The sequence below is a fragment of the Pipistrellus kuhlii genome, unplaced genomic scaffold (genome assembly GCF_014108245.1).
Source record: "Pipistrellus kuhlii isolate mPipKuh1 unplaced genomic scaffold, mPipKuh1.p scaffold_m20_p_77, whole genome shotgun sequence".
NCBI lineage: Eukaryota > Metazoa > Chordata > Mammalia > Chiroptera > Vespertilionidae > Pipistrellus > Pipistrellus kuhlii.
The window spans coordinates 822,590-960,000 of record NW_023425581.1 but is presented as its reverse complement, the minus strand read 5'-3'; the positions used below and the strand labels follow the sequence as shown (position 1 = coordinate 960,000).

At 51.2% G+C, this 137,411-nt stretch overlaps 7 protein-coding genes and 1 pseudogene across 28 annotated transcripts; 3 read left to right on the top strand and 5 right to left on the bottom strand.

Annotated features, from left to right (window-relative positions):
* Positions 1–3,899: 3,899 nt before the first annotated feature.
* Positions 3,900–14,709, bottom strand: LOC118710606 (histone H4 transcription factor). Of its 3 annotated transcripts, none has more exons than XM_036423154.2 (10): positions 14,527–14,709; positions 9,836–10,023; positions 6,927–7,156; positions 6,572–6,683; positions 6,255–6,407; positions 5,702–5,779; positions 5,500–5,620; positions 5,280–5,418; positions 5,073–5,197; positions 3,900–4,563 (listed from the first exon to the last, which is right to left on the bottom strand). In XM_036423154.2, exons 2-10 carry the CDS (start codon positions 10,011–10,013, stop codon positions 4,227–4,229), a joined length of 1,473 nt encoding a protein of 490 aa, XP_036279047.1. In that variant the 5' UTR covers positions 10,014–10,023; positions 14,527–14,709; the 3' UTR covers positions 3,900–4,226. The 3 variants fall into 3 exon arrangements, with proteins under 3 accessions (XP_036279047.1, XP_036279048.1, XP_045432152.1); XM_036423155.2 differs by lacking the exon at positions 14,527–14,709 and adding an exon at positions 14,124–14,520; XM_045576196.1 differs by lacking the exon at positions 14,527–14,709 and adding an exon at positions 11,983–12,614.
* Positions 14,710–25,366: 10,657 nt separating this feature from the next.
* Positions 25,367–35,844, bottom strand: C2CD2L (C2CD2 like). 2 transcript variants are annotated; one of them, XM_036423153.2, is made up of 15 exons: positions 35,491–35,844; positions 33,445–33,540; positions 32,964–33,083; positions 32,713–32,823; positions 32,486–32,602; positions 32,066–32,177; positions 31,854–31,962; positions 31,210–31,274; positions 30,990–31,117; positions 30,740–30,908; positions 29,516–29,617; positions 29,252–29,388; positions 28,891–29,173; positions 26,396–26,609; positions 25,367–25,790 (listed from the first exon to the last, which is right to left on the bottom strand). In XM_036423153.2, the coding sequence occupies exons 1-14, from the start codon at positions 35,842–35,844 to the stop codon at positions 26,398–26,400; spliced, it is 2,115 nt and encodes a 704-aa protein (XP_036279046.1). In that variant the 3' UTR covers positions 25,367–25,790; positions 26,396–26,397. The 2 variants fall into 2 exon arrangements, with proteins under 2 accessions (XP_036279046.1, XP_036279045.1); XM_036423152.2 differs by having other exon boundaries at positions 25,367–25,784; positions 26,390–26,609; positions 29,252–29,385; positions 29,516–29,614.
* On the top strand, positions 35,843–50,492 carry DPAGT1 (dolichyl-phosphate N-acetylglucosaminephosphotransferase 1). 3 transcript variants are annotated; one of them, XM_036423156.2, is made up of 10 exons: positions 35,843–35,971; positions 45,044–45,228; positions 45,466–45,586; positions 45,728–45,941; positions 46,413–46,559; positions 48,157–48,241; positions 48,577–48,765; positions 49,065–49,152; positions 49,768–49,923; positions 49,994–50,492. In XM_036423156.2, exons 1-10 carry the CDS (start codon positions 35,843–35,845, stop codon positions 50,057–50,059), a joined length of 1,380 nt encoding a protein of 459 aa, XP_036279049.2. In that variant the 3' UTR covers positions 50,060–50,492. The 3 variants fall into 3 exon arrangements, with proteins under 3 accessions (XP_036279049.2, XP_036279052.2, XP_045432142.1); XM_045576186.1 differs by having other exon boundaries at positions 35,899–35,971; positions 45,563–45,586; XM_036423159.2 differs by lacking the exons at positions 49,065–49,152; positions 49,768–49,923.
* Positions 50,493–51,556: 1,064 nt separating this feature from the next.
* LOC118710611 (histone H2AX) lies at positions 51,557–52,543 on the top strand. Its single transcript, XM_036423166.2, has one exon. It carries the CDS (start codon positions 51,659–51,661, stop codon positions 52,085–52,087), a length of 429 nt encoding a protein of 142 aa, XP_036279059.1. The 5' UTR covers positions 51,557–51,658; the 3' UTR covers positions 52,088–52,543.
* Positions 52,544–52,847: 304 nt separating this feature from the next.
* HMBS (hydroxymethylbilane synthase) lies at positions 52,848–61,150 on the bottom strand. Of its 9 annotated transcripts, none has more exons than XM_036423161.2 (14): positions 61,016–61,150; positions 57,999–58,052; positions 57,609–57,681; positions 56,944–56,993; positions 56,790–56,845; positions 56,409–56,486; positions 56,112–56,189; positions 55,920–55,995; positions 54,325–54,438; positions 54,053–54,091; positions 53,777–53,896; positions 53,502–53,555; positions 53,285–53,371; positions 52,848–53,198 (listed from the first exon to the last, which is right to left on the bottom strand). In XM_036423161.2, exons 1-14 carry the CDS (start codon positions 61,046–61,048, stop codon positions 53,025–53,027), a joined length of 1,086 nt encoding a protein of 361 aa, XP_036279054.1. In that variant the 5' UTR covers positions 61,049–61,150; the 3' UTR covers positions 52,848–53,024. The 9 variants fall into 9 exon arrangements, with proteins under 9 accessions (XP_036279054.1, XP_045432178.1, XP_036279055.1 ...); XM_045576222.1 differs by lacking the exon at positions 61,016–61,150 and adding an exon at positions 60,950–60,968; XM_036423162.2 differs by lacking the exon at positions 61,016–61,150 and adding an exon at positions 60,650–60,673.
* VPS11 (VPS11 core subunit of CORVET and HOPS complexes) lies at positions 61,015–73,702 on the bottom strand. Of its 2 annotated transcripts, XM_036423148.2 has the most exons (16): positions 73,451–73,702; positions 72,747–72,895; positions 72,514–72,649; positions 71,800–71,963; positions 71,017–71,264; positions 69,910–70,111; positions 68,337–68,488; positions 66,872–67,058; positions 66,271–66,417; positions 65,263–65,451; positions 65,000–65,161; positions 64,642–64,781; positions 64,357–64,559; positions 64,063–64,234; positions 62,562–62,784; positions 61,015–62,453 (listed from the first exon to the last, which is right to left on the bottom strand). In XM_036423148.2, the coding sequence occupies exons 1-16, from the start codon at positions 73,635–73,637 to the stop codon at positions 62,289–62,291; spliced, it is 2,826 nt and encodes a 941-aa protein (XP_036279041.1). In that variant the 5' UTR covers positions 73,638–73,702; the 3' UTR covers positions 61,015–62,288. The 2 variants fall into 2 exon arrangements, with proteins under 2 accessions (XP_036279041.1, XP_036279042.1); XM_036423149.2 differs by lacking the exons at positions 69,910–70,111; positions 71,017–71,264.
* Positions 73,703–90,182: 16,480 nt separating this feature from the next.
* On the top strand, positions 90,183–100,894 carry HYOU1 (hypoxia up-regulated 1). Of its 8 annotated transcripts, none has more exons than XM_045576187.1 (26): positions 90,183–90,312; positions 91,011–91,102; positions 91,332–91,425; positions 91,562–91,640; positions 91,775–91,929; positions 92,006–92,082; positions 92,361–92,542; positions 93,156–93,271; positions 94,233–94,425; positions 94,548–94,682; positions 94,785–94,867; positions 94,971–95,103; positions 95,201–95,388; positions 95,554–95,692; positions 96,193–96,253; positions 96,393–96,472; positions 96,700–96,879; positions 97,001–97,173; positions 97,311–97,398; positions 97,484–97,606; positions 97,709–97,842; positions 97,967–98,051; positions 98,893–99,133; positions 99,212–99,253; positions 99,480–99,536; positions 99,648–100,894. In XM_045576187.1, the coding sequence occupies exons 2-26, from the start codon at positions 91,018–91,020 to the stop codon at positions 99,710–99,712; spliced, it is 2,988 nt and encodes a 995-aa protein (XP_045432143.1). In that variant the 5' UTR covers positions 90,183–90,312; positions 91,011–91,017; the 3' UTR covers positions 99,713–100,894. The 8 variants fall into 8 exon arrangements, with proteins under 8 accessions (XP_045432143.1, XP_045432144.1, XP_036279032.1 ...); XM_045576188.1 differs by having other exon boundaries at positions 90,187–90,210; positions 91,006–91,102; XM_036423139.2 differs by having other exon boundaries at positions 90,189–90,312; positions 99,486–99,536; positions 99,651–100,894.
* Positions 100,895–101,728: 834 nt separating this feature from the next.
* On the bottom strand, positions 101,729–102,231 carry LOC118710596 (annotated as a pseudogene).
* Positions 102,232–137,411: the final 35,180 nt, after the last annotated feature.

Here is a 137,411-nt window from a genome sequence, read left to right as displayed (position 1 = left end):
GGTTAGGCCGCTGGGACGCGTGACCTCGGCGTTTGCGCTCCCACCTGTCACGGTGGAGGCTGATGGGAGAGGAGGCTGCTCTTCACTAGACAGAGATGTTACTGGCGGTCAAACCTCTCCCCCACTCTCCCCTCCTGGCAGCCTGGAGGGGGGCGCCCCCTGCAGGACAGCTCAGGGCCCACCCTGTGACTGAGAGGTTTGGGTGGGCTTGGGAGCCGGCCTTCCCCACCTTCTCCCTCCACCCGCCCGCATCACCTCCATTCCTCCAGACCCTGGATTCTCCGGGGTAACCTCCGTGGGAGTTCAGGAGCCACCCCAAGGCGGCCTCTGTGATATGCGGCTTGTTATGAGTTAAAGGTGTTAACATAACAAAACCATTGAGACCTGGGAAGGATTTTGTGAGTTTATTTGAGCCAAACTGTGGACATGTGCCGGGAAGCAGAACCACAGCGGACTGAGGTAACGCTCCGGAGAATGGCGGGTCCACCTGTGTTCATACATGGCCATCAGAGGAGGGGCACGGGTGGGGACATGAAATCCACTGGTGATAGACTGGAGAGGCGGGAGAAAGCAAAGCGGGAAACCCTGGGACTGGGTAAAAAGTAAAATGACGGACACGTCCTCAGGTGGGTGCAGGGACAATTAACACGGTAATGAAGGACTTTGTGGTCTCTGTCCTGGAGCCCAGCACGTCAGGCTGTGTCCCAGGGGCTCCGGGAAAAGGGAAGTGACAAGCTACCAGACACTTCCACGGTGTGTTATCACTGATGCCGAAAGACTGACGGGCTCCGGGAAGGTAAAGGCTGGCCTTGTCAGGGAAGATACCGACCCAGGAGGTGACTGCACCATCACTGCTTTAGTTAAGGTTTCATTTCACACCACCCTTGTGGTGACTTTAGGTCTGAGTCGGCAAGACCGCCATGCAGGCCGCCCCTGAGCATTGATGTTTCTCTCTTTCTCCCTTCCTCTCTGTAAAAAATCAATAAAATATATTTAATAAATAAAATAAAAAGAACCCACTGTTTTTAAACCTCTCGTGTGTGTGTGTGTGTGTGTGTGTGTGTGTATGTGTATAATCTCTGACTCTCTCATGTATATGGGGTTCCCAAACATATATAAGTAATTAATTGGTGGTTTTCTCCACCTAACCGGTCTGTGTCTGCTTGGTTATTACACCGGCCAGAAGAAACTTGAGGGTAGCCGGGACAGGTTTGGCTCAGTGGATAGAGCGTCGGCCTGCAAACTGAAAGGTCCCGGGTTCGATTCCGGGCAAGGGCATGTACCTTGGTTGTGGGCACATCCCCAGTAGGGTGTGTGCAAGAGGCAGCTGATCGATGATTCTCTCTCATCGATGTTTCTAACTCTTTATCCCTCTCTCTTCCTCTCTGTGAAAAATCAATAAAATATATTTTAAAAAAAACAAAAAACTTGAGGGTAGAGGAAAGCTTCTCCTCTCTCACACCTGCAATACCCACTATAGACACCCCAACAGCTGCATTTATTGAGCAACTACTATGGACATTATCTAATTTAATCCTCACAAAATCTTCATAAGGTAGGAATTCAGAGATAGAAACTGAAGTATAGGTGCCGGGCTGGCATGGCTCGGTAGTTGAGCCACTGACCTATGAACCAGGAAATCACAGATGAATTCCTGGTCAGGGCACATGCCTGGGTTAAGGGCTTGATCCCCAGTAGGGGGATGTGCAGGAGGCAGCCAGTCAATGACTCTCATCATTGATGTTTCTCTCCCTCTCCCTTCCTCTCTGAAATCAGTAAAAATATATTTAAAAAGAAACTGAATCCTGGGGTTAAGCAATGTACCCAAGGGGACATGTCTAGTTGATAGCAGAGCGGGGCTTGAACCCTAAAGTACTTGCTTTGACCCATTCTTCTATGGGGTCTCTCAGAACCCTATTCCCAAACAACTGTTTCCCTCCACTTTGTAGGCAGGCTCTTCATTCTCTCCAGATAACCACTGGAAGGGAACTGGACTTTGAAGCTGATGCAGTTCCGCTTCCATCACCCGGGGTTCTGCTCCAAGCCTGCTAGCCCACTGTGACCCGCTCTCATTTTTGGACGCAATGGTTTTAGTGCATTTGTTGATGGAAGGCCCTCTGCTGGCCACTTGGAGAAATGCATGAAGAGTGGATGGAGGAGCCCAGGGCAGCAGCGACGTGGAGCATAGGCACCTGGGACAGGTTGGTGCAGGAGGGCCTTCTAGTCAGAGCCCCCGCTGTTGCTTTTTAAACAATTGATATTGTTTTAAAGTTCTAATATAACACATATAACAAAATCAAGCAACATCAAAGTATATATATATTTTTAAATATTATATATATATATTTTATTGGTTTTTTACAGAGAGGAAGAGAAAGGGATAGAGAGTTAGAAACATCGATGAGAGAAAAACATCGACCAGCTCACTGGGGATGTGCCCACAACCAAGGTACATGCCCTTGACCAGAATCGAACCTGGGACCTTTCAGTCCGCAGGCCAAGGCTCTATCCACTGAGCCAAACCGGTTTCGGCTTGGCAGTTTTTAAGGCCCAGAAACTCTTGCTGGGCAGCTACCTGTCCAGCCAAGACTCTGGAGAATCCTTTCTTGGCCTCTCCAGAGCGCAGACTTTTAGAATGGACATAGGCTACTGCAAAGTGGCTGGACACACCTAATTCTTATTTTGGAGGGCTTCAACCTCTGAGAACTGGATGAAAACCCGACCCTTTCCCCAGGAAAATGCACTCACACACACAATTTCCCACCTTAGTTCTGGACTCCAAGTTCCGACCAGTCCCTAGGCCCCCAAATCCATCCTCACTGCCAGCCTCCTCCTCAGCCCCAGGCCCCGAGGGAAAGAACTGCCTGCCCCAGAGGCACTCCGGTGAAGGCATGGTCTGATGCTGTATCTTTGTGGTTAGCCCCACTCACCTGTCCTAGAGTGCTATTATAAATTCCCTAGAGGCTGATTCATGCATGGGGGTGGGTGTCCCTCAGACCAGCCTGCACCCTAATCTGAGACATCCCTCTCACAATCCAGGACTGCTGGCTTCCAACCGCTTGCCTGCCTGCCTGATCATCCCCTAACCACTCCCCTGCCAGCCTGATCACCTAACTGCTCCTCTGCCAACCGGATTGCCCTTAAGTGCCCTCCCCTGCTGGCCTGGTAACCCCAAACTGCCCTCCCATGCAAGCCTGATCGCCCCCAACTGCCCTCCCCTGCTGGCCATCTGTGTCCACATGAGGGTGGTCAGTTTGTGTTGGAGTGACAGTTAATTTTCATATTACTCTTTTATTAGACAGGATGGCCTCTGCCTAGGACCTCCAGAAGGAGGGTAGATGCTGAGAAGAAATGGACATTTCATAAAAGCAGGGGGGGGTGAATTGGGAACAGAAACCCCAGGCATTAAAAGGGGAACAAGCCTAATTACTCAGCTCCTTTTCTGGGTGGCTGTATCTCATTACCTAGTTAACTGCACCAAACACCACACAGACTAACAGCAGAAGCATTTATTACCAAAACAAGCGCCACGCACACCACCCCGCCTCAGTCCTGAGCATGACGCTGAAGTCCTTGGGGGGCGGGAGGAACCCTGGGAGGGAAGTGGCTCCTGAGACACAGCCTCAGCTGGGCGGGTGAAAGGAAGGGCCCTGGCAGGAACTAGATCCATGTCATTCTGGGGCCCGAGAAACCCTAAAGACAGGAATGGGTGCAAGCTAAGGGCTTTCACTACTGCTCCAGCATGTCTAGAGGTCACGGCTGGGCCTGACACTACCGTGTTTCCCCGAAAATAAAACATCCTCCGAAAATAAGACCTAGCACATGGAAAGATAAGACATCCCTGAAAATAAGACCTAGCGCAACTTTGGGAGAAAAAATATTTTTGGGGAAACAGGGTAGCTCCCTCTACAGAAAAGAACATACACAACCAGGCTATCCTCCTCGGTCCCAGCTCCTCAGGGTCCCCACAAAGGCATGGTGTGGCAGAAAAGGAAAGTCCTCAGAATCTGCCGACTGATGCAAGCCAGATCCTGAGTGGACCACACTGCTCCCAGCACCCCTCCAAAAGGCATCCACTGGCAAGGGCTGCCCCAAGGGGCACTGCCACCAGCCTGGCTCAGACCCAAGCCTGGGCTCGGAATGTTGCTGCTTGACCGCCTTCACGCCATCCGGACTTCTGGTTCCCAGCTCCTCCCTGAAGCTTTTTCCTGAGGCCCCTGGGGGGCTCAGGGGCTGGGGTGGGACTCTCCCGGGCCTTTGGACAGCACATAGTAGACAATCTCCTGGGCATTGGCCTGATTCACCACGTGGATGACAGGACCGGAGGTGTCCTGAGAGGCCGAGAGGCCGTCCTCACCACCTCGGCCCTCCTCTCCCGCCTCTGGCGGGGGCCCTGGCTCCCCGGGCACTGTTTCTAGAATGATGCTCTGCAGGCCGCTCCCGTTCAGGGACGCTCCCAGGTCCGAGCCCTCCTGTGGCTGCCGCAGCAGCTGCTGTGTCAGTTCCACACTTTCATAGCGAACCAGCTGCAGCCGCATGTAGCCGTCCTCATGCTCCTTGTATCTGGGGAAGCAGGAGCAGGCGTGGCATCAGGCAGGGGCGGGGCCACAGAAATGGGGGCGTGGCAAGTGAGGAACAAACCCAAGGGATAGGAGCCCTGGGTTTCTCAGTAATGGAGCTGAAGACAGAGATGTTTATCAGGACATGAAAGCCAGAGGAAGCTCATTACTCAGAATGGAGAATTTTAAGTAGAAACCCAGAAGGTGGGGGTGAGGGAGGAGGAAAAATAAGAAATTACTACAGAGGCTGAGGTCAAGGAGCTATGGTTCTGGACCCTTAGGCTCTACTTCTAATTTGGCTGCAGGACTTTTTATTGACAAAACCATTTCTTGGGTTTGTTACTGTACCTTGAATTCAAAAATCAGAAAAATATTTTTGCCTCCCTCACTGCTAATCTTGGGGTTCCTTGAGCCTAAATGGGGATGGAGGGCATCAAGGCACTGTCAAATTAAAAACTGTAATTTGAGTATGGGAAGAAATGTGTGTGAACCTATGGGAGGGTGGAGACATACCGGAAACGGGGGTGCCCTGAGGGCCACTTGAACTGGTGCTTCTTTCGAAGATGCACAGTGAGGTTGTTACCCCTGGTGAAGCATTTGTCACACACGTGGCATTTGTACCTTGGCTCTGAGTAACCCTGATGGGGGGGAAGGGAGGTCAGCTCTCAGCTCACCCCCCGCCCTCCACTCTGCTGACCCTTCCACCCTAGCCCCACTCACTTCATGCACTTTCCGGAAATGGGACTTGACGGAGCAGAGGGCTCGGGCGCTGAAGGTGCAGTTCTCAACATCACACTTATAGGCTGGCTCCTTGCTGTGGGTATCCAGGTGCTTCCGGAGATCGATCAGATTCTTGCAGCTGCCAGAAGAGGTCAGGAGGGTGGGAGGGCATGGGGACTCTAGAACACCAGGTCTGTGATTTCCGGCCCGGTCCCCTTACCTGTAGTCACAGCAGTCGCATCTAAAGGGCCGGTCCTCGCTGTGGCGAAAGCGCATGTGGTTGCGGAGGGAAGATGGCAAGGGACAGGTCATGTCGCACAGAGGGCACTTGTAGTGGTTCACTGAGGAGCAGAGGAGGCTGTATCTGAGGGCCAGGGGAACCTGGGGGTGGGCAGGGAGGCTGGTGGTGCCCAATCACTCACCATGGTTACGCATGTGGTCTCGCAGCAGCCTCTCAGTGGCAAACCTCTTGGAGCAGTGAGAGCACTGGAAGCGCTGCTCTGGGGCAGGCAGGAAAAGAAGGGGTGGCTGTAGAAGAGGGCGGAGGTAGAGGGGAGAACGAGTCCCAGAGGGGAGCCTCCCAGACAAAAGGGAACCACCCGAGGAGACAGGGGCTTAGGGACTAGGATGGACAGAATCACAGAAAGAGCGTCGGACTTGGCACGGAGAACTGAATTAGAATCCTGGCTTGGACACTTACTAGCTGTGTGGTCTCAAGTAAGTGATTTTAAGCTCTCTGAGCCTTAGCTTCCTCATCTGCAAAAAGGGGATAAGAGGCCTACCGCACGGGCTGCTGTGAAGATTCACTAAGTAACTGACAGCACAGTCAGCTGAGCAGCAATGCCTAATAACTGCGAGTCAGCAGAGACCATGCAGGTGCCCGAGCCCTAAGGCAGACCGCCAGGTTGCACACAGCCCTGGAAATACGCCCCAACCCCACAGGCTGAACAGCCTGCACCCACGCTGGCTGCTTACGATCCAGTGAGGTCTGGCGACGGATGTGGTCTAAGAACTTGGTGTTGTTGGCGAACATGCCCCCGCAGGTGGGGCAGGCCGCCACCTTCTCCTGGGAGTGGCTGCGCAGGTGCTCACGAAGCTTGCAGTGGTCCTTGAAGGTGCAGGTGCAGCCTGGGAGGAAGGGCCAGGCAGGTCCAGCCACACGCCCACGCAGGCTCTGGACCCCCGCCCGCGGCTTCCAGCAGCAGCCAGCTGTGCCCGGCAGGACACCCAGCTGCTCTAGCCCTTCAGAATCCCAGGGTTCTGCTGAGGCCAGAGCTGAGGAGCGACCCTACCTTTCCAGCCGCACAGCACCACATGGCTGTCCTTGCCAACGACTTTGTATTCACAGCACAGGCTGTGCGCTTCCACGTGCCGGTAGAACCACTCGGGATTGTCGAAGGATCTCTGTGCCAGGAGCAACTTGGGGTAAGGACTGAGGGCAGGTGGAGGGATCCTAACCCCATGCGTCCACAGGCTCCCTCCCAAGTGAACTCTGAGGGCGGGGACGTTTGAGCAAGGGAGCCCCGCAGCCATGAAGGAGTACTAGCAGGAGCCCAGGACCGTAAGGGTCCAAAGAAAGGATCAAGGCTTCTAGAGTTCAAACCTGCAACTTCCCCCCGCCCCTATTTCTGGCAACTACCTGCTGACCTCACAGTGCTCCCACAGACACAGGAAGTGGTCCGGGATGTCGGGGATGATGTTGCGACTGTGGAAGTCCAGGATGCAAGGGCTGAGGTCGGCCTGGCTCTGCAGGGCCTGCAGCCCCCACTGCTTCAGCTTCGTGTGGTAGCAGTGGAAGTAGACGTGGCGGACAAGGTCGGCAGAACTGTCCAGAGAACAAAAGCCACACTCCTGCCATAAGCAGGAGAACTCTTCCTCTGCGGAAAGGGGTTTAGAGAGAACACGATGCTTTCTATGCTCGCTCCTTCCACCTGTGGCACTGGCAGCAGGTGAGGAAGCTGCACCCTGACCAACTGTCAGTTCCTTCAGCACCTTGTGCACCTCCGTGTGCCAAGTGCTGGGATGTCACGAGTCAAGAGCCCCAGCCTCTGCCCTCACAGAGCTTACAGCCAGGTTGGAAAAGCATTCATCGAATCATCACAGGTAGAGTTATAAGCTGTGACCAACCCGAAGTTCCCTGCAGGTGGAACAGAGGGGGCGTCTGGAAGCGCCGTGTCAGGTCCGAAGGGCGGTCTATGAACTAGGGGAGGTGTGAGCTGTGCGGAGGGCAGGGTCCCAGTCCCAGCGCCGGCACCTCGGGGGCCGGTGTGGCGTGCAGTTCCCTGGCTGAGTGTGTGCTGCGCCTGCGGCAGCTGGGGCCTCCCAACAGGGACACCCGCTCTGTGTCCAGCACAAACCCTCTCCTCCCGTGTTCTGCTCCCGATCGTCTTCTCCAGGAAGGTCCGTAACCATTCCATCTAAGCACCATACTGTCAATGCTTACATGGGTTATACTTTGAAAAATATCACAATCCCTTAATTTCTCTTTTGTGTAAATATCATTTAGCTTTTGAAACTGTTAGCTACATATTTTAGTCACAACTTCGAACAGAATCCGAAGGGAGCTATCTCTGTACTTTCTTCCTCAGTTTTCAAACTCTGCTGTGACCTATTAGTGGTGGCAAAATCAATTCAGGGGATTGCAAACCACATTTTCTTTCTTTCTTTTAATCCTCACTCAAGGACATGCTTGAAGAGAGAGGAGGGAGTGAGGGAGGGAAGGAAGGAGACATTGATGTGAAAGAGAAACACCGATCAGTTGCCTTCTGTCTGGGAATGGAACCCGGAACCACATGTGTGACCTGACCGGAAATCAAACCAGTAAAACCTTTCCAAGCAAAGAATAACACTCAAACAATCGAGTCACACCAGTGAGGCCACATTTTTTTTTTCTTTTAAAGAAACAGAATAAGAGAACACTTCAGAGAGCATTTAATACAGGTAAATACTTTCAAATATTTTTAACTTGTGTGTACAGGATTGTGATGTAAAATTTATTCCTAATTGGTGGTCACATTAAAAAAAAAAAAAAAAAGAGGGAAAAAAGCAAGTTACCAACAGCTTGTACAGTACAAAAGAAAGGTCAGCCCTGGTCAGTGTGGCTCAGTGGACAGAGCATCAGCCTGCAGACTGAAAGGTCCGGGTTTGATTCCGGATAAGGGCACGTGACTGGGTTGCAGGCTTGATCCCCAGTGTGGGGCGTGCAGAAGGCAGCCAATGATTCTCCCTCATCAAAGATGTTTCATCTCTCTCTCCCTCTCCCTTCCTCTCTGAAATCAACAAAAAATGTACTGAGTGGCCAGATTATTATGATCTCTGAACACATAATAATCTGGCCACTCAGTGTAATAAAAAGGCCCCTCGACCAGTAGTTCAACCAGCAGACTGGCCGGCCAACCGCCCATGTCCCCTCCCCCGGGCCAGGCTGGCCGGACCCCACCCATGCACGAATTCATACACTGGGCCTCTAATAAACAAACAAACAAACAAACAAACAAATAAATACCAGTGCAGATAGAGTGTCGGCCTGTGGACTGAAGAGTTCCAGGTTCAATTCCAGTCAAGGGCACATGCCCAGGCTGAGGGCTCAATCCCCAGTTGGGGCATGCAGGAGACACCCAATCAACAATTCTCTCATCATTGATGTTTCTCTCTCTCTCTCTTCTCCCATCCTCTCTGAAATCAATAAAAATATGTAAAAAACAGCTGAAACCGGTTTGGCTCAGTGGTAGAGCGTCGGTCTGCGAACTGAAAGGTCCCAGGTTCGATTCCGATCAAGGGCATGAACCTTGGTTGCAGGCACATCCCCATTAAGGGGTGTGCAGGAGGCAGCTGATCGATGTTTCTCTCTCATGGATGTTTCTCTCTGTCCCTCTCCCTTCCTCTCTGTAAAAAAAATATAGAGACCAGTTTGGCTCAGTGGATAGAGTGTCGGCCTGCAGACTGAAAGGTCCCAGGTTCGATTCCAGGCAAGGGCATGTACCTTGGTTGTGGGCACATCCCCAGTGTGTGTGTGTGGGGGGGGGGGTGCAGGGGACAGCTGATTGATGTTTCTCTCTCATCGTTTCTAATTCTCTATCCCTCTACCTTCCACTCTGTAATAAATCAATAAAATGGGGGGGGGGAGTTTAAAATAATATATATAAAAGATATATATAATTTTTTTTTTAAAGAAAGGAAGGAAGGAAGGAAGGAAGGGAGGAGGGAAGGAAGAAAGGAAGGAATGGGAAAGGAATGCAAGGACAGAATGAAGAAAGCCAGGGAACTGCAAAGGCCAGTGCTGTGCTGTAAGAAGGACAACAGGAGGCTCTTTGGTGACTTTATCTGTGATGACTGCAGATTTCCATGAGGAGAAATGAATTAAGAACTTCGATGGGTCTGGTCGTTGAAAACATTTGTTGAATGAGTTTTCTATGCGTCTACAATGTTTTTACAAATAACAAAAGCACAGCTAGAAAATTAAACCACCACTCTCCTGCACTGCCTTCTCCGTCGGCGGGAAGGAAAGTCAGATGTTCCCCTTCCCTTGAGCTCCTTCCCCTCCCGTGTCCTCTTACCCAGCAGGTCCTCCTCCTCTTCCTCCTCCTCCTCCCCCGAGCTGTGCAGGTGCTTCTGCAGGTGCTGAGTGACATGCTCGAAGAACTCCTCCATGGCTGAGCACACAAAGGAGCAGGACCCCCACTCACACTGCAGCCCCAGGTTCTCCTTTCGGGGGACTTTCCCAGGGGGCGGCATGGCCTTCACCCTAGAGGAGGAGGAGGAGATCTCCAGCTGCAGAACCACCCGAGTGGCTGGGGGTGACCCTGCGTAGCCAGCCTACCTAGAACCTGCAGCAAAGTCTTCCCAGCCTAACCGGTTTGGCTCAGTGGATAGAGCGTCAGCCTGCGGACTGAAGGGTCCCAGGTTCGATTCTGGTCAAGGGCATGTACCTTGGTTGTGGACACATCCCCGGTGGGGGGTGTGCAAGAGGCAGCTGGTCGATGATTCTCTCTCGTCGATGTTTCTAGCTCTCTATCCCTCTCTCTTCCTCTCTGTGAAAAATCAATAAAATATGTTAAAAAAAAAAAAAAAAAAAAAAAAAAGTCTTCCCAGTCACCTGTGAGAAAGCGGGGCCTTTTCAACAAGGATGGAATAGCTCCTCAAAAGCCTGGAAGCTTTCTGTGTTCTCGGGAAAGGAGTACAAACTAACCTTGTTTATTAGCAAGTGCCAGGCACTGAGCTAAGCACTTGAACATTTTCTCATATGGCTTCAGAGCAACCCACCGGGGAATTATTCCTGTGCGAAGCAGAACCAAGCTCAGGTTCAGAGATGGCTCTGGAGAAGAACCAGAGTACAAATCCAGACTCCATGGACCACTATCCATTAGCTATGTGACTTCAGCCAAGTAACAACCCTCTGCTCCTGAACATCATCAGCTTCAAAATGGGATACCAACACCTTCTGCTTTTAAATTGGCACTTACTATGTGCCACACACCATACTAAGCACTTTATTCACATTGTGTTGTTTAATTTCGTCACACTATGAAGCACAATTTTTTAAAAATATATTTTTATTGATTTCAGAGAGGGAGCAGGAGAGAGAGACATCAATGACCAGAATCATTGATTAGCTGCCTCTTGCACTGGGGATGGAGCCCGAAATCTGGGCATGTGCCTTGACCTGGAATCAAATTGTGACCTCCTGGTTCATAGGTCAATGCTCAATCAAGGCTAACTTTATTTACAGATAAAGACCTGAGGCTCAGAGAGATTAACTGGTTTGCTCAAGGCCACGCACTAGGTGTGACAAGGTCAGGTTGGGCTAACTCCGAAGTTCATGCTCCTCCTAACTCCACAGCCTGCCCATGAATGCAAAGCTCCTCATTTCTTCCTGCATCGAGTCACAAGGCCCCGCCAGACTCTCAAACGCCATAAAATCTGCCTCTCCCTAACCTACCAGGTGTTTACTCCAACTCTCCCCCAACATCCTCTAAACAAAAATGTAAAGAAAAAAAAGAGAGAAGCCCATTCTTCCTTTCCCTGGGGAGGGGATAATTCCCTCTTGCTCGTGAGCTTTTTAATAAACTTCTTGCCTGAGCACTAAAAATAAACAAACATATAAAATACAGATTTCTGCCCTAACCGGTGTGATTCAGTGGATAGAGCCCTCGACCTGTGGACTGAAGAGTCTCAAGTTTTATTCCGGTCAAGGGCATGTACCTTGGTTGTAGGCGCATCCCCAGCAGGAGGTATGCAGGAGGCAGCTGATCAATGTTTTTTTTCTCATCAATGTTTCTAACTCTGTATCCCTCTCTGTAAAAAAATCAATAAAATAAAAAAAAATTAATGCAGATTTCATTTGAACAAAACAGGCCAAATCTGTCTAGTTGATACCATACCTAACTTGTATTCAGCATGCTTAAGTATGTATTAAATATTTGTTGGAAGAAAGCTAAATAAAAAACAAAAGGTTCTTGCCTGGCTGGTGTGGCTCAGTGGTTGAGCCTCAACCTATGAGCCAGGAGGTCGAGGTTGATTCCCTGTCAGGGCACAGGCCCGGGTTGGGGCTCCATCCCGTGTGGGGTGCACAGGAGGCAGCCGATCATAATTGATGTTTCTCACTCTCTCAAATCAATAAAAATATTAAAACAAACAACAACAACAACCAGTTAGTTTTCAATTTTTAGAAAAGCATACAAATGCAGAGTTCTCCTGTTCCCACAGAGGGGCTTGGATTCAGGAAGGCTGGGGTGAAGCCTGGGAATCTCCCCTTTAACTCAGCACTCCATTCTCATGCGGGCAGTTCCAGAACAGAGTTTGAGAAGTTTCCCTCATTAAAGGAAAACAGACAGCAGAGGATGACACTGAGCAAAAGTTCTGGGGGATGAGAGGATGCTAGAGGCCTTGACTCTGTCCCAAGTGTCACCTCACCTGGAGACTTCTAATTCTCACTGATTCTCAAGGCCCCCCCATGTGGACCCTGGGAGCAGGCATGGCTCCCTCTGGCCTCCCTGAGACAGGCAGGACCTATGAAAAAGGCCTCTACTACACACGGAGAGGCGGCGGGAAGAGAGAATATAAAATCCATAAAACCCGTCATGCCCACAGTACAGGAGCCTACTATGCCTAACCGCACACCAGAGAAAGCCCTTCAATCTACAGCCCTCGGCGCCTTCGACACTGGGGTGAGCATGGGTTTGCTGGGCTTCCCTGGAACATCTCAAACCTACCCTTATGCTGCTCATGGTCATCGTGATTGTTTCATGTGTTCTATTCTCATGTACCCAACTGGGCAATCTTAGCTGCTTCTGCGCAGAAGCCACTTCACACCCACCTGTGACACAGTACTGAGCACAAATATTGTAAACACACTACCGCTGAGCCCAGGAAGCAGGCTACCCAGAGACCTAGAATGACCTGAAACCTCGCAAGCTCCCCGGATCCCGCTTTCACTGGCCCCGGCCATCCTTACCTAGGCTGTGCCCTGCCTATTTCCACCCTGGGAGTTGGGGACAGCGTGACTATCTGATCGCCACATTTTCCCAAGGCAGGGAATGCAATGAGGCACCAACTTGTGTAGTGGAGTACTGGACCAGCTGTAAGAAGACCTGGGTTCAAGTTTTTTGTCTCAATGACTTGGCTGTGCCTAGAATAATAGAACAATAAATGTCAAGCACTATCCTAAGCATTTGTATAAAAATGCATTAATAGCTCTGCTGGCATGGTTCAGTGGTTGAAAATCCACCTATCAATCAGGTCGAGGTTGATTCCTGGGCAGGGCACGTGCGGGGATTTTGGGCTCCATCCCCAGTGTGGGGTGAGTTGGAGGCAGCTGATCGATGATTCTCTCATCATTTATGTTTCTCTCTCCCCCCCTCTCCCTTCCCCTCTGAAATAAATAAAAATATAAATAAGCAAATAAACAAAAACGATTAAATACTGGAACCCCACTGAGGTAAGTACTATTATTACTCTACTCCACAAATGGGCCAGTAAGTTAAGTAATTTACCTAATATCACAAAGTTAGAAATTGATGGAAAAGGAACTCAAAGCCAGTGAGTTTAGCTCCATTTTCCTCCTCTCTGTCTTACTTTTCTGATTCCCTCCTCCCCACAGACATCACATCTCTACACTCAATACCCAAACGTCTCACTGAACACTTTGTCACTCTCCTCCAATATGCTGGAAGCCCTGTTCAGTTCTAACTGCAGGGGGTCTCTTAATATTTAAGCAAACTTAATTTATTACCTTTTTTCTTTAATTCACTGACTTTAGAGAGGAAAGGAGACAGAAACATCGAGCTGCTGTTCCACCTATGCATTCATTGGCTGATCTTGTACACGCCCTGAGGATGGAGCCCGCAACCTCGGCAGGACGCTCCAACCAACAAGCTATTTTTATTTTTTGACAAATCACTTAGCTCCTCTAAACCTGTTTCCTTGACCGTAAAGAGGGATACTACAATAATATCTCAGTAATGGGTAATGGAGTCAACAGATCTGGTCAGAAAGCTCCAACTAGCTACACGACCTTAGGCAAGGTAGCATGGGAATAATTATGCCTGTCTCACTGAATTTACTTATGAACCAATCACATAATATTAAAATGCTCAGCAAAACACACCACTAGAACTCAACAAATGTTAACTATTCGTGACGTATCCTTGCTTCTGATGGTGCGCTGACTTAAGCTTGATCTAATTCTACAAGGAAGGTCAACCAAAGGAAAACGCGGGGCCTTCGCACGTCTTTTCCACAGGAATCCTAGCAAGTGCTGGCGGGTGAGTACAACGCGGGGCACAGAGGGAACCTCGAGGGGGACTCAGGAGGAGGGGCCCGGGCTCCGAGCCCCTGACGACTCACAGTTCGGCAGAAGAGGTAAGGCTCGACGCGAGACGACAGCCGCCGAAACAAAGCGCCCGCGAGGGAAATCAGGCGAGAAATCGCGGCGCGCAGGCGGAGACGGCCCAGTGGAGGCACCAGGCCCGCAGGGCGGGCAGGCTCGGAGAGAAGAAAGGAGACCCTCCCGGCGGGTAGCAGTTGCCCGGGCCCTGCCCCCGAAGGCGGGGGGGGGGGGGGGGGAGGGCACCGTGTCGCAGCGCCGCGGGGACCCAGAAGAGAGCAAGGAGGTTCGGGGCGCGCAGGCAGGAGGCCGACCGCCGTGGCCGAGCGGCGAGAGGAAGCCTCGCTGGGGCGACTCGGGAAGAGCCGGGCCTCGAAGCCCTCGGCCCCACACGCTGCCCACCCGGAGCGGGGCCCTGCTTACCGCCCCTCAGCTCCCGCGTCTCTCAAGCTCCCCTTGCAAGCGTGACCATTTCCGGGAGGGCACTGGAGCGACGTCAGCGACAGCCAATCGCCGCTCAGTAACAGCCAATAGCCGCTGCGACTGACGGGGCGGGCGCGCGCCAAAACCCGGAAAAGGCGGGCGCACGGGGCGAAGGGCGGTAGCGAAAGAGAGGGAGGCGGGCGCCGCAGGGGTCCTAGCGCCGCGCGGCACAGCCGGGAGCCCGAGGGCCGAGTTCCCCCGACCGCGCAGGCGCGCACGGGCCACACTGCGCTTGCGCAGGCCTCGGCGGTGCCAGTCGGGTCTCACCTCCCGGATTGGCTCACGCGTTTAGCTGGCTGTCTGTACGGCCAGGAGGTGTCAGAAGCTGAGTGCCCGGTGCTGCCAACGCCGCTTGGCCCAAACTGGTTCCTACCTCTATCTTTCACCCTTTAATCCTTTTTTTTTTTTTTTTTTTTTTTTTTAATTATCACAGACAGGGAGGGAGAGAGCAAAACATCAACGATGAGAGAGAATCATTGTTCGGCTGCCTCCTGCGCGACCCACAATGGGGATGGAGCCCCCAGCCAGGTATTTCCCTGACCAGGAATTGAACCCTGACCTGGTTCTTAGGTTGACACTGGACTCATTTTACTTTTTATCCAATCCCAGAGGTTTCCCCGCTTTACTCTCTCCTACCTCCCTAATCAATCAACAAACATTTCACATGACCCACTTAATGTCACCTCTGATGGTACTTTATAAAAATAGGTGAACAACCATTTTCCAGAGCACTGTCTCAATGTGTTGAGATTCTGCTTCTGGCAACTGTCAACAGTTTGGCTCAAATAAACTCAAAGGATTCCCTACAGGTTTGAATGTTTCTTACGTTAGCTGCTACAATGATTCTCCATGGAACATTCAAAGTGGTCTTTACAGAGAGCAAAAGGGATCAACCACTTGCTTTGCTTTGACCACTCATAGGCATTCTATTGGCCTCAGGGCAAGACCCCAAAACCATACTGAGGCTTCTTAGACCCTTCAGCATGTGGGTCCTGCAAACTCTCCAGCTGTGTCTTGAATCCTTCCTTCACCTCACTTTCTGCTCCAACCCCAATTTTCTTTGTTTTTTAAATTTTATTGATTTGAGAGCAACATGGGGTGTGGGGAGAGATTTGTTGTTCCACTTGTTTTTGCATTTATTGGTTGACTCTTGTATGTACCCGAAATCTTGGGGTATCAGGACAGTGCTCTAACCAACTGAGCTACCCAGCCAACAGCCTCAGATTTCTTTCAGCTTCTCCACCACGACTAGCTGGCCACCTCTTACCTCTCCTGCCTTGTGGTTGCTGTTTCCTCGGCCTGGAACAATCTTCCACTTCTCCCCTTCCAGGTGTACTCCTGTGATTGCTACCATTCTCTGGTCTCAGTGGAGATGCCTGTTGTTCCAAGAAGTCGTTCTTGACATCACCTCCCCGCACTTCTCTCTGCCCGCTCTATCAGCCCCCGCGTTTGCTTGTTCCCTTGTCCGCTCTGCACCAGACTCAGTTCAGTGGGGGGCAGGGGTGGCATGTGTTCTTCACCTTTATAATTCCACCACTTAAGCTAGTGGCTGAAATTTAGTAAGGGTTCAAGATATATTTGTTAAATAAATTCCATACCTTAATAAAGTTCATTGGGATAAATAGTTACTTTATTGGGTTATATATTTCTAACCTAAAAATAAGCCTATATTTGTATAAAAATGTATTAATAGCCCGGCTGGCATGGTTCAGTGGTTGAGAATCGACCTATCAATCAGGTCAAGGTTGATTCCTGGGCAGGGCATATGATCAGAAACAATTAAATATTCAATATAAATAAAATAAAGATACCATTAAAAATAGCAAAGTAAGCTATTTATCCAATCCCAGAGGTTTCCCCGCTTTACTTTCTCCTAACTCCCAATTCAATCAACAATGCATTTCATGCCGAAACTGGTTTGGCTCAGTGGATAGAGCTTCGGCCTGCGGACTGAAAGGTCCCAGGTTCAATTCCGGTCAAGGGCATGTATCAATACCTTGGTTGCGAGCACATCCCCGATGGGGTTGTGCAGGAGGCAGCTGATGGATGACTCTCTCTCATTGATGTTTCTAACTCTCTATCCCTCTCTTCATCTCTGTAAAAAATCAATAAAATATATTAAAAACAAACAAACAAACAAAACAAAACAATGCATTTCATGGCTCAGTGGATAAAGTATCGGCCCATGTATGGATGAGGACAGTGGGGGGCAGGGAAAGGGCAGAGGGTGAAATGGGAACCTGGTGGAGGGGAGCAATGGGGGGGGGGGGAGAGGAACATTTGTAATAATCTGAACAATAAAGATTTATTTAGAAAAATAAAAATAAAAATAAAGTGTCTGCCCATGAACTGAAGGGTTCCAGGTGTGAATCCTCAATGCACCGCCTTCCTTCAAGGTGCATTCAGGAGGCAACCAATTAATGTGTCTCTCTCACATTGATGTTCTGTCTCTCAGTCTCTCTCCCTTCTTCTTTTCACTCTCACTAAAAATCAATAATAAAAAAAAAATCCTACAATGAGGATTAACAAAACAAAACAAAAAGCAAAATTATAGTAAAATCAGGAATTTGCACATAAAGTTTAACAACTGTGTATTATAGCTTTTGTCCTTGTTTTAAAGTATAATACAATAATAAAATATATTTCATCAACTTTACTCATTCAAAAGCATGGTTATAGTAACACTTCATGAAATGCCAATCTTTTTTTTTTTTTAAATCAATCTTTATTGTTCATATTATTACAAAGGTTCCTCATTTCTTCCCCTTCCACCAGGTTCCCACCCCACCCTCCACCCCCTCCCCACTCCCCATTGTCCTCATCCATAGGTACACAGTTTATGTTCAGTCTCTTCCTCCCTCCCTTTCCCCGAGAACAGTCAGTCCACTCCCCTCCCATATCGCCAACTCTACTACAATGAACCGCTATTATTGTTCATCAGGTTTTTCAATCTCCTTTTTTGTTGTTGTTGTTGTTTTTTTTTTTTTAATTAATAAACTTTTACACTTCTAAGAATAAATTTTAAAATCTAATAATTTTAAACCTTGTTTGTTTGTTTGTTTTTTCTGCCCTGGGAGTTGAGAGCAAACTTGTTTACATGTAAACTTGCCCTTAGGCTATCAAAAGGTGTAGCCATTCAAGTGTAAACGGACACATTGTTTAAACATAGCTGCTGCTCCAATTGGAATTGGATTACCTGTTCTGGGTGGGAAGGGCTTGTCCTCCCCTTTCTCCATTAAAATTAAGGTGTTAGCTTTAAAACCTCTTTTTGGCAAGAGACCTTAAACTTTCAGAACTTTAAATTTTTCAGATAGTAAATCAGTTACTTAGCATTTTCTCAAATCAATAATATCTCCACATGCCCAGGGATACCCTTCACACAAAAGACATTTCCAAATAGATCAACCAGCCTCATCCAGGCCCCACACAAGGCTTTCACAGATCAACACCCCAGCGCTATACTAACTCAACACATCCAGATCTAAGCCTTCCTCATTTGATTCAGCAGACCCTCAAGTTCCCCCAAAAGTTTTCAGCCATGTCTGAGAGGCAGCCTTGGGGAGGGGGCAGGCGAGGAGTGTGTTGTTCCGGGCCTGGCTGCTCCGGGCCTGGCTTCTGTTGCTCTGGTCCATTCCACAAGGAGCTGCTCTGGGTCTGGCCACTGCCGCTCCCGACCTGGTTGATCCGGGCGTGGCTGCTGCTGCTCCGGGCCCGGCCGCTCCAGGCCTGGCCGCTCTGGGCCCAGCTGCTCCCAGCCTGGCAGCTGCTGCTCCGGGCCTGGCCGCACCCGACCCCAATCTTATTTTAATTCAATTTATACTTCTAAAGATGACTAGTAGCTTTCATTTAGCAATTTCATAAAGAAAAAGCTCACTCGCAGAATTGTGTAGACTCAATTTTGACAGGACAAAAATTCAGGATAGTTCTGTGATCCACACGTCTCCAAAATTTGAGGAAGTGTATTACTGTCCAGCATAGTTTCCTTCTATCTCAATCTGCTTCGTTTGAAAATAGCCTCAATATTGGCTGGATTGCTCAGGCACATTCATACACACACACACACACACACACACACACACATAGTAGAGGCCCAATGCACGAAATTCATGCCTTCCTTCCCCCACTGCTGGCACCAGCTTCCCTCTGGCACCTGGGATCCGGCCTTCCTTCTCAGCCCTGGATTCATCTGGAAGGTTATCTGGTCTAATTAGCAGATTACACTTTAATGATCTACACTAATAAAAGAAAAACATGTAAATTAACCATCACGCCACTGCACCCACCAGCCAATCAGGAGAGAATATGTAAGTTAGAAGGAGAAAGATGGCGGCTGCCCAGCTGCTCCAGGCATGGAATGGCTGGACGGGGCAGGACACCGGCTATGAGAGGGCAGGCAGGGGCCAAGGGAGCTACGGGAGCTGCACTCTGGCCACACCAAAGACAAAGACAGCAGACTCTGGCCGGAGTTTGCAGCGAAGCAGTGAAGACCAAGATGGCAGGGCTCCGGCCTGAATCTGCAGCGAATATGGCAGATTCCAGCAGGAGTCTGCAGTGAAGACAAAGAAGGCAGACTCCATCCAGAGCGAAGGCCTGGGTCCTAGGGGCCAGAGGAAAACTGGTGCTGGAAGCCAAGGGAAGGAAGGCCTATTGCACGAATCTCTTCTTGTAATGGGCCTATAGTTCCATAATAAAGAATATGCAAATTGATTATCATCAAACACACAAGATGGCTGACTCCATGTGGAGACAAGATGTCTGCACAAGATGGCCGGCAGGGGAAGGTAGTTGGGAGGGACTAGGCTTGCAAGGGAAGGAAATTGGTGGCAACCAGGCCTGCAGGGGAGGGCTGTTGGGTGACCAGGCCAGCAAGTGAGAGGATTTGGGGGTGACCAGGCCTGCAGAGGACAGTTAGGGGCGACCAGGTCTGCAGGTGAGGGCAATTACGGGCAATCTGGCTGGCAGGGGAGGGAAGTTAGGGGTGACTGGGCCTGCAGTGGAGGGCAGGTGGGGGTGACCAGCTGGCAGGAGAGGGCAGTTAGGGGCATTCAGGCTGGCAGGGGAGCAATTAGGTGTTGATTAGCCTGGCAGGAGAGTGGTTAGGGGCAATCAGGCAGGCAGGCAGGTGAGTGGTTGGGAGCCAGCAGTCCTGGATTGTGAGAGGGATATCCAACTGCCTTTTTAGGCCTGACCCCGGGCAGTTGGACATCCCTCAAAGGGTCCCAGATTGGAGAGGGTGCAGAATGGACTGAGAGACACCCTTTCCCCCCTCCTCCATGCATGAATTTTGTGCACCGGGCCTCTAGTTACGATATATATATATATATATATATATATATATATATATATATATGTGTGTGTGTGTGTGTGTGTGTGTGTGTGTGTGTGTGTATGTATGTATATATTTCGTGTGTGTGTGTGTGTGTGTGTATACACAGAGAGAGGAAGAGAGAGAGAGAGAGAGAGAGAGAGAGAGAAACATCCATGATGAGAGAGAAGCATTGATTGCTTGCCTCCTGCACACCCCACACTGAGAATCAAACTGTGACCTCCTTCATATGTCGATGTTCAACCATTGAGCCAAGCCAACAGGGCTGAAATTTGTTCTTTAAACCTGACACAAAAACTTAAAAACAATCCATACTCATTGAAAGCTGTGGTCTCCTCTGAGAGTGTAAAGTGGGTAAAGTTGATTAAGTTAGTTTTTTATATCATTTGCATTCACTTTTAAAATCTCTATTTTGTGATCAGGCTCTTCTTCTCTACAAAGTAAGTGGTTCCATTGAGTTCTGGACAGCTCAGCACTGTAAGCTGAATACAATTTCCAGTTACCATCCCAAATTGGAATACCTGCCCTCCTATCAAGAATTTTCTTGTGGCCTGGCCAGCATGACCCAGCCTTTCCTCTCTCTGTAAAAAAATCTATTTTTTAAAAAAGAAGTTTCTTCTGTCTGGCCAATATGGCTCAGTGCTTGAGCAACAGCCTATGAACCAGGAGGTCAAGGTTTGATTCCAGTCATGGTACATGCCCAGGTTGCTGACTTGATCCCCAGTATGGGGTATGCAGGAGGCAGTTGATCATTGCATCAATGTTCCTATCTCAGTCCCTCTCCTTTACTCCCTCTAAAATCAATTAAAATATATATATATATATATATATATATATATATATATATATATAAAATATATATTTTAAATATATATATTTTAAATATATTTATTTTAAATATATATTTTATTGATTTTTTAGAGAGGAAGAGAGAGAGATAGAGAGTTAGAAACATTGATGAGAGAGAGTCATCGATCAGCTGCCTCTTGCACACCCCGTACTGGGGATGAGCCCACAACCAAGATACATGCCCTTGACCAGAATCGAACCTGGGACCTTTCAGTCCGCAGGCCAACGCTCTATCCACTGAGCCAAACCAGTTTCGGCTAAAAATATATTTTTTAAAACATTTCTTGTGAAGTTTCAAGTTCAGTGTGTTTGGCTGTCTTGTCATATTAGTCAACAAAGACATTGCTCCTCTGTGACCTGCGGAGAGCTGCATTCCTTATTTCAGGGGAAAGAGCTTGCTGAATCTGAGTCCTTGGGGCCTAATGTTGAACAAACCACTATTTTCAAATTAACCAAATATCCACATCTTTTGCCGGTATCACAGGGTTGTGGGGACTACTAACAATGCCATGCTGCCTCCCAAAAGCACCCGCGATAGATGAGCCAGAGTGGCCAGGCTGAGAGCCCCAGAGCGATGATCCAGGCACCCCTGGTTTCAGAGACCAGGACGCTGAGGTCCAGAAAGAAGTGGTGTGTCTGCGGCTCGCTCAGGTTCCTGCCCCTGGCTCAGTGCGGGGGAGTGGGGGGGTGGAGTTCCAGAGCACAAGAACAGGGACATAGTTTGCTAGTATCCATAACTCCCTGAAACTCGCCCACATTTAGGAATGAAGCCATTTTTATTATGATGAAACCTTTATAAGAACTCCCTCCCTCATTAGAAACTGGAGCAGCTACTATGGAAACAGCATGGAGATTCCTCAATAAATAAAAACAGGACTACCTTGCCTGGCTGCTGCCTCAGGGATTGAGTGTTGACCTATGAACCAGGAGGTCACTGTTTGATTCCCAGTCAAGGCATATGATTCCCAGATCAATCAATGATTCTCTTATCATCGGTGTTTCTCTCTCTCTATCTATTCCTTCCTCTCTGAAATAAAGATACTATATATTTTTTATTTATTTTTTATTTTTATTGATTTCAGAGAGGAAGGGCGAGGGAGAGAGAGATGGAAACATCAGTGATGAGAGATAATCATTGACTGGCTGCCTCCTGCATGCCCTTACTGGGAATCAAGCCTGCAACTCGAGTATGTGCCCTTGACTGGAATCAAACCCGAACCTTCAGTCCACAGGCCGACGCTCTATCCACTGAGCCAAACCAGCTAGGACTAAATATACATATATTTTATTTTATTTTTTATTTTTATTTTTTAAAATATATTTTATTGATTTTTATACAGAGAGGAAGGGAGAGAGATAGTTAGAAACATCAATGAGAGAGAGTCATCGATCAGCTGCCTCTTGCACACCCCCTACTGGGGATATGCCCGCAACCAAGGTACATGCCCTTGACCGGAATCGAACCCGGGGCCCTTCAGTCCCCAAGCCGACACTCTATCCATTGAGCCAAACCGGTCCCGGCTAAATATACATATATTTTAAAGAATAGGATTACCTTTTAACTCAGAAATTCCACTTATGGATATTTATTTGAAGAAATCCAAAATACTAATTCAAAGATATGTGCACCCTGCATTCATTGCAGCATTATTTACAACAGCCAAGACATGAAAGCAACCTAAATGCCATCAATAGATGACTGGATAAGGATGATGTGATATATGTATACAATGGAATGTTACTCAACCATAAAAAAGAATAAAATCTTACCATTTGCAACAATGTACATGAACCTAGAGGGTATTGTGCTGAGTGAAATAAGCCAGACAGAGAAAGACAATTACCATATGATTTTACTTATATGTGGAATCAAGAACAAAATAAGCAAACAAAACAGAAAGACAAACTGGTGGTTGTTGGATGGGCGGGGGTTGGAGAACTGAATTAAAAAGGTGAAGGAATTAAGAAGACAAATGGGTAGCTTAGAGAATCCTATATAGTAAAAGCCTAATATACAAATTGTCCCCTCGGGCGGTCGTTTACTAGGAGTGGGATTGCTCACTCTTAAGTGCGGGGAACATGGTGGGCATCAGCAACATGGCGCTGGCAATGGGCGGCAGTGGAGGCACTGCTGGACCTGATGGGCCCTGACGACAGCAGGACCACAGCTGGATGATGGAGCAGGTGAGTGGGTGCCAACCATCTCACATTTATAGCAGCACCCAGGGGGCAGGATGAGCAGGTGGTGCCAGGCCAAGGGGGGGTGCCAGGTGGGGCTGTAAGGCTGGGGGCACAAGCTGGGGCCTGATCACCATGAGGGACCCCAGGCATGCATGAATTTCATGCACCGGGCCTCTAGTATAATAATCTATCTATATAAAAGGCTAATAGGGCCCTGACCAGTTTGGCTTGGTGGATTGTGTTGGCCTGCAGACTGAAGGGTCCCAGTTCAATTCCGGTCAAGGGCATGTACCTTGGTTGCAGACACATCCCCATTAGAGGGTATGCAGGAGGCAGCTGATTGATGTTTCTCTCTCATTGATGTTCCTCTCTCTATATCCCTCTCCCTTTCTCTGTATAAATAAATAAATAAAATGTGTGTGTGTATATATATATATATATATATATATATATATATATATATATATAAAATTGATTTTTTTCACAGAGAGGAAGGGAAAGGGATAGTTAGAAACGTTGATGAGAGAGAAACATCGACCAGCTGCCTCCTGCACATCCCCTACCGGGGATGTGCCCGCAACCAATGTACATGCCCTTGACCAGAATCGAACCTGGTAACTTTCAGTCCGCAGACAGACGCTCTATCCACTGAGCCAAACTGGTTTAAGCAAAGTATATATATATTTTTAAAAGGCTAATAGGCAGTGCAACCGGAGTTCCACGGGTAGAACAAGAGTTCGATCCCTCACTATGACATGTGCTGACCACCAGGGGGCGACGTAGAACATGTCAGGCAACCAGTGGCAGTGGCAGGAGGCACTGAGGGAGAGAGGGAAGGAGGACGTGGGGAGGTGGGGATGCAGGGGCCGTGATCAGCCCTGATCTCTGGCCAGGCCTGTGCATGAATTTCGCGTATCGGGCCTCTAGAATTGTAATAACTATGTATAATTCCAGGTGAGTACTAGATTTCTCGGGGGATCACTTCATAAATTATGTCTAACCACTATATCTGAACTGTAACTGCAAATCTTTAAAAAGACTTCCCTCTGCCCTAACCGGTTTGGCTCAGTGGATAGAGCATCGGCCTGCGGACTCAAGGGTTCCAGGTTCGATTGGGGTCAAAGGCATGTACCTTGGATGCAGGCACATACCCAGTTGAGAGTGTGCAGGAGGCAGCTGGTCGATGTTTCTCTCTCATTGATGTTTCTAACTCTCTATCCTTTCTCCCTGTAAAAAATCAATAAAATATATATATTTTTAAAAAATAAAGACTTCCACCTCCCAATCTGTCTCTTCTAAGACACTAGTTAACCCTCTTCTCTCACTGACTATGTGCCAGGAGAGCACTAAGCACTTTATTTTTATTTTTATTTTTATTTTAGCACTAAGCACTTTAATCACTTCTCATCCTTAACCAAATGATGGCTATTATCACATTCCCCATTTTACAGATGAGGAAACTGAGGACTCTGGGTTACATAACTTATCCAAGGTCACAAAGGCAATTAAAGAACCAGGAGTCAAATCCAGGCAGGCTAGATCCAGAGTGCACACTCGGCTCTGTTATATCCTGGAAGGAACAGCTTGTTCAAGAAAGGGAAATGAGAGAGAGAGAGAATTAAAATTAAAAAAAAAAGAATTTAAAAAGGGAAATGAAGATGCTTGTACTAGGAAACTCTTTTTTGTCTGAGTGAATTTTGCTACTACTTCACCTTTTAAAGACTCTTGTTCTCCATCCCCTTTCTACATGTCCCTTCCTCCTTGCAGGAAGGAACTTTTATTTTTTTTAGAATGCCTGCAACCAAAGTACGTGCCCTTGACCGGAATGGAACCTAGGACCTTTCAGTCCGCAGGCTGACGCTCTATCCACTGAGCCAAACCAGTTAGGACAGGAACTTTTAAATATATATACTTTATTGATTTTTTACAGAGAGGGAGGGAGAGAGATGGAGAGCCAGAAATGTCGATGAGAGAGAAACATCGACCAGCCGCCCCCTGCACATACTGGGGATGTGCCCGCAGCCAATGTACATGCCCTTGACCGGAATCGAACCCGGGACCCTTCAGTCCGCAGACCGACGCTCTACCGCTGAGCCAAACCAGTTTCGGCAGGACAGGAACTTTTAAAATATATTTTTTTATTGGTTTCAGAGAGGAAGGAAGGAGAGAGTAACATCAGTGATGAGAGAGAATCATGGATCAGCTTCCTCCTGCACGCCCCACACCAGGGATCGAGCAGCCACCGGGCATGTGCCCTGAGATTCCAACAACTGAGCCGCCCTGGCTGGGGAGAAAGGAAGGTCTCAGCAGACCGAAATGGGCGTCCCCTCCCCCTGGATACCTGGCTGTCCGGGACCCTCCCACCCCATCCACCCCACAGCCTCACTCCCTCACCTCTCAAAGGATAACCAGTGGTCCGGCTCATAAATTCCAATCTGACTTTAATAAATTAGATTCCAGATCCTCATACAGCAATGGCCACCACTGTGTCCACACTCCGGGGCGGCCTCTCCACGGAGCCCCTCGGGCCGCCAGGGCAGGAGGGCTCCGGGTCAAGTACAAAAGGTCCAGAGGGGGGCGGGCGGGGCCCCGGGCCTGCCGTGTCCTCGGCGGCGCGGGCAGAGGCCTGGGGGGGAGCCCGGCGCCAGGCCGGTCCCAGAACCGCCCGGTGCTCACAGGATGGGGACAGGGCGGGGCGGCCCAGTCTGCGGGAGGGCCCCCACCCCACCCCGTGTCCGGGCCTTAGCGTCTTCCAGGCCCCGCGGGCCCTTTGCCCGCCGCCCAGAGGGAGGGAGGGAGGCAGGGAGGCCAGTGCCCCCTCCTGGATGCCCTCCGCCCGCGGGGGGCCTCAGAGCTGGGGGCCCTCAGAGCTGGGGGGCCTCAGAGCTGGGGGCCCTCAGAGCTGGGGGCCCTCAGAGCAGGGAGGCCTCAGGGCTGGGGGGCCTCAGAGCTGGGGGGCCTCAGAGCTGGGGGCCCTCAGAGCTGGGGGCCCCTCAGAGCTGGGGGGCCTCAGAGCTGGGGGCCCTCAGAGCTGGGGGGCCTCAGAGCTGGGGGCCCCTCAGAGCTGGGGGGCCTCAGAGCTGGGGGCCCTCAGAGCTGGGGGCCCCTCAGAGCTGGGGGGCCTCAGAGCTGGGGGGCCTCAGAGCTGGGGGCCCTCAGAGCTGGGCGCCCTCAGAGCTGGGGGCCCTCAGAGCAGGGAGGCCTCAGGGCTGGGGCCCTCAGAGCTGGGGGGCCTCAGAGCTGGGGCCCTCAGAGCTGGGGGCCTCAGAGCTGGGGGACCTCAGAGCTGGGGCCCTCAGAGCTGGGGGCCCTCAGAGCTGGGGGGCCTCAGAGCTGGGGGCCCTCAGAGCTGGGGGCCCTCAGAGCAGGAAGGCCTCAGAGCTGGGGGGCCTCAGAGCTGGGGGCCCTCAGAGCTGGGGGGCCTCAGAGCTGGGAGGCCTCAGAGCTGGGGGGCCTCAGAGCTGCGGGCCGGGGCTGCCATCGGCCTTGGGCTTGGCCTTGAAGGAGAAGCGCTTGATGAGGCGGCGGGAAAAGCTGCCGGCCTTCTTGCGGACGCTGGGCGAGGCCATGGAGTCCGAGAGGTCATCGTGCGACTGGCTCAGGCCGGCCTCCCGCTGGCGGGGCCGCCGGCGGAACAGGAGCTTCGTGCCGCTGCGCAGGAAGCTCACTGCGGGGAGAGGGAGCCGCTGAGGGGGCGGGGCCGGAGGGAGGGGAGGAGGCTGGAGGGGGCGGGGCCGGAGGGGGCGGAGGGAGAGGGGAGCCGCTGAGGGGGCGGGGCCGGAGGGAGGGGAGGAGGCTGGAGGGGGCGGGGCCGGAGGGGCGGGGCCGGAGGGAGGGGAGGAGGCTGGAGGGGGCGGGGCCGGAGGGAGAGAGGAGACGCTGAGGGGGCGGGGCCAGAGCCAGAGGGGCGGGGCCGGATCTGGGGCGGGGCCGGAGGGGCGCGGGGGCGGGGCCGGAAGGGAGTGGGAGGAGAGCTGGAGGGAGAGGGGCCGGAGGGGCGGGGGAGGGGGAGGAGGGCTGGAGGGGCAGAAAGAAGCCAGCATGCCTGGCCAGCCTGGTCTAGGTTCTATTCCCCATCACTTGCCCAGGTTGTGAGCGTGCAGGAGACAGCCGATACATGGTTCTCTCTCATCATTGATGTTTCTCTCTCTCTCCCTCTCCCTTCCTCTCTGAGATCAATAAAAATACATTAAAAAATAAAAAAGGCCAAAACTGGTTTGGCTCTATGGATAGAGTGTCGGCTTGGGGACTGACGGGTCCCAGGTTCGATTCCGGTCAAGGGCATGTACCTTGGTTGCGGGCATATCCCCAGTAGGGGGTATGCAAGAGGCAGCTGATCAATGACTCTCTCTCATCGATGTTTCTAACTCTCTCTCTCCCTTCCTACCTGTACAAAATCAATAAAATATATATTTAATAAATAAATAAATAAATAAATAAAATAAAAAAAAAAAAAAAAAAAAAAAGACCAAGCATGGAGGGTCGGCCAGGCAGAAGAGACAGGCCCTGGGCCTGGGGGAGAAAGTAGAGACAAAGGATGCCCTTGGTCCTGGCTGAGGAGCCAGCAGTGCTGGTAGGAGTCTGCCCTGCTGACCGCCGCCTCGGGCCGCCTCTCTGTGCCCACAGACTGGCCCCAGGACTCTTCACGATGGAAAGACCAAGGCTGAGCAGAGGGTGTCTAAAGAAATGTCCTCACCGGTGGTGTGGCTCAGTGGTTGAGCATTGACCTATGAACCAGGAGGTCACAGTTCGATTCCCAGTCAGGGCACATACAAGGGTTGCAGGCTCAACCCCCAGTGGAGGGCATGCAGGAGGCAGCCGATCAATGATTCTCTCATCATTGATGTTTCGATCTCTCTCTCCCTCTCCCTTCCTCTCTGAAATAAAAAATATTTTTTAAAATATATTTTATTGATTTTTTTTTTTTTTTTTTACAGAGAGGAAGGGAAAGGGATAGAAAGCTAGAAACATCCATGACAGAGATCACTTTATCCACCAAGCCAAACCAGTTTTGGCATAAAAAAATATTTTTAAAAGATGGAAAAAAGAAATGTCCTCAGAGGCGACATGGAAGAACAAAATTGTTTGCCACGGACTCTTACAAAGTTCCAGGACGTGAGCAGGAAGGGTGCATCAGAGGCATCATGAGGAAGGTGCTCACTTGGAGGCTTTGGGTTTGGGCCTCATTATCCAAGAGGTGGTGGGGCTGAAGCCAGATGGTTAGGTGAGTGTGGTTCCCAGAGTCGTTGAGAGGGATGAAGAGGTTGGGGGAAGCCCTTCCTTTTTGAAGTGAGGAGTGCCTCAGCCGGCCACAGCTGTCCCTGCGCACGGACGGCCCCAGGCAGCCCAGTTAGGACCTCCCACACTCATAGGGGAAAGAATACAGAATGAAAGGGAAGCAAGAGCCCTGGCCAGTGTGGCTCAGTGGATAGAGCATCAGCCTGCGGACTGAAGGGTCCTGGGTTTGAATTAGGTCAAGGGCACATCCCAGGTCTCCAGTAGGGCGCGTGCAGGAATCAGCATATCAATGATTCTCATCATTGATGTTTCTATCTCTCTCCTCTTCCTTCCTCTCTGAAATCAATATATATATATATATATATATGAATATAAAAGAAAGGGAAGGAATTAAAAAGAACAAGGGAAGGGAGAGACACATTGGGACTTTTTTAAAACGCGAGACAAATTGTTAAAAATCGGGACTGTCCTGCCAAAAACGGGTGTCTGGTCACCTTAGACACAGGGAAAAGGAAACTCGTGGTAAATAAGCCCCAGGCCCCAGGCATCCCGCTCCCTCTCCCCTCTTCCCCTTCGCTCGCTGAGCCAGGCTGGGCCTCGCAGCCCCTGCGGAAGGACACGCCCATCGGCGTCGGCCTTCCTGCCCCTGAGGCTCCAGGAGGACCCAGGCCATGACACCAGGAATCAGAGGGGCTGCCCACCTCGCCCACCTTTGTGATCCTTGAGGCTGCGGGTCTCCAGGGCACCAGTGGAGCCTGTTTCCGACTCAACATCATCCACAGACGGCCTCTCGGAAATGTCCGAGCGCGTGGTCTCATCGGCCTCCTGGACACTGGTGGGGCTGCAGAGGGCGTCCGGGGCTCCCGGGAAGGCGGCTGGGGGGTCGGAGGGCGGGGCCGCGGGGCCGCCGTCCCCGGCCCCGTCCTGCGCCAGGGCCTCGAGAGAGGCTGCGTAGCCCAGCGACAGCGCCAGCTCGTCCTGCGCAATGGGCACCTGGCGAGGGGGGCCGGTTGAAGGGACTGCAGTGGCCGAGGGCTCCCGCCATCTCGGCTGCTCTCCCAGAGCCGTTACCTTGGAAACACCCGAGATGATGAGGGTGCTCCGCTTTGTGGGTGTCTTCTTGGCTGCCCGCCCGCTGGGCTCTGTCAGCTGGCGAATGGCCGTCTCTGCCACAGGGTCCAGGCCGTTGGCAAGGTGGCTCTCCCCTGCTGGGCAGACGTGGACCCGACTCGGCTCCAGCTCCCCTTGGACCAGAACCCCAGGCCTCGCCAACGTGGTTTTGACTTTGGGGCCCCAGTGCCAGCTGACATTCCCACGTCCCAGGACCCCACTCACGGCTGCTGCTGGGGGGGGCGCTGCTGGGGCCGCCGCTCTCACTCAGCACCGTGGTCTTCTCGGTCACCTCCACCTTGGACGGGGAGCGGGAGGGGGAGTCTGCTGGGTGGGGGAGGGTCAGTGAGCTGGGGTGTTGAGAATGGCCCCCCCACCACATCTTTGCTGAGAGGCAGGTTTGGTGACTCAGAGGGCAGGGGTGACTCAGAGATGATGAGTCACAGGAGTGATTACGAAGATGCCAAGGAGGCCTTAGGGGTTTGGCTCGGTGAATAGAGCATCGGGCTTTGGACTGAAGGTCCCAGGTTCGATTCCGGTCAAGGGCACATGCCAGGTTTGGGGCTTGATCCCTAGTGTGGGGCTTGCAGGAGGCACTCAATCAATGGTTCTCTCTCATCATTGATGTTTCTCTCTCACTTTCCCTCTCCCTTCCTCTCTGACATCAATAAAAATATATTTAACAAAAAAATAACTCATATTCCTTATTTTAAAAAAAGAAGCAGCAGCTGAAACCGGTTTGGCTCAGTGGATAGAGTGTCAGCCTGCGGACTGAAGGGTCCTGGGTTCGATTCCAGTAGGGGGCATGTACCTTGGTTGCGAGCACGTCCCCAGTGGGGGGTGTGCAGGAGGCAGCTGATCGATGATTCTCTCTCATTGATGTTTCTAGCTTTCTATTCCTCTCTCTTCCTCTCTGTAAAAAATCAATAAAATATATTTTTTTAAAAAAGCAGCAGCAGCCCTGGGGACAGAGGCACATGGGAACTGTGGGGGGTGGGGAGAAGCCGTGAAATACTGAGGTGGAGATGGCACGTGGGCGCTGGCCAGAGGGACCGAGAGGCGGGGGAATGCACAGAGGCCCTGGGAGCAGGCGCACCATGGAGGCCCTGGCGGTGGAGGACCTGCAGGGTGCTGGCTGGCGGAGGCTGGAGGGAGGGAAGGTGAGGCGGGGGGCTGGGGAGGGAGGGGAACGGACCGGACCCCTGAAAAGACAGGGAACTTAGGGAGGGGAAAGTGCACGGGTCCCGCTGCGGGGTGGGTGGGTCCAGGGTTGACATGGAAGGGACCGTCGTCAAGGAGATGGAGGGCGAGGGGGAATCTGGGGGAGACAGACCATGAGGAAGATTCTGGGGGGAAGCCGGGTGGTTCGGGTTAGCGCTTTCCTTGCCTTTCCCTGTCCTGATGCTCAGGGCCCCTGGCTACCCCTGGGCTCCGGCTCCTTCTTCTTACCTGATTTGCCATCTACAGTGCGAGGCCGGGACTGGACAGTGGTGACCGTGGTGACAATGGTGCCATCAGGCATGATGGTGCGGTCCAGCTCGACCTTCTTGGTAGGTGTGATGCTGGGGCGTGGCGTGGAGGGGGTGGGGTTCTGGGGGGAGCTCTCCTCATACTGAAGCTGTGAGGGGTGGGAGCGCAATGAGGCCCGGCATCAGGGGCCACCCTCTGCCACCTCCTCCCACCTTTCCCGGTCGCTCACCTCCACTGCCACGGTGGCTGCGGGCCCCAGGGCCGTCCCGGGCCCCGGGGAGAGCGGGCACACCTGCCTCCGGGACAGCGGTCTGGAAGGGGAGCCCACAGGCACTGTGGCCTGGCCCAGGAGCTCGGCTGGGAAGGTCAGCGCCATAAGCTAGGCCCACGGGTGGGCTCCACTCAGCACCTGCCCCCCACCTAGGTGCTCCTTCCCGTCTCCTACTCACCGTCTCCACCACGGCTGCTCCTCAGCACCCTGAGCACCAGCTCCCGGCTCTGGGGGCCCAGGTCCCTGCAGCCGGGAGAGCAGGGCAGGGAGGGGGGAGGTTAGCAAAGGCAATCCACCTCGAACTGACCACAGGCAGAGGCAGACAGCCATGTACAGAAACAAGACGGTCCGAGTGCTCCACTCAGAGTCATCCCTGCCCTCCGAGGCCTTCCTCTTCCTCCTCAGCGGGGCATCCAGCCCCTCCGCCCTGCCCCATCTGCCTTCCAGTCTCTGTCACACCACCTTTCCTTTGCTCGCTCTTGGCTCTTGGAACCCTCCTGGTTTAAATGTCACCTTCTCCAGGAAGCCGGCTCCGACCCTTACTGCCTCCAGGAGTTACTCTCCCCAGGAGGCGCTCCTGAGCACTTGCTGCGAACTGAGGAGACCACTGACTCGTGCTGTTTCCACACGGCTGTCTCTGCCTGGACCCCGAGACCACCCCGAGGCGGGCGCTGTGTCCGATCACATCTCTACCAGGACCCAGCTGGGCCTGGCGTAGGGGCACACATCACGGTTCAGTGACCACAGAGCTGTTCGTGCCAGGCTGTGCTGGGGGGAGGACTGTCTGCCCTGGGAGTGGGAGGGGCGGGGGGGGGTGCTTACAGGACCAGGTCATCTGTCCACTCCACCTCGGGGCCCGCCCTCACAGGCTTGGTCCACCTCTGCTGTGCGGGGTTGTCGAGCTCAGCCGCACAGCGCAGGTCCCCGGTGCCTGGAGGAGACGGAAATGTGATGCAGACCAAAGACCGAGCTGCTGAGCAACAGAGGCCACGAGCCTGTGAGCACAGCCCGCAGCCCGGCCACAGCGCACTCACCTTCCAGCTCACTCCCCAGGTGCGAGGCCCGCAGCTGCCGCAGGAGTAACCGGCTGGGCCTGGGGCTGGCTGGCTGGGCCTGGGACAGCGTGAGGGGCTTCTCACCGGGCACCTAGGCACAGAGGAGGTCAGAGGGAATTCCAGCATAGTAATGAAGACACTGTGCCTGCGAACCATTAGCTTCTTTTAAAAAAGTATGTTCTTATTGATTTTTGGAGAGAAAGGAAGGAAGAGGGAGAGGGAGAGGGAGAGGGAGAGGGAGAAACATCAATCAGCTCCCTCCCGCAAGCCCCTTACTGAGGATCGAGCCCAAAACCCAGCATGTGCCCTAACCTGTGACCTTTTGGTGCATGGGTTAATTCTCAACCAACTGAGCCACACTTGGTCAGGGCACACTCTTTGTTCTCAGTGCCTACTCACCAGCCCTCCAGGGGCAGAGCACGCCCTGAGGTTGACCATCATGGCTGGCTGGGTGCTGATGATGGCATCCTCTATCAGCTCCGCAATAGTGGAGACCTCCACCTGCTCCTCACCTCTCTGTAGGGAGAAGAGAAGAGAGAGGGGGCGGGTGGGGGGCAGCTCGGCCCTCCCCTCCCTGCTCTGCTTCTTCCTGTCCCCCCACCAAATCCCCAGCCCTGCTCCCTTACCTCTCTGGCCTGCAGCTTGGGACGCACAGTCAGGCTGAGATCTGGGCGGTTCCTGAAGGCCCAGGACACAAGGAGCCCCTCACCAGGGACTTCCTTTAGGTTAATTTCCAACTGGACAGGGACAGAGACTGAGATGACTTGCCTACTCCTCCAATTATTCCCCCTCCATCCCCTCTCAGAAAGGAGCACAACTGAAAAGGCGGAGGCAATTGAACCACCTGCTGCCCAACTCCATTTCCCACCCTCTCCACCTGTGTTGGTGGCAGTGTCAGAGTGACGTGGTAGGTCTCCATGGAGACGGCAGCGGGGGACTGTTGGGTCACAGAAACTGGGAACATCACCTCCTCAGCAGAGAGCTGACAATGCAGCACCTGGGAAGGCAGGGCAGGGGGGTTAGGCGTGGAGAAGGATGCGCCATCCTCTTGGCCCTGCTCTGCGATGGATCTGCAGACCCTCCCCATGTCAGTTGTCCTTGAGACTTTACTGTTTGGGCCACAAGACCATAAAAGAACCGTAGAAAAGCCAAAGACTCTTCCCCCCAGAAAAATACAGATATGAACACATGTATGCATGTTGCATGCCACTTAAGTGAGATCCTCAGACCTCCCGAAGCCAGTCCTTGGGTCCCTTCGTCATTCATCAACTTCAAGTTAAGAGCCCTTGGACTAAAGGGAACTCTTGGAATCAGCCCCCTCTGAGACCTTAAAGAAGCCTTGCCCAGCAGACCCTTACCATGGTGTTCTCTGATTGGTCTACACAGGTCACATGACCAACGCTGGCTCTGGGTAAGAGTTGGGGCACCTCCTCAAAGGCGATCTGGATGGAGCTCTGAGGGAGTAATGTGGACACAGGATCAGGTCCTCGGAGCTGCCTCTGCAGGGCGAGCCAGCTCAGTTGCTGAAGGGACCTGGCACTGCTGAGGCCGCAGCCGCAGGTTGGCTTCTGACCCCTCTGGCTCAGGACTTCAATAGCATGTGCTGTCCTCCAAACCCAGCTCCCAGGGCCTACCGCTGCCAGGGAGAAGTGGGAGCTAGCCTATCGCGGAGACCAGGCCACCTCGAGCAGAGGTCCTAGATTTTTCCTGGAATAACAGGAGCCTCCCTCTTCTCCCCCAACTTCCTCTTCATCCTCACCCTCCATCCAAAGGAAAAGGGAAGCACAGAAACCATAATAAAGATGTAGGCTGCCACCTATATATGATAGTTGGGCAGACAGACTTGACTGAGCTAAGGGGAAAACAGCAAGGCCCACTTATTCAAGGCAAGAGCTGGAGAAACGAGGCCCCGCCTCCTTCCAGATAAATAGGATGTGGATGCACAAGAGTATGATTCTCTCCACACTCTTGGAGATGAAGACAGCATGGCTGGCCTTGGGGAACTTTACCAGAGGGACTGGGGAGAAAAGCAAGCTCAAGGTGCTCCAGGGCCAGGAGCCTGGCTAATCCCTCCCGCAGACCGAGGGCAGTATAGGGAGCAAAAAGCTGCTTAGCTTAGGTCCTGAAAGAGCTTCCTCATTCTCTCATTGCAGTGAGGCAACCTGCTGCAGCCCTGTCTGCAGAGCAGGGAGGGAAGGAGAATGGGCAGCCCAGGCGGACTGACAGCTCCTCCTGGGGCCTTGGGATAAGAGGGAACAAATCCATGAGGTTCATCAGCCCCCCAACCCGGGGAAGCCCATGCCTGCTCCTGCAGTTGTCTGGAGACCAGGCCCAAGGAGATGGGGAGATGGATGCTTGGAACCCCAATCTCCCTACTCCATGTAGAGAGGCCAATGTCCAGATGAGTCAGCTGCCCTGGGGAGTCACTCCTGACCAAGGGACAAGGTGCAGGGAATGCCCGGTGGATGTGTGAGTTCAAGACTGAATGAAAAGTGGCATCTGGATTTCTGCCAGCCACCTGGGCAGGAGACAGGGCAACTTCTCATGTGGCCTCTCCTGTGTCTAGGCATCTGGGAGTTAGTAACGCCCTCCTAGTGGTGGTGGAGACCACTCTGAGTGAGGGGCCTGATGCAGGTGAGAGCAAGGGGATTCCTGGGCCTGGTGGGCAGGAGCCAGGAGAGGGAGAGGGAGCCCCGACCTCCCACCCACCTCTAAGTCTCAGAGCTTCCTGCCCCACCTCCTGGGTGGTGCGATGGGAGGAAGTAGACTAGGCTAGCTGGTGACAGCCTGGCCCATCTGGGGGAAGCGTGTGGATAGTCTCTCTGCTCTCCACCTGAACCCCTTCCCCCAGCACATCAGCATGGAAGCAAAGAGTTAGACGGTAGCGGCGGATTACTGAGGGGGGAGGAGGGGAGGGCCAGGGGAGGGTACATCAGGCTCCTCTGGAATATGCCTGATCGCATCAGGGACTTGGGACCCGAAATGTTACCTGGGTGCGGAGGCAGGAGAACCAGGCACATTCCTTGGGAAGATGTACTACCTGTCTCCCTCCTACTCTTACAGCGAGCGTCACCCCCTCTCCCCTCCCCCGCACCCCAACGCAATCCGCGCACCGACTGGGCGGAAGTGCTCTCGCTCAGGGATTAGCGTTGCTATGAGAACAGCAGTTTGGAGCGGGGTTGGGAGCCAGGGTATCCCGACCACAAGAACGCTGAATTGAGGATCGAGCAGGCTTTCTGCCACCTCCAGCCTCACCTGCACCCTTTCCTGACCCCAAAGTGGAAGAGAGGCCACGGGCTCCCTCCCGGCTGATCCCCACCCCCACCCGGCCCTCCGGGCAGCAGCGAGCGGTCCCTCCGGGAAGGGAAGGCTGAGCGAGGGGACCCGGTGTCCCGTAGACTCACCCCGGCCCGGCAGGCCTGCTCGTTGAGCGCTCGCACCCACGCCCGCTGCCAGTTCTCCCGGAAAGACTTGAAGGCGAACAGGGACGCCAGGAGGCCCCGGACGCCGGGCTCCCCCGGGGCGCCGGCCGGAGCGGCCCGCAGCCTCAGCAGCGAGCGCCACGCTCCCAGCTCCCGCAGGGGCCCCCCGGGCTCGGCCGCCGGAGCGGGTCCCGGGCTCCGGTCCCCGGGCGCCCCCCGCCGCCACCAGCCGCGCGCGGACTGCAGCAGCCAGCCGAGCACCGTGAGCAGCGAGGCCGCGAACAGCACCAGCAGGGCCGCCCAGCCGGCGTCCCGCAGGGCCCGGCCCGGCTCCATGCTCCGCGCGGCTCGCTCCGCGCCGCCCCGGCTCAGCCGCTGCCCCGGGGGAGCATGGCCCGGGCGGCGGGGGCGGGCGGCTCCCCCGGGGCTGGGCGCGCGGGCTCGGGCGCGCTGCGGGGCGGGCTCCGGGAAGGTGGGCGCACGGGAGCAACCAGGGGCCCTGGGCACCGCGCCGGGCCCCTCTCGCGGGCGGTCGCTCCTCGGTCCCGCAGTCCCGCTCCGGTTAGCCGCCGGCCGCCGGGCTCCTCGCACCGCCCAGGCGCCAGCCCCGGGCCGCCGGGTCGGCTGCAGGGACGCGGGCTCCGGGCTGCGTGCGCGCTGACACTGACAACACCGCGCGCCCCGCCCCACCGCCTTAAAGGGGCCGCATCCCGCGGGCGGGGCCTGGCGCTTGGGGCGCTGCCACTGGGGAGTCGGCGGGCGGGCGGGCGCGGCTCCGCGGAGGTGGTTCCGGGGTTGAAAAGAGGCGGGCTCTTGGGCCGCCCGCCCCCTCCGGAACCGGGGTGCTCCTCCTCCGAGCTCCCCGCGGAGCGGCTGCACTCAGCTGGAAGCTGCTCGCTCTCCCCTCTGCTGCTCACATGGCGCCTGTGGGGTTAAGGAAGTGACTCCCATGGACAGCGTTTCCCTTCTTCCAGCACCTCCAGGCTCTGCAGCTTCTTCTTTTCTTCTTAAAAAATATTTTTTTGCCCTGACTGGTTTGGCTCAGTGGATAGAGCGTCAGTCTGTGGACTTAAGGTCTCAGGTTTGATTCCGGTCAAGGGCATGTGCCTTGGTTGCGGGCGCATCCCCATTGGGCAGTGTGCAGGAGGCAGCTGATTGATGTTTCTAACTCTATCCCTCTCCCTCCCTCTCTGTAAAAAAATCAATAAAATATGTTAAAAATATTTTATTGATTTTAGAATGGAAGGGAGAAAGAGAGATAGAAACATCAATGATGAGAGAGAATCATCCATGGGCTGCTGCCTGCACGTCCCACACTGGGGATCCAGCTTGTACCCTGAGGGGATGGAACCGTGACTCCTGGTTCACAGGTTGATGCTCAACCACTGAGCCACACGGGCTGGGCGGCTCAGCAGCTTCTTGGCTCCCGTTTCCTGGCTGAAGTTAGGCCCCGGGTCTGCAGGCGGAGTGCCTCCCAGATAGCAGTGCCTGGCCGAGGTGCAGCAATACTGACCAGGGAGAGAGCAGAACCGAGCCTGGTGGAGGTTGGAACAGAACATGGAACATTATCCCCCTCTCCCATTCCCTCCCCACTTCGCCCCGGAGCGATGGTACAGGAGCACCCTACTAACCTCCCTGCTGCCGGTGCTCTTTCCCAAGCTGGGGCTGCTTGCTTTTTAAAAAATAATATATTTCCATGGTCACAGCTCCTGCCAAAGGAGCATGTGTGGAGGGAGTGGTAGCGAGCAGGGAGTGTGGTGTGGCACTGGACTACCAGTAGGTTTGGCTGAGGAACCTGCCCTCCAAGTATCTAGTATCCCATTAAGCACCCCAGAATTGTGTTTTAGGTACACTTTTCCTAGACTTAAGAGAGTGGATTCCATTTCTATAGGACAAGAGCTTGTCATTGCTTTCTGGAGGAAGGGGAAGGAGAATCCTACAAAAGGATTCAAAGAATACCTTTCCCCCAAAGGCCCTTATCCACGTACACATTGCAAGGACTCTGGCAGCCAGTGCCTTCCTTAGAGGCACAACAGTGAAAGTATTAAATCTCTCTCTCAAACCCAGCTGGTCGTCTGAGAAGCAGAAGCAAGCAATGCTTTAAAAATATGTGTGTGTGTTTATCATGTGTATCGTTTTTTAGAGAGAGGAAGGGAGAGGGAGAGAGAGATAGTAACATAGATGAGAGAGAAACATCATGAATCTGCTGCCTCCTGCCCGCCCTCTTTGGGAATCAAGCCCATAACCCGGGCATGTGCCCTGATGGAATCAAACCTTCATCTCTTGGTTCCTGGGTCGACGCTCAGCCAGGCTAAGCAATGCTCTTTAAAGTATAGCTTCCAGAGTGAGCAGAAGCGGGCAGGTCGGCACCAAGGTGCTGAGCCAGAGGAGGTGGTGGGTGGTGGGGAGCAGGGCACCCCTGGTTTCACTGCTCCCTTGCTGCGCCTGCCCACGCCTCATCATTGACACCAGAAGCAGCAGCAGATTCCCGCACTGTGGGCTTCCAACCTTGGGGGGAGGAGCCCGCATGAGATGAAGGTAGGAGACTCAGGCCAGAGCCGGGGTGCAGGAGGAAGCTGTAGGTGGGCAGGGCAGCCAGGCTAGAGGAGCAGGTTCCCCGTGCAGTTTCCCTCTGAGATCCCCCTTCGCCCAAGAACCCTTCTTCCAGAGCCGCGGGCCTCCCAGCAGCCTCGCTTCCCGGAGAGCGTGGATTCTCTGCCCTGAGCCCTGCTCCTCCGCTGCCAGATGCTGCTTAGCAGTCCGGCTCTCGAGCCTCCCAGCCAGTGCTCCCGCGCTTCCTTTCCCTTGTGGCTGAGACCTGCAGCATCATTTCATCTATTTTAAGGCCTAGCTGGTTATTTATTTGTATGCTTTCCCCACGCACCAGGAAGCTGCTTGCAAGTACAACCATGGCCCTAACTGATGTGGCTCAGTGGATAGAGCGTCGACCTGCGGACTTAAGAGTGCCGGATTCGATTCCGGCCAAGGGCATGTACCTTGGTTGTGGGCACATCCCCAGGAGGTGTGCAGGAGTCAGCTGGTCAATGTTTCTCTCTCATCAATGTTTCTAACTCTCTATCCCTCTCCCTTCCTCTCTGTAAAAAAATCAATGAAATATATATTTAAAGAGAGAGAGAGAGAGAAAGAGAGAGAGAGAGAGAGAGAGGGTAGAGCCCTGCCCAGCTGATTTGGCTCAGTGGATACAGCATCAGTGTGAGGACTGAAGGGTTTGATTCCAGGCAAGGGCACATGCCCAGATGCTGGCTCAATTTCCAGTGTGGGGCGTGTAGGAGACAACCGATCAATGATTCTCTCCTTATTGATGTTTCTCTCTCTCTCCCTCTCACTTTCTCTCTGAAATTAATTAAAAAAAATTTTTTTTAAATAGTAGAGCCCTGTCTTACTCTTTTCTCTTCCCTCATATTCAACCAAGTTGCTTTCCCATGCTGAAAGGAACAAACTAAAAGCTGTATTTCTATCACTTTGTGTCCCTTCAGTACTTAAGAGTTTTCCATTCACAGAGTAGAGATTAGTCATTTCTTTGTAATTGTTAGAAGTCTAACAAAAAATTACAATATACATGTAAACACTAAAAATTTCTACACTGTTTCCATCTTTTGAAAATTGATTCATGTCATCCAAGTGGAGTGGGAGATCTGTTACCTTTTAGGAAACAGTTTCTGAAAAACTGATTGAGGGGGGGAGGGAGCAGGCAGAAAAGCAGAACAGGAACCCAGCTGTCTGGGAAGAGCCACAGGTCTGGTCCTGCCGGGTCCGAGCCCCCTCTCCACGCTGCCTGTGGACTTCCGGGTGCTCTGAGCCATTTCCAGGGTCAGTTGCCAGGTGCTCGGACTGAGTAGCACATTGGCCTGTGCCTGGGAGGCATGCAGGACGCCCTAGCAGCAGATACTCCGCTCAGACTGTCTGCTCAGCTCAGGAAGCCGCTCAAGTGCTGACAGCTCACCTCATCTGTGAGGCTGTGATGAGCTGCCGCTCTCAGGCAAATGCTTTGAACTCTTGCCAGGAAAGGCATGACATTTCAAGTGTGGCCATGTTTGATTCTTCTCATTAGTCTGATAATCAACTGGGCACTTATCACCTCGGGAACAAAAATATTCACATTATATGACAAGTACCCATGTAACTGTGTTCTGATGGGAACACGTGTGCTGGACGAGGAATCCCTACGCCTCTTGTTTTGAATGTCTCCCCGCCCTTTCCCGTGAGAGGAACGGGAGCCGCAGCCTCTCCTGGGGAGACACCGTGCTGCCTCCTGGGGCTCCCATGCAGCCCCCATCCTGCCTGTCCTCTCCCTGTTTGCAAGATTCTTCCGATCTCTCACTCACTGAAAACCATGGAGACGCTATTCTTCCTAGAGGACCCATCACCTCCCTCGATTACAACTAAATGTGCTTCTACTGCCTGCACCTCTTTCAGACCCAGCTCCTATGCGTGCTGATGCCTTGTATACAGATGTGTATCCTTAGTCCTGTGGGGCAGAAAACTCAGGAGTTTCCAGTGAGACACAGATGTACATGCGTGCATATGCACGCACACACACACACAGATGTACATGCGTGTATATGCACACACACAAAGATGTACATGTGCGCGCGCGCGCGCGCGCGCGTGCGCGCGCGCACACACACACACACACACACACACACACACACGAAAACAATACCAGGGGGATAAGTACCGAAAATTTGATGAAATTCTATCATGTAAATTACCTGTATTACTTCATGTGTATAGAGTGTACTTTATACATATTCTTTTGTAGTTTAATTAGAGCCATCTTTAAGTAGAAGAGACATATAACACTGGGTTTGGGAAGACAGAGGACTATCTTTTAAAATGTCAATCTGACCCTATTCCTCAGAGCATGGACAAAGGGCCCGGACACTTGAGTGGTCTTCCCACACTCCCCGGAGGTGATCTCCTCTCGGGGAATAGAAGCCGTTTGCACGTTGAGAGCCTGTGGGTGGATGACAGAGAATGAAGATGCTGGTGGTAAACTGCCATTTGCAAGGAAACAGGTGTCAAGCCAAAGGCACAGGAACCTGGAAGGAGAACCAGAGTTCCCAGGAAGCCACGTGAGAGTCTGGATCTCCTGCTTCCTTAGCTCTTTCCAATGCTTTAGCCTCACCTCCAAGGTTTAGCAGCTTGGCACAAAGCAGTGATCCCGCCAGGACCAAGAAAAAGTCAGGCCCAGCTGCATGGCTCAGTGGTTGAATGCTGAGCTATGAACTAGGAGGTCACGGTTTGATTAAGGGCACAGGCCTGCGTTGCGGGCTCCATCCCGTGTGGGGTGTGCAGGAAGCAGCCGATCAATGATTATCATCATTGATGTGTCTCTCCCTTTCCTTTCCTCCCTGAAATCAACACACACACACACACACACACACACACACACACACACACACTGTGTGGCCAGATTATTATGATCTCTGAACTGAGGCCCAGTGCATGAGTTGGGTCCAGCCAGCCTGGCCAGGGGGAGGGGACATGGGTGGTTGGCCGGCCTGCCTACTGGTCGAACTCCTGGTTGAGGGGACAATTTACATATTAGCCTTTTATTATATAGGATATACATTGAGTGGCCAGATTATTATGTGTTTAGAGATCATAATAATCTGGCCATTCAGTGTTTGTGTGTGTGTGTATAATTAAAAGAAGTCAAGAACCGGGTTAAATGCAAGATTTGAGGACATCCCAGCCCCTTTAGCAGGGGAGTGCTGGTTGAAGCTAACTAGGGGGAGAGGAGGAAGAATGGGCGGAGCAAGGAGGAGGGCAAGAAAAACACTGAATAGGCCGAAACCGGTTTGGCTCAGTGGTAGAGTGTCGGTCTGCGGACTGAAAGGTCCCAGGTTCGATTCCGGTCAGGGGCATGTACATTGGTGGGGGGTGTGCAGGAGGCAGCTGGTCGATTTTCTCTCATCGATGTTTCTAACTCTCTATCTCTCTCCCTTCCTCTCTGTAAAAAATCAATAAAATATATTAAAAACAAAACAAAACAAAACAAAAAACACTGAATAGGAGGGGCTTAAAAAAAAAAATATATATATATATATATATATATATATTTTTTTTTTTTTTTTTTTGAGTTTTTACAGAGAGGAATAGAGAGGGACAGAGAGTTAGAAACAGCGATGAGAAAGAAACATCAATCAGCTGCCTCTTGCACACCCCCTACTGGGGATGTGCCCGCAACCAAGGTACATGACCTTGACCATAATCAACCTGGGACCCTTCAGTCCGCAGGCTGATGCTCTATCCACTGAGTCAAACACATAGTTAGGGCTAGGAGGGGCTTTTTTTTTTTTTTTTTTTTTTTTAAATATATTTTATTGATTTTTTACAGAGAGGAAGGGAGCGAGATAGAGAGTTAGAAACATCGATGAGAGAGAGTCATCGATCAGCTGCCTCTTGCACACCCCCTACTGGGGATATGCCCGCAACCAAGGTACATGCCCTTGACTGGAATCGAACCCGGGACCTTTCAGTCCCTAAGCCGACGCTCTATCCATTGAGCCAAACCAGTTTTGGCTAGGAGGGGCTTTTAAAGTGCCTATGCTTTAGAATTTATCCAGATGAGATCCAAGATGGTGACTTAGGTAAACACACCTAAACTGCTGCCATACACAACAATATCAAAACTACAACTAAAAGACAAAACGTCTATCACCCAGAACCACGGGAAGGCTGGCTGAGTGGAAGCTCTACAACTGCACTGAAAGAGAAAGGAGCAGTCAGGGCACAAGCGCTGAAAAACTGAGGTATGGTACAGGGGCGAGTGCGATACAGGCAGGCGGCGGATCCCGGCCGGCAGAGGGCATTGCTTTCTTCAACCCGAAGAGAGATAATCTCCCAGTCTCTCTGAAATCCAGTTTCTGGGGAGAAGCTGGACTGTCTGCCATCAGGTCAGAAAGTGAGGGTGGCTTGCTTGCACAGCAGCCCGCATGAATAATTGTTTGCTCTGCTGGGCCATGAGACATGGGTACGCAATCAGAGAGGTAGAGAGGGCTGCCATTGCTGTTTGCCACGCCCCAGCCTAGTGATGCCCTGAAACTCCGCCCCGCACAATTTACAAATACACTCCAAGCAGCAGCTTTTGCATATGAATGGGCTTCTCTATTGCAGTTTAACCTAGCAAACGTACAAACTGGTGCAGACAGCTCCAAAGCCTCCAAGCTTTAAGCAGGGAGGAGAGGACTGTGGTTCTCACTGTAACTCCTGCAGGGTGGCCTCAGACAGTAGTTGAACTGCACCCCATTGGAGATCCAGAAGCCAGTGTACCCAATGGTCAGTATGAGACACCAGATTTCAACTCCTCACATCCGTAAGTGACACATTCGGGAGGTGGACTCAGTGAGCGCCAAAGCCCCACTGAAACAAGGCCTGCACCATAAGCGTGTCTCCAGCGCAGCAGTTCTCCATTACAGACACAGCGGGTCCTCACAGCCAATTGGCCTGGAGGTCAATTCCTCCCAGTGCACCAACAGCAATCAAGGCTCAACTACACCAAGACTTTGCACTCAGCCCATAAAGAGGTGTACCAAGAGCGACCACCTCGGGTGATTGGGGAAGCTGAGCCACTGGCCCCTATAGGTCACCTACCACACAAAGCCACTCTATTAACACAGGGAGGCAGCCAAAATGCAGAGACACAGAAGCATGTCACGAATGGGAGAGATGGAGGAAAGTAAACTACTGGACAACACAGAGTTCAGAATCACATTTATAAGGTTACTCAGGAATCTTCTAAAAACCACTGAGAAACTTGAAGAGACCTTCAAGGACCTTAATGAGACCTTCAAGGACCTTAATGAGAATACCAAAAAAATGGAAAAGGACCAGTCAGAAATTAAGCATACACTGTCTAAAATAAAGAATATACAGAAACTCAACTGTAGATCAACGTACCCCAAGAGTCAAACCAAAGATCTGGAATATGAGGAAGCAAAAGACACCTAACCAGAGAGGCAGAAAGAAAGAAGAATCTAAAAGTGTGAGGATAGTATAAGGAGCCTCTGGGACAGCTTTAAGCGTACCAACATCTGGATTTTTGGGGTGCCAGAAGAAGAGAGAAGGCAAAATATTGAAAACCTATTAGAAGAAATAATGACAGAAAACTTCCCCTACCTGGTGAAAGAAATAGACTTACAAGTCCAGGAAGCGCACAGAACCCCAAACAAGAGGAATTCAAAGAGGACCACACCAAGACACATCATAATTAAAATGCCAAGGGAAAAGACAGAGAGAGAATCTTGAAAGCAGCAAGAGAAAAACAGTTAGTTACCTACAAGGGAGTACCCATACGACTGTCTGCTGATTTCTCAACAGAAACTATGCAGGCCAGAAGGGAGTGGCAAGAAATATTCAAAGTGATGAACAGCAAGAACCTACAACCAAGATTACCCGGCAAAGCTATCATTCAGAATTGAAGGTCAGATAAACAGCTTCACAGGCAAGAAAAAGCTAAAGGAGTTCATCACCACCAAACCAGGATTACATGAAATGCTGAAGGGTATTCTTTAAGAAGGGGAAGAAGAAAAAAAAAGATAAAGATAAAAACTATGAACAACAAAAAGACATCAAATACAAACCTACCAATAAGTGAATCTAAAAATCAAGTGAATAAAAAATCTGAAGAACAGAATGGACTGGTGAATATAATAGAATCAGGGACATAGAAAGGGAGTGGACTGATAATTCTCCGGGGAAAGGTGTGTGTGTGTGTGTGGGGGGTGTGGGGGTGCGGGAAGAGATTGGACAAAAATCTTACACCTATGGATGAAGACAGTGGCAGGGGGTAAGGGCATGGGGTGGGGTGGGGAATCAGGTGGAGGGGAGCTATGGGGGGAAACAAAGAGGAACACCTGTAATAATATGAACAATAAAGATTATATAAAATAAATAAAGTGCCTATGCTTTAGGATTTACATCATCGTCCAAACTGGAGCTGCATTTCCAGGAACTGAGTTGTACTGACCTTGGCTTCTGATTGCATTGGGAGCAGATTTTCCGCTCCCCATCCTCCTCCCTCCCGCCTTCCCCCTGGCGTCCTGGAACGTCCTCCCGGTTCAACGCGGGCACTGGCCCTTTAAACGCGAGCGGCCGCGGCGCGGAGGCAAAGCTGACGTGGAGCTCGGAGCGGCGGCTCAGACACGTGGCGGGGCCGCCGCCTGGCTCCGGCAGGGCTCTCCGCTTTGGGCTGCACTCCTTCACCGGACAGCAAAGCTGCTGCTTTGCCTCCCGTTGCTCTCCAGCGCCCACGCGCCGCCTCCGTGCTGGGATGAAGGATGCAGCTTAGAACCCGGTGCCCGCGCTCTGCCCGCAGTAAAGATGGCCGCCCCGCTCCAGCCGCCGCAGCGGCTCCGCCAATCGGATTCTTCCGGGCGGAAGCGGCGGCGAGAAGTGCCGGGGGCGGGGCTGAGGCTACGGCGGCGGCGGCCGAGCGGCTGGAGTCCGGGTGGCGGTTCCGCTGGGACGGCGTGGGACCCCCGCCTCGGGGCGCGGCCTCTGCTTCCCGCGGGCCGAGGGCCCGGCGGCCGCCATGCGGGCCTTCCTGGGGCTGCCGCTGCCGCTGCTGGTGAACCTGGTGGGCTCGCTGCTGGGGTTTGCGGCCACGGTCACCCTCATCCCGGCCTTCCGCGGCCACTTCATCGCCGCGCGCCTCTGCGGGAGGGACCTCAACAAGCGCGGCCAGGAGCTCATGTGAGCGGCGCCCGCGGGGCCCGGGGCGGGCGGGGCGGCTGGGACCCGGCGTGGGACGGAGTGCGGAGGCGCGGCGCCCACGCGGCGGGCATCCCGGAGGGAAGGACAGAACGGCCGCCCTGGGCACGGGGAAGGGGCGCTCGGTGTGCCCGGCGCCAGCATCGCCCCCGCGCGTGTGCCAAGTGCGCGCCTGGGAGTGACCACGCCCCCTCCGCCCCCGCCCTGCCCCGGCCGCAGCCCCGAGTCCCAGGGAGTGATCAGCGGCGCCGTGTTCCTGATCCTTCTCTTCTGCTTCATCCCCGTCCCCTTCCTGAACTGCTTTGTGGAGGAGCAGTGTAAAGCCTTCCCCCACCACGAAGTAAGTGGCTGGGGCAGGCGGGTGCCTGGGGCGGGGGCGGGGGCCCTGAGACTTGGAGTTTTTTGGGTTTGGGGAGAGGGGCTCTCTGTTGAAAGGAATGAAGAGGGAGGCGGGTTGAGTGATTTGCTCAGCCTCCCCCAGTTTGTGGCCCTGATAGGCGCGCTTCTTGCCATCTGCTGCATGATCTTCCTGGGCTTCGCGGATGATGTCCTGAACCTGCGCTGGCGCCATAAGTTGCTGCTGCCCACAGCTGCCTCACTCCCTCTCCTCATGGTCTATTTCACCAACTTTGGCAACACGACCATTGTGGTACCCAAGCCCTTTCGTCCGATTCTCGGCCTGCATTTGGACTTGGGTGAGTAGCCTGCTCCTGTGTCCCCTACGTCAGGGCACCCTGACCGCGTAAGAGACCCAGAGAGCCAGTGTCCTTCCTGGTGCTCCGCATCCTCCTCCAAGTCCCTGCTCTGGCTGTCTTCTCAGATCCTCTCTGCTGGCCCTTCATCCTGTCCTCGGCACTTTTCCAGAACAGTATCCTTAAATCCTCATTCTATACTTTTTGTTGTTACTCCTCACCTGAGGGTATTTTCCCATTGATTTTCAGGGAGAGACAGAGAGAAATATTGATGTGAGAGAACACATCCATTGGTTGCTTCCTGCATGCTCCTAACGAGGCGTGGGGCCAAGGAGGAGCCTGCAACCGAGGCCCCTACCCTTGACTGGAATTGAACCCAGGACCCATCAGTCCACAGGCCTATGCTCTATCCACTGAGCTGCCCAGACCCTCATTCTATACTTGGCACTGCTTTCCTCGCTGTCCTCTCCCCAGGGATCCTGTACTATGTCTACATGGGGCTGCTGGCAGTGTTCTGCACCAACGCCATCAACATCCTGGCAGGGATCAATGGCCTGGAGGCTGGTCAGTCACTAGTCATCTCTGCTTCCATCATTGTCTTCAACCTGGTAGAGCTGGAAGGTAAGCGGGACTGGGGCAGGGGGAGAGAAGACTGAGTGTTAAGAGAATTAGTTGCCTCATATCTGGCTTTGGGGAATTTGGAAAAAAAGCACTATGTTAATAATTATAAAATATAAGAGCTCTGGCTGGGTATCTCAGTTGGTTAGAGCATTATCCCGATACACCAGGTTGTGGGTTTGATTTCCAGGACACATTCAAAAATCAACCGCAGAATGCATAAATCAATGGTACAACAAATCAATATTTCTCTCCCTCCCTCTAAAAATCAATAAAAATATGCCCAGCCAGTGTGGCTCAGTGGTTGAGCATTGACCCATGAACCAGTTCACAGTTCGATTCTGGTCAAGGGCACATGCCTGGGTTGTGGGCTCAGTCCCCAGTAGGAGGTGTGCAGTAGGCAGCCAATCAATGATTCTCATCATTGATGTTTCTATTTCTCTTCCCTTCCTCTCTGAAATCAATAAAAATATAATAAATAAATATAGAAGATAAGGGAAGGTAATTTACTTTGCAAATAACTAGATTTATTAAATGTGAGAAAAGCAGTTGCCTTGTCACCGATAGCTAGATTGGCACTAATAGGTGGGCTGTGGACTTCTCTTATTGAACGTAGACAACTTCACAGAACCCCCCAGTCACTCTGTGACTCTGAGAGTAAGACACAAACCAGACCCTTCATAACTGTGTGAGCATAGACAGAACCACTTCTGGCTGACAGGAGTGATTGCTGCTTCCTTCTCACTCAGCTCCTTCCACTTAGATACAAACTAAGATGCTCATAGACTTACTCCTACAGCCAGCATCCAGACCCGTGCAGAACTCTGCCTCCTGCATCTTCCTCAGAATGACTTCCTGCAAACCAAACAGCCACGGATTGATTCCCAGTCAAAGGCACACATTTGGGCTGCAGTTTTTATCCCAGCCCCTGTGGGAGGGGGGTGCAGGAGGCTCACGATTGATGTGCCTCTCTCACATTGATGTTTCTCTCTCTCTCCCTTTTCCCCACCACCCTCCCTTCCACTCTCTAAAAAAATCAATGAAAAAAATATCCTCAGTTGAGGATTAAAACAAAAAAACTAAGCACTTTTAAAACGTTCAAACTTTATAAAAGCTTTGTATGACAGGTGGTAATAACTATTTTATAGATGTGGAAACTGAGGCTTAGAGAAGTTACATTTGTCATGACCAAGGTTACAGTTAGGAGTAAAGCTTGTATTCAAACCTAGGTGAGAACGGTCTAAATCAATGTAAGGCAATAACTAGTTTCGAAAGGGTTTGTGAAAGAGCTAGAATGTTGAAAATTGCCTGGGTGACATAAAAGGGATAGTGAGTTCTTTTTTTTTTCTTTTTAAATATTTTAAAAAATTGATTTCAGTGAGAGGAATGGAGAAGAGAGAGAGAAACATCAATGATGAGACAATCATCAGTTGGCTGCCTCCTGCACGGCCCCCACTGGGGATCGAGCCCGTACCCCCAGCATGTTTCATGTGTGACTTGGGAGAGGTAGGCAGTAAAGCTTGGGACATAACTTAGAAACCAAGACAGGGTTGCAGAGGAGTGGTGCTCACTTATTCCGTTTCTCCCTCTGCTTCTGAAGGTGATTGTCGAGATGACCATGTCTTTTCTCTCTACTTCATGATACCCTTTTTTTTCACCACCTTGGGATTGCTCTATCACAACTGGTAAGTAGGTCTGTAGATGGGGACACTGTTTTAACATGTGGCATGTATGGCCCTGGTCACGACCATCTAATGGAGAGGCTGTCTGTGCACACCGGGATTGAGTGTTTTCGGGTCTTCAGTTGGTCGTATTCCTAATTGCTCTCTAACCTGCAGGGGCTGGGTCCGGGTCTGTGGAGCCCCAGGAACAGATGGGCTCAGGGCCGTGGGTCTGGGATGTGGCTGGGAGAGCTGGATGGAGTTGGGTCAGAACTGGGTCAGGGCTAGCCCACGCCCAGGGTGAGAGGAAGGATTGATAGCGCCTTTTGCCGCCGGCTCAGATCCTCTCCCCCACACAGGTACCCATCACGGGTGTTTGTGGGCGATACCTTCTGTTACTTTGCTGGCATGACCTTTGCCGTGGTGGGCATCTTGGGACACTTCAGCAAGACCATGCTACTCTTCTTCATGCCCCAGGTGTTCAACTTTCTCTACTCCCTGCCTCAGCTCCTGCACATCATCCCCTGCCCTCGCCACCGTGTGCCCAGGTAGTTGCTTTGGGGCTTGAAAGGGACATCATGGCCTTGTCGCTTGGGATGCATAAAGCCAGCCTTAGCCACTTGCTTTGTAAAGGCAGTGGGCCAGAGACGGCTGACTGTCCCTGTGCTTAGCATTTTATAAAGGACAGAGCGCATTTACTTACGTAACCTCATTTAACCATCACAGCAGTTCTGATCACATAGTAAGTAAGCAGCAGAGCCAGAAAGATCTCAGGTTGTTTGAGTCCACATTCAGGATCTTTCCTATAAAATAAGGCCCAGCTACATAAAACTCTCTTCCCCTGCAGACTTAATGCCAGCACAGGCAAACTGGAGATGAGCTATTCCAAGTTCAAGACCAAGAGCCTGTCTTTCTTGGGCACCTTTATTCTAAAGGTAATAGGGGCCCTGCCTGGTGTGGCTCAGTTGGTTGGGTGCCTGTGCACCTGAGGTCGCCAGTTTGATTCCAGGTCAGGGCATATACCCAGGTTATGGTTTGTGCAAAAGGCAGCTGATCCATGCTTCTCTCTTTCCACTTCCTGTCTCTCTAAAATCAATTAAAAAAAAACCCCCACACATGCCCTAACTAGTTTGGCTCAGTGGATAGAGCATGGCCTTTGGACTAAAGATCTCAAGTTTGATTCAAGGGCACTAACCTCAGCTGCAGGCTCCTCCCCGGCCCAGGCCCTGGTTTGGGCACATGCAGGAGGCAATCAATCGATGTGTCTCTCTCACATCGATGTTTCCCTCTCACATTGATGGTCCTGTCTTTCCCTCTCTCTTCCACTCTCTCTTAACATCCATTGGGGGGGAAAAAAACCCCACACAAAAAAACCCCACACATAATTAACGGGAACAGGAACGAGGAAGTAAGGCTTTAGGCCACCATCCTGGATCCAGGGAGTGGGGAACCGCAGCCTCACTCCACCCCAGGGGCACTGGAGGCACTAAACAGTCCCCATTAGGTAAGCATAGGTATTCGCTGAGTTCTCTCCACCTCGGCCCTTCCAGGTAGCAGCAAGTCTGCAGCTGGTGACAGTGCGCCCGAGTGAGGATGAGGATGGCGCCTTCACGGAGTGCAACAACATGACCCTCATCAACCTGCTCCTTAAAGTCTTTGGGCCCATGCATGAGAGGAACCTCACCCTGCTGCTGCTGCTGCTACAGGTGTGCTGGGCACGGCTCGCACCTCCTTGCCTCCCTTCCCATGCTTCTCTGCAGCTCACTCTTCTTGCAGGTCCTGGGCAGTGCCATCACCTTCTCCATTCGGTACCAGCTTGTCCGGCTCTTCTATGATGTCTGAGCTCCCTGGTCATTGCCTTCACTTCAGTCTCCAGGCTCCCGACTCAGGCCAAAGACTCAGGCCACGCTCGTTCTAGACCAAGATGCCTCTCAGCCCAGGTCCCTCCCACCCCTCCTCCCCAGCCTTTCCTCCCCTGTGATGATTGACATGTGGGCCTTTCCTGCCCTCCAGTGACTATTGACTGGACTTCACCGATAGTTTTCTTCAACTTGCCATTCTCCCCTGAGGGTGGGAGAGACATTCGGCTTTTAGGGTTTCCACAGCTCCAACCTTCAAGGAGTAGGCTGGGCTTGGGGCAGAGCCCTGGCTCATGATTGAGACACAGGCTCGGAGAAGCTTCACATTAGACTTTATAATTAAGGGTTCTAATTAGTAAAAGAAGGGAGTGCAGGTGCTCCCAGTGGTAACAATAAAGTGATGTTTTTTCCTTGTCCTGTAGGCGTGTTTCCTCCTGGGCATCTTAGGGTAGATTGAGAAGGTTGGTGGGGGCCCTTTCTCTAAGATGTCCATCTCTCCGCCATCTGCCCTCCCCCCTTCCGCCCCCCAGTACCCTTCTAGCAAGATTGTGAGCAGAAAGAACTAAGACCCGTAGAGCCTGTTGGATACATTTGAAATCCTGGTATTTCAGGTAGCAGAAGGGCCATAGATTGATCTGCTCCCGGGTGTAGGACGGGAAATTCCACTGGCTCTCATTTCCTTTTTCACTCCCTTCACTGTACAGGAGGGAGAAGGGAGTGACCAGATCGGAAGGGGTGGCAGGGGACTTTTTATTTTTTAAAGCATATTTTTATTGATTTCAGAGAGGAAGAGAGAGATAGAAACATTAATGATGAGCGAATCATTGATTGGCTGCCTCCTGCCTGCTCCCCTCGGGGGATCGAGCTTGGGCTCTTGACTGGAATGGAACCCACACCCTTCAGTTCACTGGCGGAGGCTCTATTCACTGAGCCAAACTGGCCAGGGCAAGAGCTCTCCCTTTTAATTTTTTATTTTAATATATTTTATTGATTTTTTTTTTTTACAGAGAGGAGGAGAGAGGGATAGAGAGTTAGAAACATCAATGAGAGAGAATCATCAATCGGCTGCCTCCTGCATACCTCCCACCGGGGATGTCCCCGCAGCTCTATCCACTGAGCCAAACCGGTTTCGGTTCGAGCTCTCCCTTTTAAAAGGCCCAGTTCCACACGCTTCCCCATGCTTCTCCGGGCGGATTCAGACTCCACCCTCCTTGGTTTCCGGTTTGGGTCGCCCACGTAGCGTTTGAATCTCGCGCGCTCCCCGCGGATTGGCTGCGGGAGGGAGTGGCGCTGGCCGCGCACCGTGCTCCTCGCCGTCTTCCCCGGGCAAAAGGTTTTCAAATTCGACCAATCGGCTGTCGCGCTCCCTCAGCCGAGACGGGTCACCGAGGCTTAACTGCAACCAACCAGAGGTGCGGTTAGAGAAAAGAACCAATCAGGAGGGCGCGGAGGCGGGCCCTGGGGGTTTATAAGGGCGGACCCCCGGCGCGCGCGGCAGCATTTAGACTGCGTAGGGCAGCTTCCTTTCGGTGCCTGCTTTCCGCTTCTCCTCGCTGCTTCTCGCTCCTCCGCCTCGCGCAGCATGTCGGGCCGCGGTAAGACCGGCGGCAAGGCCCGCGCCAAAGCCAAGTCGCGGTCGTCTCGCGCCGGCCTGCAGTTCCCCGTGGGCCGCGTTCACCGGCTGCTGCGGAAGGGCCACTACGCCGAGCGGGTCGGGGCCGGCGCGCCCGTGTACCTGGCGGCCGTGCTCGAGTACCTGACGGCCGAGATCCTGGAGCTGGCGGGCAACGCGGCCCGCGACAACAAGAAGACGCGCATCATCCCGCGCCACCTGCAGCTGGCCATCCGCAACGACGAGGAGCTCAACAAGCTGCTGGGCGGCGTGACGATCGCGCAGGGCGGCGTGCTGCCCAACATCCAGGCCGTGCTGCTGCCCAAGAAGACGAGCGCGGCCGTGGGCCCCAAGGCGCCGGCCGGCAAGAAGGCCACGCAGGCCTCCCAGGAGTACTGAGGCCGCCGCCCCACCACAAAGGCCCTTTTAAGGGCCACCACCGCCTCGCGGAAAGAGCTGAGCCGCCCCCGCCCGCCGCCCTCCCCGCTCCCGGCGCTGCCCCGGCCGCCCTGCCCTTGGAGCGGCCGGCGGGCCGCGGCCCTGACGCAGCGCCGCCGCGGCCCGGGCCGTGCAGTCCTCCGGCTCTGCCGCCGGAGACTCGGACCCTCAGGTGTGCGCCGCCACCCCGGGCGCCAGGTCCCGGCCTTCCCACCCGCTCCCCTGCGGCCTCCGGGGCCCGCGGCCCGGACCCGGCGCCGGCCTGGCCTCGCCCCGCGGCAGACACCGGCACGTCCGGGGCCCCCACCCGGGCCCGGCCTCGTTGGTCTCCGAACGGAATTTAGCTAACCCACCCAAGAGCAGGTACTGGAAGTTTCAGATGGACTAGTTTTGTTTATTAAAGGATTTTTTAAGAAATGTATCCTGTCTTCATTTCGCTCCGCAGCCTTGTAGGATTGAGGGCTTGGAGGTCCCTGTCCTCCCGGCCCTGGGGGGGAGGGGAGACGCAGGTGTGAGGCTGGTCAGCCGAGAGCAAACGGGACTTTAAGGTCATAGCTCCTTCGGTGTGCCCGGGAGACCGTTTGCTGTCCCAGGTGAAATGAGGACCATCGAGGCAGAAACACGGAGTGTTCCAGCGGCGCCTTGGACACTTCCCAGCCTCTGAAGGAGTCAAGGGTTTTGTTTGTCCTCCTCTTCCCTGCACGCCCACCAAAACAAAGGCCCGTCAGAGCTGGTTTATTAGCAGACTTGGTTACATTTCAAAGGCTCAGGCCCTGAGGAGATGACGCCCCAGCTGCCGCGCAGGCTCGCCTTCCCTGCAGGTCTGGTCCTGCGGCTCAGGAGCCCGAGCCCCTGGGTGTGGGCACTGGGCAGCAGCAGCCCACCCCAGACCAGTCAGTCAGTGGGCATCATTAAGCTGCCGTGCAACGTCCAAGATGCTCTTGGCTCCTTTGTTCAGCAACAAGTTGGCCAGGCTGGTGCCCAGGTTCTCAGCAGCCAGCTGGGCTACCCGTGGAATGTTCTGGGCAGTGATGCCCACCAACTGTGGGTCATCTTCAGGGCCATCTTCATGCTGGGTGAGGGAAGAACATGGGTTCGGTGAGCACCAAGGGGAGGGGAGGGCTTGTTTCTTCCCTCCCCTCCCCCTCGCCTTAGCACCTGGGCAGGGACGGCGATGGTGGCCTGCATGGTCTCTTGCATGCTCTCCGAGCCATCCAGACTCCAGACTCCTCCAGTCAGGTACAGCTGAAAGGAAAGGGGCCTCAGCATGTCCTAAGGGCACCGCTTAGAATTCGGGGCTCTTCTTGCTAGCAAGGTGGGATGCCCAGGGAGAAATGACAGCCCTTCCCTACCCTTCCACCACTTCCCTGCTTACCTGCCCATCCTTGATAGCCGTGTGCACTGCTACGGGAACACTGCAGCCTCCTTCCTGCAGGAAGAAGGTCCCTGTGAGCCCCAAAGACCCTTAACCACCCAGATCCAGATACACAGGCCTGTGAGGACGTGACTGAGAAGGAGGCTGAGAGCCCAGACCTGGTCCTCTTCATACATGACATTCAAGAATGAGTTACCACTAAGTACTGAGCATCCACATGACAGTTTCCCACCCCCCTCCCCAACTCCTCCCGCCACAGTGGAACACGCTCCTACCAGGTGCCTTAAGAAGGCTCGCTCGGCAATGCAGCAAAGCAGGGTCTCAGGATCGTGCAACATGCCCACCAGGTCCAACATGTCCTGGTCCTTGGCTCGCACTTCCACGCCCAGGGCCCCCTGATGGAAGCACAGCCTGACATCAGCCCAATCTTTCCCCAACCAGTGGAGCCTTCAACTGCTCCCCCAGGCCTTTTGCTAAGTAGCTTCCAAGGCCTGCCTCCCGGGAACTTGGGTGCACATGGTTGTACAACCAGCTCCTTGGGCAGAGCATACCTGACCCACAGCATACATGCAATCTTCGGGGTGCAGGATCTGTGGGGGAAGAAGAGGCAGAAGTATAAAGACAGGGTGACATACAGCAGTGAGGGGGCTCCCTGTTGACAGATAGCCTGGACAGAAGGAGGGAGTCGGCCTCTGAGTCCCCATCTTCCCAGCCCTGAAACTCCTTTCCAGCTGACAGTGTTAGAAGCAGGGTGTTTAAAAAGAGCATGAGTGACCACAATACGGGCAGGGCTAAGGACCTGGGCGGGAGGGGATGGGCCCACCTGCCCCACGCGGTTCTGCCAGCCCATGCGTTGCAGGCCCGCTGCCGCCAAGATGATGGCACTGAACTCCTGCAGCTCATCCAGCTTCTGAAGCCTGGTGTTGAGGTTTCCCCGCTGAGGAGCTGCTAAGGACCTGACACTTTATAGATGCCTAACTTTTTTAAAAATTAAATCTTAATTGTTGAAAGTATTACATATGTCCCCTATTTCCCCCCATCGATCCCTTCTAGGCGCCCCCCTCCCGGGCCTGCACCACACTACTGTGTGTCCATGGGTTACGCATAGATGCATACAAGGCTGATCTCTTCCACCCCACCTTCCCTCTGCGATTCCAGTCTGTCCCATGCTTCCAGGGCTCTGGATCGACACTGAGTGGCCAGATTATTATGATCTCTGAACACATAATAATCTGGCCACTCAGTGTATTTGTATCTCAAATGGGTGCCAAAAGTATTCTAGACTTTTGCTGGAGATCAACCACCTATTTGTCCTGAGCTTTCTTTCTTACTTTTTTTTTTTTTTTCCTTCTCTTTTTAATTTTTTTTTTGGAGGTAGAGAATTTTTTTTTTCATTTTTTTTAATTAAGGTATTATATGTGTACATATCTTACCATTGCTCCCTCCCAACTCCCATACATGCCCTCACCCCCAGAGTTTTGCGTCTATTGGTTATGCTTATATGCATGGATACAAGTCCTTCGGTTGATCTCTGTCCTGAGCTTTCTACCAGTCAGTGCAAAGGGGAAACTGATCAGGTGCACGATTTATAGTATCTTTGATATCAAATGAAGTATTCAAGAGAAGTACACCGAGTGGCCAGATTATTATGCGTTTAGAGATCATCATAATCTGGCCACTCTGTGTTTTGTTCATCAGTTTATTTTGTTCATTAGAATCCACATATGAGTGAGATCATGTGACACCTGTCTTTCTCTAACTGGCTTATTTTGTTTTCTAGCTGGCCAACTTCTCACCTTTTGGTTCTCAGCTTAATGGAAGCAGTTAACAGCTCATATTGCATGCCAGATAATATTCTAAAGTGCTATGTATATATGCCAACTCATTTAGTTTTCACAAAAACTCTATGATGTTTTATTGCTATCTACATTTTATAAATGAGGAAAATGACAGAGAAGGCAAATAAATTGCCCAATATTACAAAGATCTCTCAGAAGTCTTACTTGCCCCCAAAATCTGTGTTTAAATGTTCCAGTTAGAAGCTTCCAGAAAATTCCCTAATTTGCACATTAGAGCACTTACTTCATACCATTTTAGCTTTATAAGACATACTACATATTCATTATAAAAATCAAAATACAGCCCATAAAATAAAAATGGAAGTGCCCTTCTCATCCCCATCACCCCGCCCTCCCTGCAGCAATCACTGTTCAGCATCCTTCTGTATTATCAATGCCTGTTTGTCTCCCAACCAAACTAAATTCCGAGCAGGGGCAATGCCGACAGGAAGGGTTATGAGTGGATGAATGGGAAGACAGACAACCCACTGCCCCCTGGTCCCCTTGGAAGTCCCTTCGTTTTAGGGACTCTTGGGCCCTCTGGACCTCGCCTTCCACTGGCCTGCAACTGAAAGGATACGATGCTCTTGAACTGCAGGTGTGGGAACTTCCTCTGCAGCTGGGCCGCCCTCCGCAGGGAGCTGGTTCCCACCACACTGCTCCAAGACAGGGCTGAAGTGAGATGTGACTCCAGGCAGGCGCTGTTCCTTTCCTCCTCCTCCTCCAGCCTCTGGGCATGTCCCACCCAGATGCCTAGCCAGGCCCCACTCACCTCTTCTCTGGCAAGGTCTCTAGGGTCTTCCCAACAAATTTTGGGTGAAAGACAACAGCATCATAGGGGTTCTCTCGCCTAGGGTGGAGGGAGGGTTGTAGAATGAGAGCTCTCAGTTCAGGTCATATCCAGTTTCTCCTGACAGCCACTAACTGGCGTTTCCGGAGTTTTTCTGCCATGCTTACTACCTCCGGGCAGGGAGGCCGCCCTAGAGGAGGGCCAATCCCAAAGGGGAAAGCCAGGCTCGCTCCCTGCCCCCTGCCCTCCCCGCGCGGCCCGGACGCAGAGGACACTGACTTGCAGACCGCGCCGATGGTGAAGCCTGGAGGAAGCACGGTGGGCAGGTCCTTCAGGGAGTGCACGACCAGGTCCACTCTAGAGAGGTGGGATGGGGCAAGGAGAAGGTCCAGGCAGCAGCCTCCACCTCTTCTCCACCATCCCGCCTCTACTCCAGCAGCCGAGCCAGGAGCAGTTCCAGAAGCAGGCCTCAGAGTCCTCAGAACCCCGAGACCTTCTTTTCTCCCCCTTCTTGCCCCCCTCCCGCCAATCAATCTGGCTCAGCTCAGAATCAGGACCTTCTTTTCTGACATCTAAAACACATACATATGCTCAGCAGCTAGCAGAGAGCCAGGTCTGCTGCCCACGGCTGGGGGGCCCACACTCCTGTCCTCCACTCACTCATTCCTCTCCAGTGCGTGCTCCAGCTCCTTGGTAAACAGGCTCTTCTCTCCAATCTGCCACCAGAAGGGTGAGAGAGTGAAACTCTTGGGAGAAGGAAAGAGGAGGGGACACGGGCGGGCGGGCGTGCGTGCGTGCGTATGGGCGTTGTTACCTTAGAGAGTGCGGTATCAAGAATCTTGTCCCCTGTGGTGGACATAGCAACTGAGGAGAGAGTCAGCCGGTCACTCATTGATCAGTCTTCACTGAGCCCCCCCTGACCCCAGCACGGTGCTACGGCTCAGGGTACACAGGGCGCATAGCCCCAGCTCCAACCCTCTGGGAAAGTACAATCTAGCAGGAAGATCAGACACCCTCATGAAAAGCCCCAAGCCCTGGCTGGTGTGGCTCAGTGGATAGAGCATCGGCCTTGGGACTGAAGGGTCTTAGGTTTGGTTCCCATCAAGGACATGTACATGCTGGTTTCTTGGCCCTGGTTGGGGTGTGTGCAGGAGACAACCAATCAATATGTCTCTCTCACATTGATGTTTCTGTCTCTCCCTCTCCCTTCCACTCTCTGAAATCAATAGAAAGATATCCTTGGGTGAGGATTAACTAACTAACTAACTAACTAACTAAATAGGCTTGATGCAGAAGACATTAAATGCCAGGCTAGTCCAGGTAGAGGGGCAAGGAGTCTTTCAAACTTGGAGTAGCCAAAAATGCTTGGAGACCACAGGACCAGGCAGTGGTCCCAGGCAAATCTGGAAACACTGTGCTCTCCTCTCCAGAATGGGTGAGGGCTTCCCCTTAGCTTCCATTGCTGTCCGAAAAACTCACTGATTTCAAACTGCAGGCCCGGGTTTAAGGTTTTCAGCATTGCCACCACACTGTCCGTCTGTATGCGCGCCAGCTGGGGGCAAAAATTGGCATTAGTCCTGTTCTTCCCTGGCCACTGCCCTGAGCTCAGATGCTCATAGGGTCAAGACAATCCTGAATGGATCGGAATTCAAAGAAGGTGTTGAATGCCCACCTTGAAAGGAGAGGGGTCTGGTTTGGGAGTCCTCTGCACCCCAACAACTTCCCCAGCCCAGGGACTTTCTCTCCACGGAATGCCTAAAATCTTAACACCCAGCCACCCCGTTTTCTCCAGCCCTGAGTCGCTCGGCCCCCCAACTTATAACATTGTACACGGACTTCCCACAAACCTCCGCCAGTGCCTGCACTCACCTGGCTCTTGCGGGTACCCACGCGAATCACTCTCATCTCTAGGTTCTTTTCTTCCTGCAAAGAAAGTCCCCAGGTCACAGTCCCTCTGTCCCTTGTGCTCCTCAACACCTTGTCTGAGAAACAATCACTGGCTTGGAAGAAAGGAACCTCAGCCTCTGTCCTCCGTACCTTCTGCTCTCCCTACAGACAGACGCAGAGACCAGAGGGAAACAACAGTAGGATCTGCTGTTGCCGCACTAACCAGGGCCTGAGCTCACAGCCCATCCTGGCCACGGCAGGGGAGTGCTGCACAGAGCCAGGTGGGCAAAGAGATAAGGACCATCAGCGTGGCCACAGGGAGGGTGGGGCTGCGGCCTAGGGGCAGGGCAGCTGGGGCCACACAGGCTGAGTCACTGAGACAAGTCCAAGCATCCACAGGGATCAGGCACCAAGGAAGCTTCAGCGCCACCTAGATCCAAGAGCTACCCAACAGCTGCCAAACTATGAAGCCCCGAATCTGATCAAATGACATACAAGGTCTGGGGAGAGAGGGTATGTATGGGAGGGGGGGAGGGGGGAATGGTAAGATATGTACACAGATAATAATTTAATTTTAAAAAATAAAGAAAATAAAGACACACAAGGGACTGAGGTCAACAGATCTGATTAGAGTCCTGCTCAGCCTCTTGGCTGGGTGATCCTGAGCACATCATCCCTTCAGGACTTGCTTGTTCATCTATAAAATGAACAAGAGCTACCAGGTGCCTGTGATGCTCTGTGAGACTAAGAGACATTCACTTGGAGTGCTGCCTCTGGTTTCACCAACAAGGAAATACTGGAACATCAAAAACAAACCAAGAACTCAAAACAGCTCTAATCGGTTTGGCTCAGTGGATAGAACGTCAGCCTGCAGACTCAAGGGTCCCAGGTTCGATTCCGGTCAAGGGCATGTACCTTGGTTGTGGGCACATACCCAGTAGGGAGTATGCAGGAGGCAGCTGATCAATGTTTCTCTCTCATGGATGTTTCTGACTCTATCCCTCTCCCTTCCTCTCTGTAAAAAAATCATAAAATATATTTTTTTAAAAATAAAAAATTACTCAAAACACTCTCCTCCCAGGACAAAGGTGTTCAGTGCCAAGCAAGCAGAACTGGGTTCTTCAGTCTGAGATCTTATTTCTTTCTAGATCTGACAGTTGTCACTGTAGAACTTTCAACTTTCCCTGTTCTGGACTCTTTAGGCCAGGGAGCTCTTTTGCTAGGCAGGCACTGAGGAGTAGGTGGCAGCTAGTTGGTCTTGGACTGCAGTATACTCCATTTCCATCTCTTCTCTAAACAACAAACACTGGCTAGCCAGCATGGCTCACTGGTTGAGCATCGACCTATGAAGCAGGTCATGGTTCGATTCCCCATCAGGGCACATGCCTGGGGTTTCGGGCTTGATCCCAATGGGGATTGTGCAGGAGGCAGCTGATCGATGTTTCTCTCATCATTGATGGTTCTATCTCTTTCCCTCTCTGAACTCAATAAAAATATATTAAACAAACAAAATCCAACCCTGCCTTGGGGGAGCCTGAGAAGTTAGGCTAGGCATGGAATGCTAAAATGGCCACTAATTCTGGGCCTCGGGAAACCACAGAAAGAAATCTAAGGTCCTAAAACTGCTAGGTTCAAACAATCCCTTAGTTCATTGAGTCTGCACACAGCAGTCAAGTCAAATGACTCCATCAGAACTGATTAACATGCATGACAGCTACCGCTTTCAATCTTATGGCCACATATCAGGTGGACAGGGCAGGAGCCTTCGGGACCATGTTGTAACAGCAAAGCCTGGCTCCTAAGGGTGAAGTGACTTGCCCAAGGTCACACCGCTCCTAATGGGCAGAGGGCTGGAGCTGGAATCCAGACCTTTCTACTGTGCTCAGGAATGGCTGCAGTGGCGAGGAATCCTCTACTCACTAGCAGGCTGGCAGCTGCAGATAAGCAGCTGCCCGCCTTTCTTATCTCAGGCCAGCAGCCCCAGCGGCTCTGCAGTTTGCGTCTGCACCAGCCCAGAGCTCCCCGGGAGCCGCTGGGGAGACTCCAGGGCGCTCCCTCCCGCCCCCAGTGTAGTGACGGGGAGGGGGAGGTTGCAGCCTTTTTATTTTATTTATTTATTTATTATTTATCTAAATATATTTTATTGATTTTTTTACAGAGAGGAAGGGAAAGAGATAGAGAGCTAGAAACGTGGATGAGAGAGAAACATCGATCAGCTGCCTCTTGCACACCCCCTACCGGGCATGTGCCCGCAACCAACTTACATGCCCCTGACCGGAATCGAACCTGGGACCTTTCAGTCTGCAGACCGACGCTCTACCAGAGCCAAACCGGTTTCGGCAAGCTTTTTTATTTTTAATTGATTTCAGGAAGGGAGAGGAAGAGAGACAAACATCAATGATGAGAATCATTGATCGGCTGCATGTGCCCTGACCGGGAATCCGGTCTACACACCCCCTGGGCCACCCCGCCGCCCGCGCAGCTGGGGTTTGGAAAGGCTGGGGCTGGGTGACTGCTGAGACGGGAAAAGGGAAGGAGGTGCACCTCCTGGATGTGTGTGCAGTTCGGAGACTGCGGGGCGTGCTCTCCCCTCTTGATGCACGTGGGACACTTCCCAAGATGGCGGGACCCACCGCGGCCCGCCCGTGGGAAGGGATCCCGGGGAACGGCCCGTCCTCTCGGTCTGGGCGCTACTATGGCGCACGAACTTCCTCCGTCTGGCCACCTGAATCTAGACCCGCCGGAGCCAGGCCTGGAGGATCCCCACCCAGACAGGGGACGACTCCTCCATTCTTAACCCCGTCAGCACCGCCCGCCCACTTCCCTCCTTCCCAAGGGCGGCTCCGCTGCTGGCCCTTTAACAGCTATCGGGCGGGGCCAGGAGGGGGAAGACGGACAGTAGTTCCGACCAATAGACGACAGAGGGTGGCAACCTGAAGCCAATCACTGCACCCTTCGTCCGGATACGAAGTTCTTAGGGTCACGGGTTTAGGACTCACCGCCGGCGCGGCCGTGTGGCTGGGGGCAGCCATGGCAGTCCCGGGCCGCAGGCTCCGCGCGGGGCTCCGAACTCGGGACGCCGGCGGCACCGGCTGGCGGGCACGGGCGCCACGGAGACCTCCGCCGCGGCGCCGGCTCGGCCCGGCTATGTCACTACCGGCGCCCGCCCTCGGAGGGGCGGCGCTTCCCCTGGGCGGGAATTGGGATTGCGACAGACCCGGGCCCTGCGGTTCCGCCCCTACTCCGTCAAGCTGAGGCCGGGCCGCGACTCCCTTGCCCGTCTTCCTGGTTTGAATCCAGCCTCCACCTGCTCATTTCTGCCTCCACCTCCACTGTTCCGCACGCAGTGCTGGCCGGTGGCCGAGCGCCCAGAGGAACCCCGCTGTTCCCCTTTGCAGACCCCTTTATCTGCTCATCATCCGGTGCTGAGTACGGCACCAGCGTACCCCGAGAAGGCAGAGGCTTAGGCCCAAGGCGCCTTATCAGAACCTGCCTCCCACCTAAGTATTTTGTACAAAGAACCACGGAGCCAGCCAGACTCAGAGCAGAACTGTTTGGGGGACCGCAGTCCTGGGTCTTTTGCGGCGGGGCTTCAGTAAGCGGGGCTCTTGGATGCCACAGGCCCCGCCCACCCATGGAATGTAGTCAAACCAACCAGGTCTCAAAGTGGTCTGTGAAGGAAGTGGGCCCTGGAGCTCTAGGAATGCAGTAGAAAAGAAGTAATTCTACAGTAAAGAATCATCAAGTCCCAGAGTAACTTTATCAACCCTGAAACCGATGTAAAAAAAGTTTTTTAAATGATTTTTTTAGAGAGGGAGGGAAACATTAACTGATAGGCTGCCTCCTGCACACCCCTGCCAAGCAGGTGCCCTAACTGGGAATCAAACCAACAACCTTTCTGTGTACGGGATGACATCCAACCCAGGCCCCCCGGCCAGGACTGAAATCCTTTACCCACAGACTCTGGGAGCGAGGACCCCAGCACAGGCTGGCGATCTTGGACGGAGAATAAAGCAGCTATTGTCTATGCATGGAGGTTGTTGAAGTGCCCTTCCCCAGGGTTTGAATAATCAACGCTGCTCAGAAAGTTAACAGGAAACAAGGTGGGCTGGCCAAAGAGACGACAGGAAAAAAAACCCCTTTAGTCCTGAGGCTGTAGCATCAGATCACAGCAGAGGCCGGGATGTGGCTGCCTGATTGCCTGGGCAATAGCTCTGCTCAGTCCTGTATTCCTGCTGCTGGGCCTCCCCCTCCTCCCTCTCCCCAGGCTGTTCAAGTGCCCCTCCTGGAGTGCACAAGCAGGTCCTGCTGCAGCCCAGACTCCAGGCTTCCGGCCGGCCTCGTCGTAGGAGGGTCAGTGAGCAGTGTCAGTTTGTTGAAAACGCCTCGGCCGAAGTAGTCAGCAATCACGGAGAAGCTGTCGTTGGAGCACTTGAGCTGTGGGAAAGAGCAGGAATCAGAACTGAAGGGTTCAGTTTCCTCAAATGAGCTCCCCTGCAGTGCTCCCAACTCTGAGTGGGTACTCCTCTGGCCACTCTTTCCTACCTGGTGCTGGAACTGATCGTGGAGATCGCGTCTCTGTTCCTGGGCCCGGATCATATCCATGACCTTGCGGTTTTCAGGAAGGCAGGTGGGGCAGTCAGCATCGCTTTCCGAGTAACTCTCGAAGCAGTGCTGGTGGAAGGAGTGTCCACAGAGGAAGTGGACTGAGGGCAACTCCAAGGCACTGTTGCAAATGCTGCACTTGGTCTTCTGGAAAATCTTCGGGCTGCAGCAAGGGAGAGGAAAGGAGTGGCCAACAGTGAGGCAGGGCCAAGAGCCACGAGAGAAGGCGGTGGGTCCCTAAGGGAGTGCTCCAGGCCTTGCTCTCCTCACCACCTATGAAAGGCCGGAGTTCGTCTCAATATGTTCCCAGAAGTCCACCACCCAGGGTGCTTTTCTCTGTCAGCCTCACCACTGCCACAAAACTAACTGTCAGGTCTGTTTTCAAAAAAGAAATACAAAGCTGCTTAATTTATATGTATATATAGTAGACATATGACCCTTTCAGAGGCCTCTCCCAAACACCTTAGAAATTCTCTCTCTCTCTCTCTCTCTCTCTCTCTCTCTCTCTCTCTCACACACACACACACACACACACACACACACAGTCCTCACCCTACTCCCTTTCCTCAACTTTCTTCTTTGAACTTAACACCATCTAAGATACTATAACATTTTGCTTATTTAATATGTTAACTGTCTGTCTCTACCTCTACAATGTAAACTCCACTGTGTTGTTAACAGTACTTGGGCCCTGCCAGCATAGCTGTGGTTGAGCATCTCTCCATCTTCCTTCTTCTCTGAAATCAATTAAAAAAATATTAAAAAAAGAAGAAGAAGAAGAAGAAGAAGAAGAAGAAGAGTACTTGGAACATAATAGGGGCTCAGTAAATATTGGTGGGATTGTTCTCTAATACACATTTTATAATATTAAGGGCAAATAATATTTAAAGAGTTAGCATTAATGTCTACTATATATACACATTATAAATTAAGCACTTTTGTATTTCTTTTTGAAAATATGTTCTTATTGATTTCAGAGAGAGGAAGAGAGGGGGAGAGAGAGAGAGAAACATCAATGAGAGAAAAACACTGATCGGCTGCCTCCTGCACGCCCCCTACAGGGAGCTGAGCCCGCAATCCGGACCAGGCAACCTCCTGGTCCAGGGGATGATGCTCAACAAACTGGGCCACACTGGCCAGGCCCCTTTTTGTATTTTCTAAAGCAAAGTTTTTACCTGAATGGCTTCTAACCACACAACTTAGATGTGTGTTTAGAAAATGTAAAATACAGATAAGCAAATACAGAAAGAAAAGTACCCATACTAGATAATATCCTGCAAAGCCCGATAAATAACGATCTCTTTTGGAATTCCTCCATTAAAACATCTGCAAGCATGAAATGCTCAAACGCACTCCATGTATCTTTTGTCTTTTAAAAGCACTGACACCTGTGAAGGACAAGGTTATCCCTGGACTCCGCCAGCTGTTCCGATGCCAGTACCTCGCCTTGAGCTCCTGGATCTCCTGGCGGATGCGGGTGGTCTCCTCGCGGTACCGCCGCACCCGGAGCTCATCCTGTGCGATCTGCTGGCTCTGTTTCTGCAGCTTCTGGACCAGGTAGTCCCGGATGACAGATAGGGTGGCGGTTGAGTTGTGGGCCAGGGTCTGCACCACTGAGATTGGGGTCCAGGGGGAAACAATAAATCAAGCAGTACCCACCGGACAGGGCTCCTGCCCCAGCACCCCTGATTGTCAGCAGTTGGCACCTACCCACCCACCCTGTCCTCCCAAGTACCTAGAAGTGGTGGCATGAGGTTCTTGCTCTCAATATGCTTGAGCACAGCTGCCACGTACTCCTTGCAGTCCTCCTCCTTGCGGGCGAAGTAGCTGAGCGCCTGCTCCCACAGAGAGGGCTCCTGCTCCCCGTGGCGCTCACACACGGCGATCACCTGCTGGTACTGCTCATGCTGCATGTAGTAGTGCATCATCTGCTGGTACCTGTGCCAAGCAGGCCACTCAGAGGCCATCCCCGGAACATGACTCGGACCCTTCCTCCGTCCCTGAAACCCCCAGCTCTTACAGCTTCCCCTGCTCGTAGAGGTGCAGGACCCCGTCCTGGAAGTCGTGCATCTGGCAGAGGACCAGGGCCTTGTCAAAGACGTCGCAGAAGCGGCCGCTCTTCAGGAGGGAGATGGCCTCTGCGTGAAGCTTCTCTTTGGCCTGGGGCAGGAGAGGGCTGCTGGCCATAAGGAAAACCCACACGGCCTCTTGGGCAAGGCAAGCCAACTCTCTCTTCCCCTCAGCCCAATTTCCTTCTTCCCGAGGACATTTAGCACCATGGTGAGGTGTGATTGGTCTGGAGAAGACAGCCAAAGCAACCACAGAAGATGGAAGCGCGGTCTGTTCTCCAGCACCTCCTGCAGCTTCCCCAGCCTCACCTGCGGGTCCTTCTCATGGGCCCAGTTCTGTAGTCGTAGCTCGAGGAGCGTGTCGTAGATGCCCTGCGGCGAGTCGGGCTGCACCGCACTCATGTGCTCTAGGAAAGCTTTCAGCTCTCGTGGGTTGTTGGCAAAGATGGGGATGAACTCCTCTGAGTTGGCCTAAGATGGTAATGGAGGGGAGAGGCGGAGTGAGTGACCTTGGTGCCTAAGATGCCCCAAAGAGGATCCCTGCTGTCCAACAGCCATTCCCCAGGCCTCACCCTGCAGCCTGGTGACTCCCTGTCACCTTGGCCTTCAAGGCTGGGTCGATAGTTGGTACAAAGTCCCTTCAGCAATTGGGTCGTCTGCTCTGGTATGTGGTGCATGAGGATCTTGCCGTAGCGTTTCATGTTGCTCTCTGCCTGCTCAAAAGGCAGCTTGCCAATGTACCGAAGGGCTTCCTGGTAATTCTGTGGAGACATAAGGGGCAGAGTAAGGGCATGTTCCTGTCTCACCCACTAGGAAGCACTGTCATCATTCCAGAATGTCCTAGAGAAAGAACAGAACTTTGAGTCAATCGCCAAAACTGGTTTGGCTCAGTGGACAGAGTGTTGGCCTGCGGAATAAAAGGTCCCGGGTTCGATTCCGGTCAAGGGCATGTACCTTGGTTGCGGGCACATCCCCAGTAGGGGGTGTGCAAGAGGCAGCTGATCGATGATTCTCTCTCATTGATGTTTCCAACTCTCTATCCCTCTCTCTTCCTCTCTGTAAAAAATCAATAAAATATATTAAAAAAGCTAAAGCCGGTTTGGCTCAGTGGATAGAGCGTCGTTCTACGGACTGAAGGGTCCCGCGTTCGATTCCGGTCAAGGGCATGTACCTTGGTTGTGGGCACATCCCCGGTGGGGGTTGTACAGGAGGCAGCTGGTCGATGTTTCTCTCATCATCGATGTTTCTGACTCTCCATCCCTCTCCCTTTCTCTCTGTAAAAAATCAATAAAATAATTTATATATATATATATATATATATATATATATATATCTATCTTAAAAAAAAAAAAAAGTCTCCCCTTCTGCCCTGACCTGTGTGCTCAGTGGTTAGAGTATCACCCTGGACACTGAGTTCGGAAGGCAACCAATCGATGTGTCTCTCTCACACTGATGGATGTCTGTCTGTTTGTCTGTCTCCCTTCCATTCTCCCTAAAAATCAATGAAAAAAATATCCTCTGGTGAGGATTAACAAAAAAACACCTCCACGAAATTGAAGGGAAAAAAGAATCTCCCCTACCTTGATGTCCTCTAGCTGGATCTTCAGGTACCACTCGTGGTGTGCATGGTTCTCGGCCAAATAGAGGGCATGGGAGTAGTAGCCAGCCTGCCGCAGCACCCTGATGGCTGTCTCCACATCAAAGTGGACTTCACTCTCACTCTTGGTCTGCCAGGAACATGAGACAACATCACTCCAGGAGAGGCGGTGGTTAGGAGAGGAGAGGAAACAAGCGTGAGACTCCAGACCAGATTCTTAAGGTAATATAAAGCCCGTGCTCTTAAAAAGCATGTCCCTGCCTCTGAGGAAGTTTCTGAGGGCCGATTCCTCTGCCCCTACTACTCCGAGGGACTCCTCCGGACAAAGGCTGCCGCACTACTACCTCCCTGGGCTCAGGTACCGAGGGAAGTTCTGGCGCCATAAAGAAGGGAGACAGGAGAGAACCAGCAGGAGCGCTGTTCCTCTTCCCGTTTATAGACAGAGGGTCCTTCCTGGTCCCGAGTGAGGGCAGCTTTCCTCTCTCTGCACCTGCTGAAGGAGGACCAGCCCTGGGGAGCCAGTGCTCAATCAATGGGGGCCTCCAGGAATGCCCATCCTGCTCCACCACCCCCAACCCCCACACCTTGATGAACTCCTCCAGCCTCAAGCTGTCTTTGAGCTTGGTGTAGCAGTTGAGCAACAGGGTGGTGTGGTCGGCATTGGCCAGGGACTGCCGGTGCAGGGTCTGCAGGTAGGCGGTCAGGTTGTGGATACGCTGGGCATCCAGAAATTTGCGAATCACGTATGACGGTTCCAACTTTCCAATGGTTCTAGGGAGACACGTGCACAAGAAGCATCGGGATCAATGTCCTTTTCGCACTTTCACACGCTCAGGAAGCACTTGCAGAGCTTCCTTTTTAAAGAAATATTTTTTACTGATTTGAGAGGGAGGAAGAGGGATAAAGAGACAGAAACAGCGATGAGAGATACATCAATCAGCTGCCTCCTGCATGCCCCGTACGAAGAGCGAGCCAGCAACCTGGGCATGTGCCCTGATTGGGAATCAAATCAGGGACCTCTTGGCTCATGGGTCGATGCTAAACTACTGAGGCACACCAGCCGGGCACTTGCAAATCTTAAAAGGGCTACTGAAAGGCCCGAGAGCCTGCATTTCCAACCAAGTCCCAGGGGACATTGAGGATGCTATTCTGTGGCCACAGGAGTAACAAGCCTCCACAGCACTAATTCTTTCTTTTTTTTTTTTTTTTTAATATATCTTATTGATTTTTTACAGAAAGGAAGAGAGAGGGATAGAGTGTTAGAAACATCAATGAGAGAGATTCGTCTATCAGCTGCCTCTTGCACATCCCCTACTGGGGATGTGCCCGCAACCAAGATACATGCCCTTGACCGGAATCGAACCTGGGACTTTTCAGTCCGCAGGCCAACGCTCTATCCACTGAGCCAAACCGGTTTTGGTGAGAGCACTAATTCTTAAAGTTGACTGAAAACAGGAATTCTAGAGAAGTTGGGAAAGGAGCTAGAAAGGGTTTCAAAACCCCTTATTAGGACAGGAAATTCTAAGAATTAATGCCAAGGAAAGAATGTGTGGGAGAACTAGGTAAAAATGAATATTAACAAAGGGCAAACTACAGTTTAAAATAATTGGTGTTGCCAAAACCGGTTTGGCTCAGTGGTAGAGCGTCGGCCTGCGGAATGAAAGGTCCCGGGTTCGATTCCGGCCAAGGGCATGTACATTGGTTGTGGGCACATCCCCAGTAGGGGGTGTGCGAGAGGCAGCTGGTCTATGTTTCTCTCTCATTGATGTTTCTAGCTCTCTCTCTCCCTTCCTCTCTGTAAAAAATCAATAAAATATATATATTTTTTAAAATAAAATAAAATAATAGGTGTTTATCAGCTCAATTGCATTCTGGTCAGGTAATATTTCACCCTAAACATTCCTTTCCACATACTGTCTCCGCCCGCAGGGCATCCAGTTTCTGTAAAACAAAAGGAAGGTTCCCGGTGGAGTCAGCCCTCCCCTGAGCACAGGTGTGAGCCACCTGCTGCCTGTCTGATTCAGAGCTACACCCCGAGCACCCGCTGACCGGATGTACTGCTGCACCGCCCCGTCGTGGTTGCCCTTGCTGTAGAGATGGTCGCCGTACTGCATGAAGATCTGGGCCAACCCGTCACTGTCCAGGTGCTGGCTCTTGGCCAGGTTAATGGCCATCTCAAACAGGTTCTTCTTAAACAGCATCTGGAAGGAGAGATTGGAAAATTGTAGACGCAGTCCTGAGGCGACACCGCCCCAGAATGGACCCACAGCACACATGCCAGACAGTCCTGAGGTTCTCATCAGCCTAGAACCCTGCAGGGTGAGACCTCCGATACCCCCAGACCAACATCAGTTACCTCCTACCTCTCTGCAGAGAGGGGACCCTGGAAGTAGGCTCAGGCTCCTAGCCAGTACTTCCCTCTAGACTAGAGCAAGCATGTCAGACTCAAAGGCTGCACGGGCCAATAAACACGGTGTAAGTGTATGTGGCTGCAAAAACAGCTAAAGTTTCAATTTTCAAAGAAACCTAGGCTTACTTTGATAGAGACATGCTGGATACAAAGGGCTGAAATAAATGAGTCATCGTTAACATAAAATAGAATATTTTAATAAAAATTAAGACTTTTTCTTGAATATTAACTTACCAGACACTGAATAACTGCACAAATTAATAAGCGTAAAGCAAATAAACCTATTTTTCTTGTTCTCCTAGAGCAAGCCGAAACCGGTTTGGCTCAGTGGATAGAGCGTCAGCTTGCGGGTTCGATTCCGGTCAAGGGCATGTACCTTGATTGCGGGCACATCCCCAGTGGGGAGTGTGCAAGAGGCAGCTGATCGATGAATCTCTCTCATCGATATTTCTAACTCTCTATCCCTCTCTTCCTCTCTGTAAAAAATCAATAAAAATATACTTTAAAAAATTTACTAAAGCAAAATGTTTCCTGCGCACACCAAACAAGTCAGTCCAAGACTAATGGCGTGGCAATTGGCTGTTAAAATATTTGCTGCCGCCGAAACCGGTTTGGCTCAATAGATAGAGCGTCGGCTTGGGGACTGAAAGGTCCCGGGTTCGATTCTGGTCAGGGGCATGTACCTTGGTTGCGGGCACATCCCCAGTAGGGGGTGTGCAAGAGGCAGCTGATCGATGACTCTCTCTCATCTATGTTTCTAACTCTCTGTCTCTCTCTCTTCCTCTCTGTACAAAATCAATAAAATATATTTTTTAAAAAATAAAATATTTGCTGCCAGTATTAGTAGAGAGAAATGGTGCGCCTGTGCGTAAGGGAAATGAATGCAACACGGTTGTAGTCATCAGTCAGTTGTAGTTTGTTATTAATAATCATGTATTACAGGATATTGTAAAAATTAAGTAAGAAATGTTTATTAAAATGTTTCTTACATACCGTTATATTGGCTGGGCAGCAAAAATATTCGTTATGGGCCGCATGTGGCCAAGTTTGACATGCTTGCTCTAAAGCCTCATCTCAGGCCATTTACCCAAGGAGCTGAGTAAGGCTATGACCCAAAGAGAAGGGTACGCTCTGGCTAAGGTGTCTTGGGAGCCCGTTCCTACAGCAGTATCGGGGTGCCTATGACCAGCGCTGGGACCCTGGTGGCCTTGCCTCCAGTTTGGTCTGTGTGTCCTTCTCCTGCAGTGCGTGGACCCGCCCATCCCGCGTCAGCACGTACAGGGAGCCCCACTCAGCAAGCACATCCACTATGTCCTCAAAGACGGCGCTGTAGGCGATAAACTTGTTGCACAGGTCATAGATGTTGAGAATCTGCTTGTCGGAGCTCTGCGAGTCCCTGTTGGTAAACTCTGACCTGTGTGGGAAAGAAAAAGCACCAGACATTTGTACCTTCTCTGCCTCAGCTTCCCCTTTATTTCCTTTCCAGTGGCAACTTTGATTTTTTTTATTGGTTGATTTTAGGGAGAAAGGGGGAGAAACAGAGACAGAAACATCAATTTGTTGTTTCACTTATTTATGCATTCATTGGTTTATTCTTGCATGTGCTGACTGGGATCAAACCTGCAACCTTGGTGTGTGAGGATGATGCTCTAACCAACTGAGCTATCCAGCCAGGCTCCAGTGATAACTTTGGAGCTGCCCATTCCACTCAGAACAAATCGCCTCTTGGCCCTTCTAGAAGCTCATCCCGTGACATGCAGCATTGTGCTGGCAGTCTTAGGAGAGAACATACAGATCTGATCTTACCCTGTAAGCCCTATAACTAACACAGATAACAGGTTAAAAATTAAGTTTATTTAAATACCCATTCGTTTAACAAATAATCAGCACCTGGCAGATGTTAAGCACCGTGCTTAGTACTGAATGAACAGGCTAACACCTGGGTCATTTCCGTCATGCGGAGGACCCACCGCCTGTCCAGGTGGCTCAGACAAAAAATTCTGGGTCCTGCACGTCCTAGTGTTTTTACTACTTAAGCCCTCCTTCCTCTGCCCCAATTTACTTTTACTAAAGAGTACAAAATTAATGCCAGGTACAAAATTTTCTGGAACATTCTAGGGCATCAGGACTGCTCAACAAATGTCTGCAGCACAACACATTTTCCCATATAAACATAGTAACTGGTTCTAGGTATAAGCAGGATCTACATAAAACCAGAGGAGGAGACCAGGAGACTGCCAGGACCCAGGTGTAGGGTTTTAGAATCAGGTCGATTCTGGGGATCGAGCACAGCCCTCTCCCTCTCCCTGGAGCTCTTACTTGGGAGAGACCTTCCGGTCCCGGGAGACAATGACAAGGTAGCCTCGAAACCAGTGCGCAATGAGTTTATGGCCCTCAAAGGCGAAGCAAGGCCCACGTTCGTCAGGCTGGTACAAGTAGACACACTCATCCCCGGCCACAATGAACTGCAGGTCCTGAGAAGGGTCGCTTAGGGCTGAGCAGCGCAGGCCACAACCGTGGGTATCCAACTCCACACGAGGGTAATCCTTTCCAGAAACTATATAGGACTTGGAGAAGAAAGAAAGGGTTAGCAGGCACCCTCTGAGACCGCGGCATCTAAGCCTTCCCAAAGGTATTCCCATCTCCGTACTCACTCACTCTCTAATTCTCAGCCCCTAAGACTTTCCCTGTCGCTTGCCTTCTCCCATCTACCAAATACATAAGCAGAGACCACACTTCCTTCTCCTGTATATACTGTCACTACCTACTACAGGAATTCTGCAAATAAGAGAAATATATTCCTAAGAGTAGGCTGTTATAAATTAGGAGCAAAGGATCCAGGGAAGTAAAGCAACTTGTCTAATGTCACTTCACAAGTTAGTTAGAAGAAAAATTCAGGTTTTTTCTTACAAGCCCAGAGTTCTTTTCCTAACTCTACATTTCCTACTCTCTCAAACGAAGAAAGCTCAGCAAATGACTCCAGGCTATATGACGACAAGTGTAAGAATCCCGCCTCTCCTGTCAGGGCCTAAGCTAACCCCCTAAGCAACGGAGAAAGAAGCCTTTAGCACTTGCTCCTAACAGTGGAGGTCCTGGTCATACCTGAACGTTCTCTGTTGTCACAACAAACAAGTGAGTGGTCTTTCCCGCTTGGCGAAAGGCCAGCCCAGTCACAGGATAGCTGCCCTTGTGCAAAATCTGGGTCTTGCTATGCCGGTCCCGAGTGATGTCTCCTTTGTTCAAGGTAACACTGCCATCCGTGAAGCCTGTGCAAGAGCAGGAAACACCTCACTGAGGGGAAAGGTCAGGAAGCACAGGGGGAAGGACCATTTGAAGCACTCATTAGAAGTGATGAGACTTCTCTCCATCCCCAACTCCTCCGATGGCTAACATGGAGATGATAGGTACTCACTGACTCATTTTCTTTTCCCCCCTTTTTTAAGTATCTATTTTATTGATTTTTTTACAGAGAGGAAGGGAGAGGGATAGAAAACTAGAAACATCGATGAGAGAAACATCGAACAACTGCCTCCTGCACACCCCCTACCAGGGATGTGCCCGAAACCAATGTACATGCCCCTGACTGGAATCGAACCTGGGACCTTTCAGTCCATAGAACAACCCTCTATACACTGAGCCAAACCGGTTTCAGCTCACTGACTCATTTTCAAAGAACAAAACTAAATCCTTTCCTATTCCAAACTCTAATATCTCAGAACAAGGTGGTCCAATGAAAACAATATGAGCTGCAGAAGCAATTCTGAAAAACATCTACAGAGAATCCTGGAGCTTTAGCTTTGCCCTCTTTCTGCTTACCGATGGCCATAAAATTGAGATTTTCATGGACAGTCAAACAGGACACAACAGTGGGCTCTGTTCCTGGGATGGCAGGGAAGATTCGAGTACAGAGTGGATTGCCACCATCTCTCTTCTCGAGGTTCCAGATTTTGACCTGTTGGCAGACCTCAGATGGATGAATGCTAATCAGCCTCCCACAAACAAACATTCCCAAACATCTGGGTCTTTCCCGTTACCTGCCCAGGACTCACCAGGGGGTTGATGCCCTGCTCATCCTCACCAACAGATGCCAGAATGTTGTGCTGCTTCAGTTGGTACAGGTGTGTCACCCGCAGCTTGTAGGCTTGGAAGCCAGTCAGCTGGAGGGAGCGGGACAAGAACCAGACCTGACCTTCCATATGTGCAGAGAAGTCAAGGAGCCTCCTTTCCAAGGAGAGAGACTGACATTTAGGCCAGAACCCAGGTAACTAACATACATGCAGCTCTTTAAATTTCCATGGACTTGTCCATCTTATCTCCTGGGCTCCCTTATCTTTAAAAGAGTAAAAAGAGACCAGAGTGTAGAGGCAGCAATGTGAAGAACAAAGCAGCAAACTCCTGGTCTCATTTACCTTGTCACCCCAATACCGGGCAGGGAGATGGGGACCCCTTACATATTCTTCTTTTAAAACTGACTTGCACCCTTTCTTTTGGCCTTAAAATAACCCTACTGAACATTGGCATTTCATACCCTTTTACAGATAAGGCAGTTGAAGCCTGGGGAGATTAAACGATTGCCCAGGACGACTCAGTTGACAAGTTAGAGAATGGCCTTCCTGCCCTCAGACCACCGGCGGCACCGGGCGCCCATCTACAGGAAGGGGCACGTGGCACGAACACTCCGAGGGGCCGATTCTGTCCCAGCGAGGTCTCCTCAGGAGTCCGGGGAGGGATGACAGCGCCAGGTGAAGGATATCTCCAAAGACAAGGCTCCCCCGGCCCGAGTCGCAGACAGTGATGCCAGGAGGGAGGCAGAGGAACTTGGAAGCAGCCGGCCCAGAGGTAAGCGCGGGCCCGGGAGCGGGCCCATCACTGCCCAGCGGTTCCTTCACCACCTCCTTGTCGAAGAAAACGAAGCGCCGCCACTGCAAGTAGGCCGCCATCTTGGCCCAAGACCCCGGCTTCCAGTCGTAGATCACGTGAGAGGCGCCCAGAATCACATGACTCACAGCTTCCTGGAGCCTGAAGGCCCGGCCGCCGCAGCTGAGTGAAAGCTTCCGGCTGCCGGCGAGAGGCGGGGCCGCGGGAGGAGGCGGGGCCGCGGGAGGAGGCGGGGCCGCGGGAGGGAGGGGCGCGGGGAGGGGCGGGGCGAGGGGAGGACTCCCCGCCCACCACTTGAAACCCCGCACTTGACGGTTTGCGGCCTGAGACTGGACTGGCTGAAAAGCTCCTAAGAGCTGGCCCTTGCCCGGCTGACGAGGCTCGGTGGTGGGTGTCGACCTCTGAGCCAGGGGGTCGCGGGTTCGTACCCTGTCGGGGCACATTCCCCAGCTGCGGTTCTATTCCCAGTCAGTGGCGGGAGGCCGCCAATGGATCATCATCTCACAGTTGATGTGATGATGTTTGTCTCTCTCTCTTCCTCTCTGAAATTAATTTAAAAAATATTTTAAAAGTCCAGGCATTGAGAATCAAGATGAGGAATGTCTAGACAAAGTAAATATGCAGAAGCCGGTGGCGCCCTGCCCCAGGAGCTCAGTTGGAGTGTCCTGTACACCGAAAGGTGCCCGTTTGATTTCCAGTAGGGGCACATGCCTGGGTTAGAGGCAACCAACCACACCCATCAGGCTGGTACAAGTAGGCACACTTATCCCCATGTTTCTTCTTCTCTCTCCCCATCCTCTCTTTCTAAAAATCATTGAAGACATGTCCTCTGATGACAAAAAAATATATAGGTGGTATTTTTATACACTGACAATAAACTATCAGAAAGAGAAATTAAGAAAACAACTTCATTTACTATTAAAACATACAAAATAAAGTTTAACCAAGGAGGTAAAAGACCTGTACTTGGAAAGTTTTAGGACACTGAAGAAAAAATAGAGGAAGATACAAATAAGTGGAAGCATACACCATGTTTATGATTGGAAAAGCTAACATCATTAAAATGTCCATACCACACAAAGCAATCTATAAATTCAATGCAATTCCTATTAAAATACCAATGGCATATTTCACAGATGTAGAACAAGTATTCCAAAAATTTATATGGAACTAAAAATAAACCAACCTGAATAGCCTCAGCAATCTTTTTTTTTTTTTTTTTTTTTTTATGGTGGTGGCACCAATTTTTATATATTTTATTTATTTTAAAATACATTTTATTGAGTTTTTACAGAGAGGAAGGGAGAGGAATAGAGAGTTCAAAACATCAATGAGCTGCCTCCTGCACATCTCCCACTGGGGATGTGCCCACAACGAAGGTACATGCCCTTGACCAGAATTGAACCTGAGACCTTTCAGTCCGCAGGCTGACGCTCTATCCACTGAACCAAACTGGTTATCGCAGTGATGGCACAAATTTGTAATTCCAGCAACAAAGCACGAGGGTTGCCTCCCCCCGCCCACACTTGTTTGATTCATTGATTCATTGATGATAACCATGTGGTAGGTATGTGGTGGCATCTCATGGCGTCCTCCCTTCTTTCTGGTAAAAGTCAAAGAGCCTATTGCTCCTCCTGCACTCCAGTCTGGTCACAATCGCCACCTCCATTTTCTTTTACAATATTTATTTATTTTATTAAATATGTTTCCATTGATTTTAGAGAGAGGGCTAGACAGAAACATCCCAGGCTGCCCTCCCCCCCCCACACACACACACACAGAGCAGCAATGCAGGCATGTGCCCTGACATGATCGGGAATTGAACAGGTGACCACTTGGTGCATAAGACGATGCTCAACCGATTGAGCCACACCAGCTGGGCGGCCACCTCCGTTTTCAAACATGCCAGGAATGTCCCCAGCTCAGGGCCTCTGCAGCGGCTCATCCCACTGCCTGGAATGCCCTGTGTGATGCCATGACGCATGCCTTCTCCTTCCACTGACTTGTGGGTCAGGCCTGCTCTGCTTTCCACCTTCACCAGGACCCCCAGCCTCTAAAGCTGACCTACCCGTTTCCCCCGCGCAGGTACGGCCTCCTCACTCTGCTCATAACTCTCTCATCCCGGCTTTCCCTGCCTTCCTCGCTGGAAGAGGAGCAGGCGCTTTCAATGTGTGCTCAGGAGTGGGTCCTGGGAGCCCAGGCCAAGCTGGAGTGGTTGCCAAGAGGCGAGGCCGGTAGGCAGGCCCTCTTCGCCCCCCAGGGGCAGGCTGGGAGTCCCTGGAGCAAGCTGTCTGCACCCGGGACATCGCGCACCCGGGACATCACCCACCCGGTTAGGGAGCCTACGGCCCGGGAGGCTGGTGCAGCCTGGGGTCGGGGCCGGCCAGCCTCAGCAATCTTGAGAAAAAATAACAAAGTTGGAGGGATCATAATTCTTAATATCAAACTATACTACAAGGCCATTAAAACAGCCTGGTACTGGCATAAGAAAAAACAGATCTTTTGAGACAAATGAATGAGTATGTATGAAACTGATTTTTCAACTGTAGAAGAAGAGAAATATTAAGAGTTTGTATCTGTCACCAGATTTAGACTGTGCACCATAGCCAGTTTCTTATATTCATTATTGTGTCTCTGTTATTTTTCAATATATTTTATTTATTTATTTATTTATTTATTTATTTATTTTTTACAAAGAGGAAGGGAGAGGGATAGAGAGTTAGAAACATCAGTGAGAGAGAATTATCGATCAGCTGCCTCCTGCACACCCCTCACCTGGGATGTGCCCACAACCAAGGTAATGCCCTTGACCGGAATCAAACCTGGGACCCCTCAGTCCGCAGACTGATGCTCTATCCATTGAGTCAAACCAGTTAGGACATGTTCTTCTGTTAGAGTGTGGGGCTTATAATGTACATTTAAAAGGTGTGTGTTTTTTTCTTTCTTTTTTGCTTTTTGAGGAGGGGGAGAGAAGTGAGAGAGACACACTCACCTGTTGTTCCACTTATTTATGCACCCATTGCTTGATTCTTATATGTTCCCTAATCAGGGATCAAACCCCAAACCTTGCTGTATTAGGAGGATGCTTAAACAACTGAGCGATAGGCCAGGGCTAAAATATGTTTCTTAAAGAAGCTGGGAAATCCCAATAGGGTGGGATCTCCCCAGAACCTGGACTTTCTCCCCCTTTCCACAGTGGTGGGCATGGGATACAAGCAGAACACAGCAACAACCTGCATGTGAGTGATGGACTTAGCCAGCTGAGTGGAGACCTACAGTGAGGGACAGGTTCCAACGAAACTTTCTGACATCAACAAAAACCCCTGCAAGTGGCAGCTGGTGATCTAACAACTTGCAGTGCTATTCCATGGCAACCCACAATCACCAAGTCCGTCAAAACCGCAGTCCACGTGGAAAACTGAGGTATTGTTTGTGTATCACAGGAGCTATTTATAGAAGTGACAGTCATTTTGAGAGTATGTATGTAAAAAAAGCAGCCACATGGTATTTGTAAAGTTTGTTTTTACACTCCTTTGACACACTTTTATTTATTTTTTTAATATTTAAAATATATTGATTTTTTACAGAGAGGAAGGGAGAGAGATAGAGAGCTAGAAACGTTGATGAGAGAAAAACATCGACCAGCTGCCTCTTGCACACCCCCTACCGGGGATGTGCCTGCAACCAATGTACATGCCCTTGACCGGAATCGAACCTGGGACCTTTCAGTCCGCAGACTGACACTCTACCACTGAGCCAAACCGGCTTCGGACACACTTTTATTCTTTTTTTTTTTTTTTTTTTAATCAATCTGTTGTTCATATTATTACAAAGGTTCCTCATTTCTTCCCCCCTCCACCAGGTTCCCACCCCACCCTTCGCCCCCTCCCCATCCCCCATTGTCCTCATCCATAGGTGCACAGTTTATGTTCAGTCTCTTCCTCCCTCCCTTTCCCCGATAGCAAATCCCTTTTCAGATAGTAAATCAGTTACTCAGCATTTTCTCATATCAATAATACCACCACATGCCCAATGATACATTTCACACAAAAGACATTTCCAAATAGGTCAACCAGCCTCATCCAGGCCCCACCCAAGGCACTCACAGATCAACACCCCAACGCTATACTAACTCAACACATCCAGATCTAAGCCTTCATCACTTGATTCAGCAGACCCTCAAGTTCCCGCAAAAGTTTCCAGCCATGTCTGATAGGCAGCCGTGGGGCAGGGGCAGACGAGGAGCGAGCTGTTCCAGGCCTGGATGCTCCGGGCCTGGCCTCTGTTGCTCTGGTTCGTTCCACAACCAGCTGCTCCGGGTCTGGTCACTGCCGCTCCCGACCTAGTTGCTCTGGACTTGGCTGCTGCTGCTCCGGGCCTGGCCGCACCGGACCCGGCTGCTCTGGGCCTGGCCACTCCCAGCCTGGCAGCCGCTGCTCCGGGCCTGGCCGTACCCAACCCGGCTGCTCTGGGCCCGGCTACCCTTGGCCTGGCCTTTCCGGGCCTGGCCGCTCCCAGCCTGGCAGCCGCTGCTCTGGGCCTGGCCGCACCAGACCCGGCTGCTCCGGGCCTGGCCGCTCCCAGCCTGGCAACCGCTGCTCCTGGCCTGGCCACACCAGACCTGGCTGCTCTGGGCCCGGCTGCCCCGGGCCCGGCCGCTCCGAGCCTGGCCACTCCCGGCCTGGATGCTCTGGGCTTGGCCACTGCTGTTCTGGGCCTGGCTGTTCCCAACTCGGCTGCTCTGGGACCGGCCACTCCGGGTCTGGGTGTTCCTGGACTGGCCACCCTGGGCTTGGCCGCCTCCGCCTCAGGCCTGGCTGCCACTGCCCCAGGTCTGGCTGCTCCAGTGCTGTCTGTTGTTGCTCTGGTTCTGGCTGCTGCTGCTCTGGGGCCTGGCCGTTGCTGCTCCGGGCCCGGCTGCCACTGCCTTGTGCCTGGCCACTCTAGGCCTGGCCACCGCTGTTCCAACATTCTGTCTTTTTGTTTTAATTTAAAACGCATTTATGTTGCAGTGTTGGCTGGTGAGTTGAGTTCTGACTTAGTCTTTGATTTTTCAAGATCTTCTTTGTATTCTTTCTTAAGTAATTTTACTATCTTTTGCTCTCACTTGATTTCTTCACATTGAGAACTTCTTTGGTTTCTTCCTCCTTGTCCTGGGAGCTCAGCAGGTTGGCCTGTGGCACCCCTTTGTTCTCCGCGGGCTCCTGCGCTGCTCCAGCCTGTTGCCGGGGTCGGCGCCGCCCAGGAAGCAGCCGCAGGCCTTGGCTCCGTTGCCCGTGCTCAGCGGTCAAAGGCTCAGGGCACCCTCCCCTGGGGGCCCCATCGCCCGGCTCCTTGATGGTGCCCAGCTGGCCGGTGTCCGGCAGGGGCTCCTGCTCCTCGTTGCATTCCTCCAGTCTGGAGCTTTTTTTTCCTCCTTCCCGCTAGGGGAGTCTAGGATCAGAGTCAACAGACTGTCCTCTGCGAGCAGTGTGCGCGACTCTGGGGGCTCAGCCTTTTGCCACTCTCCCAGGACTCTGCCTCACAGCCCCGTCTCCCTCTGTTTGAGCTTGGGTCCCCAGGGATTGGCCCATAACTGGGGCTCAGCGCTGCCAGTTCGGGGGTTCAGCCCAGGCCGGGGGTTTTATTTCCTTCCTGCTAGGGAACGCCAGGCAGCACCCAGCCCTCTCCTCCTCTCCAGCTGCGACCTCTCCGCGCGTGTGTGCGTGCGTGCGGGCGCGCAGCATGTCTCCGTACCTTAGGCTTTTTTTCAGCTCCTCTGATTTTCCTTCTGGTTTTCTCTTTCCTTCCTGTTGTAGAATTTTCAGTCAGTCGACTACCTATAGCTCTGGGCGATGTCCACTCTACATTTTAGTTGTATTCCATTGAAATTGTTGTTTGCTGCTGCGGTTAGGTGTCTACCCGAGCAGCCATCTTGGATCCTCCTCCCACACTTTTATTCTTAAAAAAAATATATTTTTTATTGGTTTCAGAGAGGAAGGGAGCGGGAGATAGAAACATCAATGATGAGAGAGAATCACTGATTGGACACCTCCTGCAAGTCCCATACTGGGGATCCAACCTGCAACCTGGATACATGCCTGTCCAGAAATGGAACCGTGACCTTCTGGTTCATAGGTGGACGTTCATCCACTGAGCCACGCCTGCTGGACAATAAGACATGGTTCTTGCCCTTTAGGGAGCTCAACCACCATCAGAGGGGACATAAAATTGACTGACAGTAACCAGCCCTAATTTCATGAAGTGAATTGTACCTAACAAAATGCTCTCACTTTTCATGGTCTTTTCACAGCAATTACCTGCAGAATATCATTATCTCTGATGAGAAATGGAGGATCGGAGAGGTTAAAGCGACTCTTGGCAAACACATCCAAGTTCTTTGGAACGAGAACAAGGTTTTCCGTTCCCTCATCTTCAGTTAGGCTGTTGGTGGGGTGTGAGCCTCGGCTCCACGTGTCAGGACATACACCAGGTCTGTCTTTAGTTCCACTTGTCTGAGTCCAGGACCTTCCGGAGTTGGAAGATAAGCAGACACGCTGCACAGTAAATGATCATGAGGACAAATTTACTTAAAGGTCTGTATACTGAGAACTCAAGTTCTGAAGGGTCCAAAGATACAGAAGCAATTCAAATTTTTAGCTTAAAATTAGAGATCACAAATCAGAATAAAGAATTGACTAGTGTCTGGCTGGTGTGGCTCAGTGGTTGAGCGTCAACCTATGAACCAGGAGATCAGGGTTCCATTCCTGGCAGGGCACATGCCTGGGTTGTGGGCTCGATCCTCAGTGGGGTTGGGGGTGGTGTGCACGAGGCAATGATTCTCTCTCATCATTGATGTTTCTCTCTGAAATCAATAAAAACATATATAAAGAAAGCACTGACTAGCAATCCCTTCTTTTTTCTCCCTTCAGCAAGCCGCTGCCCTGTGAGGTACCAGTCATATCCACTGGAGCCCAGCGGGAGCACTCCTCCACCTGCTATCAGTGTGTGTGTGTGTGTGTTTCCATTTGGCTCCCTGGGTAGAATCCATTTTTCTAGACTACAAAACGGAAAAGACTGTTTTTCCCCCTTTTACCCCTAAAAGAGACTAACAGCAGTTTCCACTCTAGGAGCAAGAGGTCAACCTAAAATAAACTCAGTGGCCTTACAGTTTTAAGAGAGCCCAAAGGCCCGAAGGTACAGTGAAAAAAGTGCCTGGTTAATGTCCACCTATGAACCAGGTCGTGGTTTAATTTCCAGTCTACATGCCCACGCTCTGGGCTCAGTCCCCATTAGGCAGTGTACAGGAGGCAGCTGATCAATAATTCTCTCTCATTTCTCTTTCCGTCGCCCTTCCTCTCTGAAATTAAAAAAAAATTTAATTAAGTAATTTTTTACTTTTTACTTTTTATTTTATTTATTTATTTTTAAATATATTTTATTGATTTTTTACAGAAAGGAAGGGAGAGAGATAGAGAGTTAGAAACATCGATGAGAGAGAGTCATCGATCAGCTGCCTCCTGCACACCCCCTACAGGGAATTTGCCCGCAACCAAGGTACATGCCCTTGACCAGAATCGAACCTGGGACCCTTGAGTCCCCAGGCCGACGCTCTACCCACTGAGCCAAACCAGTTTCGGCAATTTTTTACTTTTTTTTTTTTAATATATTTTTATTGATTTTTTACAGAGAGGAAGGGAGAGAGATAGAGAGCTAGAAACGTCGATGAGAGAGAAACATCGACCAGCCGCCTCCTGCACACCCCCCACCGAGGATGTGCCCGCAACCAATGTACATGCCCTTGGCCGGAATCGAACCCGGGACCCTTCAGTCCCCAAGCCAACGCTCTATCCATTGAGCCAAACCGGTTTCGGCAATTTTTTACTTTTTAAATATATATTTTAAAAGGAGGTCCAGCCAAAACCGGTTTGACTCAGTGGATAGAGCGTAGGCCTGCAGACTGGGTTCGATTCTGGTCAAGGGCATGTAGCTTGATTATGGGCACATCCCCGGTAGGGGGTGTGCAAGAGGCAACTGATCGATGATTCTTTCTCATCGATGTTTCTAGTTCTCTATCCCTCTCCCTTCCTCTCTGTAAGAAATCAATATAATATATATTTAAAAATAATAATAAAAAAATAAAAGGAGGTCCAAGTTTGATTCCAGGTCAGGGCACATGCCCGGGTTGTGGGCAGCCAATCAATGATCCTCATCATTGATGTTCCTGTCGCTCTCTCCCTCTCCCTGGAATCAATCAAAACATATTAAAATAAAAAGAGAAGTAGCTTTAGGAGTTCCTGCATTTAAACATATCTTACTAGGAGGATCCAAGATGGCTGCTCGGGTAGACACCTAACCGCAGCAGCACACAACAATTTCAATGGAATACAACTAAAATGTAGAGTGGACATCGCCCAGAGCTATAGGTAGTCGACTGACTGAAAATTCTACAACAGGAAGGAAAGAGAAAACCAGAAGGAAAATCAGAGGAGCTGAAAAAAAAGCCTAAGGTACGGAGACATGCTGCGCGCGCGCGCGGAGAGGTCGCAGCCGGAGAGGAGGAGAGGGCTGGGTGCTGCCTGGAGTTCCCTAGCAGGAAGGAAATAAAACCCCCAGCCTGGGCTGAACCCCTGAACCGGCAGCGCTGAGCCCCAGTTATGGGCCAGACCCTGGGGACCCAGGCTCGGGCAGGGGGAGATGGGGCTGTGAGGCAGAATCCCAAGGGAGCAGCGAAAAGCAGGGCCCCCAGAGTCGCATGCACGTTGCGCGCAGAGGACTGAATGTTGACTCTGATGCGGGATTGCCCTGGAGGGAAGGAAACAGAATTTCCGGCTGTGCTGAGCCCCACTCCCGACTGCCCTGAACTCCAGTTCTAGGCCAATCCCTGGGGACCCAGGCTCAAGCAGAGGGAGACCGGGCTGTGAGGTGGAGTCCTGGGGGAGCTGCGAAAAGCCGAGCCTCTGGAGTAGCGCACACCGCGCGCAGAGGACAGTCTGTTGACTCTGATCCTAGACTCCCCTAGCAGGAAGGAGAAAAAAAAGCTCCAGACTGGAGGAATGCGACGAGGAGCAGGAGCCCCTGCCGGACACCGGCCAGCTGGGCGCCAGCAAGGAGCCGGGCGACGTGGCCCCCAGGAGGGGGGTGCCCCTGAGCCATCGACCTCTGAGCGCGGGCAACGGAGCCAAGGCCGACGGCTGCTTCCTCGGCTGCGCCGAACCGGCAACAGGCTGAAGCAGCGCAGGAGCCCGCGGAGAACAAAGGGCTGCCACAGGCCAACCTGCTGAGCTCCCAGGACAAGGAGGAAGAAACCAAAGAAGTTCTCAATGTGAAGAAATCAAGTGAGAGCAAAAGATAGTAAAATTACTTAAGAAAGAATACAAAGAAGATCTTGAAAAATCAAAGACTAAGTCAGAACTCAACTCACCAGCCAACATTGCAACATAAATGCGTTTTAAATTAAAACAAAAAGACAGAATGTTGGAACAGCGGTGGCCAGGCCTAGAGTGGCCAGGCACAAGGCAGTGGCAGCCGGGCCCGGAGCAGCAACGGCCAGGCCCCAGAGCAGCAGCAGCCAGAACCAGAGCATCAACAGCCAGCACTGGAGCAGCCAGACCTGGGGCAGTGGCAGCCAGGCCTGAGGCGGAGGCGGCCAAGCCCAGGGTGGCCAGTCCAGGAACACCCAGACCCGGAGTGGCCGGGCCCGGAGAAGCCAGGCCCAGAGCAGCTGGGTTGGGAGCAGCCAGGCCCAAAACAGCAGTAGCCAAGACTGGAGCATCCAGGCCAGGAGCGGCCGGGCTTGGAGTAGCTTGGTCGGGTGTGGCCAGGCCCGGAGCAGTAGTTACCAGGCCAGGAGCGGCCAGGGCCGGAGCAGTGGCTGCCAGGCTGGGAGGGGCCAGGCCTGGAGCAGCCGAGTCTGGTGTGGCCAGGCCCGGAGCAGCAGCTGCCAGGCTGGGAGCGACCAGGCCCGGAGTAGCTGGGTTGGGTGCGGCCAGGCTGGGAGCAGCCAGGCCCGGAGCAGCCGGGTCGGGTGCAGCCAGGCCCGGAGCAGCAGCTGCCAGGCTGGGAGCGGCCAGGCCCGGAGCAGCCAGGTCGGGTGCGGCCAGGCCCGGAGCAGCAGCTGCCAGGCTGGGAGCGGCCAGGCCCGGAGCAGCCGGGTCGGGTGCGGCCAGGCCCGGAGCAGCAGCTGCCAGGCTGGGAGCGGCCAGGCCCGGAGCAGCCGGGTCGGGTGCGGCCAGGCCCGGAGCAGCAGCTGCCAGGCTGGGAGCGGCCAGGCCCGGAGCAGCCGGGTCGGGTGCGGCCAGGCCCGGAGCAGCAGCTGCCAGGCTGGGAGCGGGCAGGCCCGGAGCAGCAGCTGCCAGGCTGGGAGTGGCCAGGCCTGGAACAGCCGGGTCGGGTGCAGCCAGGCCCGGAGCAGCAGCAGCCAAGTCCAGAGCAACTAGGTCGGGAGCGGCAGTGACCAGACCCGGAGCAGCTGGTTGTGGAACGAACCAGAGCAACAGAGGCCAGGCCCGGAGCAGCCAGGCCCGGAACAGCTCACTCCTCGCCTGCCCCTGCCCCATGGCTGCCTCTCAGACATGGCTGGAAACTTTTGCGGGAACTTGAGGGTCTGCTGAATCAAGTGATGAAGGCTTAGATCTGGATGTGTTGAGTTAGTATAGCGTTGGGGTGTTGATCTGTGAGTGCCTTGGGTGGGGCCTGGATGAGGCTGGTTGATCTATTTGGAAATGTCTTTTGTGTGAAGTGTATCTTTGGGCATGTGGTGGTATTATTGATATGAGAAAATGCTAAGTCACTGATTTACTATCTGAAAAGGGATTTGCTATCGGGGAAAGGGAGGGAGGAAGGGACTGAACATAAACTGTGCACCTATGGATGAGGACAATGGGGGATGGGAGGGGGGCGGTGGGTGGGGTGGGAACCTGGTGGAGGGGGAAGAAATGAGGAACCTTTGTAATAATATGAACAATAAAGATTGATTAAAAATAATAAAATAAAATAAAAAGAGAAGAAAAAAGCAACTTGTTGGTTTTTGATTGTGAAAAATCCAGCCTACAAAAAGGAAATAAAACTCCCCTTGAACTTGGCAAAGCATTTATCCAAGCTTTTAACCCTGCAATGCTGACTTTTAGTTTTATTTCTCTAGACTAAGAACAAAAACAATGTCAGCTAATGTGTATTTGGTGCTTAGGACATCTCAAGCACTGTACCCCTTCTTTAATTTTTAAAAAATTTTTATGAGTTTATTTGAGCCAAACTGTCTTTACTTTTAAGTTTCTTTAATTTTCACACCAACCCTGTGAAGCAAGTCCCAGCATGCCTCTATAAATGAAGTGGGGACTGAGGCCTGGGAAGCTAAACATGCCTGGAGTCACATGGCAGCAGTGGTGGTGTTCTCAGCAAACCAGGCCCGTCAAACGCCATAGCCCTGTATTCTGGGTGCTCAACTGAATTATTATTATTTTTTTTTTTAGAACATTCAAGTTAGTAAATTTGTTCATAAGTCTGGGTAATTCTCTATGGGATCATGAAGTCACAGAATTCAAGCATCGTCAACGCCTTGCTTTCTGTTCTGGATACATTCAGTGCAGGCCAGGCAATGTTCACAACCCTGACTCCTCACTCCCCGCCCCACCAAATTCATAACCAGCCCTTTCCAGTGTTCGAGGGCTGTCCCCTGCTGGTGGTGAGTGTGCACTGGCAAACCTTCCGGAGAGCAACTTGGCAGCGTGTACAGAATGCTTAAAAGATGAATTTAAGCCTGCATTTTCACTTCTAGGAATTTTTCCTAAGTAGATTATAATGGATTAATTTGCATAAACATATGTCAATAAAGATGTCTATTACAATTTTATAATAGCAAAAAGAAACAACCAGCCTTAACCGGTTTGGCTCAGTGGCTAGAATGTCAGCCTGTGGACTCAAGAGTCCCAAGTTCGATTCGATTCCCGTCAAGGGCATGCACCTTGGTTATGGGCACATCCTCAGTAGGGCATGTGCAGGAGGCAGCTGATCCATGTTTCTAACTCTCTATCCCTCTCCCTTCCTCTTTGTCTGATCGATGTTTTTTTTGTTTTTTTTTTTTTTTTTAATATATTTTATTGATTTTGTACAGAGAGGAAGGGAGAGAGATAGAGAGTTAGAAACATCGATGAGAGAGAGTCATCGATCAGTTGCCTCTTACACACCCCCTACTGGGGATATGCCCGCAACCAAGGTACATGCCCTTGACCGGAATCGAACCCGGGTCCCTTCAGTCCCCAAGCCGACGCTCTATCCATTGAGCTAAACCGGTCCCAAATGACTTTCTTTTTAATATATCTTATTGATTTTTTACAGAGAGGAAGGGAGAGTGATAGAGAGCTAGAAACATCAAGGAGAGAGAAACATCAACCAGCTGTCTCTTGCACACCCCCTACTGGGGATGTGCCCACAACCAAGGTACATGCCCTTGACCGGAATCGAACCTGGGACCTTTCAGTCTGCAGACTGATGCTCTATTCACTGAGCCAAACCGGTTTTGGCTGATCGATGTTTTTAACTCTCTATTCCTCTCCCTTCCTCTTTGTAAAAAATCAATAAAGTATATTTTAAAAAACAACAACCTAACTGTCCAATAGTTTCTAAATACTCCTTCCCCACAAAGGTAAACACTGTCCTAATTTCTATCACCACAGCTTCATTCCTGTTTTTAATCTTTAGAGAAGTGAAACATAAAGTATGTACTTCTTGGCTCCTGGCTTTCATTCAATATTGTTTGTGCATTCACTTAGGTTGTCATGTGTAATAACAGACCATTCATTTTCATTGCTATGTAGAATTCCATTGTGTGAATACTGAAACTTTTTATCCATCCAACTATTGGTGGGCATTAGTATTCAATTTCCAGCCGTTATGGATAAAACTGTTAGTTTCTGGTGAACATATGTCTACGTGTGTAGATACAAACCTAAGCACGAAGCTGCTGGGTGACATCTACTATTTAAAGTCTCCTGGACCAGGAAGATGTTTGCCCTGATCAACAGACCTCAGCCCAGCCATCAGGCGCGGTTAATGATGTCCGCACGTGCCTTGCCACCGAGTTCATTTTACACAGGCCCTCCCAGAAGGACAACGACTTTCTCAACACCCAGGGGGAAGGGTGGAGGCCTCAAGTGTTATTAACCAGTTATCCTGGACAAGAACCAGTGCATTCAGCTGCTTTGTCAACCTCAGTCAGATGTTTTAATGAAACATTTCCCTATTTTTTTACAAACGCTATTCTCCTCGCTAGGCAGAGAACAAAGCAGGTGATTCCCCAGAGCCTTGCACCTACCACACCTTCCAGGGGACAGAAACGGGCCAAAGCCCTCGCGCAGCAAAGCTGCACCCCCACCAAGGGCGTTCTGGGGTGACAGCCCACTCAGGAGCAGGGAGCTAACTTTCCTAGTCTCCCATTTTGCAACCAATCAATAGTTTTGTTGTTGTTGTTAATCCTCCCCTGAGGATATTTTGCCATTGATTTTTAGAGAGTGGAAGGGCAGGGAGAGACAGAGACATCGATGTGAGACACATGGAATGGTTGCCTTCCACACGCGCATGGGGATTGAGCTTGCAACCAAGGTATGCATCCTTGGCTGGGAATCAAACCTGGTCAAAGGACCGACATTCTAACCACTGAGCAACAGGCGAGGGCCATCCAATGGGTTTTTAACAACTACATGAAATCATCAACATACAGAACTCGTTTCCCGACAGTCTGACTTCTCCAAAGGACAGGAACCCCAGCACAGAATACAGGGGCCCAAGAAATGTTCAAACTTGCACTGTTTGAGATGGCTGGAAAGAACCTCCCACACAGGACAGGTGGCCAAAAGCAGAGTCAGTTATTGAGAAATAGTCTTTCTCTGGAACTGAAACGGCAACTTATATGTCCATCATTATAGCGAAACAATACCCACACTCTCGAATGTTCTAACCACTGAGCAAACAGCAAACAGCAATGATGCAGATATGGAAAATGCTACATAATTATTGGTTACCCCCCAGAAAAGCAACTTCCAAACAAACTAATTGTATAAAATTTTATCATTTATAAAAGGACAATACCTAAATGTTTCAAGAGACATTGTCTGTATGTGAAAGTAGAGGAAAAAGGCCTTGCAGGTTACACACTACACTGATAATATTAGGTCTAGTAATAATTAATGTCGTTTGCTAATACTTTTTAAAATCGAATTTATTTAAACAATACAACAAAATTTAATCATCAATATAGTTGCCGTTGTTTTCTACTACTTGTGCCCAACGCTCAGGAAGCATTTAATCCCTCTGTTGTAAAATTCTTGTGATTTTGATGCAAAAAATTCGGTCAATGCATTTTTGAGGCATTCTTCATTATTAAATTTTTTTCCAAGAAGAAAGTTTTGCAAAAAACGAAACAAATGGTAATCGGAAGGGGCAATATCAGGAGAATATGCAGGTTGAGGGAGAACTTCCCATTCCAACTGGCACAGTTTTTCAGCAGTGATTCTTGCAGTATGCGGTCGTGCGTTATCGTGGTGAAGAATTACGCCCTTCCGATTAATCAGCGCGGGTTCTTTTTCTCTTAAAGCTTGGGCTAACCTTTCCAATTGGGCACTATACACTGCACTTGTAATGGTTTGGTTAGATGGTAAAAGTTCATAATGAAGAATTCCTTTAAAATTCCACCAAACACACAACATCACTTTTTTCGCATGCAAGTCAGGTTTTGGCGTGGGCTGCGGAGCCTCATTTTTGTCCAACCATTGAGGCCGCCTTTTCAAATTAACATACAGCACCCATTTTTCATCTCCGGTAACAATTTGCTCTAAAAACGGCAAACGGTTTTGATGAGAGAGGAGCGAACTTCAAATTGTGACTCTTTGATTACGGTTGTTGTCGGTCAACTCATGAGGAACCCATTTTCCAAACTTTTGGACTTTGCCAAGTGCACGCAATTGATTGAAAATTGTTTTTTGTGAACAATTTAAAGTTGTCGCAAGCTCTTTTTGGGTAATTTGAGGATTTTGCACCAAAAGAGCTTGAAGAGCTTCTTGATCAAAATTGGACACACGGCCTCGACCACTCTTGTCATCTAACAAAAAATTTCCCTCGCGAAATTTCTCACACCAACGCTGGCATTTTCTGGTGCTAACTGCATCTTGACCAAGAGCACTACAGATGTTTTTTGCAACCTCACTTGCTTTTCTTCCTAATTGGAACTCGTAAAGCATGCAGTGCCAAATATGCTCTTCATCCGCCATCTTCTTAGCCCTAGTTTTGCAACAAAAACCAAACCAAACACAAACTTTTTCAAGCAAAACTTGTTAATTGCACTTCACACGTTCTGTAGATACCACGTGTTTGAAGGTTATGTCAATACAAGTCAACGCCAAGCAAGATTTTAAACGAATGTTTAAAAACAACATTAATTATTACTAGGTATACATCTCCAGAGAGAGAGATTGCGGATGGTATCAAAGGGATTTTGCTTTATCTGGAATATCCAAGTCTTTTTCAAGATTGTATTTGTGTAACTAAGTTGTGTTAAAAATTTAAGTGAGCCCTAGCCGGTTTAGCTCAGTGGATAGAGCATCAGCCTGCGGACTGTAGGGTCCCGGGTTCGATTCTGGTCAAGGGCACATGCCTGGGTTGTGAGCTTGATGCCCAAGTTGTGGGCTCGATCCCCAGGAGGGGGCGTGCAGGAGGCAGATCAATGATTCTCTCATCATTGAAGTTTCTCTCGCTCTCTCTCCCTTCTCTGAAATCAATAAATAATTTTAAGCAAATTTCTCCTTATTTCTACCAATTTCTCTTCTACCTGAAGACTGCACCATTCGAAGGGAAGAAAACTATACTGTCCCTGGCCCTGCAGTAGAATTATCTTCTAAGCCTTGGCACCCGACTACTCTCTCCCCTAAGATCTCGAAAAATGCAGGGAAAGGAACAAATAAAGTTCCTTAGACGAGTCGGGGCGCACAGCGGGTTCTGGGGAGGCTCCAGTGAGGGACGTGAAAAGCCCGCTCCCTGAGGACGGCTTCCCGGCAGGGGAGGCCGAGGAGACGCTCTCGCGGCCCGGCCCGCGGCTCTGGCCCGCCGGCCCCGCCTCCGAACGGAGCGTCTGGAGCCTGGGCCGTCCCCTCACCACGTGGGCGCAGGCCACTCCCGCCGCCGGCACCGGGCGCCCTCGTCCCCGCGGCGGCCTCTCGGTGAGACGGCGGGGGCGGGGTTCTGAGCCTGAAGCCGGCCACCCGGTTCCCCCGCAGCCCCGGCGGCCAGCGCCACTCCCGCGGCTAACCACTGAGGCCGCCGGCCTCCGCGCCAGGACGCCCCGGTGCCCGGGAGAGCGCTCTCGCCGGGCCCCGTCACCCCCGTCCCGGCAGCCAGCCTCCGCCGCGGCCCGAGGGGCCGCCAGCCCGCGGGCGGGCGCAGGGCCGGGACGCAGCCGGCGCGCGGCGCGGCCTGGGCCGCGGAGTCCGGGGGCGGCGGGCGGGGCGAGCAAGGACGTGGCCCAATGGGAGCGCGCGGCGGGCGCGGGGGCGGGGCCTGGCGCGCGGCGCGGGGCGGGGCGGCGGCGGCGCCAATGAGCGTGCGCCGCGTCCGGGGCCGGTGCGGGGACGCCGCCGGAGGTCGGTGGCTAATGTAACAGTTTGCAAACCCCGCGAGCGGCGAAGGGCGCGGGCTGGGAGCGCTGCTGGCCTCGTGGTTGCGCCCGCGCCGTGCTTGTCTGGAGCCGGGCCCGCTGGAGCGGAGGCCGAGGTAGGGGGCTGGCGGGGGCGGGAGGCTGCGCGCCGGCTCTGCGAGGGGGTCGGGAGGGAGCGAGGGCCGCGCGGACGCCGGGCGCGGGGCTCCGCGGCGGGTCCTGGGCGCCCACGCCCTCGGTGGGCGGGGGCCGCTCCCGGCCCGGGAGCCGCCGGCCCGGTCGGTGAGGCTTATGCGGCTCCGGGCTCCCGGACTCGGTGAGCGAGGCACCTGACGTCCCCGCGCGGCGTCCATGGAGGCGGCGGGCTGGGCCACCATCGGAGGGATGCGGAGGAATGGACAGGCCCTCGAGCATCCCAGCCTCCCTCCACGTCACCGCCTCTCCGCTCCTCCAGGCCCGGCCGGCCTTCCGGCCCGCGGAGCTCCCGGGTGGGAGGTGCAGGTGTGGGAGGGGGTCTCTGGCCGCGGCCCAGGTGTCAGACTCCGGACCCGAGCAGCGGGCGGCCGTTACTGCCTGTGCAATAGGAAGTGCCTGGTCCCCGTGTCCTGTCCTTGCCGTTCCACCTGGGCCTTTGGGCACTTCCGGGGTGACAGGAGGCTTAGTCCTCATCAGAAGGGAGAGGAGGGGGTGCAGGCTGCTCTGCCCCGGGTGAGAATGGAGTAGGTGTGAACCTTAAAGCGGCTCTGTTTTGGGATGAGGTTCTATCTCCTTCGCTCAGAGCATCCAGTTACAAGGTTGTTTTTTTACTCCCCAGCGGCGCAATGGCAGCCACAGTCAGGATGCAGAGGAGGCGAGCTGGTTGGGCCTTGATGGCTGTGCTCCTGGCAGACCTGTTGGCACTGAGTGGTGTGTACCCGGCCCTGGGTACCCGGGATGGAGGAGGAATAGAGTGAAGGATGGATGGGATGAAGGATGAATAGAGTGAAGGATGAATGAGACGTGCTGGGAAGGGGCAGTGAGGACGCTGGACCAGGCCTTTTCCTTTGTCTTTTACTACCTCACCTTCTGGAAAGGGGGTGCTTTGATTAGAGGCGCCTCAGGAAGGAACTAATTGACAAGTGGATTTCCCCTTCAGACATGCTGGCAGTGATGTCTGTGGACCTGGGCAGCGAGTCCCTGAAGGTGGCCATCGTCAAACCTGGAGTTCCCATGGAAATTGTCCTGAACAAGTGAGGCAGCCCAGGGCTGGGGTGGGGAGAGGGAGTGCGGCTCCAGCTGCTGTGTCCAGGGGTGTGAGTGATGGCCTGTGTGAGGCTCCGGGGCACACCCTGCTGAGGGCATCTGGGCCCAATGTCTGTTTCTCAGAGAATCCCGGAGGAAAACCCCAGTGACTGTGACTCTGAAGGAAAATGAGAGATTCTTTGGAGACAGCGCAGCCAGCATGGTGAGCCAGCAGCCCGCTCCCTTCGAGCGCGGGGAGAGGTGACAGGCCCGAGGCCACTCCCTCACCAGCTCTGCTGTCCGGGGGGAGATGCTGGGCTTGGAGCTAACGCTCTGCTCCTTTTGACTTCCTCTCAGGCCATCAAGAATCCGAAGGCTACGCTGCGTTACTTCCAGCAGCTCCTGGGGAAGCAGGAGGAGAACCCCCATGTGGCCCTTTACAGAGAGCGATTCCCTGAGCATGAGCTAGGCTTCGACCCGCAGAGGCAGACTGTGCGCTTCCAAATCAGCCCGTGAGTGCTCTGCTGAGGTGCTGCCTTCCCTTCAGGCCTGGCTGTCCTCCCTCTAACTCTCCTCCCCACCCCCCAGGCAGCTGCAGTTCTCACCTGAGGAGGTACTGGGCATGGTTCTCAATTACTCCCGCTCCCTGGCTGAAGACTTTGCAGGTGAGCAGCCAAGATGGGGCCGGTGGTAGCCAGGTCCCTAGGGTTCTCCCGGGGGCAGTTTTGTCTCCCAGGGAACACTTGGCTCTGTCTGAAGACAGCTTTGGTTACCCAGCTGGGGAGCTGCCTCTGGCAGTGAGTGACCAGAGGCCAGGGATCCCACCACACACCCTACAATGCACAGGACAGCCCCCACCACAAAGAATGCCCGTCCGGTCCAAGACTGGACCGCCCTCGCCCAGGGCTGGGGCTGGTGGGACCTGCTCTGTTGTCCTCTGTAGAGCAGCCCATCAAGGACGCAGTGATCACCGTGCCAGCCTTCTTCAATCAGGCCGAGCGCCGGGCTGTGCTGCAGGCTGCCCGCATGGCTGGCCTCAAAGTGCTGCAGCTCATCAATGACAACACTGCCGCCGCCCTCAGCTACGGCGTCTTCCGTCGGAAAGATATCAACACCACGGCCCAGGTGAGCCAGGAGGGTCTTTGGCTGGACTTGCAGGGGGACTTATTCTGAGGATGAAGGCCACTTGGCACATCTTGCATCTTGTTAGCACAGCCTGCTCTGCTCAGCACCTGTTGGAGCCATTGGGCTTTTATTTTTTTATTTTTCAATTAAAAAAAAAAAAGTATTTTTATTGATTTCAGAGAGAGAGAGAGAGAAACATCAGTGGCTCCCCTGTTGGCACTGAGTGGTGTGTGCCCGGCCCGGGATGGAGGAGGAATAGAGTGAAGGATGGATGAGACGTGCTGGGCAGGGACAGTGAGGACGCTTGAGTCGCTGGACCCAGGCCTTTTCCTTTATGTCTCTTACTACCTCACCTTCTCCTGGAAAGGGGTGTCGGAAAGATACATTGATGGGCTGCCTCTTGTACACCCCAAACTAGGGATCGAGCCCACAACCCGCATGCGCCCTGACTGGGAGTCCAACCATCACCTCCTGGTTCATAAGTCGATGCTCAACCAGAGCCACTCCAGCAGGTGGAGCCACTGGGCTTCTCGTAGAGATGGTGCAGCCCCTGGAAGCAGGCAGGCACCCTGCTGCATGAGGTTCCGTGACAGTTGATTTGATGTCTTTCTAGAACATCATGTTTTATGACATGGGCTCAGGCAGCACGGTGTGCACCATCGTGACCTACCAGACAGTGAAGACGAAGGAGGCGGGGACGCAGCCCCAGCTGCAGATCCAGGGAGTCGGGTAGGTGGGCCCTGGGAGGAGGCTGCTTGCTGAGAGACCCTTAGGTCGGGGGCCTGCCGGGGGGGCGGGGAGGGGGGGCAAAGGCCTCACTGTCCTGCTCCCTGCAGGGCTGCCGTCTGGGTAAAGCGTTGTCCATCACTGTGGGTACTTCTGCCAGAGGCAAGGGGAGGGTGGCGGCAGGGAGGACAGTTTGGGAAGATTGAAAGGTAGGGAACCTACTGACTTCTAAGAAGACGCAAAGGCTGTATGAAGGGTGTCAGAGTCAGTCTAGTCGCTGTCTCCCCAGTTCCAGTTTACTTAAATAACCTATCACTGACATCTTATTTCTTGAACCCATCATTTTCCGTCCATCTCTGCCACTGCCATCCTAGTTGGGGCTCCCATCATTCCAAAGGCCTGCTTCCGGCGGGGGCTCCTCCCAGCTCTCCTTTCACTTTGTAGCCGGGGAGCTCCTTCCGGAATGCCACCCTTCGGTGTCTTCGGACTTTCCGGCTGTGCCAGCGTGCTCGTCTCCCCTGAGCTCTTGCTCTCTGAGGTCCCGCCGTACTGGCCCTCGCTGGGATTGACCATGCTCTCAGGCCGTTTCCTGTCTAGAATGTCTCTTCCCCTTCACTGGTTAACTGCACCCAACCCTCCGGTTTCAGCTTAATCTCACTTCTTCACAGAACTTTCCTAACACCTCGGAATAGCTGGACTTGCTCATTGCAGACTAACAGCATTGTCCGCCTCTCCTTTAGCTCACCTGCGGGGTTAAACGTCCCGTTTCTCTGACTGCTGGGCTGTCCCCTCCTTGTCTGCAGGAACCCCGTCTTTCTCCTCCTCACAGTGACATCCCAGAGACAAGCACATAGTTGATGCCTCGTAAATGCAGTTGAATGAATGGGCGGGTGAACTGTCTGCCCCTGTGTGGGTGGAGGGGCCGAGGGGCCACTCCCACTCGCTCCTGCTGCCTCTCCTGCAGGTTTGACCGCACCCTGGGAGGCCTGGAGATGGAGCTCCGGCTGCGTGAGCACCTGGCTGGGCTCTTCAACGAGCAGCGCAAGGGCCAGGGCGCGAAGGACGTGAGGGAGAACCCGCGCGCCATGGCCAAGCTGCTGCGTGAGGCCAATCGAGTCAAAACCGTCCTGAGTGCCAACGCTGACCACATGGCACAGGTGCCCGCATGCCGCCGGGGGGGGGGGGGGGGGGGCGGTGTTCCTCACTCAGGCCCAGCCCTTCTCCCCATGCCTCCTGCCATCCTTGGGAAGTCCCGTCCCCTGACTCCTGTGCTCTCCAGATCGAGGGCCTCATGGATGACGTGGACTTCAAGGCGAAGGTGACCAGAGCCGAGTTTGAAGAGCTGTGTGCAGACTTGTTTGAGCGGGTGCCGGGGCCCGTGCAGCAGGCCCTGCAGAGTGCCAGGATGAGCCTGGTGAGGGGAGTGGGGGCGGCCCGGGCAGGAGGCCGTGGAGGGGGCGGCGGCGGCTCTGAGGAGGAGTCTTAACTCCGCTCGTCTCCCTCTCTCCCTCTGCAGGAGGAGATTGAGCAGGTGATCCTGGTGGGTGGGGCCACTCGGGTCCCCAAAGTCCAGGAGGTGCTGCTGAAGGCTGTGGGCAAGTGAGTGCGGGCCAGGACTCAGGGCTGAGCCGCTGGAAGGCTGAGGGGAGGGAGGCCGGCCGGAGCTGCAGAGCACACGGCCCTGACGCTCGGGGCTTGACAGGGAGGAGCTGGGGAAGAACATCAATGCGGACGAAGCGGCCGCCATGGGGGCCGTGTACCAGGCAGCCGCGCTCAGCAAAGCCTTCAAGGTGAAGCCGTTCGTGGTCCGGGACGCGGCGCTCTACCCCATCCTGGTGAGTGAGCCGAGTGCCCGCGGCACCCCCCGCCGTGGTCCCCTGTTTCCTGCGCCGATGTTCCTCCCCACCCTCACCCGCTCCGCCTGCTCTGCAGGTTGAGTTCACCAGGGAGGTCGAGGAGGAGCCTGGGGTTCGCAGCCTGAAGCACAACAAGCGTGTTCTTTTCTCCCGGATGGGGCCTTATCCCCAGCGCAAAGTCATCACCTTCAACCGCTACAGCCACGACTTCAACTTCCACATCAACTACGGCGACCTGGGCTTCCTGGGGCCCGAGGAGCTCCGGTGAGGGCGGGCCGGCGGGCGGGCTTCCGGGCGGCTTAGGCCTTCGGGGGAGCACCTTCTCCCAAGCGTGTCCTAGGGGAGGGCCTCAGCCTCTGTGCCAGCGGCTGTGTGGTCAGAGCGGGAGACGGCTGGGTGGGTCCCCGGAACTGCTCCTTTCTCCACCAGGGTGTTTGGCTCCCAGAACCTGACCACAGTGAAGCTCAGAGGCGTAGGCGAGAGCTTCAGGAAGTACCCCGGCCATGAGTCCAAGGGCATCAAGGCTCACTTCAATCTGGACGAGAGCGGCGTGCTCAGCCTGGACAGGGTGCGCACAGGGTGCCGACAACGCCCCGTCCCGGCCCCCCCCCCCCCCCCCCCGCCCGCCTTTCTGGAACATGAGAAACGAGAAGGGTTCGGAGTGGATGGAGCGTGGTTTTAAATGTAGTTAACCATCATGGGTGTGGTGTGGCCTTCCTTGTAGCCTGTAAGGCTTATGGCATTGCGAATGTCGGTCTGTACAATGGCCGAGGAACCCAGTTTTGAAGAACAATTCTGAGGCCTAAACTCTGAGCATGGCGTGGGGAACAATGGCTCACGCTGTTGTCCGGGGAGAAGTGCAGGCTGGGGCAAAAGGGCGCTGTGAGCTGTCTTCAGAGGACCCGTAATCCCAGCGGGGCGGTCGCCTGATCCAAGACCCTTAGAAGAAGGGCGGTGGGAGAATAAGCCAGCGCAGCTGCGAGTCATGGATGTGCATCACAGACCTACCAAGGCAGGAGGTTTGTGGCAAAGACACGTGTGTTTCTTCATCTTGAACCGTGTTTTCAGGTGGAGTCTGTGTTTGAGACACTGGTGGAAGACAGCCCAGAAGAAGAATCGACTCTGACCAGTAAGATGCGCCTGCACGCGAGTGTGTGTGTGGGGGTGGAGACACTGTGTGCGGGTTGAGCTGGGTACGCCTTGCCCTGGAGGGAGGAGGCCGGTCACTGCTGGGTCCCCTTTGAGTCCTTGGGCTTTCTTACCCCTAGAACTTGGCAACACCATCTCCAGCCTGTTTGGAGGTGGCACCACAGCAGATACCAAGGAGAATGGCACCAGCACCAGTCAGGTAAGCCCAGAATGGAGCCGGGAGAGCTGGGAACTGGTATGTGGGACAGGGAGTGAGTGGGGTCCCAATGGCCTAGGATTTCATAGCTCCCCCTCCTCAGGCATGACAAGTAACCACACGCCACTGCATCTGAGCTGTCCCTGTGCGCGGGCACAGCCCACCCCGTGGGGAAGCTGATCTCGCCTCCAGGTCCTGACTGTCCTCTGCGGCTGCTGACTTTTTTCCAGGAGGAGGAGGAAAGCCTTGCTGAGGGGAGCAAGGATGAGCCCGGAGAGCAAGCGGAGCCCCGGGAGGAAGGAGAGGCCCCGGGGGAGGACAGCTCCCCGCCCTCACCCCCTGAGCCTAAGGGCAGTGCTGAGGGAGAACAGGCTGCGGACAAAGAAAACGGGGACAAGCCTGAGGCCCAGGTGAGCCCCCGCTGGCCCCAGAGGTGAAGGGGCAGATCTCTGCCTGCTTCTCTCCCCGGGGCCCCTGGCTGTGGAGGTGAAGGGCCTGCGCTTGACCTGACATCTTCATCTCTCTCCACAGAAGCCAAGTGACAAGGGCGAAGCAAGGTCTGAGGGAGCCCCTCCAGCCCCGGGGGAGGAAAGGAAGCAGAAGCCCTCCCGGAAGCAGAAGGTGGTCGAGGAGGTCGGGGTGGAGCTGGTTGTCCTGGACCTGCCTGACTTGTCTGAGGACGAGCTGGCCCGCTCGGCACAGAAGTAAGTCACGATGAGCGTGTGTGTGTGTGTGTGTGTGTGTGGTGGGGGTGCAGGCGTGTGCCTTTGGCGGCGGCAGGATCACAACGGTGCCTCCGGTGTGCATGCCTCTCCCTCTGCCTGTCTCCATCGCCCCTCAGACTTCAGGACCTGACAGCGCGGGACCTGGAGAAGCAGGAGCGGGAGCAGGCTGCCAACAGCTTGGAAGCGTTCATCTTTGAGACCCAGGTTGGTAGGGTGGGCGTCACGCTTGCCCTGGGCCTGTGTCGGGGAGGGTCTAACGGCCTCGCCCTCTGCCGGCTGCACCTCCCAGGACAAGCTGTACCAGCCCGAGTACCAGGAAGTGTCCACCGAGGAGCAGCGTGAGGAGATCGCGGGGAGACTGGGCGCTGCTTCCGCTTGGCTGGAGGACGAAGGCTTTGGGGCCGCCACGGGGGTGAGGCGTCTCCCCGATACAGGGGCGGGGGGAGTCTCCGTCCAGGTCGGAGGAGGAGTTGGCTTCAGGGCTCCCCTGTCATCCTTTCACCCTCTCCCTCAGATGCTGAAGGAGAAGCTGGCTGAGCTGAGGAAGCTGTGCCAAGCGCTGTTTTTTCGGGTGGAAGAGCGTAAGAAGTGGCCCGAACGGCTCTCTGCCCTCGATAACCTCCTCAACCATTCCAGCATGTTCCTCAAGTGAGCAGCTCCTCGGCCCTTCCTCCGTGTTCAGTCCTGCCACGCCCTCCGACCTCTTTCCCATCCGTTTCCCATGGCCCAGGCCCACTTCCTCCTGAGCTGATTGTCTCCCCTCTGCTTCCAGGGGGGCCCGGCTCATCCCGGAGATGGACCAGATCTTCACTGAGGTGGAGATGACCACGCTAGAGAGAGTCATCAATGAGACCTGGGTAATCCCTGTGTGAATCTTTAACGGGCTGCTTACCCGGCGACACCATCTGGGCAGCACCGGGTGCGGGTGCTAGAGGTGCAGACCAGCAGCCTCTGCCCCCTGGCTCAGCAGCTAGTTGGAAGGCAAAGATGTTGCATTTGAGGTCAGCCTGATTGGCCCTAAACAGGGTTAGAGCCAGGAGTGGTCCGCCTGGAGGAGACCAGGGCCGCCCTGTGAGGGTGGAGGAGGATTGCTAGAGGAGTGAGGGCATGAGCTGGCGTTTGGGTGGGTGAGGAGGACTCGCCATGTGAAGAAACTGTGGGTGTGTGGGGACTTTTTTTGAACCAGAGCCCAGAAGCGAAGAGACAAGAAGGGAATGATCAGCCCTGGCTTGTTTGGCACAGAGTCGGCCTGCGGGCTGAAGGGTCCCAGGTTCGAATCTGGCCAAGGGCACATGCCCGGGTTGTGGTGCTCGGTCCCCGGTAGAGGGCGTGCAGGAGGCAGCCGATCAATGATTCTCTCTCAGCATTAATGTCCCCATTTCTCCCTCTCCCTTCCTCTCTGAAATCAATAAGAAAAATGTGTCATTATTATTTTTTAATAAAGAGAAGGGAACAATCAAGTGGTTCATCTGAGCTACAAGACGTACGCTAGGAGCCAGAAATGTGTAGTTGGCGACTCCCTTGTGGAGAGCCTTGAGTGCCGTTAGAGGAGCCTGCTTACCCCGTGGGGCCGATGGCCAGAGCGACAGTGATTGGAGGTCCAGGGAAGAGCTGAGGCATTGTGGGTGGATTTCATCTGGGACAGAGACGTCTGCTGTCTCCATTGTTAGCTCTGAGCTGTGCTGGCCTCGCCCACAGGCCTGGAAGAACGCCACGCTGGCTGAGCAGGCCAAGCTGCCTGCCACAGAGAAGCCAGTGCTGCTCTCCAAAGACATCGAAGCCAAGATGATGGCCCTGGACCGTGAGGTGCAGTATCTGCTCAACAAGGCCAAGTTTGCCAAGCCCCGGCCCAAGCCCAAGGATAAGAATGAAACCCGGGCAGAACCTCCGCTCAGTGCCAGCGCCAGTGACCAGGGGGAGAGGACCATCCCCCCACCAGGTGAGGCAGGGTGCCTGGCGCCAGGGCGGGGGAGCCTCCTTTCCCTCCGGCATCACATTTACTCTGCGTTTCCTTCAGGCCAGACTGAAGATGCAAAGCCCATTCGTGAGAAAGAGACTCGTGAGTTGGGGAAACTGGGAATATGGACATCCCTTAGCCTAGGGGTTGGCAAACGGGCAGGCACAGCCTGGTTCTGGACAGCCCATGAGATTATTTTAAAAACAAGAAAGTGCAGAGACTGAGCAAGGCCTACAAACCCTACAAACCCTACAACTTCTTCACAGAGAAAGTTGGCCAACCACTGCTTTAGTCCTTTCTTTCTGAAGACACTAACCTGCCCCTCCCTTCGCAGGCCCTGAGCCAGCGGACAAGGAGCCTCCGGAGTTGGAAGGCTCTGGAGCAGGTGAGGATGGAGTCGGGCACCAGGAACCGATAGGGTCTGGGGGAAATGATCTGCATAGAACGGGCCAGTGGCTCCACTTCATCGCTGTGTTCTTTATCTCCCCAACTCCAGCAGAGTCTGAGCAGCAGGAGCAGCCTGCAGGACCGAGGCCAGCTTTGAAGAATGATGAACTATAACCCCACCTTCCAGTCCCACATGCCTCCCCCCCTTCTCCTACCACCCTATTTATTGACCACCGCGGGCTGGGGGAACGCTCAGTCCTGTCCTCAGAGGTTACGTCCCCTTTGCACCTGTGATTGGAGTTCGGATACGAGTTAGGAAGAGACATCTCTCACTGGTTTCTTCCAGGGCAGTTCTGTGGTTACAGTTGCAATTGTTCTGTCCCCCAATCTCATCCCCTGGTTCGCTACCTACTCGGGCCCTAAATTGGGAAAAGTCACTCTTCTATCTTAACTGTTTGTGGGGAGGTGAGAGAATGGCCGTCAGTGCTGGCAGGCCTGGTGTGGAAGGAAGGATGTCCTTGGTGGTTATAGAGTCCCATCTTCTGTCGTCCCTGCTCTCCTTCCCTCCACACCCAAGCCAGGCCACTCAGGTTTGCTCTCGGAGTGCCTAGTCATGCTCTTCTCTCCTCCGCTCTTCTCTCCCTGACCCTTCAAGCTCACGCTCCTCTTTCTCGGGTGTCCTTGGCTGGCTTGTGACTTGGCCGTCTGGACTGGCTGAAAGAAATCCAGGTCGATTCCCCCGCACGCACCATGCCTAGCCCCACTCCGGGACTGAGCCTGGGAACGCCCTGCAGCTCCCACCTGTGGACTCGGCCACGGCCAGGAATGCCGTTTGGAGCGGCTGGCGTTGAGTGCCAGCACCCTGCAAGCACCGTTCGCCTCTTGCATTAGCCTGGTACTCTTCCCTGGACTACCTGCCCCTCTCCTCTGCCTCCCAGACAGCCTTTCCCTCACCCCGACCCCTGGGCTGACCAAAGTGTGCTTTCTACTGTGAGTCCCTGTCCCAAGACCTGGGAGAGAAATGGTGTAAATGTAAAAGCCCGCCTCTGAGGCAGGCGCCGTGAAGGGAGGCCTGCATGGGGCCCTTCGCCCTCTAGGCTGACGGGAGCCTGGCCGCCAGGGTTGTGTCTGCGGCAGGAGCCAGGCTGCCCCCTCATTCCTGGAGCGAGGGGAGCTGGGTGTGTCTGTCCCGCCCTCTTTTTGCCACATTGGCAGAAATGAAGCCTGAGGGTCCCACCTGTCCTGTGTGTTTGAGTTCTTTCAATAGCAGTTGAGGCTGGTTGGGCAGATTTGAGTCAAATTGTACTTTTGCTCCATTGTTAATTGAAAACTTTCAATAAAATATTATTTTCTACAGTTTTTGTGCTCTATGGTTTTTAAAACTCTATTTCCTGAATATAAATAATGGATATTTATTATAGAAAAATTGGAAGGTAGAAGTTTGAATAATAAAATGATTTACAACACTATCACTAAAACTAACATTTTGGGCTTAGTTGGGATCATAGATATAAGTTCTTTTTTGAACACAAAATTGGGGTTTTATTTGTCTCCTGACAATTGGAACACTTATTTTTAATATATAAATTTATTGATTTCAGAGAGGAAGGGAGAGGGAGATAGAAACATCAATGATAACAGAGAATCATTGATCTGCTGCCTCCTGCACCCCTACTGAGGATTGAGCCCACATCCCAGTATGTGCCCTTGATTAGAATTCAACCAGGGACCCTTCAGTACACAAGCCAAAGCTCTTATCAACTGAGCCAAACCAGCAAGGGTCACATTTTAAAAAAATATATTTTAATGATTTTTTTTACAGAGAGGAAGGGAGAAAGAATCAGAAACATTGATGAGAGAGAAACCCAAATCAGCTGCCTCCTGCACACCTCCCACTGGGGATGTGCCCGCAACCAAGGTACATGCCCTTGACCGGAATCAAACCTGGGACCTTTCAGTCCGCAGGCCAATGCTCTATCCACTGAGTCAAACCAGCAAGGGCCACTATTTTATTTTTAGGTAACTTCCATTTAAAAAATAACCCCATATTACAAATGGATAATTCAAAGAGATTCAGTAATTTGTCTAAGGAATTAGGGGTGTTAGTGCCTCAGCTAGGTTTGAACTGAATTCTGAGCCATTACGTTAGTTCTTTATTTTTTTGCCAGATGGCAGAATCTTATGATTTTATTAACACAAATACAAGGTGTACACAATTTGCTCATTTTCTTCGCTGCGCAGCCTGGCATTGGGATTGGTGACTGATGGCCAGCTGGGCTGCTCTTTCCACAGTGGCTTTGTGGTTCTTGGAGGAGACGTTGTGAGCAGTCACAGCACAGACAGACTTATTGCACATCAGTAGCACTTCAAGCTCCTTGATGTTATGGACCAGAAACTTCCGAAAGCCACTGGGCAGCATGTGCTTTGTTTTCTTGTTGCTCCCATAACCCACGTTGGGCATCAGGATCTGGCCCTTAAATCTTCTCCACACCCTGTTGTCAGTGCCTCTGGGTTTCCGCCAGTCCCGCTTCATTTTGATGGATCGGTCTGACTGGTGCCGGATGAACCTCTTGGTCCTCTTTTTGACAATCTTGGGTTTCACAAGAGGTCTGAGGGCAGCCATGGTGCCGAGCAGGAGATGGCTGCCACCTCCGTAGGCAGCGCCGAGGAAGAGAGGGGCCAGTTCTTTACTTTTAAATATATTTTATTGATTTTTTTACAGAGAGGAAGGGAGAGGGATAGAAATCTAGAAATATCGATCAGCTGCCTCCTGCACGCCCCCTACTGGGGATGTGCCCGCAACCAAGGTACATGCCCTTGACCTGAATAGAACCTGGGACCTTTTAGTCCGCAGACTGACACTCTATCCAATGAGCCAAACTGGTTTTGGCTCTTTACATTAGTTCTTGCTGTTACTACTCTGATACAAGAATGTTGTTAGGTTTTCCATTCACAGCACAACTAATCTGGATTGTCCACCAGTTTTTTTTATTTTATTTTATTATTTTTTTATTTGTAGTTGGTTTTTTTAAAATCAAATATTATTACAAAAGTTCCTCATTTTTTCCCCCCTCCACCAGGTTCTCACCTCACCCTCTGCCCTTTCCCCACCCCACATTGTCCTCATCCATAGGTGCACAGTTTATGTTCAGTCTCACCCCACCACTCCCCTTTTCCCCCAGAATTGTCAATCCATTCCCCTTCCGTATCTCTGATTCTATTATAATCAACAGTTAATATTATTCATCAGATTTTTTAATTTCCTTGTTTTTTTTTAATTAATAAACTTTTATATTTTTAAGAATAAATTTTAAAATCTAATAATTTTAAACCTTGTTTTTTTCTGCCCTGGGAACTGAGGAGCAACCTTGTTTACATGTAAACTTGCCCTTGGGCTATCAACAGGCATAGCCATTCAAATGTAAATGAACACATTGTTTAAAGCATATGGGTCAAACACAAGGCCCGAGGGCCAAATCCGTCCTGCCAGGCCTTGCAATGTGGCCCGCACTGCGCTGTCATCACTGCACTCCGCTGCGTTTCCATCACAATGACAGTTTATGACTGTTCAGTAAACCATTCGGCCCGCGATTTAGGCTGGATTTTAGATTTTGGCCCCTTCTCTGATTGAGTTCGACACCCCTAGTTTAAAGATAGCTGTTGGCTGGAATTGAATTACTTGTTCTGGGTGGAAAGGGGCTGTCCTCCCCTTTCTCCATTAAAATTAAGGTGTTAGCTTTAAAACCTCTTTTTGGCAAGAGACCTTAAACTTTCAGAACTTTAAATTTTTCAGGTAGCAAATCAATTACTTAGTGTTTTCTCAAATCAATAATACCTCCACATGCCCAGGGATACACTACAAACAAAAGACACTTCCAAATAGATCAACCAGCCTAATCCAGACCCCACACAAGGCACTCACAGATCAACATCCAGCGCTACAACAACTCAACACATCCAGATCTAAGCCTTCATCACTTGATTCAGCAGACCCTCAAGTTCCCGCAAAAGTTTCCAGCCATGTCTGAGAGGCAGCCCTGGAGCATGGGCAGGCGAGGAGCGAGCTGTTCCGGGCCTGGCTGCTCCGGGCCTGGTCTCTGTTGCTCTGGTCCACTCCACAACCAGCTGCTCCGGGCCTGGCCTCTGTTGCTCCGGGCCTGGCCTCTGTTGCTCCAGGCGGCTCCACGCCCAGCTGCTGCCACTCCAGGGCTGGCTGCTCCGGACCCGGCCGCTCCTAGCCAGGCCGCTACCGGCCTGGCTGCTCCGAGCCCAGCTGCTCCCGACCTGGCTGCTCCAGGCCTGGCCACTCCAGGCCTGGAAGCTTCGGCCTGGCTTCTCCGGGTCTGGCTGCTCCTGGCCTGGCCGCCCTGGGCTGGCCGACGCCGCTGCCACCCCAGGCCTGGCTGCCACTGCCCCAGGCCTGGCTGCTCCGGGCCTGGCCACTGCTGCTCCCGGGCCTGGTTGCTGCTGCTCTGGGCCCGGCTGCCAATGCCCTGGGCCTGGCCGCCACCGCTCCAACATTCTGTCTTTTTTTTTTTTTTTTTTAAACGCATTTATGTTGCAATGTTGGCTGATGAGTTGAGTTCTGTCTTAATCTTCGATTTTTCAAGATCTTCTTTGCATTCTTTCTTAAGTGATTTTACTATCTTTTTGCTATAACTTGACTTCTTCACATTGAAAACTTCTTCGGTTTCTTCCTCCTTGTCCTGGAAGCTCAGCAGGCTGGCCCTCTGCACTCCTTTGTTCTCCAAGGCCTCCTGCGTGGCTTCAGCCTGTTGCCGGAGTCGGTGCCACCCAGGGAGCAGCCCCCCGCCTCAGCTCCATGGCCTGTGCTCAGCTGTCGAGGGCCCTGTGCCACCTCCCCCTCCGGGGGCCCTGTCGCCTGGCTCCTTGTTCCTCATAGTGCTCTTCCCAGTCTGGAGCTTTTGTCTCCTTCTCCCCAGGGCATTCCCGCAGCACAGCCAACAGTCCGTCCTCTGCGCACAATGTGTGCGCCTCCGGGGGCTCTGCCTTTCACCACTCCCCTGGGATTCCGCCTCACAGACCAGGCTCCCTCTGTTTGAGCCGGGATCCCCAAGGTTTGGCCTAGAACTGGGGTTCAGTGCTGTCGGGTCTGGGGTTCAGTACAGTCCGGAGATTTTATCTCCTTCCCGCTAGGGAACGCCAGCCAGGCACTCAGCCTCCCCCTCCTCTCCAGCTCTGTCCTCTCTGCGCGCGTGCGCAGCATGTCTCCGTACCTGAGGCATTGAGATTGTTGGGATCTGGTTTACAATGAATGAGCAAGTCCCTTTCAAAAGGGGTGCCAGCAAGAGCTTTATGTCTCACAGGCACAAGTCAATGTTTGTTTTTATGAGACTGACGCGCTACCTACTGCGCTAACGAGGCACCTTCAATGTTTGTTTTTAAATTGCGAGTTCGTGGCATGTATACCAGTTGGTTGGTCAGATGGTCAGATGGACGTATGGTCAGTCACTTAGCCTTCTATATATATATAGATTAGTCAGAGTTCTCCAGAAAAATAGAACCAAAGGATACGTATATGTGTCCCCAAAAAAGGTATACACACATTCTGAATAATTATAAAGGCAGTGTTTATTAAAATACCTTTCATTTTCAAAATTGAACTATCAGCTGTTGAAGTTTGTATACATTTCTTTGGGACACCCTGTATATATTTAGAAAGAGGTTTATTATAAGGAGTTGCCTCATATGATTAAGTAGGTTGGTAAATCCAAAATTAGCAGTGTGCTGGCAGGCCGGAGACCAGGAGGGCCGATGGTGCAGTCCATCCAAAGACATGCCCTCGTGCTACTGGAGTCTGAGGCGGTTGGCTTTGGGCCTTCAAGTGATTGGATGAGGCTCACCCTCAGCTTGGAGAGCAACCTGCTTTACTCAAAACTCGCTGATTTAAATGTTATCCTCATCCAGAAACAACCTTCAAGTTGACACATGAAACTTATTATTTTAAATAAGTTTTTATTGTTTATAATATAATATAAACTTTATATTATTACAAATGTTCCTTTTTTCCCCTCCCCCTCCATTGCTCTCCTCCACCAGGTTCCCACCCCACCCTCTGCCCTTTCCCCACCCCCTATTGTCCTCATCCATAGGAGCACAGTTTATGTTCAGTCTCTTCCCACATCCCTCTCTCCCCTTTTCCCCAAGAATCATCAGTTCACTCCCCTTCCATACCTCTGATTCTATTATATTCAACAGTTACTATTGTTCATCAGATTTTTTTTTAATTTCCTTGGTTTTTATATTCACTTGTTGATAGTTACATAATTGTCGTTCATAATTTTTATCTTTATTTACTTTCTCTTCCGAAAGAACCCCCTTCAGCAATTCATATAATTCTGGTTTGGTGTTGATAAACTCCTTTAGCTTTTTTTTTTATTAGTGAAGCTCTTTATCTGGCCTTCGATTCTGAGTGATAGCTTTGCTGGGTAGATTATCTTTGGCTGTAGGTTCTTGCTATTCATCACCTTGAATATTTCTTGCCATTCCCTTCTGGCCTGCATGGTTTCTGTTGAGAAATCAGCTGACAATCGTATAGGTGCTCCTTTATAGGTAACTACCTGCTTTTCTCTTGCTGCTTTTAATATTCTCTCTTTGTCTTTTGCTCTTGGAATTTTAATTATGATTTGTCTTGGTGTGGTCCTCTTTGGATTCCTTTTGTTTGGAGTTCTGTGTGCTTCCTGGTCTTGTAAGTCTAATTCTTTCACCAGGTGGGGGAAGTTTTCTGTCACTTTCTTTCAGTATGTTTTTGATATCTTGCTCTTTCTCATCTTCTGGGACCCCCATAATTCTGATGTTGGTTTGCTTGAAGTTGTCCCAGAGGTTTCTTACATTATCTTCAATTTTTTGGATTCTCTTGCCTTCTAGCTTCTGCGGAGGAGTGTCTTCTGGCTCTTCATGTTCCAAATCTTTGACTTGATTCTTGCAATCTTCCATTCTGTTTTTAGGACTCTGTATAATATTTTTTATTTCAGCCGGGACCGGTTTGGCTCAGTGGATAGAGCATCGGCTTGGGGACTGAAGGGCCCCGGGTTCGATTCCGGTCAAGGGCATGTACCTTGGCTGTGGGCACATCCCCAGTAGGCGGTGTGCAAGAGGCAGCTGATCGATGACTCTCTCTCATTGATGTTTTGAACTCTCTATCTCTCTCCCTTCCACTCTGTACAAAAATCAATAAAATATATTTTAAAAAAATATTTTTTATTTCAGACAATGTATTCTTTATTTCTTGTTGATTCCCTTATCATTTCTTGTTGATCCCTTATCATTTCTTGTTGATCTCTTATCATTTCTTGTTGATCCCTTATCATTTCTTGTTGATTCCTTATTAATTCTAGTTGATCTCTTTTCATATCCTCATAGGTCTTATCGATCTTTTCTAGGAAATTCTTGAAAAACCTTATAAGCGTAGCTTTGAACTCTAAAGCGACTCTCAGTCGCTTTTTGTCCTCCATTTCTTTAGTTTGTGATCTATTTCGTTGTCGAATTTCGCAGCTACAGATGGGACGGGATTTCAGGGTGGAGCCTACAGCCTCGGCTTCTGTCAGCCCCGCCCTATGCGGCTCCTGGGTCTTAGGGTCCTTCAGTACTCGCTGCAAGCGCCTCTGAGAGAAAGGTGCCCTTGATTTTCGCCTGCTGCCAAACAGTCTATGGGGTTCAGTTCAGTTGGAGGTGGCGTTCAGAGCAGCCTGGAGCCCCTGTCTCCTTCCCGCCAGGGCAATCCCGTGGCACAGCCGGCTGGCCCTTCTCTGCGTGCAATGTGAGCGCCTCCGGGACCTCCTTTCGCCGCTCCCCCGGGGTTCCGCCTTACAGCCCAGCTCCCTCTGGATGAGCCTGGGTCCCCGGGGTCTGGCCTAGAACTGGGGTTCAATGCAGTCGGAACTGGGGCCCAACACAGTTGGAGCTTTTATCTCCTTCCCACTAGGGAACGCCAGCCAGGCACTCAGCCTCCCTCCTCTCCGTCTCCGTCCTCTCCGCGCGCTGCGCATCTCTGTACCTCAGGCTTTTCCAGCTCCTCCGCGCTTCCTTCTGGTTTTCTCCTTGCTTCTCGTTGTAGAATTTCCAGTCAGTCGACTTTCTGTAGTTCTGGGTAATGTCCATTTTATATTTTAGTTGTATTTTTTTTAATATTTTTTTTTTATTGATTTTTTACAGAGAGGAAGGGAGAGAGATAGAGAGCTAGAAACGTCGATGAGAGAGAAACATCGACCAGCTGACTCTTGCACACCCCCTACTGGGGATGCACCCGCAACCAAGGTACATGCCCTTGACCAGAATTGAACCCGGGACCCTTCAGTCCGCAGGCCGATGCTCTACCACTGAGCCACACCGGTTTCGGCTGTATTTTAGTTGTATTTTATTGAAGTTGTTGTGTGCAGCTGCGGCTAGGTGTTCACCTGGGCGCAGCCATCTTGGATTCGTCTCGACACATGAAACTAATTATCACAATTATGAATGCAGTTTTTTGGGTTTTTTTTGCTCTTTCTTTTTCTGACAAAAGTGAAGTTAATTATCTTTGATTCTTTCCTTTTAGAAGTATTTTTATTGATTTCACAGAGGGAGGAGAGGGAGAGAAAAACAGAAATAGCAATGATGAGAATCATTGTTAGCTGTCTCCTGCCGCCCCCTGTTGGGGGTGGAGCCTGCAACCCAGGCATGTGGCCTGACTGAGAATTGAACTGTGACCTCCTGGTTCACAGGTTAAAGCTCAACCACTGAGCCATCACTACAGGGACAGTTCTTTCCTTTTTTTAAAAAAATATATTTTATTGATTTTTCACAGAGAGGAAGCTAGAGGGATAGAGAGCTAGAAACATTGATGAGAGAGAAACATCGACCAGCTGCCTCCTGCACACCCACTACCGCGGATGTGCCCTCAACCAACATACATGCCCTTGACCGGAATCAAACCTGGAACCCCTAGTCCAGGAGTGTGAACCTAGTCCCCAGGCCGACACTCTATCCACTGAGCCAAACCGGTTTCGGCTGATTTCATAGACATATTAATCACAGGTGTTTTATTAATTATTTATTTTTATGTTTACAGTACTGTGTTTATTTTTAAAAATATATTTTTTTTATTGATTTCAGAAAGAAAGGGAGAGAGATAGAGAGAAACAGCAATGACGAGAGAGAATCATTGATTGGCTGCCTCCTGCATGCCCCACACTGGGATTTGAACCTGCGACCCGGGCATGTGCCCTGACCCAGAATCGAACCCTGACTTCCTGGTTCATGAGTCGATGCTTAACCACGGAGCCACACTGGCAGGCTACAGTACTGTATTTATTGATCCCATTAGTTTGTCATCTGTTTCAAGATGAAAAAAATCCACATAATCACAATTCTTTTAAAAAATCTGTGTTTGAGCCAGCCGGCATTGCTTGGTGGTTGAGTGTCGACCTGTGGGCCAGAAGGTCATGGTTGGTTTCCGGTCAGGGCACACGCCTGGGTTGCTGGCTCCAGCTCCAGTGTGAGGAGTGTGATTCCCCAGTGTCAGGTGTGCAGGAGGCAGCTGATCAATGATTCTCATTACTGATGTTTCTATCTCTTCTTCTCCCTTCCTCTCTGAAATTAATAAAAATATTTAAATAAACAAACAAACCATAGCCAGTTTTGCTCAGTGGGTAGAGCATTGGCCTGCAGACTGAAGGGTCCCAGGTTCAGTTCCAGTCAGGACATATGCCCAGGGCTTGATCACCAGTGCGGTGGCATGCAGGAGGCAGACAATCAATGATTCTCTCTCATCATTGATGGTTCTAGTTCTCTTTCCCTTCATTTCGGAAATCAGTAAAAAAAAAAAATATATATATATAGCCTATCTAATAAAGAGGGAATATGCAAATTGACCATCACACTGTAACAAGATGGCTGCGCTTACAGTGGAGACCGAGTTCCTGTCACGAGCTTTAAGGAGCAATTAGCAGGGACCTAAGGTTGAGTGGTGCTGGGCCAGGGTAGGGGACCTGAGGCTGCACTCCCCCCCAGGTGGAGCTTGACAGGTGACTTCAGGCTGTGCTCCCCACCCTGGCACCAGCCTGGGGGATCTAAGGCCACACCCCCCGACTGGCAGGGCTTGACAGACAGGGGACCTCAGACTGCACCCCCATCCCAGCACCAGGCCAGGCAACCTGAGGCCGAGCCCCCTATCCAGCAGGGTTTGATGAGGGTCCTCAGACTGTGCCCTACACCCAGCAGGACTTGATGGGGGACCTCAGGCCACATCCGACACTCAACCACTGAGCAATGCCAGCTGGGCTGGGGGATTTGAGGCCATGTCCCCTACCACAGCGCCAAGCCAGGGGACCACAGGCCATGCCCCCACCCCTGTGCCAGGCCAGGTGACCTGAGGCCACACCCCTCACCCAGCACGGCTTGATGGGGATTGGGCCCGCCAGGTCTGTATGTAGCCCAATGAGGTGGGGCCAGTCAGGTCTGGGTCTTGTGCAATTTCAAGGCACACGTGGGTGGGCAGGGACTTGACTCTGGTTCCCATGGTGCGCCCCAGACTCTGACAGGAGGAAGATTTTCACATAAATTTTGCTAATTTTCTTTTATCTCTGACACTTCTATCATAGAGAAAGGGTAAATAGCAATATTAAAATATTTCCTCTAATTCCCTTTTAATGTACACAATTTTTAAAAAATATATATTTTATTGATTTTTCACAGAGAGGAAGAGAGAGGAATAGAAAGTTAGAAACATCAATGAGAGAGAATCATCAATCAGCTGCCTCTTGCACACCCGCTACTGGGGATGCGCCCGCAACCAAGGTACATGCCCTTGACTGGAATCGAACCCGGGACCTTTCAGTCTGCAGGCCAACGCTCTATCCACTGAGCCAAACCGGTCCCGGCTAATGTACACAATTTTTTTGCATGTGTTACTAGTCCTACCTTATAAAAGAATAATTTGCAAATTGACCGTACCTCTGATACACCCACAAGCCACACCCATCAACCAATCAGGAGCGGGTATGCAAATTAACCCAACCAAGATGGCTATAGCCACAGAGCGAGCAGGAGGCTTGGGTTTCCCCAGCGATGGAGGAAGCCAAGCTTTCCGCCTCCCCTGGCAGGCCCAGGCCTTCACTCAAGGCTACAAAGTTCCAATTATAGAAGATAAATAAATCTCAATAAAAATGGTGGCAGTCACAGAGCTGGAGAGAGCAGGAGGCTTGAGTTTCCCCTGCCAATGGAGGAAGCCAAGTTTCCATAGCCTTGGTCTGCCTTGGCCTCCACTCAAGGCTACAAAATTTCAATTGTAGAAGATAAATAAATCCCAGATATCAGGGCCTCAGCGGGTCGCCAGGGGGCATGGCCTGCTGCAAACCACACAGGCCTCTCGCTCAGGCCACCCTGCACCCAAGGGAACCTCCACTCTGATCCAGGACACCCTTCAGGGCAAACCAGCTGGCCCCTCCCATTTACCAGACCTCTATCCTATCTAATCCTATCTAATAAAAGAATAATATGCAAAATGACCATCACTCCAACACACAAGATGGCTGCCCCCATGTGGTCAAAGATGACTGCCCCACCGTGGCTGGTTTGGCTCAGTGGATAGAGCATCGGCCTGCAGACTGAAGGGTCCCAGGTTCGATTCCAGCCAAGGGCACATGCCCGGATTGTGGGCTCGATCCCCAGTAGGGGGCATGCAGAAGGCAGCCCATCAATGATTCTCCCTCATCATTGATGTTTCTAGCTCTCTATCCCTCTCCCTTCCTCTCTGAAATCAATAAAAAAATGCTAAAAAAAAAAAAAAAAAAAAAAAGATGACTGCCCCCATGTGGATACAAGATGGCTGCCACAAGATGGCCAACAGGGTAGGGCAATTGGGAGGGACCAGGCCTGCAAGGGAGGGCAATTGGTGGCGATCAAGCCTGCAGGGATCGGGCCTAAATGAGGAGTCGAACATCCTTCAAGGGGGTCTCAGATTGGAGAGGATGCAGGCTGGGCTGAGGGACACACACCCCCATGCATGAATTTTGTGAGCCAGGCCTCTAGTCCTATATAATAAAAGGCTAATATGCAAATCGACTAAACGGCAGCACAACTGGTCACTGTGATGAGCAATGACCACAGGGGGAAGATGCTCACGCAGGAGCATCCCCCTGGTGGTCAGTGTGCTCCCACAGGGGAGCGGCGCTCAGCCAGAAGCTGGGCGCACGGCTGGTGAGCACAGGGCGGTGGTGGGGCCTCTCCCGCCTCCGTGGCTGCACTAAGGATGTCTGACTGCCAGCTGAGGCCCGTTCTTAGGCCGACAGTCGGACCTCCCCTGAGGGCTCCTGGACTGGGAGAGGGTGCAGACCAGGCTGAGACCTCCCGAGTGCACAGATTTTGTGCACCAGGCTTCTAGTAACTTGATTCCCTGACACTGGAACATTAGACATTGATCTCTGGGAACGAGTAGGTAGGAATTCAGAAAGACATCAGGCCCAGGGAAAATGAGCGCCCTTGTCATCTTTAACTGCGTGGGCTCTTGTTTGAGGTACACTATGGCCACTTCATAGTGAGGATCAGAGCCTACGGGAAGCCAGGAAGACCCACCGCCAACCCTCCTCCTGAAGCAGGCTCTCAGCCTGTACCGCCGAAGGCCCCACCACCGGAGGAAGCAGTTCCTGACCCTCCACTTGCAGTGTGGGAGGCTCATCAACCAGATTGTCAGTCTGTGGTCCTGTGTCAAGCAAGCCATGTTAGAAGGAGAGCTTTGGCTTGCCCAGTTATGCAAGATCAGCAACGTTGGATATATTAACCGCTTTCCTTTATTTATTATTTATTTATTATTATTTATTTATTTATTTATTCATTCATTCATTCATTCATTCATTCCAAGTATATTTTTATTGATTTTTTTTACAGAGAGGAAGAGAGAGGGATAGAGAGTTAGAAACATTGATGAGAGAGAGTCATCGATCAGCTGCCTCTTGCACACCCCCTACTGGGGATGTGCCCGCAACCAAGGTACATGCTCTTGACCGGAATCGAACCCAGGACCTTTCAGTCCACAGGCCGACGCTCTGTCCACTGAGCCACACCGGCTTCGGCTGCCGCTTTCCTTTAATACCTTTAAAGAAATAAGGAAAAGTGTTAGAGAAAATGGGGTACCAGTCTGTTTATAACAGGATTCCTTAATGCTGTGTATGAAAATTACCATTTGACGCCTTGGGGACTGGCAGTCATTTGGCTGAAACGACTTTAGACACCATAAATATTGGCTGTGGAGAGCAGGATGTGACGAGATCTGCGGGTGTTCACTGGCCACCCACCTGGAGCCCTCTGGGCCACGTTCTGGTTATGAGTCCTGGGCACTATAAGATATCTTTCGAAAGATCCAGGAAAAGATCTTTGACTTATTAAGTCTCGTATGTGGGTTATGCGCACCTATAAATATCATATATAAGAGTGTCTGTTGATTGTTGTTTTATGTGTCTTTGTTGTTTGGTTTAATTTTTTAAAGATGAACAATAGTTCATTTTGTTATGGTCCTCAGATGCTTGTTGCAGGGATTGCAGGAACTTCCCAGAAGCTGCCAAGAATTCTAAATCTTGGGAACCCTTTCTGCTCTCCCTTCTCAAGACATCAGCAGTGTGGGGCCCACTCCCATTTTTGTAAAGTCACTAAAAGTCAGTGAGTTATCCCTGTAACAAACTTTGCCAAGAAAACGCCTTGGGTAATAATAACTTTAGAATCTCAAAGTTGTCAAGGCAAATTAAACATTACTAAAATGCAGGATAGCCAAAACCAGTCTGGCTCAGGGGATAGAGTGGCAGCCTGCGGACGGAAAGGTCCCAGGTTCAATTCCAGTCAAGGGCAAGTGCCTTGGTTGAGGGCACATCCCCAGTAGAGGCTGTGCAAGAGGCAGCTGATGGATGATTATCTCTCATTGATGTTTCTAACTCTCTGTCTCTCTCTCTTCCTCTCTGTAAAAAATCAATAAAATATATTATAAATAAATAAATAAATAAAATGAAGGCTATATGATAAAGCTTTTTTTTTTCTTTTTCTTTTTTTAAATATATATTTTATTGATTTGCCAGAGAGGATGGGAGAGGGATAGAAAGCTAGAAACATCAATGAGAGAGAAACATCGGCCAGCTGCCTCCCATATACCCTTCACTGGGGATTTGCCCACAACCAATGTACATGCCCTTGCTTGGAATCGAACGTGGGACCACTCAGTCCATGGGCCAATGCTCTATCTACTGAGCCAAACCGGTTTTGGCATGATAAAACTTTATTTATTTATTTATTTATTTATTTTTAAAATATTTTTTTTAATATATTTTATTGATTTTGTACAGAGAGGAAGGGAAAGAGATAGAGAGCTAGAAACATTGATGAGAGAGAGTCATCGATCAGCTGCCTCTTGCACACCCCCCACTGGTGATATGCCCGCAGCCAAGGTACATGCTCTCGACCAGAATCGAACCCGGGTCCCTCAGTCCCCAAGCCGACGCTCTATCCATTGAGCCAAACCGGTCTCAGCAAGCTTTTTTTTTTTTTTAATTCATTTTTATTGTTCATATTATTACAAATGTTCCTTTTTTTCCTCCCCCTCCATTGCTCTCCTCCACCAGGTTCCCACCCCACCCTCTGCCCTTTCCCCACCCCCCATTGTCCTCATCCATAGGTGCACAGTTTATGTTTAGTCTCTTCCCACATCCCTCTCTCCCCTTTTCCCCAAGAATCATCAGTTCACTCCCCTTCCATACCTCTGACTCTATTATATTCAACAGTTAATATTGTTCAGATTTTTTTAATTTCCTTGGTTCTTAGATTCACTTGTTGATAGTTACGTATTTGTTGTTCGTAATTTTTATCTTTGTTTACTTTCTCTTCTGAAAGAACCCCCTTCAGCAATTCATATAATTCTGGTTTGGTGGTGATGAACTTCTTTAGCTTTTTTTTTTTATTAGTGAATCTCTTTATCTGGCCTTCGATTCTGAGTGATAGCTTTGCTGGGTAGATTATCTTTGGCTGTATGTTCTTACTACTCATCACCTTGAATATTTCTTGCCATTCCCGTCTGGCCTGCATGGTTTCTGTTGAGAAATCAGCTGACAATCGTATAGGTGCTCCTTTATAGGTAACTGCCTTCTTTGCTCTTGCTGCTTTTAATATTCTTTGTCTTTTGCTCTTGAAATTTTAATTATGATTTGTCTTGGTGTGGTCCTCTTTGGATTCCTTTTGTTTGGAGTTCTGTATGCTTCCTGGACTTGTAGGTCTATTTCTTTCCCCATGTTTTCGATATCTTGCTCTCTCATCTTCTGGGACCCCCATAATTCTGAAGTTGGTTTGCTTGAAGTTGTCCCAGAGGTTTCTTACATTATCTTCAATTTTCTGGATTCTCTTGCCTTCTAGCTTCTGTGGAGGAGTGTCTTCTGGCTTTTTATGTTCCAAATCTTTGACTTGATTCTTGCAATCTTCCATTCTGTTTTTAGGACTCTGTATAATATTTTTTATCTCAGACAATGTATTCTTTATTTCTTGTTGATCCCTTATCATTTCTTGTTGATTCCTTATTAATTCTAGTTGATCCCTTTTCATATCCTTATAGGTCTTATCGACCTTTTCTAGGAAATTCTTGAAAAACCTATTTGAACTCTATATCCAGTCGCTTTTTGTCCTCCATTTCTTTCGTTTGTGATCTATTTCATTGTCTCGGCATTTTCGCAGCTCAGTTTCGGCATGATAAAGCTTCTTATATACAGTTATGCCTAAACATAGTTTTCCAAAGTCTTTGGTATCTTAAAAATTTGGAGCTTGCTGACTTAAATAATAAAAATTATTAAATAAATAGGTATCCTATAAAAGAAAAGGCTAATATGCATATTGTCCCCATAGATGGGAGTTTTACCAATCAGGAGTTAGACGTGCAAACGACAGACCGGGGGAGGTGCAGAACGTGGTGGGTGTTGGAGATGCGGCATTGGCAGCAGGCAGCAGAGGAGGTGCTGCTGGCCCTGATGAGATTGGTTCCATGGCAAGATGGTGGGGCAGGTGAGCGTTTGGCACCAGGACAAGGCAGGTGCAAGCAGGAGCCCTGGTCACCCTGCCAGTCACTCCACAGATTTGGTCTTGATGGCTGGCCAGACCTGTGCATGAGTTTTGTGCACTGAGCCAGTGCATATTATTCTATTATTAGGTTAGATTAGTTTTTATTTTTATTTTTTATTTTTTTAAAATCAATCTTTATTGTTCATATTATTACAAAAGTTCCTCATTCGCCTCCCCTCCACCAGGTTCCCACCCCACCCTCTGCCCTTTCCCCACCCCCCATTGTCCTCATCCATAGATGCACAGTTTATGTTCAGTCTCTTCCCACATCCCCCTCTCCCCTTTTCCCCGAGAATCGTCAGTCCACTCGCCTCCCGTATCTCTGATTCTATTATAATCAACAATTAATATTGTTCATCAGATTTTTTAATTTCCTTGTTTTTTTTTAAATTAATAAACTTTTATATTTTTAAGAATAAACTTTAAAATCTAATAATTTTAAACCTTTTTTTTTCTGCCCTGGGAACTGAGGAGCAAACTTGTTTACATGTAAACTTGGCCTTAGGCTATTAAAATGCATAGCCGTTCAAATGTAATGAACACATGGTTTAAAGATAGCTGCTGGCTGGAATTGGATTACCTGTTCTGGGTGGGAAGGGCTTGTCCTCCCCTTTCTCCATTAAAATTAAGGTGTTAGCTTTAAAACCTCTTTTTGGCAAGAGACCTTAAACTTTCAGAACTTTAAATTTTTCAGGTAGCAAATCAATTACTTAGCGTTTTCTCAAATCAATAATACCTCCACATTCCCAAGGATACATTTCAAACAAAAGACACATCTAAATAGATCAACCAACCTCATCCAGACCCCACACAAGGCATTCACAGATCAACACCCCAGCGCTACAACAACTCAACACAACCAGATCTAAGCCTTCATCACTTGATTCAGCAGATCCTCAAGTTCCCCCAAAAGTTTCCAGCCACGTCTGAGAAGCAACCATGGGGCATGGCAGGAGAGGAGGGACCTATTCTGGGCTGGCTGCTCCGGACCTTGGGCCTCTACTGTCGAAACCGGTTTGCCTCAGTGGTAGAGCGTTGGTCTGTGGACTGAAAGGTCCCGGGTTCGATTCCGGTCAAGGGCATGTACCTTGGTTGCCGGCACATCCCCTGTAGGGGGTGTGCAAGAGGCAGCTGGTCGATGTTTCTCTCTCATTGATGTTTCTAGCTCTCTATCTCTCTCCCTTCCTCCTTTCTGTAAAATATCAATAAAATATATTTTAAAAATATAAATAAATAAATAACAGGCTACTGAAATATTCATCTGAGTTTGCCTCATATGAAAAATCTAGAGGATAGGTTTGAATTTATTAATGAATGTCTTGTATTTTATTTGAAACTAGGGGCCTGGTGCACAAAATTCGTGCACTGGGGAGAGGTCCCTCAGCCCAGCCTGCCCCCTCTCACACACTGGCAGCCTTAGGGGATGTGCTATGGATGGCTAAAGCCGCTGCCCATTGGGAGCGGACCTGAGCTACAGTCTGGCTCCCTTTACTTGAGGTGACTGGGCTGATCAGGGGAAGGTGCCAGCCCGATCACCCCACTGCAGCCACCACAGCCGCCAAGATGTTTTCATCAACATGGACTCCAGTCCCTTCACCATGAAAAAATGACATCTTTCTTCAGGCATTTTCAAGATGTGTCTTTCATAGGATATGACATTTCTTTTTCTTTTTTAAAATATATTTTATTGATTTTTTACAGAGCAAGGGAGAGGGATAGAGAGTTAGAAACATCGATGAGAGAGAAACATTGATCAGCTGCCTCCTGAACACTCCCTACTGGGGATGTGCCCAAAACCAAGGTACATACCCTTGACCGGAATTGAACCTGGGACCCTTGAGTCTACAGGCCAATACTCTATCCGGTAAACCAAACCAGTTAGGGCGGATATGACACTTCTTTCTTCTTTTTCTCCTCACCTGAGGCTGTTTCCATTGATAGTTTCCCCTTCCCTCCAATCCCAAGCTCAGCCCCTTCCCAAGCCAAAAGCTTCCGCTCCAGGTTTAGGCTTGGGAAGGGGTTCCCCACCTGCACCCCTGCACCTGCTATCGCAGGCTCGGCTCCTTCTTAAGCCTAAAGCCTCCATCCCAGGTTTAGGCTTGGGAAGGGGTCGTCACCCCCCCCTCCCCCCGCCCCAGAACCTCTGATTGCAGGCTGGCCCCTTCCCAAGCCTAAAGCCTCTGCCTGATGAGTTCCCTCCCACCACCCCCAGCTCTCCTGCTGCTGCCCTCACCTCCCCACCCCGCATGCTCTGCCAGTGCTTTCCCTCCAACAGCTGCAGCCACCTTGCTTTCCACTCTCCCTCCCTCTTCCTTCTATGCTGTCTTCAGTCTTCACTCCACCCTCCCCCAGCATATGCAAATCAACCACCACCTTTGTTGGGTTAATTTGCATACTCGCTCTGATGGGCTGATGGGCGTGGCTGATGGGCGTGGCTTGTGCAGCAGACTGATGGTTTATTTGCATATTATTCTATTATTAGGTTAGATTAGAGGCCTGGTGCATGAATTCATGCATGGGTGGGGTCCCTCAGAGTGGCCTGCAGGGATCAGGCTGAAACCCGTAGTCAACAACGCCTGCCACTCCTGGCTGGCATTCCCACTCACCCCAGCCCCGCTGCACCTGCTGAGGGCTTGTGCCCAGTCAATTCGAATCAGGAGAGAATCGCACCATCACAGCAGTGCTTGCCAGCCATGAGCCCTGTGTCTGGCGCCCACCCCGAGGAACACGATGGTTGATGGAGCCACCTGGCAGCCACTTTTATATTGTTTCTTCCTTGTGGAGCGTCTAGGGTGGGAAGCGGCCATGGTGCCTGAGGCCAACTTCCAGGAGGTCAGCGGCGCTGTGCGTATTGTGCTGGCGGCACGGGTCCATCAGTGGCGCCCTTCTCTGGAGACTGGACCTGCCGGACCACTGAGGGAGGGAGTGCCTGCTGCCAGGCTGGTGGGCTGCTGGGATGGGTCAGTCAGTTGAGCAGTGCTCCCACTGTGGGAGTGCACTGACCACCAGGGGACAGCTCCTGCACTGAGCGTCTGCCCCCGATGGTCAGTGCACGTTATAGCGACCGGTTATTCAGTCATTTGGTTTTACCTAGCTCTTTTTTATTTTTTTTAAATATATTTTATTGATTTTGTACAGAGAGGAAGGGAGAGAGATAGAGAGCTAGAAACATCAATGAGAGAGAGTCATCGATCAGCTGCCTCTTTCACACCCCCCACTGGGGATATGCCCGCAACCAAGGTACATGCCCCTGACTGGAATCGAACCTGGGACCCTTCAGGCCCAAAGCCGAAGCTCTATCCATTGAGCCAAACCGGTCCTGGCTGGTTTTACCTAGCTATTAAAATGTTAATGTATTGCTAATCTGAGGGACGTTAATTACTTACATGACACCTAAAAATTAAGGTCTTTAAGGGTTAAGAATGCTAATTAATTGGAAATAAAGTATGGCTTTGGTGTAACAGAAGACATGAGGTGTAGAGATACATTTTGAAGGAGAAAGAAAGTGGTTTCTAAAACTGGTTACACCTGAAAGTTATAAGGTCTATGAAGAGAGATTCGTGAAAGTTGTAGAAAGTTTGTGGAAGTTATAGAATTTTGTGAAGAGAAAGGAAATTGTATAAATGACAGGACAGTAAGCCAGGATAAGTGGAATAGAGAAACTGAGATGGTTAAACAGCAGTTTGGAGCTATCTAGTAAATCCTATCTTCCGTAAACCAAGGACACTTAAGAGTAAATGATTTGAATGTTGCCTCCCTAACCAGAGGATAAATAGCTTATATCAATATACTTATCCTTATTATTATTATTTTTTTTCTTGTCCTGTTCTCGAGGATCAGTAGCTATTAGGAGGCAACTCTGGGGAATAGTTTAGGACTCGTACATTGTGGACTGGGCAGGCCTTCTCTTACAGGGTTCACACTACTTTGTGGCTCTGTTGTCAGGATAGGAAGGCCAAGGTAGGCCCTAGAACCTGCTCAGTGCCCATGTCTCTGCCTCCCTTTTATTTATTTTTTTTATTTTTTATTTTTTATTTTATTTTATTTTATTTTATTTATTTTTTTTTAAATAAGTTTTTATTGTTCATATTACAAATGTTCCTTCCCCCCCCCCCCACCATTGCTCTCCTCCACCAGGTTCCCACCCCACCCTCTGCCCTTTCCCCTCTCCCCATTGTCCTCATCCATAGGTGCACAGTTTATGTTCAGTCTCTTCCCACTCCCCCCTCTCCCCTTTTCCCCAAGAATCATCAGTTCACTCCCCTTCCATACCTCTGATTCTATTATATTCAACAGTTAATATTGTTCATCAGATTTTTTTAATTTCCTTGGTTTTTAGATTCACTTGTTGATAGTTACGTATTTGTTGTTCATAATTTTTATCTTTGTTTACTTTCTCTTCTGAAAGAACCCCCTTCAGCAATTCATATAATTCTGGTTTGGGGGTGATGAACTCCTTTAGCTTTTTTTTATTAGTGAAGCTCTTTATCTGGCCTTCGATTCTGAGTGATAGCTTTGCTGGGTAGATTATTTTTGGCTGTAGGTTCTTGCTATTCATCACCTTGAATATTTCTTGCCATTCCCGTCTGGCCTGCATGGTTTCTGTTGAGAAGTCAGCTGACAATCGTATAGGTGCTCCTTTATAGGTAACTACCTTCTTTGCTCTTGCTTCTTTTAATATTCTCTCTTTGTCTTTTGCTCTTGGAATTTTAATAATGATGTGTCTTGGTGTGGTCCTCTTTGGATTCCTTTTGTTTGGAGTTCTGTACGCTTCCTGGACTTGTAAGTCTAATTCTTTCACCAGTTGGGGGAAGTTTTCTGTCACTATTTCTTTCAGTATGTTTTCGATATCTTGCTCTCTCTCATCTTCTGGGACCCCCATAATTCTGATGTTGGTTCGCTTGAAGTTGTCCCAGAGGTTTCTTACATTATCTTCAATTTTCTGGATTCTCTTGCCTTCTAGCTTCTGTGGAGGAGTGTCTTCTGGCTCTTTATGTTCCAAATCTTTGACTTGATTCTTGAGATCATCCCTCCTGTTTTTAGGACTCTGTAAAATATTTTTTATTTCAGACAATGTATTCTTTATTTCTTGTTGATCCCTTATCATTTCTTTTTGACTCCTTATTAATTCTAGTTGATCTCTTTTCATATCCTCATAGGCCTTATCCATCTTTTCTAGGAAATTCTTGAAAAACCTTATAAGCGTAGATTTGAACTCTATATCCAGACGCTTTTTGTCCTCCAATTCTTTCGTTTGTGATCTATTTTGTTGTCTCATTTCGCAGTTACAGATGGGGCGGGGTTTCAGGGTGGAGCCTGCAGCTTTGGCTTCTGTCAGCCCCGCCCTATGCGGGTCCTTCAGTGCTCGCTGCTGCCGGCGCCTCTGAGAGAGAGGTGCCCTCGATTTTCGCCTGCTGCCAAACAGTCTATGCTCTCCCACAATGAGCCCGGTATTGGGGTTCAGTTCAGTTGGAAGTGGAGTAGGAGGTGGCGTTCACAGCAGTCTGGAGCCCCAGTCTCCTTCCCGTCAGGGCAATCCCCCGGCACAGCCGACCGTCCCTTCTCTGCGCTCAGTGTGCGCGCCTCCGGGACCTCCTTTCGCCGCTCCCCGGGGTTTCGCCTTACAGCCCGGCTCCCTGTGGCTGAGCCTGAGTCCCCGGGGTCCGGCCTAGAACTGGGGTCCAGAGCAGTCGGGGGCCCAGCACAGTCGGAGTTTTATCTCCTTTCCGCTGGGGAACGCCCGCCAGGCACTCGGCCTCCCTCCTCTCTGGCTCCGTCCTCTCCGCGCTGCGTCTCCGTACCTTGGCTTTTCCAGCTCCTCCGCGCTTCCTTCTGGTTTTCTCCTTGCTTCTCGCTGTAGAATTTCCAGTCAGTCAACCTTCCTGTAGTTCTGGGCAATGTCCGTTTTATATTTTAGTTGTATTTTATTGAAATTGTTGTGTGTGGCTGCAGCTAGGTGTTCACCTGGGCGCAGCCATCTTGGATCTCTCTGCCTATCCTTATTTTTTTAATCTGAATTGGGAGACTGATAGCAGAAATCCAATTAGTATCATTTGATGAGTGCATCCAAGGACAAATGAAGTTAAAGAATAAACCTTATTTTGGTTAGTTCTTTTTCTAGTCTGTTAATAGGGAAAAGATCTTTCCTATTTCTTTACCCACAAGCAAAAGTTCTATAAATTATTAAAATGGTTATATGTTATATTAAGCAGGTTTTTTTAAGCCATCTTTTTTTAATAATAAATCTTTATTGTTCATATTATTATAGGTGTTCCTCTTCCCCTCTCCCATAGCTCTCCTCCACCTGATTCCCCACCCCACCCCATGCCCTTACCTCCTCCCCACCACCACCACTGTCTTCATCCATAGGTGTAAGATTTTTTTTTTTTTTTTTTTTTTTTTTCAGTTTTTAAAAGGAAAATTTATTTGACAAGTTTCACTTAGCGCAATATACCTAAAAGGAAATCACAATACAATTTTTTTTTTTTTTTTTTTTTTTTTTTTTTTTTTTTTTCAGATAGGTGTAAGATTTTTGTCCAATCTCTTCCCGCACCCCTCAGACTCCCTTCCCCCTGAGAATTGTCAGTCCACTCCCTTTCTATGTCCCTGATTCTATTATATTCACCAGTCCATTCTGTTCTTCAGATTTTTTATTCACTTGATTTTTAGATTCACTTGGTAGGTACGTATTTGATGTCTTTTTTTGTTCATAGTTTTTATCTTTATCTTTTTCTTCTTCTTCCCCTTCTTAAAGAATACCCTTCAGGCTGAGACTGGTTTGGCTCAATGGATAGAGCGTCGGCCTGTGGACTGAAGGGTCCCGGATTCGATTCTGGTCAAGGGCATGTGCCTTGGTTGCGGGCAAATCCCCAGTAGGTGGTGTGCAAGAGGCAGCTGATCGATGACTCTCTCTCATCGATGTTTCTAACTATCTCTCTCCTTTCCTCTCTGTACAAAATCAATAAAATATATTAATTTAAAAAAAAAGAAAAAATAGATACCCTTCAGCATTTCATGTAATCCTGGTTTGGTGGTGATGAATTCCTTTAGCTTTTTCTTGTCTGTGAAGCTGTTTATCTGACCTTCAATTCTGAATGCTAGTTTTGCAGGTGAGAGTAACCTTGGTTGTAGGTTCTTGCTGTTCATCACTTTGAATATTTCTTGCCACTCCCTTCTGGCCTGCATACCCTGTTTTCCCGAAAATAAGACAGTGTCTTGTATTAATTTTTGTTCCCAAAGATGCGCTAGGTCTTATTTTCAGGGGATGTCTTATTTTTTCATCCGGTACACATTTATTGTTAAATGAAAATAAAGGAAATTTATTATCTGTATACGGTATGGTAGTACTGTAGTTGTCAACACAAACCAGACAAACTGTGAATCCTACAATATCAAGAATTTACTCATTTATTCAATGACAATCATGTCATCATCTTTGGAACATAATCATAACAATCCAATTCCTGAATTTCCTGGTGAATTTCTTGTGACTCCATTTCTTTCAGAATCGGTGGACCAAATCTCTCATGTTTAGCAATAGCACTGTCTGAATGAGTACTTCTTGTCAAGGTAGCCTGCTCACAGTGCATTTGCAATGCAACTTTCAGTGATTTTCTCCCATGAATTCACCCAAGTCACAACTTCTTGCAGTTTAGGTTTCACAAAGTTTCCACGCTGATTTCTCTCCATTCTATTTTCAATGTAGTCATTAATTTCCATGTGCAAATTGTCATGGAATGGTGTGCTTATTGCAATATCAAGAGTCTGGAGCTAGGCCATCATTCCTGCGGGAATCATTATCTGATGTAGTTTTCTTTCGTGAATAAATGTCTTCATGTCTTTATCCCAGTGAGTGCTGGCTGCATCCCAGACTAGCAGACCTCGTTGGCTCCCTCGCATAACAAGCAGCAGCATTAAATCAACCCACTTCCTTATAACTGCTTGTGTGGCCCAGGCTTTTTCAGTTTCAAGAATAAAAATGCCCCAAACACGTTCAATCTTTTCCTTCTTGCTCTTAAAAATGATTAAAGGTGAGAGACAACCAAGATGGTGGCATAGGGCAGACACCTGAATGCAGCCTACCACAACAAGTTTGAATTTAGAACCAAAAAACGGGGGAAACATCATCCTGAAGCGCCGGACGGCTGGCTGAAGGGAGGCTCTACCATCTGGGAAGGAGAGAGAAGGCACGCTGACCCTCAGGAACTGTGAAGGTACGGAAAACTGTGCGCGCAAAAAAGCGGCCGCAGAGTTCGCTGCCAGCTGGCTTGCAGAGCATGGAGAGGGCGGGCCGAGTTCGCTACAGGCTTACTCCCTGCACGCGGAGAGGGCGGACAGCTAATGCGCAGCTGGCTTTCTTGTTCAGGAGGAAAACAAAACCACCCTATTGCGCTGACAGAGGCCAGTCTGTGAGGCAGTGGGCAGAGATCTCTCAGAGGTGTGTGAAGCCAGTGGCCATACTGCAGGACTCAGAAACCAGGCCCTCATAGGGAGGGGCTGAATAAGGCTTGTCTGCACCACCCGAGACTACGCCCCATCCAAGCAGAGCATAGAGGCCCTCCCAGTGGCTAGCTTCCTCGTTCGCTGCCAATAGGACTCTCCGAGGGAGGGACAGACAGGAATCTAAAGCTTGTCTGCGCCTATACCAAAGAGGTGCACTCTCCTACAACCAACTGTGCGGGATTCAACAAAGCTTGTCTGTGCCACCCCGAGACTCCGCCCCCTTCAAGCGGAATGCAGATACCCTCCTAGCTGAGACACTTCTGATCCTCATAGCCAATTGGCATGGAGATCAACGCTTCCCAGTGATACCAACAACAAGCAAGGCTTAACAACAAGACTGCCCACCCATCCCACAAAGGGCTACACCAAGACTGCCCACCTCAGGTAATTGGGAGGCTGACTCACTGAACCATATAGGACACCTTAGCACACAAAGCCACCCTACCAACTCAGGGAAGCTGTGAAAATGCCAAGACAAGGAATTAGATCACAAACAAAAGAAATGGAGGAAAAGAAGAGACTGGATATAGAGTTCAAAACCACGCTTATAAGGTTTTTTAAGAATTTCCTAGAAAAGGTCAATAAGACCTATGAGGAGATGAAAAGGGATCAACAAGAACTAATAAGGGATCAACAAGAACTAATAAGGGATGAACAAGAAATAAAGAATATATAGTTTGAATTAAAAAATATTATACAGAGTCCTAAAAACAAAATGGAAGATTGCAAAAATCAAGTCAAAGATGTGGAACATAAAGAGCCAGAAGATACTCCTCCACAGAAGCAAGAAGTCAAGAGAATCCAGAAAGTTGAAGATGATTTAAGAAACCTCTGGGATAACTTCAAGCGAACCAACATCAGAATTATGGGGGTCCCAGAAAACTGCACAGGGATAGCTTGATTTGGCAGATGGAGTGGAGAAAAAAAAGTCAATTTATGCCTGCACTTTATGCCAGGAACTGGCAGCTTCTGCTGTGTATTTTTTATGCCCGCACACTCACTCTCTCCTCTGCTCTGCCACCCGCACAACCACATCGGATGCCGGACTATAGGTCACGCCTCCTGAATCTCGGTGACTTGTTATCTATGCGCATGCGTAATAGATAGCAAGTGGCCGGCGAGGCGGCCGGCGAGATCACAAGCCTCCTATGTCACCGCGCGTCATTGTGATGGAACGCAGCGGAGTGCAGTGATGACAGCGCGGTGCGGGCCACATTGCAAGGCTTGGCGGGCCGGATTTGGCCCGCGGGCCTTGTGTTTGACATGTGTGTTCTACACGCATCTGTGAAAGTCTCCTCCTCTCTCCCACCCCATGCTCACCGCTCACTCCGACCTCCCACTCTGCCTCCACACAGCAGTGACGACAGGATTCCGCGTAACATCACTGGTTGCTAGACGCCAGTCGGGGCGGCCCTAGTGACCAGTTTACGGTAAATTAATTTTCATTCTGAGACAGAGCCTTATTTTTGGGGGAAGGATTTATATTTCACTCAGAAGGAAACCTGTAAGTAGGTCTTATTTTTGGAGGATGTTTTATTTTCAGGGAAACACGGTAGTTTCTGTTGAGAAATTAACTTACAGTCATATGGGTATTCCCTTGTAGGTAACTAGCTGTTTTTCTCTTGCTGCTTTCAAGATTCTCTCTCTGTCTTTTCCCTTGGCATTTTAATTATGATGTGTTTTGGTGTGATCATCTTTGGATTCCTTGTTTGGGGTTCTGTGTGCCTCCTGAACTTGTAAGTCTATTTCTTTCACCAGATAGGGGAAGTTTTCTGTCATTATTTCTTCTAATAGGTTTTCAATATTTTGCTCTCTCTCTTCTTCTGGCACCCCAAAAATCTGGATGTTGGTACACTTAAAGCTGTCCCAGAGGCTCCTTACACTATCCTCACACTTCTGGATTCTTCTTTGTTTGTTTGTTTGTTTGCTTCTTTCTTTCTTTCTTTTATCTTTTCTTTCTTTTTTTTTTTTTTTTTTTTTTTTTAATCAATCTTTATTGTTCATATTATTACACAGGTTCCTCGTTTCTTCCCCCCTCCACCAGGTTCCCACCCCACCCTCTGCCCCCTCATCCTCATCCATTGGTGCACAGTTTATGTTCAGTCTCTTCCTCCCTCCCTTTCCCCGATAGTAAATCCCTTTTCAGATAGCAAATCTGTTACTTAGCATTTTCTCATATCAATAATACCTCCACATGCCCAATGATACACTTCACACAAAAGACATTTCCTAATAGGACAACCAGCCTCATCCAGGCCCCACCCAAGGCACTCACAGATCAACACCCCAGGACTATACTAACTCAACACATCCAGATCTAAGCCTTCATCACTTGATTCAGCAGACCCTCAAGTTCCCGCAAAAGTTTCCAGCCATGTCTGAGAGGCAGCCGTGGGGCAGGGACAGGTGAGGAGCGAGCTGTTTTGGGCCAGGCTGCTCCGGGCCTGGCCTCTGTTGCTCTGGTTTGTTCCACAACCAGCTGCTCCGTGTCTGGTCACTGCCGCTCCTGACCCAGTTGCTCTGGACTTGGCTGTTGCTGCTACAGGCCTGGCCACACCCGACTCGGCTGCTCTGGGCCCAATTGCTCCGGGCCCGGCCACTCCGGGCCTGGCTGCTCCCAGCCTGACAGCCGCTTCTCCGGGCCTGGCCGCACCGGACCCGGCTGCTCCGGGCCTGGCCGCTCCCAGCCTGGCAGCCGCTGCTCCAAGCCTGGCCGCTCCCAGTCTGGCAGCCACTGCTCTGGGCCTGGCCACACCAGACCCGGCTGTTCCAGGCCTGGCCACTCCCAGCCTGGCAGTTGCTGCTCTGGGTCTGGTCACTGCCACTCCCCACCTAGTTGCTCTGGACTTGGCTGTTGCTGCTACAGACCTGGCCACACCCGACCCAGCTGCTCTGGGCCCGGTTGCTCCGGGCCCGGCCACTCCGGGCCTGGCTGCTCCCAGCCTGTCAGCTGCTGCTCCTGGCCTGGCCGCACCAGACCCGGCTGCTCTGGGCCTGGCCGCTCCCAGCCTGGCAGCCTCTGCTCCGGGCCTGGCCACACCAGACCCGGCTGTTCTGGGCCTGGCCGCTCCCAGCCTGGCAGTTGCTGCTCCGGGTCTGGTCACTGCCACTCCCGACCTAGTTGCTCTGGACTTGGCTGTTGCAGCTACAGACCTGGCCACACCCGACCCGGCTGCTCTGGGCCCGGTTGCTCCGGGCCCGGCCACTCCGGGCCTGGCTGCTCCCAGCCTGTCAGCCGCTGCTCCTGGCCTGGCCGCACCAGACCCGGCTGCTCCGGGCCTGGCCGCTCCCAGCCTGGCAGCCGCTGCTCCGAGCCTGGCCACTCCCAGCCTGGCAGACACTGCTCCGGGCCTGGCCGCACCAAACCCGGCTGCTCCGGGCCTGGCCGCTCCCAGCCTGGCAGTCGCTGCTCCGGGTCTGGTCACTGCCACTCCCCACCTAGTTGCTCTGGACTTGGCTGTTACTGCTACAGACCTGGCCACACCCGACCCGGCTGCTCTGGGCCCGGTTGCTCCGGGCCCGGCCGTTCCGGGCCTGGCTGCTCCCAGCCTGTCAGCCGCTGCTCCGAGCCTGGCCACTCCCAGCCTGGCAGACACTGCTCCGGGCCTGGCTGCACCAGACCCGGCTGCTCCGGGCCTGGCCGCTCCCAGCCTGGCAGTTGCTGCTCCGGGTCTGGTCACTGCCACTCCCGACCTAGTTGCTCTGGACTTGGCTGTTGCTGCTACAGACCTGGCCACACCCGACCCGGCTGCTCTGGGCCCGGTTGCTCCGGGCCCGGCCACTCCGGGCCTGGCTGCTCCCAGCCTGTCAGCCGCTGCTCCTGGCCTGGCCGCACCAGACCCGGCTGCTCCGGGCCTGGCCGCTCCCAGCCTGTCAGCCGCTGCTCCGAGCCTGGCCACTCCCAGCCTGGCAGACACTGCTCCGGGCCTGGCCGCACCAGACCCAGCTGCTCCGGGCCTGGCCGCTCCCAGCCTGGCAGTCGCTGCTCCGGGTCTGGTCACTGCCACTCCCCACCTAGTTGCTCTGGACTTGGCTGTTACTGCTACAGGCCTGGCCACACCCGACCCGGCTGCTCTGGGCCCGGTTGCTCCGGGCCCGGCCACTCCGGGCCTGGCTGCTCCCAGCCTGTCAGCCGCTGCTCCGGGCCTGGCCGCACCAGGCCCGGTTGCTCCGGGCCTGGCCGCTCCCAGCCTGGCAGCCACTGCTCCGGGCCTGGCCGCACCAGACCCGGCTGCTCTGGACCCAGTTGCCCCAGGCCCGGCTGCTCCGAGCCTGGCCGCACCTGGGCTGGATGCTTTGGGCTTGGCTTCTGCTGTTCTGGGCCTGGCTGCTCCCAACCCGGCTGCTCTGGGCCCGGCTTCTTCGGGCCCGGCCACTCCGGGTCTGGGTGTTCCTGGACTGGCCACCCTGGGCTTGGCCGCCTCTGCCTCAAGCCTGGCTGCCCCTGCCCCAGGTCTGGCTGCTCCAGTGCTGGCCGTTGATGCTCTGGTTCTGGCTGCTGCTGCTCTGGGGCCTGGCCACTGCTGCTCCGGGCCCGGCTGTCACTGCCTTGTGCCTGGCCACTCTAGGCCTGGTCGCCGCTGTTCCAACATTCTGTCCCTTTTTCTTTCTTTCTTACTTTCTTTTTTTTAAAAAACGCATTTATGTTGCAATGTTGGCTGGTGAGTTGAGTTCTGACTTAGTCTTTGATTTTTCAAGATATACTTTGCATTCTTTCTTAAGTAATTTTACTATCATTTGCTCTCACTTGATTTCTTCACATTGAGAACTTCTATTGTTTCTTCCTTCCCGTCCTGGAATCTCAGCAGGTTGGCCTGTGGCACCCCTTTGTTCTCCGCGGGCTCCTGCGCTGCTTCAGCCTGTCGCTGGGGTTGGCGCCGCCCAGGAAGCATCCCCGGTCCTTGGCTCTGTTGCCTGTGCTCAGTGGTCGAAGGCTCAGGGGCACCCCCCCGCCTGGAGGCCCCGTCACCCGGCTCCTTGCTGGCACCCGGCTGGCAGGTGTCCAGCGGGGGCTCCTGCTCCTCGTCACGATCCTCCAGTCTGGAGCTTTCTTTCTCTCTCCCGCTAGGGGAGTCCAGGATCAGAGTCAACAGACTGTCCTCTGCGCGCAGTGTGCGCGACTCCGGGGGCTCGGCCTTTCGCCGCGCTCCCAGGACTCCACCTCACAGCCCCGTCTCCCCCTGCCCAGCCTGGGTCCCCAGGGACTGGCCCAGACCGGGAGTTCGGGGCGGTCCGGTCTGAGGCTCAGCGCCGCCGGAGGCTTTGTTTCTTCTGGCTAGGGTAATCCAGCATCAGAGTCAACATTCAGTCCTCTGCGCACAAAGCGCGCGACTCCGGGGGCCCCCGCCTTTCGTTTTTCCCCTGGGATTCAGCCTCCCAGCCCCGTCTCCCCCTGCCGGAGCCTGGGTCCCCAGAATCTGGCCCATAATGGGGCTCAGCGCTGCCAGTTCGGGGGTTCAGCCCAGGCTGGGGGTTTCATTTCCTTCCTGCTAGGGAACGCCAGGCAGCACCCAGCCCTCTCCTCCTCTCCGGCTGCGACCTCTCGGTGCGCGCGAACGTGCGAGCGCGCAGCATGTCTCCGTACCTTAGGCTCTTTTTTCAGCTCCTCTGACTTTCCCTCTGGTTTTCTCCCGCCTTCCTATTGTAGAGTTTTCAGTCATTCGACCACCTGTAGGTCTGGGCAATGTCCACTCTACATTTTAGTTGTATTCCATTGAAATTGTTGTGAGCTGCTGCGGTTAGGTGTCTACCCGAGCAGCCATCTTGGATCCTCTCCTCCCATTTCAATAGTTTGTAGGACCCTGCGTTATCTACTCTCTCCCCTGACTTTTCTCCCTTATCTTTTCTTTCTTTCTGCCTCTCTGGTTGGATGTTTTTTGCTTCCTCATATTCCAGATCTTTGGTTTGACTCTTGGGGTATGTTGATCTACAGTTGAGTTTCTGTGTATTCTTTATTTCAGACAGTGTATGCTTAATTTCTGACTGGTCCTTTTCCATTTTTTTTTTTTTTTTTTTTTTTTTTGTATTCTCATTAAGGTCCTTGAAGGTCTCTTCAAGTTTCTCAGTGGTTTTTAGAAGATTCTTGAGTAACCTTATAAATGTGATTCTGAACTCTGTGTCGTCCAGTAGTTTACTTTCCTCCATCTCTCCCATTCGTGACATGCTTCTGTGTCTCCTCATTTTGGCTGCCTCCCTGTGTTGATGGAGTGGCTTTGTGTGGTCGGTGACCTATAGGGGCCAGTAGCTCAGCTTCCCCAATCACCTGAGGTGGTCGCTCTTGGTACACCTCTTTATGGACTGAGTGCCAAGTCTTTTTTTTTTTTTTTTTAATATGTATTTTATTGATTTTTTACAGAGAGGAAGGGAGAGAGATAGAGAGCCAGAAACGTTGATGAGAGAGAAACATCGACCAGCCACCTCTTGCACATCCCCTACTGGGACCTTTCAGTCTGCAGACCGAGGCTCTACCACTGAGCCAAACCGGTTTTGGCATGAGTGCCAAGTCTTGGTGTAGTTAAGCCTTGATTGCTGTTGGTACACTGGGAGGAATTGATCTCCAAGCCAATTGCCTGTGAGGATCTGCTGTGTCTATAAAGGAAGAACTGCTGCACTGGAGATGCGCCTTGTTTCAGTGGGGCTTTGGTGTTCACTGAGTCCGTCTCCCAAATGTGTCACTTATGGATGTGAGGAGTTGAAACTGACCACTAGGAACAGTGGCTTCTGCATCTCCAATGGGGTGCAGTTCAACTACTGTCTGAGGCCACCCTGAAGGAGCTACTGCGAGAACCACAGTCCTCTCCTCCCTGCTTGGAGCTTGGAAGCTTTGGAGCTGTCTGCACCAGGTTGCAAGTTTGCTAGGTTATACTGCAATAGAGAAGGCCATTCATATGCAAAAGCCACTGCTTGTTGCTTGGGTGTGTTTATAGATTATGCAGGGTGGAGTCTCAGGGCAGAGTCTCAGGGTATCACTAGGCTGGGGCATAGCCAACAGCGATGGCTGCCTGTTAGTCATCTCGGCCTCTATGACCACGTCTCCCAGCGCCTCGCGCCCCAGCACAGCAAACAATTATTCTTGCGCGCAGCTCTGCAATCAAGCCACCCTCACTTTCTGACCTGATGGCAGACAGTCCAGCTTCTCCTCAGAAACTGGATTTCAGAGAGACTGGGAGATTGTCTCTCTTCGGGTTGAAGAAAGCAATGGGATCCGCTGACAATTTGTATCGTGTGTGAGTCCCCATACCTCAGGTTTTCTGCGCTTGTGCCCTGACTGCTCCTTTCTCTTTCAGTGCAGTTGTAGAGCTTCCATTCAGCCAGCTTTCCCGTGGTTCTGGGTGATAGACGTTTTGTCTTTTAGTTGTAGTTTTGAAATTGTTTTGTGAGGCAGCAGTTTAGGTGTGTTAAACTGAGCTGCCATCTTGGATCCCCCTAAGCCATCTTTTAATCATGGAAACTGAAGTTTGCTAGCCTATGTTTGTGCCTAATACACTTTAATATATGATCTTTTGGTAAAATAAATTGGACAATCCTTCTAGGGTTTGAATTTTAAGAAACTTTTTCTTGACCTAGAATTGGCTTTAGATCATTCCAATAGGTTCTGGAATGCCTCAGTGTTTGTTTTCTCTCTCATCAAGGAAACTCTCTGTTTAAGGTGCATAGGAAGCTTTATCAAATAATAACTCTTAGTATATTATGCTTTCATTTATAGCTCTAATTGTTATTCTGGAATATTGTGTTTTGCAGAAAGGACACAATTCCATATCATTTGTAATACTCTATACAGTATCTGGATTTATAGAAGTATTGGCGGGAAAAATCAGGAGAAATAAAAAATTTATTATGTGGCTGAATAAATGGAAAATAATTATATAGTTTTTGTAATTTTTGTTGCAAGTATTGCTGATTCTTAAACTTTTTGTTTTTCAGATATATTTTTTGAAAAATATTTTAAAATATTTTTTTATATTTTAAATATAAATATATTTTTATTTACTTCAGAGAGGAAGGAAGAGAGAGAGAGAGAAACATCAGTGTTGAAAGGGAATCATTGATTGGCTGCCTCCTGCACGTTAGACTGAGCCTGCAACCCAGGCATGTGCCTTTGACCAGAGTGGAGCCCAGGGCTCTTCAGTCCACAGGTCGACGCTCTACCCACTGAGCCAAACCAGCTGGGGCTAAGGAAGTATTTTTAATGCAAATTTGATAAATTGTATATTCTCTCCACCAGTCCCTCTAGTATTTGGCAATTCTTAATAATTTGGCAATACATTTCTTTGCATGAATTCAATAAGAACTGTTTCCAATTGTAGCTATATTAACCAAGATAAACTGATAATGGGCTTGCTTATGGCAGCCATGGCTTTACTTCCTTTTGTAGAACTTGGTCCGTCCATCCACTTTTCCATGGGAATCCCTTACGGTCCGCAGGGGCAGGCCATTGTTGGATGTGCCATGCTATTCTGAAGGGTGTGCTAGTAAACAAAAGAGGGGGGATGTGGGACTCAAGGACCCAGCTATAATACTATCTAAAGCACTCTTTACCCTTATTTTTTTAATCTGAATGATCATTTTCAATCCTCAATAACCCACCTCAGAAACCACAAGTCTTATGGCGAGATGTGGACACTAATAACTGGATGGGACCCAATAAATTATTAATATGGGGGAGGGGATATGCGTGTGTTTCTCCCCCCACAGGGCCGCTGTGGATTCCACCTCGCCAATTAAACCCTGTGGAATGGCACCGGGCCAATCCTCTTCCAGAAATGAAGAATTGGGCCTGGGGACTCAGCACCAAACACTGCATCTTTGCGGGACCCAGACGGCCCGCAGAATAACCTGGGGAATGATGAAGCTGACGACAGAGGCTGAGCAATTATTGGAGCCTACTCACACTCCACGCATCTCAGGTAACTAACCATATAGTCTGTAAAATCAGAACTGGAGCAGTAAATGCGCTCTATGGACCCTGACATTCCAAGCGGAAAGTTCACCATCTCCCTCCGTCTTCTACATTCAGCAAAACAAAAAGGGGGATATGTTGGGAAGCATATGAGACTCGGTTAGAAAGTTTGTCCGAATTCTGACTTAGGGGAGAGCCAAAGGCAGTGCCCCTAATTATTCCTTGACCTTTCCAAACAAGTCCGCATGCAGACCCTGGTGTTTACTGGAAGCCTTATGCTTAATCTTTGGTGTCCTTGCTTAAAGGACACTACAAACACATGTGTTTTCTCCCACAATTATTTACCCTCTTGATTGTAGCTAAAAGATAAACTTTATTTCAAACTGATGCTTCAATAAAAGCCTAATGAGTCAGGCAATTGGGGCTATCTGGTTCATTTAGCCAGGCAGTCCCCTTAGCCCTTTCTTTCATAGCAAATGTTATATCGGAGTAATCCCTTCATCTGGGTTATTCTGACATAACTTGGTCTGCTGGTCAGCCCCAGCACACCAGCCAGGCTAGTTTTATTTTTTGAGGAACCTCCATACTGTTTTTCAAATATGGCTATACTGATCTATATTTCCATTGTCATGTAAATGTACAAGCATTCCCTTTGCTCCAAATCCTCACTGAAATATATATTTTAAGATATTTTTATTGATTTCAGAGAGGAAGGGAGAGGGAGAGAGAGATAGAAACATCAATGATGAGAATCATTTAACTGCTGCTCCTGCATGGCCCCCACTGGGAATCAAGCCTGCAACCCAGGCATGTGCCCTGACCAGAATGAATCTGGGAACCTTCAGTCTGCAGGTGGATGCTCTAGCCACTTTGCCAAACCAGTTAGGGCTGTTTTTCTTTTTTGAAAATTTATCTTTACTGTGAAAGTAATAATACCAAAAAGAACAAAAAACAAAAAAAAAGAAAGTAGTAACACCAATATGCCCTTCCCCTCCCTCCAATTGACTCCCTCCACCCTGACCCTACCTTTCAATTTGTTTCATCGGTGTTTTATAGTTTTCACCTACTTGGTTATTGTAAAAGATATTATTTTCTTAATTTCTTTTTCTTAATTTCTTTTTCACAGCCTGCCTACTGGTCCTGGCAGGTCTGTCTCTTGCTTCATGCTTCAACAGTGTTTGAACAGAAAAGACCTGGGGACTCTCCATCTTCCAACTCCTCTCCAGTTGCAACCTCCCAGAACTCCTCTTAGCTATCCCCTGATGCTGGGACCAGACCAATCCATTTTGTGTTGTGTGTTTAGCCGCTTACTGCTGACCAATCCTGAGCGCCCATATTCATCATGTATTCCCCTGAGATGAAGAACGTTGTCAATTGTCTGGCCAGGCTGTATCCCTGGGCCTCCAAGGCCTCCCTCTTTCCCTTGGCTTCTATTTCTATTGCAGCTTGTGACTTTGGAAGATTCAGGACACTTCTGCAAGTTGACCAAGAAGAAGTAAAAGAGCGCTGAGCATCTCTAGAAGATGGAGAACCAGCATGGTGGCCATGCTTCTTCCAGGCTTACAGAAGCTGTCCCCCATGGCATGGCTCTACAGGCCCTTTTGGACCTGCATGCCCTGGATTCTGCCCTCAGAGACCCCATCGTTATGGCTTCCCCGAGAGCCACTCCCTTGAAGAGGAGGTGAAAGTCATTCGGAGGATGGGCAACCACCTGCCTAACTCTCCAGGCTAGTTGCCTCTCACTCTGGGAGGGACGAGTGTCTCTTCAAAAGGCTGACTCTCAAGTACTACAAGGAGCCCCCAGCCTTTGAGGGGCTCCTCTGCACCCCCTGTGTCAGGCCCTCTGTCTCAGCCTCTCCCTGCAGCCATGAGGCAGCTTTTTTTAAAAAAATTGATTTCAGAGAGAAAGGAAGAGAGAAAGATATAGAAATATCAATGATGAGAGAGAATCATTGATCGGCTGCCTCCTACACGCCCGCATTGAGGATGGAGCCCACAGTCTGGGCATGTGCCCTGACTGGGAATCAAACCTGGACCTCCTGGTTCATAGGTTAACACTCAACCACTGAGCTATGCCAGCCAGGCTGAGGCAGTTCTTTAACCACTCTGGAGCCTTTTCCCAAGCCATGGACCAAGTAGAAACAATAAAGCTTTTAAATATATATGTATTTTATTGATTTTTCACAGAGAGGAAGGGAGAGGGATAGAGAGTTAGAAACATCGATCAGCTGCCTCCTGCACACCCCCCTCTTGGGATGTGCCCACAACCATGGTACATGCCCTTGACCAGAATCGAACCTGGGACCTTTCAGTCCATAGGCTGATGCTCTATCCACTGAGCCAAACCAGTTTTGGCACAATAAAGCTTTTTGCAACCCTAGCTGTTTTGGCTCAGTTGATAGGGCATTGGCCTGTGGACTGAAGGGTCTCAGGTTTGATTCTGGTCAAGGGCACATTTCCAGGGTTTTGGGCTCAATCTCCAGTAGGGGGTGTTCAGAAGGCAGCCGATCAATGATTCTCTTTCACCATTGATGTTTCTCTCTCTCTCTCTCCCTTCCTATCTGAAATAAATTTTTTGTTGTTTTAAATTAACCTTTTTAGTTTGAGATAATCATAGATTTACTTAAGTTTTAGGTAATAATACAAAGAGATACCTTGTGCCCTTTACCTAGTGTCCCCCAATAAATGTCTTGCAAAACTGTAGTACATGATCACAACCAGGGTATTGACATTGATACCATCAGGATACAGAACAATTCTAATACTGGGGGGTCTTAATCCAGAATCTAGAAGGGTTCAGAAATCTAGAGAAGGTGCTGTGTGTAAATTATTAAGAGTCCAGAGACAAAACATAATTTTAGAAGGCATTTTGGGGAGCCAGAGAAGACTTAGCTAAAGGAACCATGTTCTCCTGTCTCTATGGACCCCTTGCTTTTGATTAACACAAATTGTCCTAAGGCAAAGTAGTTATACACATCGAAGGCCTAGGTTTAGTATACAGAGTCCATTGTCAGATTAGGGAAACTGCCTTTGACTGTTTGACCAGCAGGAGGCAATAACATGAAAATTGAAATCCCTTAGCTGTGGGGCAGCAAGCAATCATTTATGCATCCTTTTCAGGTGTGGGGAAATGCCCTCAACCATTCCAGATGATTCAGCACTGCTGACATGCAGGAACTGGCTTCCAGCACAATTCTGTCACTATACTGACCTGTAATGCTGCCTTTCAGACTCACACTCTAGGATGTTATATATATGGAATCATACAGTATGCAAACTTTGGGATTGACGTTATCTTTTTTTTCACTCAGATTCTTCAGAAATTCATCCCACTTGTGATGTATATCAATAGTTTTGCTCCGCCAAAGCCGATTTGGCTCAGTGGGTAGAGTGTCAGCCTGCGAACTGAAGGGTCCTGATTTTGATTCCGGTCAAGGGCATGTACCTTGGATGTGGGCACATCCCAAGAGGGGGGTGTGCAGGAGGCAGCTGATCGGTGTTTCTCTCTCATCGATGTTTCTGACTTTCTATCCCTCTCCCTTCCTCTCTGTAAAAAAAAAAAAAAATCAATAAAAATATATATTTAAAAAAATAATTTTACTCCTTTGATTGCCATGTGGTATTGTGTGGTTCTTTTTGGCTTTAAACTGGACCATTTAATAAATAACGCTGGCCATATTATCCATGGGAAATAATTTATTTAAAAACATTTTTATCCCATAACTATAGGCAAAATATAAATTTCGACTGTATAAAAGGCTCAAGTGAAACAAAGCTGTTTTACAGAAGACCACACACACCATAGTTAATGTCACCTTCCTGAATAAGAAGGAAAAGTCAGAATCTAAAAAACGCAAGGGTGAAGCATCCATCTTCTATAAAAACTGCTGTTTGACATTTTCATCCTGCTATTTGGCTTCTGTAAATGCTTACTTGCTTAAATAATAAGGAAAATAGGACTACTCCCACTTCAGAGAGGCCATTAAAGCTTCCCAGACGAAGTTATCAGTGCTGGCACCAGGCCAGGCCTTTGGTTGAGGTCCCAAGGCTGCAGCACACGGCTCTTTAAGCAAAGGGGGCTGGAAACACACCATATTCAGGAGACAAAAAAAGGTAAAAACATAAATAGGGAAAGTTCCTCCATGTTGGGGCCCAGAATTTGAGACATTTTCCTCTGGACCCGTGTGTAATAAAAGTAACTCCATCTCTCTAAGTGTTGCTTGGTTCTTCTCCGGTTTTCTGTAACGAGGGCACTTTGGCTAATGCCATACAAACAGAAAACCTCTGTTTTGGTAAAATACATAGATGACATTGCTTGAAAATATTTCTAACAAGGTCCATTTACAGACTTTATAAAAAATTCATGCAAACCAACGAGCCATTTGAAGAAAA

Excerpts from the sequence above, each read along its gene's own strand:
- HMBS (XM_036423161.2), bottom strand. The coding sequence starts at position 61,048 with ATGGCTGCCCCCAGCCACACGGCCGCGCCGGCG. Across the intron at positions 56,190-56,408 it reads ACCATCGGCGCGGTCTGCAA|GCGAGAGAACCCCTATGATG; the intron begins GTCAGTGTCCTC and ends CCTCCACCCTAG. Across the intron at positions 53,897-54,052 it reads GCATGTATGCTGTGGGTCAG|GGGGCCCTGGGCGTGGAAGT; the intron begins GTATGCTCTGCC and ends TGCTTCCATCAG.
- DPAGT1 (XM_036423156.2), top strand. The coding sequence starts at position 35,843 with ATGCTCCGCGCGGCTCGCTCCGCGCCGCCCCGGCTCAGCCGCTGCCCC. Across the intron at positions 35,972-45,043 it reads GGGCGCGCTGCGGGGCGGGC|CGGGCCGAGGGCCCGGCGGC; the intron begins TCCGGGAAGGTG and ends CTCTGCTTCCCG. Across the intron at positions 46,560-48,156 it reads CAACCTGGTAGAGCTGGAAG|GTGATTGTCGAGATGACCAT; the intron begins GTAAGCGGGACT and ends CTGCTTCTGAAG.
- VPS11 (XM_036423148.2), bottom strand. The coding sequence starts at position 73,637 with ATGGCGGCCTACTTGCAGTGGCGGCGCTTCGTTTTCTTCGACAAGGAG. Across the intron at positions 66,418-66,871 it reads GGCTGGAGGAGTTCATCAAG|ACCAAGAGTGAGAGTGAAGT; the intron begins GTGTGGGGGTTG and ends TGTTCCTGGCAG. Across the intron at positions 65,162-65,262 it reads GGGAGTCACCAGGCTGCAGG|GCCAACTCAGAGGAGTTCAT; the intron begins GTGAGGCCTGGG and ends TTACCATCTTAG.
- C2CD2L (XM_036423153.2), bottom strand. The coding sequence starts at position 35,844 with ATGGAGCCGGGCCGGGCCCTGCGGGACGCCGGCTGGGCGGCCCTGCTG. Across the intron at positions 31,275-31,853 it reads TGGACAGATGACCTGGTCCT|GGACCTGGGCCCCCAGAGCC; the intron begins GTAAGCACCCCC and ends TCCCGGCTGCAG. Across the intron at positions 29,389-29,515 it reads CGCCCCCCCCAGCAGCAGCC|CAGGGGAGAGCCACCTTGCC; the intron begins GTGAGTGGGGTC and ends ACGTCTGCCCAG.
- LOC118710606 (XM_036423154.2), bottom strand. The coding sequence starts at position 10,013 with ATGCCGCCCCCTGGGAAAGTCCCCCGAAAGGAGAACCTGGGGCTGCAG. Across the intron at positions 5,780-6,254 it reads TCGCCAGACCTCACTGGATC|AGCAGCGCTTCCAGTGCTCT; the intron begins GTAAGCAGCCAG and ends TGCCTGCCCCAG. Across the intron at positions 5,419-5,499 it reads TGCGACTGCTGTGACTACAG|CTGCAAGAATCTGATCGATC; the intron begins GTAAGGGGACCG and ends CTCTTCTGGCAG.
- LOC118710611 (XM_036423166.2), top strand. The coding sequence starts at position 51,659 with ATGTCGGGCCGCGGTAAGACCGGCGGCAAGGCCCGCGCCAAAGCCAAG.
- HYOU1 (XM_045576187.1), top strand. The coding sequence starts at position 91,018 with ATGGCAGCCACAGTCAGGATGCAGAGGAGGCGAGCTGGTTGGGCCTTG. Across the intron at positions 91,641-91,774 it reads GAGACAGCGCAGCCAGCATG|GCCATCAAGAATCCGAAGGC; the intron begins GTGAGCCAGCAG and ends ACTTCCTCTCAG. Across the intron at positions 93,272-94,232 it reads CTGCAGATCCAGGGAGTCGG|GTTTGACCGCACCCTGGGAG; the intron begins GTAGGTGGGCCC and ends CCTCTCCTGCAG.